The sequence below is a fragment of the Toxotes jaculatrix genome, chromosome 16, assembly GCF_017976425.1.
Source record: "Toxotes jaculatrix isolate fToxJac2 chromosome 16, fToxJac2.pri, whole genome shotgun sequence".
Taxonomy (NCBI): Eukaryota; Metazoa; Chordata; class Actinopteri; family Toxotidae; genus Toxotes; species Toxotes jaculatrix.
In genome coordinates, this window is record NC_054409.1 from 17,601,576 (window position 1) to 17,745,754 (window position 144,179).

General features: G+C 39.0%; 1 protein-coding gene across 1 annotated transcript; it reads right to left on the reverse strand.

Annotated features, from left to right (window-relative positions):
- Positions 1-234: 234 nt before the first annotated feature.
- Positions 235-73,980, reverse strand: brinp1 (bone morphogenetic protein/retinoic acid inducible neural-specific 1). The gene is made up of 7 exons (XM_041059150.1): positions 73,763-73,980; positions 50,460-50,650; positions 41,889-42,058; positions 27,567-27,672; positions 12,066-12,302; positions 8,218-8,440; positions 235-1,375 (listed from the first exon to the last, which is right to left on the reverse strand). Exons 1-7 carry the CDS (start codon positions 73,978-73,980, stop codon positions 235-237), a joined length of 2,286 nt encoding a protein of 761 aa, XP_040915084.1.
- Positions 73,981-144,179: the final 70,199 nt, after the last annotated feature.

A 144,179-nucleotide genomic window follows, 5' to 3' on the forward strand; every position in this document is an offset into this window, starting at 1 on the left:
ATATGATACAGTCCTTATAGTGGTTCCATTAATCTTCTTTATCTGCCTGAAATGCTTTTCATCATTGCCTTTTTCCTTTTTCTCTTTAAGAATTAGGCTTACAAAGTTAATATTACATCAAAAGGCAGAAAAGGTCCAAAAATGAAAAAGAGAAAACAAAATTAAGATTAATATCCCCTTATAGTTCATTTGTTGGGTGTTTGTGTTTAGTTTGCTGTCTTTATGTTAACATGTTCAACAGAGTTTAGCAGTCAGGTGATCTGATTGTTTTAGTATCTCTGTGCTGTACATGTCCAAGGCATGATTTACTCGAATCATCTCGCTGTTGTTGAGCTTGAGCCTATGCTTTAGCATACAAGAGAAGAGGTCCAGCTGGGGTTTGCCAGGTGCAGATGGAGGGGCTAAGCGGTTAATCCGATCCCTAATGTCCAGTAGCAGGAGCATAACAGATGAGGATGAGTAGAACTGAGTTCCTTGTGTGTATGACTGGTTAACCTGCTGCACAGCACTTCGGAGCAGGTCGGCATTAAAGCGCAGACTGTAGCCGAACACTTGGATATCAGATATTTTTATGTAGATCTGGCGCTTGTTAGGGTCTGCAAGATCCACTGGGCCTTGTCCTGTGTCGTTGCGTAGGCCAGTTGGGATCTTAGCACGGCTACGCAGGTAGATGTGCACCGTCTCAAAGAAGGTCTTCCACCGGTTGCCTAGCAGGAGAGTCCAGTTGAAGCACTGGGAGTTCTGAAGTCGTACTTTTTCCCAGCGTGGGTAACCATGTTCACCAAAGGGCATGCTCCAGCCTTCTGAGTGACTTCCGCTGAATGGGTTGACGTAAACAAAGAACATGGGGTCAATACTGCTATTTCGCATCTGGCAGATCTTCATCGATAGACCGATTATCATATGGAGGTAGTCCATCCGGTTTTTGTTACTTTTGAGAGTCAGGGACATGCGCTTACGCCATCGAGGGTCAAAGAAGGTCTCTAGGCGGATCTCATTACTGATGAAAGTAGTGTGAATGTACAGTCGCGAATCCATTTTCTGTAACAGGTATTTGAGCTCGAGGTCCTGAAAGTCCAGATCAGTTTCAAAGCTGATGAACTGCTCACTACGCTCTGAGTCCACATTCTGGGGCTCACAGCGACCACGGTACAACTTGTAGCCCTTGTTGCAGGAGCCACATTGTGAGATGTTTGCCAGGCTGCACATGGCACAGCTATTGTTGCCACCTATGACACAAGGGATGGGTCGCTGGCACAGGGTGACACCTGTGTGGCACACACATGTCCTTTGGCTCTCCAGGAAGGTCCCCCAGAACCCATTCTCATTGCAGTAGAGGAAGGACTGAACCCTGTTGAGCCACTGCATCACAGACCTGGAAAGAGAGAAGAAAAAAAAAAGATAGGATTGGAGCATTAACAGTAGTCAGATGGTAAGTGCAACACCCAATTCTACAGTTTGGTCTTGAAGTTGAAATCACCATGTCAGCACTGTAAGTAGCCAATTTGCTTCAAATTGTGTACAGATTAATCTACTGCTGACAAATATTCCATAAAACACTGTGTTGATTTTGTGCAGTTATTTCCGGAAGACCTTTGTTTTTCATTCATCTCCGTCATAATATGACAGTCAACATGTGGAGACTTGAAACCTGCAGAGACAAGTTAATTATCACCATGCACCTAAAAGCTTTGGAAAAATTTTAAAAACATTTGACCTTTCCTTCTCGTATCCCTCTCCAAGGTGAAGTAGCATACAGTGGCTGACAAAAATAAAACCCACCGTGAAGTTAACCGGGGTGGGTTACTGTAATTTAACTATCTCAAGCAAGCTTCAAGTGTTGAAATGTTGAAATGGATGGACACAGATGGCTGGAAGTTATAAAAATAAACTAAAAATATGAAGTCAATGAAATGGCTTGTTGAATGGTGGAAGGAATGTATATATGTCAATATGGGGAATAGGATTTCCTCCCTTCAAGAGGGAGGAGTTGCATTATTTCCCTCAAGCGGCAGGCATTACTTGTTATTCATATCTTGTCTATTCATTTCCCCTAAGGCATCTTTTCTTGTCATCTTGACAGTACTGGAACTTCTCTTCTGACTATAGGAGGTTAATTCTGAATCCCGATTTCTCAGAGAAGAGGGCTAGTCAAGGTTAGCTTGACATGTTAATGAACTTAAGCATTAACTATGATGAATGACATTGCACTCTCAGCAGGCCAGTGAGCCCCCAGGCTATACCCAAAATGAGCCCAGAACAGATCACCTATAGAGGACAATGGAAGCACATTGCTTGATCCTGATAACTTTGGCTACATACTGAGGATGGGATGAAGTGAAGGTGTGCTGTAATTTCCATGATCCCATATTCTTACCCCTTTTCCCAAATATTCAGACTTTCAAGGCCCGAATTTTAGGAATCGGAAATACAAACTTGAAGCTTAGATAGTCAATAGCAATAATTACTTGTCCTTTATTCCTCAACACAAAACCCATTCATAAAACATAATGTCAACAAATTCAGCCGCCACCGAATGACTGGAATTCAATTCAGTGCAATCTGTAAATTGTTGTGCTGTTGATTTCAATCACTGCATGTGGTTATTTCAGTCTCATTTCAGACCAGCTATTCATTCATACTCCTCAAAAATCGATAATTCTGCTATTTCTGTATTTCTTTTTTTCATCCATAGTCCCCACATTTTCTTCTTCTTCCAGAGAAGAAAATAAAAAAAAAATGCCTGAAAGCCTCTGTCTGATTCCAGAAACGTAAGAGTTGGCAACTCTTAAATTTAAACCATTCTCAGACTTTGTCTTTGCCTTAAATTTTCCTGACATGCATTTTTCATGTTTTTTTTTTTTTTTTGTCCTCACTGCCATAGACCCATGTGATCTTTTCAACACTGCAAACCAGTTTATCATGTCACTCTCTGATTTCCCCATTTGTTTGTTCCGTTGCAGACTTGGTATATGCCTTGTGTGCAGCTGCTATTTCTTGAGCTTGTTTGCTTATGTGCACTAGTGTGCTGATATCTGCTTTTGGCTCTTCCTGAGAGATGAAATGTCTTAATCTCCCGGTGCAGGCGCTGTGTTTGTGATTTTATATCACTTTCCATTGCAGTGTTGTAGTTTGGCTCAGAGTGTCTTCAGAGGGATGGATGTATCATGTTATCTTTTTCCAGCCTGTGTTTGCTGTCCACTCCAGAATGAATAGAAAAGGAGTTACTAAGTAAAGATGTGCCAGTGTTCTGGGTTTACTGTATGCTGTGGTGAAACATTCGAATGGTAACACAACCAACAATATCTGTTGCCATCATTACTGTGATTATTATTATTTTTAGGGGGCACAGTGAACACACCACAGTGCTTTCTTCAACAGTTTTGTTCTGATTAGCCACAAAGCAGAGAAGGGCCAGAAGGGCCAGTGAACCGTCCTCCATGTCTGTCTAGATCTAAGCTCTAGCTACTCTTGCCATTACTTGCTTTGCTTACATTAGTTAGTTGACCTGCTTAAGCACAGCTAATTTAATATTCAGTGAGAGAGCAAACATGCATTTTATATAACTGGCAACAGGGAAACTTTCTGCCTCAAGGCTGCGCACTCTGTGTTTTTCCTTATAGGTGAGGTACACCTGCCTGTGATGGCAAAATACATGCATTTGATTTTTGATTCTTTTACATCTATCTATTAACACCCAAAAGAATCACAGACAGGCTGCCTCTACCCAGCGTATCTGTGCACGCATGTGTCTGTTTATGTCGAAGGAGCCTGATTGCAAGGCCCAGTCAGATCTGGAGCACCTGGGCCCAGTGCTCCCTAGGATACAAACGGCACAGCCTTCAGAATGATTCTCGCTTGGCCCTGCTTTATGTTTTGTTTGTCCTTTGGCTTGTTTCTACACCTTCCAAAACCTCTCACTACATTGCTCACACACATTCACATTTACACCACTGATGTTACTGACTCAAACACCTCATATTCCAAACAATTTAGTTTATTCATTTATGTTTTTAACAATAAATGATTTAATTTACTGGCATGTCCATGTTCGGGGGCTCATGGACCAGATTATTATAGTATGAGAACACGAACGGGTGAACTGTACATAAAATCTAAGTACCCAATCTAAGTAATTTATATTCAACTGTCAACCATTATGTTCTCATGTATATTTAGTTTGATGGTGTCCAAAAAATCTGTACATGGTGGGAGGTATATTTTATAAATCTAAGGAGAGTTTTCAGGAAAGTTTATGATTATCACGATGACACCAATCACTGCGATTACATGGCCTCAAAAATCACACCGTGAAAACTTGATACCAGTACATCCCTCCTACTGAGTAACAAATCTTTGAAGGAATTCAACCATGCGTTTTTTGTGTGTGTTTACTGAAAAGCTGTGAAGGTAAGTGGATTTTAATATAAGAGATCAAACTTGGATATTCATTTTCATTTCAGGATACTGTAGAATACACAACACTTTTCAAAGTTTTTTTTTTTGTTTTGCCACTGGAAATGGCAAACAAAAAACACTGATTTCACAGGTGCCTCAGATATAAAACTATTCTCATTATTTTTTACTGGCTATTCATTATTGCATTGGACACAAACCCAGTCATTATGATCCCTCCTTTGAATTTATTTGCAATAGCTGTTGAAATATCCAGCCTGAAATATTGAACTAAAATATATTCTGTCATATACTGTAACTGCCTCCCTCAATGAGCTATTTTAGTGCGCCATGCAGCTAGTTTTATTTTGTCTTATTTGTTTCCATCTAAAGTAATGTCTTGGCTTGGATTTGCCATAGGAAATTAAATGAGAACACACTGGAATGGACGGTGTTTGTTTTCATGAATTTGAGCCCACTCTGTGTTTGTAATAGGGCATCAAACGGCCCTGGTATTCAGATAACATGCATCATAGCTCCTTCCTATTTAGGAGCGAGGAAAAGAAAAAAAAAGGGAAAGTGAACATCAGAGCAGGAGAATAGAGTCTGTTGCTGGAAGAAAACAGAAAAAGAGAGACAAACAGATGGGGCACGAAAATTTAAAAAAGGGTATTAGAGAGAGATGGGTCAGAGATGATATAGTACAAGACTAAATACAAATGTTATATATATAAACAAAAAACTGTTAGAAAAAGTAAGATCTTTAATTGCAGACATAAGCAGTCAATATAAATTAGGGCAAAGCGATTCATCATATGGAGGGTACATTCATATTTGTAAATATGTTTGACTTTGAACATGAATAATTAAAGCCAATGCATAGCCTGGATGCAAATGATTTGGCTGGGAGTGATGCTACTTCATATCTGTCACTATTAATCATTTATGCCAAAGACAAACTGCTACGTTCATTCTACTTGAAGCAAGCTGCTATACTCATTACAGGAAATGCAATAGCAAATCCAATATAGTTCAACTATAAAGTTTCCACACAGTTATTGCAGTGAGCATTCACAACAGGACTTTACGGTGCTTGTAAAGAATGGATGCCTTGTGGTGAGGTAAACCTAGAAAAAATGATAAGGTGATGTACAGTTGTAATTATGGACAGCCAACAATGCACCTGGTGCCTGTCTTTCATTAGCTGATGTAAATATGTTTATTGACTGACCTTATTTAATATGCAGTGATGAGGGGGCTGCATGATTTAAAAGTCAACATCTTTTTGGGATAAGTTTGATAACTGGATAACACAAGTTTACATCATAATAACTGCACTCTACAAATAAGAAACTTCCCCTTGTTCCATCTTGCATCCATAATTTAATTAAACTAAAACATACCAGGGCTGGCAAAATATGGATGCCCTGTTGAGGCTGCATGTGAGAAGTAAAATGAAACTAAAGGGCACCTGCTCTATTGAGAATGCATTATCCCTGAATGTGTATTACAGTACCTCTTTTGGTACCTCTATTTTTAAATTAATTATGAATATTTTGCACATTTATTCACATTTACAACTATACCTGCACTAATAGTGTGTTCCTGATAGACATGGTTTATAAGTAGCTGATCACTCAAATGAAAAAAATCACACTTTACTTTTGGGTACAAGCTCACCTCAATGACTGAACTACGGTAGCTTTCTTAACTAGGTTGCCTAGGCAACAAGGCATAACCAAAAGCTTTTCTTTTCCTCTTTCTTCTAATTACCTTTCCAGCACATTTCAAAACACTGTGCTAGCCACCTGCAGCGCCATGGCACAGCTACAGCCCTCTCAGAAAGTACCAGCCTTTTTAGAAAGTACCAAATTGTAAAGTGTCTGCTCTGTGTGTTTCATATCAGTATTTGCAGTCCAACAACTGATAGCGCAGTTTTCTTATTGGTGTTAATAAATCTGCAGGATGATTTCATCTCCCATTAGGACGCCATCATCTCTCTTATGGTACCTAAAGACTATAATGTTAAGGTTAAAGCAAACAAGATAGCACAGACACTTAGGAGCCGTTGTGTTTCCCACTTGTTGATCTGACTCAGAGTTGTGTAATGTTAAAAGCTGTGGTATGTCCGTGAGGTAAGCTGTGATCCACATGACCACTGAGGCACATTTCCCCCAGGTGGAGGAGCCTGGGTGGCGTTAGAACCACTGGAGAAGTAAATGAACATGATTCTCACAGTGGCTCTCCAAGCGGGTGTATGAACAGAATAGCAGGTGGACGACAACGTCATCCTTCCCATTGTGGGCCTGATGTATGAACTAGAGGGGATCCAAATGGTCTCTCATAAGGGATCTGGCCTGCTGTCATTTAGAACCCTGGTGTGCCCATTCTTGGCCACTGGGGCCAGGCAAGATGTTTTCCACATCATCATCAGCACACTCTGCAGTCTCACTGACAGGTTGAAGATGTGCTGGAAGGCCTCCCTGAGGTGGTTGGCACACACCTTGAAAACGCTTGGGCTGATGCTTTATGGGCCTGATGCTTTGCTTCAATTCCCTCATCTATTGATCAGCTGTTATAGGCTGAAGAGGAGAGGAGAGGTAAGAGATAGAGGGGGGGTTCCTGAATCAGGGACAAGGGAAAAGGCAGGTAGACAGTAATGAAATGATAGGATAACTGACTGATGGATTGAACTGGGTAAATTTACAAATAAATAAAACACAACCTTCGAACATTTATTTAATTAGTTTTCATTACATATGAATGTAAGACATAATATGGGGTCAATGATACTTGGGATAGAATGAAAATGATATTCATACACATATGAAAACATATTAGTGTATATATAGCAGTAGGAAAATGTATTTATAACCCCTGTGTGAGCTATAGAGCACTTATACCCCACTCACACGTATGCAAAGCGTTCCCACATGCACACAGAGGTGATGAAAACAAATAAGTCCTCCATCTGATGCAAAGCTGTCTCACACAAGCAAGCAAATAAACATGCTGCTCTTATTTCCAGTGCCATCAGGCGCCCTTGATGTGTACTCCATGGAAGAGGAAGCGCATACTGAGGCTCTCTGATAACACTTCAGAACAAACCTTTGCCAGCCCTCACACACAAATGTGGGTGTGCTCCTTTTCTGTCAGTGACAGTTGACAACTGCTCATTTTCAGACCACTTAAATGAATATTTTATGGATTCTGATTCCATTTATATGGTGACATCCCCTACAGTTTTACGGGTGTTTCATGTGGCAGCTGAGACTTTGCATATTTTGCATAGTGTTTTCTGATATTTGCTAGAGTGGTTGGGGAAATTCCTGGTATTTCAGGCAGTGTTGACACCGTGGCACATCCGCAGCAAGGCTCTTAAGCTGCAACTGCAGTAGGTGGTGACAGATGTGTGCAATGACCTATCAAGAAAACTCCCACAGCTACATTTTCTTTTCAGACTGCAATGAGAAATACAAGAGTGAGCAAGAGTGCTCTGGGCATGTGCAAGCCTCAGCACTAAGTTGACTTGATGGACAGAAACAACAGAAGCATAAGTTGAAATATATAATGGATGACATCCTTACAGTGCATGCTTCAGGAAGCAACAATCAATATAAAACGCTTACATCACATCAGAGAAGAAATTTCCCTCAAAGATATCACTCCTCTGCTGGGATGCATTTTCACATATGCTTTTCCAGTACTTGAAAAAGCAAATATCCAAAAATATCAAGACCAAAAACAGCACCTCTGGTTTATATTGCTGCGGAAATCCACATCTGATTTCCATCGAGATGTGGAGGTCGTATTTCTACCCACCTCTCCCTAGGCATCTGGTGGTTTGGGTTGTGGTGACAACGGATGCTGAGGCCAAAGAGCTTGCGGGCGGTGCTCTGAATCTTGAGCCGCTGAATCTCCAGGGAGCTCTGGAGGAGCCTGTAGCGGGCTTGCAGGTCCCAGTCGCTGCCCCACAGGAGATGCACACTGCTGATGGGCAGGAAGTGAGTGGAGGGCAGCCTCTTCAGGAAGGACTTGAACTCATCTGGATAAGAGAGAGAAATGGAGTGAGAGAGCAGATTGCAAAACAGAGACACAAGGAGTGGGAAAAGAATGCGGTGCAGTGACAGAGAAAGTGAAAGATGAATACATGTGTGGAATTATTTTACTGGAATGGTTAGGAGGTGTTGAGTTAGGGAGAAGGGATGATCAAGTAGCTTTTTTTCCATTTGACAATATAATAAATTTGACTTCATATGAATATTTTTGTATTGTACTTCTCAGTCAATATAATCACAGTTAGGACTTAGCCTTAGAGGTAAGTTACACTGAAGTTTCCAGTCGAAGTCTAAAAGTAACATTGGATTTTGTTTAACTGAGAAATGGAAATATATTACATATATAATTTTTTTTTGTGTGATTTAAACAAACGAAGAATTGTATGTAGAATTACAAACAAACACCAGTGAGGGGCAGAGTGTTTGCAGGACTCATTGGTGACTGACAAAGTAAAACTTGGTAGTCTTATCTGGAAGGTTTGTGCACACAGAGGAGACATTATTATAAGAAAATGATTCAAAAGGAAGCTGCTTTCATGTGTGTTAATGTTCTCAGTCTATCCTGTGGATCACTGCACAAGGATCATTTTGAAGGGATTATATCCCTTTCAGTTTCAAAGCAACTAGAGAAGAAAAGTCTCTATTTCTATATTTTCCAGTGTTGCTATGGTCAGTGACCACCCAGATTTCTGACCCATCCTTGTCAAAGGTTGTTGTCATAACGTGTTGTTGAATGTCTCTGCTTTACTTTTTTAGGTTGCTGTTGTTGTGAGGATTTTTGAAGAGAAATGAGACCCTCAGTTCAGTAAATACCCTCTTAGTCTGTGCTCCCACACAGTTATTGAAGAGCAGCAAATTTGTTCTCAGCAGCAGTGATGATTGTCCTTTCGTTCCTCTCGCTGCCTCTGATAATTCTTGCTCGTCTCCTCCCCAGACAACCCGTGAGCCCAGCTCTCTGACCCTTGTTTTCAACACTAGCTCCAATTTTTTTTTTTTTAGCAACAATGGGCATGAAGATGTTACTAAAACTCCAATGGCACATACACAAGGACAAGAAATCTTTTATTTGGTGTGCTAATTAAATGAGTCATGGCTCAGAGTAGCTCGTTATTATTTCTGAGGATAAATTTAAGTACATCATTAGAAATAATAAGAGTAAACAAATCAATGCCTAAAATGTCTCTTTAGCAATGTCAGGGGTCAACTTTTGCCAGTTCGAAAGCAGTCACATAACCGTCTCTCCTCTGGGTCAAGATTTTGTCCGTATACTGTCATAATTTAGGTATTGCACAGATATACACTTAAAACTAAGGCACCTAATGTATAAAACCTCAGGGCTAAACATTATTTGTTATGGAGGAAAAGATAACACAAATATTCTTGGACAGAATGCAAAGCTTCTTCACACCCAGATCCCCACATTCAAGACATGCAGAGACCTGTACAGTATGCCAGTACCCTCCTACAGACCTCTCCAAGACAGTTTAACAGCATTAACCACAGAGCTGAGAGCTCTTTTTCAGCCGCAGCCGAGAAATGTCAGAATTTCCTCCACTCTCCTTCCAGGCATGTCAGAGCTCCCTTCCCCCTTTTTCTTCAAAGACGCCAGATTCCTTCTCCTCCCGTTTTGAACTTGCCATATTCCTCCACCCAGTTTTCAGAGATGTCAGGTACCGCCCTCGCTCTTTTCCTAGAGAAGCCGGGTGTCTACAGCACCCGATATTCAGAATTATCTGATTCCCTCACCAAAAAAGAAAAATCCATTATCAAGTCATTCCCCCATGCCAGGTCAATAGTTGCCAAGTCCTTTCACACAAGCATCAAAGCCATCAAGGATCCTTTCCCTGACATAGAGTCCACATGGTCTCCTTGAATGAACTCTTATCACAAGTCACCCAGCACGTCTTATCTAAAGATTACGGCTCTCACAATGCGACTCCACTTTACCCCTTGTGCCATTACATCTCAATTTGGTGGCTCTCAGACATATAATCACCAATGTTTTATCATATGTAATGTTTCCAGCTCTTATGGATACCCAGTTTATTTGAGATTTATGCTGTGATTGTACCAAAAAAAAAAAAAAAAAAAAAATTAAAAAAATGCATGCAACATCCACAGAATCAGAAAAAAAAAATTGTAACCAAAGAAACTAAACTAGCTAGTACTCTTGTAGTACCCTTGTAGTAACTAGTAGATCTTCCAAAGGATCATTTAATAGTAGTCAATAGAACATCCAGCCGACATTTTGTCATTTTCACTATAATGGAAAATCTTCCACATTATCTGTGATCTAAGATCACAGAGATGGTACTATCCACAGAGATGGTAATTGCACTCGTGATAAATCAAATCACCTCTTTTCCTTCCTTTTAAAAGGCAACCGGCTAGACCAAAAGTTTCTCCCAAGAGGAAGCGGGAGTCTTTGTAGGGGAGGTACTGTGCATAATTACCATGAGCAGAAGAAAAGTGTCTTGACAGGATGTATCTCATTTTACTTGGGTAACAGTGGTTACTTTCCCAATCAGAACTGGTGTCAGGTGATCTTTTCTTTCCCTGCATGAGGGGCTCATATTAATGATTTCTTTGCCAACATACCGTATGTTACTTCAGCATTATTGGCACTTTGACACACCCAAACGTGTAATTGTAATGCGTCAGTGGAATGAGGTCAGAAAAAGATGAGACTCCTGATAAAAAAATGTCACTGTGCAAACATGCATGACGCATGTGGCATAAACAAAAAAAGGCTGTTAATGTCACTTCCACACAGGCTCTCTTTTCTCAATGAGAAAATCATTGATTCCTTTATTTCTTCTTTTGGTGAGTGTGTAAATTTCATTTTGGTCTGTATGCCAGTTATGTATTAATCCTTTTTAGCCTCTTTAAGCGTGCTTCATTTTCAAGCACCTCTTCACATATATTCTGCACTCAGTGACCTCTATGACTCACACTTTCTTCTAAGGGACATAAATATATTTATTTGTTGCTGGCAGGTTTTATTGGGACTCTTATCACATCAATAATAGATAGAACATGGTGCCTTGCCATGTAACTGCTGGGCACAGTTGTGCTCTTTCCTTCTCTGTGTCCAATATTCTGGTTCTGTCTCTTGTGGTTTTAGCATTTGCTTTCAATGAAAGCGGAGACATTTGTATAGGAGAGAATATTACTTGCCATGATATTCAAGCATTTGACAAATTACAGTTACAGGTTATGCATATGAGTGTTTTGTGATCCACTTCTTCAACATAAAACACTCACCATGATGGTTATAGGAAATCAATGTTTACCATAAGTCCGAGACCAGATGTGAACCCCCTTGCCTTTAATTTTGGACTAACAAAGTTGCATGTCTGCACATCCATGCAACTTGACCTTCACACCTTGACTTTTTGCAGCACTGTGAAAGTTCCACACTACTAACTGCAGTGAACAGAGGAAAACTTTAGTTTCTATTAATTATATATGGCAGTGGCAGTGAGCAAGAAAGGTCTAAGCTGCCAAATTATGAAACATGTTTTTGGGAATCTTCAAACACAAAGGAAATTGGAAGACTACTACTTACATAACTGTCACAGTAAATAAAAATTGAAGGGACTTCCATCTTACCAGAGTTCTCAAAGTCTTTATAAGAGGCAGCCCATGACTCAGACATCCCCAGCAGGGTGTTCTCCATGATCTGGATGTCGGTGATGGGACAGTTGCATTGGGGATACTCCTCGGCGCACTGACAGATGCACTGGTTGTTACGGCACACGTACTCTCCCTCTCCATTGCACATAATGTAGCTCAGAGCTGACTGGACAAATTTCTCCTGCAGGTATTCTGGGAAAATGACCTGAAGACCTGAAACAGAGATAAATGGGAGGTTTTAATCAAGCATAATGCGTTTAAAAATTCTTTATAGAATATGATATTGAATATGATAAGAGGAACAATTGAAGAAAAAATGAATTCCAGTCCTTGTTCAATTGGCTTCGTGTTGGAAATCAATGGAGCAATTGGACACAAAAGAAATCAGAAATGTGTAGCCTTTGTGCTTTTTACACTATTTCATGAAAGCATACCAAACAATAAACTATTCTTTTTTTCCCTTATACAAAAGCTCAAAACAAGATCTGATAAAAAAAAAAAAAAACCTATCTAAAAATGTGCAGAATACCAAAAAGTACTGAGTGAGGTGAATCATCACATCATCATTTTTCCATAATTTTGCAGTTAAATGTACTGTATACGTGTGTGTATACAAATACACAAACGGTATCTGTTTACAGATATAATAAACAAAAACATTTTACCAGAATGGGAAAAGTGTCTGTGAAATGGCTGACTGCCCTTCCAAGATTGCTTTGAGTTATAAGCACTCATTTATTTTTATGAAAGATGTGCTTCAAAGCTTGGCCGTGTTCAACTTGAGCTGTCTGTTCTGCGGCGGGTCACTCATGATGCGACAACATATAATGGTGATTGATGCCTGCACTCCTGTGCTGTGTTGGTTTATTTAGCACAGAATTTGTTTCCCTTTTTGAGCACTGTCTTGCGTGCGTGCATGTGTTCTACTGTGTTACCTTTTGTTGTTGCTTGTGATTTGCATACTCAACTTTGCAGCATTCTGCTAATTATACACTAATGGCAATGGCTGGATTTGTAATCTAGAGGCCAATTTGGGACCGAAGCTGAAAGTACCTCTTCACTCTCACCACTGACAAGGCATTTATAATTTTTAGACTCCGTGCCAATCCATATCTCACCCTGGGGATCTCATAGAATTGAAGCTTGGAAAGCTAAGAGTAAAGGCTTTCTCTTCAGTCCAGGCCTGGGAAAATAAATCCCTAGCTCTACAAGCCACTGGATTGGAAAAGAACTAAATAGATTTTTTCCTTCTTGTATGAAACAGCATCTTGGCGAGGCAATATTTTCTTAATAGGTTTACCTGAGCACAAACAGTGCTTCAGCAGAAAATATGCAACCAGGAACCAGAACATAACATGTTCTTGAATGATGAATGATTGCATTATTTTTTCCACTCATGTATAATTCTCACCTAAAGGTGAAAACAGGATCCATTTATGCAAAGTCAACATAATGTTGTGAAATGAAAGGGAAAGTAAGTATATGATTTTGTATTGTACACATGAATCATTTTCGGGGTATTGTCATGGCGTCAAATGGTATCTCTTATTATGTGTGTGGCATTTAATGCTTACCCACAACATACGCTAATGTGTGTGGGTAATTTATAAGCAAATTAAGGTTTTAACACAGTGTTTGCCAAAATTTGGCTCTGCAGCCAAAAGAACAACTTCAACATCCATTGTCATAGCGACAGCCTTTGAATAAAAGTAAGACGTACTGTGTTTGGGTAATTAATCCATCAATATTGGGTAAGATTACATTATCAAGGCTAATAGTTAATTTATTGTTAAAAAAAAAATGTGACTTCAGTTCACATATGAGGCAGCCACAAAGGAAAACATTTTTTCAGCACAATAATACTTTCAACTGTGCGAATACTCCCCTGATCTTTCAACTAAACACCCTTTCCTGGTAATGTCTACCTCCATTTGAATATCAGTCAGTTCCTTTCTCCTCTACACCTCATCAGAACCACTGCCCATCAGTAATGAAGGGAACAGAAGGAGGGAGGGATGGAGGGAGTAAAGGGGATGGATGGATCGTGTCTGACCACAAAAGAGTTGGGTTGCACAGGGCTTTTTCTCCATCAGGCCTGTCTGCGGCCCCTGGATCCAATATTCATTTAGCTTGATGTATTCCTGGGCTTGAAACTTTAATGTGATTTGTGGGAGAATCCAGATGGCAAGTTCACGGATCAACGCTGCTCACTGACAGTGCTGGTGCCAGCGGCCGGGTGCACAATAACACCGAGTGCCTCAGCCCTCCCTCTTTCCCTCTCCTGTATAACCATACCTCATACCCCCAACCCTACCATCAACACACACACACACAGACACTCTTTTTTCATATCAGTGTGTTGGTGCTGGGAGCCTGCAGAAGGAACCATTCGGGATGCTGACATTCAGGTCAGTACTATCAGTCTTGTGATCTCTTGTTTCCACTCTTTTCTTCTCACAACATTTCTGTCCCTTCTCTTTCCATACCCCTCTCTCTCGCTACCTCTGCTCTCTGTACACATCTCGTCTGTCTTACTTCATTACACTCACTCCTACTCCCGCCACACTCGTGCGCATGCCCCTTGACTCGTACCCCATCATCCTTTGGCTCTCATTCACTCCATCAATCACTCTCCTCATTCCTGTTTCTTCACCTCTTCTGCTCTTCTCTACATTCTCCCACTGAGCACGTACTCAGCTACTGGAGATTTGATGTCTTGTCCACCCACTCCAGTGTAGAAATGATGTCATGCAATAAAAGTAAATCAATCAACATTTGTTAGTGCAGTGGGGAATGAGTAAGAGAATTGGAGCCCTCAGGCCAAAAATGAAATGAGAAACTAATCAGAGTAAAAACATTTATCTTTGTGACTTTCCCAGCTTTGCTGTGTACTGCTGTGCAGTAACACGTGAAAACACAGAGAATGATTGGCCTATAAAGCTACAGTTTATATGGCTCTGAGGCAGGTATTTGTTGAGGAAAACACTGGATATTGGGGGAGGGAGCCACACTTACCATCATTAAAGAGCTGCTGATGAAATGAAAGGTGCATATTGGAATTCCCGTGCAGCCATTTGATAACCTCCAACTTCATGCTCTGTCAGTGCACATAATTCCCTGCAACCCCTATGCCTGGCTTGCTCTAAATAAATAGCACCTCAAAATGGCAGTTAATCTCATTGCATACATCAGAGGCTGATATATTTTCTTCACGTACGTTGGAGGATATAGGCCCTCAAACATTCCATGAATGCTAAAAATGGAGACTCTGCAACTGTGACTTTGCCTTTTCATTATGTGTCTTTCCAGAGTGCTCTATTTTTACATGGTGATAGATGGGGAGTGTAGGCCGCAACTGAGGCTTGTAACTGCCTTGGCAAGCAGTTGCCTGCTTATTGCAATGCCACGCTCCACCTCATAAGTTACAGTTTCATTAAAGATTAATTGACCATTGTGTGGCCGCAATTTCGCAAAATAATCATTACTTAATCCACCGGTGCAATAAAGTGCATTACTTCAATGGGGGCATTAAATTACCATTGGAGTTTATCGTTGCAGCCATGATACAAAACCAAAGACCTCTGAACTGGAAGACTGCCTGTTTCTCCTCAGTCCAGGCCTGCCCAGTCTGCCCTGCTGATCCCTAGATACTTAATACAGCAGGAGCACATAGCTCTAAGATTTGCTGCGTTGGCCCATTTCACATGAGCACTCCTCTTCCACAACGATGAGGTAAAGGTGCAGCCAAAGTAGCTATTTATCCACTTTTCATTTCTTTGCATAAATCGCTTTAGGTCTCTGACAATGTACGTGTGTTGGGCCTGACAGAGAATAACATGTTCCACTGGAGCTATTCTCGGCTCTCAGAATATGTTAGCATTTTTTTAAGTTCTGAATGAGGTGTACTTAGCATTCAAATGGATAATGTGTTGCTGTGTCTGCGCTGAGTAGATTATTGTAGATTATCACTGAGTGTTCTAAGCACTCTAGAAGGCGGCAGCTTGTGTTGTCAAACAGGACTGTCGACTCAGAATTTTGTATTTCAATCTTATTTAAGCATTTGTGTGTGGGATAATTGTTTGGAACTATTTAATCAGTATTTACATCTCAAATATCCTTTCATTCCCTATGTGCAGCACAAAAAGGTGTTTTTTGTTTTTGTTGTTTTCTTTTTTTGTGGATTTTTACAGTACATGAATATTTAGGCTCGCATATATTTGAACCAGCAAAACAACAGGGAAATGGAAAATCCCATTTCTTAGAACATATTAACATACAAGTGCCTACATATGTATATGTGATACACCCCACTGTATCTGTTTGCAACAGAAAGACTTGCTGAACACAATGTGTTTCACACAATATCTCTATATAGTGCTAGCTTTGAAGAAACCCACTTATTCATATTGTTAACACAAAAAGCAGGCAAGTAAGCAGGTGCAGTAATCATGGTAAAAGCATAAATTACATATAAAAATGGTTTTGGCATTCAGGGCTTGCTGTTCCTGCCTGCTGAAAAAAGTGAATTGCTGAAATTGCATGTTGAAGCAATTGCTGGATTGAGGAGGGCGGGCAGTCTGGAGAGGCAGATGAGCTCTCCATGGTGATGAGTTATTGCCAGTTGTGCTGCACACTGGACACAGACGCACACTGGACACAGACGCACAAGTTGAGCTTGAGTTAAGCTAAGTTAGTGATCACTTCTCTTCTCTTTTCCCTGTGAGGAAGGGTGCAAGAGCCCAGTAGAAGAAATGCAGTTTTGAATTTTATTTTTGCAATGATGCCTTCAGTGTGTTGATCTGTGTAAGTTGAGTGTAGTCATTTTGATCTGAATTTGCAAAGTACTCTCAAACACAGTGGATATTAGCTGTGTCACAAAATATGGCTTCAGCATGTAATTAGAGATGTGGTTGCTGTTGGCTGCTCGTGCTCTTCAGTTGCACTGCTCAAGCTGTTCCGTCATGTGCTGCCATGTGTCCCTGCACAGCAGTAGCAGTAGGGCCTCGGCTGGTGAGATATTGTACTAGTGTTACACATTTGTGTGCACGCACGCACACAGAAACACCTACGCTCATGTACATGCACACATACACACCCTTTGCGGGCTCTTGCAGAAATCACGTTTTACAAGAACCCTGGAGAGGGGGAGGAGAGACGTATGACAAGCTCTGACATTTCCATTTCAGCTATAAAAGACACAACTGCCCTCAAAGTGTCAAGATGTGGTGTATACACGTCTCAGATCAAAAGCCCAGATTTATCATAAAAATTACATCAAACATCCATAAATACAGAAATAATGTTTATCTGTTTGTGTTGGAAAGCACATGTTTGCTTTACACTTTGTGTGCTGCACAAACTGTTGTGCAGCACCATAAAACTGAGAGCCACACGTGACACAAGCTAGACCTTGTTTCCTATTTAGATATTTAAATATGCAAACTTTTAAAAGGTAATGTTATTCAAATTGTCAAATATAAGACACTGTATATTTTCTTACTGCCACCATAAATATTTTTACCTGCCTCCCAAAATATAAATTCATTATAATGCATATGCATTGCGGGTTTTGAGTCTGTTGTAAATGATGTTTTTAGTAGTAAACAGATTACACATTTTTAATGTGTCTCATGGAACAGGAAAGTATTATTAGTTATTATGACTTTTTAATTATGATGTAACACACATCATAATACCCAAATGATGCATGCATGCTGACTTATTATAAATAATTTAAGCAATGTGTCACAGAAAGTCTTTGTAAAAACAGCTCATGTTACTGAGATTTCAATTCTGCAAAGGCCCTTCTAAACACAAAAGAAGAATAAAGTAAAGAAACCCCCAATCAATTGATGAAACAGAGTCTGTCAGACGGAGAAAAAAGACTGAGTGGAAAACCATGGCACTTGCAGAAATGGCAGCCTGCAGCTGGCAAGAGTGAGTGGGAGAAAGAGGAGATTTATGGTCATGCTGGCCCAAATGGAAACTCACTCTTGATTGACCACTTCCAATTGAAAGCTGACCTCCGGGTCAACATGGAAAGATTTCATCAGGTACCAGGGTTTCAGCATGTTGGGGAGAAGTGAAAAAATGTGTGCAGCCATCCATCTTGAAAATGATCCAGTGTTATCAGTTCCCTGAGCAAAAAGGACGCATGTTTTAAGAATTGGCCCCTGTCTGTGACAATCCATGGAGTGTAGCCCAAGTTACTCTATAAATATAGATCTTTCGGTTTTGTAGTGCATCCAAATTGTGTTTTTCGTGAGTGTGTACAGAGAAAGACGCAGAGCAAGAGAGAGATGGGTCAGAAAGCAAGATGAAAAAATCTCTCTGCTCATCCCATGTTTGCTGTCCATGTTTTGCGTCAAACGTTTTTCTTCCGTAAATGATTCTTTGGTAACCAAGGACACCATGTTTACTGAAATACTTCAGTCTTCAAATCAATTTTTCAACGAGTCTGTCATCAAAAACAGCTTAATTGATCTGTATGTTTGTTTGTCTTCCCCCATAATGTTTGCAGCTTTTTCACTTGAAAGGAGGGACAGGCATCGAGCGACAGAGCAATGAGTATCTAATTCATCACTCTCCGCACGACTCGCCTACAGGGCCAGTTTAATTTATTTTCACTTCACCACTTTGAAAACTGTTGGCTCAGGCTATTCTAACATATTCATAAATCTTCCAAGATAGGCTCATGGCTCTTCCAAGATAGGCTCTTGAGGAAACTGGAGAAAGAGAAAAGGGAGAAAGCATGTGGCGGGCACTGAAAGAAGCAAATTAGTTTGCTTTTGTTTTGGTGCTAATTTATGACAGCCATATTGGAGGTGATTGGGTCCTTGCAAGGTAATGGCTTGTGGAGGTTCCAGGGTCTTTCATCTTTCTTCGGCCCAGTTAGTATATGTAACCAATTTGCTATTTTCAATATACAAATTACGCAAATAATATTTCAATTTTCCAGATAATATAACAAACTGCTGGCTATTTAAAAGAATACTGCCAATGCAAATAAGGTAATCAATGATAAATACTAGGAGCTGGCAGGAAATCAGGATATGAAAAGAATGAAAATGAAAAATGAAACAACCACTCTCTACAACCTGAAACACACTGTATAACAAGAGTTTACGTTAACAATTTTATTACCACATGATGATTCCCGCTTTCATTTAATTCTCACCCCTCAATAGGCTATTTTTACTTCTAGGTCCCAGTGGAGGCACAAAGTGAGAATCCAGCCAAAAGCAATATCATCAGGTTTCTAAGCTTTAGGCTGCAGAGAGGACAAACAAATAAAGAACAAATTAATGTAGGAGAACAAACGTGTATTTAAATCCCAATTGCAGTAAAGCTAAATAGTGCGGATCTTTCATTCAGATTGAACTTGAGAGAATAAACAAACCAGAGTTGTTAAAAAATGTCCAATGAATCACAGGATCCATTAAAAATGTAAGAGTGGGTTCACATTTATGGCTTTTGCTACAGATGCAGAATTTGTCTTTGGTCCAGCTGATAATTTGAGACACAAAACAGGTCAATTACATCATGTTCAGAGTCATCAGTGTGTGCAAAGCTATACTGTAATTTATATTGGGTGACAGGTTTGGGATCAATGAGTTCCTCTTGCATGTCCGCAAATAGTCTACTAATGACACATACTGATGCCACCTTATGCTGCAGTTGGCTTCCAGTAAAGTGGTGCATATAGCATGCACTCAGATGCTAAACATGCCAATATGAAAAACACTGAAACCTCCACAGTCATATTAAGTTGAAGCAATGGAAAGTTTCATGTTTAATAGATCAAAGCTTTGCTAAGTCATCCATGAAATCTAATGTGAAAAAATCGTTCCAGTGCCATCTCTAATTCTGATGATTGTTGGGAGGGAAGGAAAAAAAAAGAGGGAGGAAGCACAAGGTGTTGGTTAATTTGCCAAACATTTTACAAAGCAAAACTGTGGGAGAGAAGAGGTCTGAGTTTGAGCTTTGATAGGTAGCTCCCTTGATGTCAGATTCCACTACAGCATTCTAATCTAAATCTAAGTGAAAGCAGAGGGAATATCCAGGGAGTGTCATATCCGCATTGTGTTATCTGTGGCTCACAGCCCCACCAGCTCACAAAAAGCAGACCACAGGGGTGAGAAGGAGGGGAGAAAAAAAAATCCCTTTTAAAAATTCTGTTATTTTAGAAAGACAGCCAAAAGTGTCTCCAGGAGAAATTTGACCACAACTAGATTCACTAGCTTGCTTATTTTCTTGCGTGCTAATTTCAACCAAAATACAGTCTCAGACCATTCTAAAACTAATCTCACCAAACCAAATCGCTCAAAAAGCAATAAAAATGTTTGGTTACAGGCTTGTAGTCAATTTTGTGTATATATTTTCCACCAAAGTTTTGCAGTTACATGTATGCCTCAAGGTAGATAAAGTGCTGAGGTTTGGAGTGAAAAAATAAAAGTGGGAAAGAAAAAGGCATGATTAAAAGTTTAATTAGAAGAATGAAATAGAGTGGGTTTTCTATTACTGCATCCTTATTGTAACTCACATGGTGCTGCATACTAATACGATCCCCTTATTTAATTCATAAGCAATTAAAATAGCTGGTCTAGATTAAGGTTTTTACAAGTTTATTCATTTCCCAAAGATGGAGGGGTGTAGTAACATTATACATAAAGGTTTTCTGTTCAATATTTAACAAGTGGTCAAAGCTAATTAGAAATTACATATTTCAGTTTATACTCTGGATATGGATCATTTTTGGGTACAAACTGAATGACGTGGTTTAGGGAGAAAATGCCAAGTAGTCATAGGAAAAGCACAAAAAGTATTTTGATTGATAGAAACCAGAGTTAAAAACAGAAAAGAACAAAGATAGCGGCAGACAATGGCAGAAAAAATCAAGAAAATAAGCAGAATAGTTAAAAGGGCTGAGTAAGGGATAGATAAAGCACCGAAGTGAAAAAGTTTCCAAAAGAACAATTACAGAAACACAAAAATTGAGACAGATATTTGTGGAAATCCTGACAAAAAAGTTGTTTACATGGTCATCTTGGCTCACCAGAAATGGCTCCATAGGGTGGGAGATCACACGCACACACACACACATTCTGACATACCATCTGGTTCACACAAATGGAAAAGGAAAAGTGCATAAAACTGTATATGATTCTGCAATTGCACCGTCTGAAAGTACAATTCAAATATTATTTGCAATCTTTTCATTCCCTGACTGGTGGTGATTTCGACAGCTTGTCGCAAAAATACTTTCCCACCCAATTTCAGTGCAGACAATGGTGGAAAATACATGTATACAGAGGAGGCTACATGGGACTGCCATAAAAACCTGAATAATGGAAGTGGAGTAAAGTTTTTTCGTGTATGTTATTTTCCAGTCAGATGACACTGTGAACTGCACTTGGTTATTCTCACTCATCAAGTGTTTGGTAGCCTATTGTGTTGCATCTCCAGTGGCTAATCTCTCTATTTTTTGTTAGCTACCAAATATTTTTGTTAAGATTAACTTTGCAAAGTGGCTAGAGGTCTCCTTCAGTTTAAGAGCACACTGAAAAAGCCTCAGGCTGAAAGCTAAAACCTTTTTGCTGCTCTATTTTCCTGTGCTGATAAATGAGAAAAATGAATTTTGAGACTTCAGACAAATTTTGTGAGCACAGACCTTCTTTTCTACATTATGACAAAAGTGGTTTGTTAAAACACACCAGAACAAAGGGGACAGAAATGTGCTTTTATATCTTAGATGCAATCTTGTTATTTCAAATTCCACGAATCAACATTTTTCCTTCTCAGAATCTAAACCACAAATCATCCCGGTGACATACTGTCACAGTCCTGTGAAAACCATGTATCTCCAAAATGTCAACTTTCCATGAGCTTACAAAACAGCCCTGTTTTCACACAATAAATCTGTCAACTATCACAGTGGGGTTTTAAGATGGTCGATTCAGCTGATTAAGGAGGAGAATTCACACAAATCATAAAGGCATCCTTAAGTTTATCTCCATCTATTCTTTAAAAATACCAGTGGAAGAGACACATGGCTTTCACAGGACGGTGAAGATATGTAGTGTGCAGCACAGGTGATTTAAATCAGTGAGCTCTCAGGGCAATCACAGTAAACATAGAAATAGAGTTCATAGAAAGGTCATTCACTCAAGGCAGGTCTCAAACTACCGTATGCAAACAAAAATAATAAAAACTGAGACTAAAAATTAAGAATTAGAAAGTAATTCTGTAAAAGAGTAGAAGTAAACAAATGAATGCATCTCCATCAAAATAGCATACATAAAGGCACATGAAAAATCCAGTCAGCAAATGTGTAGAAACAGTCTAAAAGGAATCTTTGAACTTTGTTAATGCATCCTTTAAACTACATGTGCTGCTGGGAAATATTTTTGTATTGATTTGATTACTTATAAGTTGGAAGACTAGAATCATTTCTTGGCTGTGAATAACCTATCCATGGACTCTGTTTCTACATTCAAGCTGATTGCCTCATTCATTTGAAACACCTGTCCTACATACCATAGGTCTCTCAGAGGATGTGTATATTATATATGTGTGTGTGTGTGTGTGTGTGTGTGTGTGTGCAGAAAGAAGAATGAAAAAATAAAATAACTGCATCAGAGTCAAAAGTGCACAGCTCTCCCCAACTTCTTGTTTTATCTCCCTCTGAGCTATTACCTCACAAGGATAGGTGTACATTTCCCTTCAGTTCTCTATTGATTCAATGCACCAAAATTCAATATAATGAGGTGGTTGAGCACTGTGGAGTCATGCCTCACAAGTTCAGTGTGTTTATTTTTTCATGCGAACCTCCTCCTTTGCACGAATAGTCATCCCTGCACATTTTGAAATAAATCATACCCATGTGGATAGAGCTAACAGACAGACATGACCACAGAGAAAAATCTGAAATAGCTTTGTAAAGACATGTCCAGGGTGTTTAATCTCTGTGCTGGAGCGTAGAAATAATTTTATTTTAGGCTTAACAAGATTTGCCTCTAAAAATACTGCATTCAGAAATTACTGTAAAAACTAAAATTCTGTTTCAACCAAAATGTTCCATGGTGTGCATATTTCACATATGGTAGCCCTGCCAGTTACCGTGATCTTCCGCACTAGCCACATGTAACTCCTCCCCACAGTTTAAATGCCAGAACCCTGCATTTTAGCTAATTGTCTGGTAAAAGGTCAATAGGCGTTTGAAAATGAGACACATGGTGGGTGTTCATTAGATGTGCTGAGAGCTCCTAGTGCTTATTAGAGCAGTCCTAGGTTCAGCCAGTGTCTTCTTTCTCAAGGGATAGTTTGTGAAGCCCATTTGTGGTGTGTCGTCAAAAAAGACAATACTGTCAAAGCTGTTTTTTTTTTTTTTTTGGGCACTGACTGTAAAGTCCAGTCAGGGGATACAGTAAATCTGTCTGGGAATGTAACTGTGCTTTGTGTGAATAAAAGGTCAAGCTGCTTTGGAAGCCACCATGTGGTTCAGAAGTTGTTCCAGATGGCTCAACCTTGTAGTCTTGTAGTTTATATGCAATTTTTGTGCACTTAGAAGAAGGAAAAACATTTAAACACACTCTGCTTTGATGGTGTTTTATGGCTTTCTTCTGTGGAGTGCATGCATTTGTCTAATATTAATAAATTGTCACTTTCATTTATCTAAATCCATTTCTATTCCAAATACTTCATCAGTTTAATTGGAGGCATAGCACAATAGAGGAAGCATTTGTAGCTTGGGAGCCTTTGGTTTCAGGAATTTAAATTGCAGTGTGCACTCTCGTGGTGTTTTTGCAGGATACCTATGACACACTTGGAATTAGTGTTGTTAGGAGCAGAGAGTCTCCCTCATCCATTGTGTTTCTGCTGCTTTCCCTTGACTTGTGTTTCTGGTTTGTCCCCTGTTTGTCCGTTCTGTTTGTGTGTGTGTGTGTGTCTTGGCCTGGGCGTGGTCGACCTAGTTTCTGCTTCCCACCAGAACCCCTGCTCACCTGTTGGTAATCCCCTCATCAACCACACCTGAAACCAGCAGCATACATACACACCAGTCCTCCTTTCTTTGTCAGATTGTCAGTTTACTCTTGCTGTAAAGTGTGGCTTACTAATATATGAGTTATTTCCTAGAGTTGTTTATTCTGCGCGTGTGCTCTTGTCGCTGTTGTGCCCCAGGTTCACCTGCACCTATTTCTTTGTCCTTTTGCAACATTCAGTGCCGTTCCCCTCCCTTAGTCTCCTGTGGACTCCAGCTCCACTGGCTCTCCAACACCCCCCCCTCACTCCACCATACCTGGACACATGCCTCTGCCTCTGTTTAAGCCAGACTCCAGTCTCGTCAAGCCTGCCCTGGTCCAACGTCAAGGACATTATTACCTTTTGCAGTAAACTGCATTTGACTTTCTAACCTGTTCTGCTTTTGGGTCCAAAACACTGCCAAAAACATAACAGGTGTGGGAACTGAAGAAACTATTATCATACATACATTATCATTGGGTTTGTTAGAGGTTGGTTGGAGGCTGGAATCAGTCATGACAAATCACTTCAGCTCTTCTCATCCCTTTAAAAGCTGTGTTCTCCCCATAATAAGGACCTGACAGTCTGGTTATGGAGCAACTTATCTATTTTCCACTTGCCTTACATGAAACAGCACACATGCTGGGGAATAAGGTGAAAAAAAATCTATTTGGCAACTTCACAAAATATTTCTTTGCTCAGTCATGTGCATCTTTACTATTTTAACACTGGTTTTTGCAGATTTATACAAGAGAAGTTAAATAAAATTAAAAAAAGGAAAACATCACCAAGGGGTACATATTCCTTTTATAAAATACAGTACACATGTTCTGAACATGCATACTCCAGTTAAAAAAAATTTTTAGAAATTAGCATGCTAATTAATATTTGAGAATACCTTAAATTTACACGGAAAGGAAAAAACACTGTATAGCTGAATGGGAAATGCACTGTGTAAAGCTCATGTGTGAGCGAGTTCCACAAATTACCTGCTTCCCTTGATGTAGAGTGCCGTCAACAACTATGAATGTGACTAAATATGGACTGACACTTAGTAAAACGGCAATGAGGAGGCATCAGTTTGGGGTATAGTCCCTACTGATGTCACTCTCTGTGACACTGAAATATTCAAACTCAATGTTTGCGACCACTACGCTTTTTATTGCTGCAACTCTCTTGTTGACTGCTTCAGATATGTAGTACACCTTACCCTCTAGTACTAACTGGCCCCTCAGTACATCCTTGTAACCACCCTAGATTTCATTAGCAATCACCTCATATGCCCTAGCAATCACAGAGAGTACCACAGAAATCACCTACCGACAACCTTATGATGCCCTATCAACCACAGTGAACAACAAACTATATGTCAGCACTTTAGCACCCACCTAGCAATGAGCCAACCAGTCATAGAAAAATAAGTTTCTTGTGTTCAAAAAAAAAAAGTTTCTTTTTTTTTCAAAAAATAATTTGTACAAATGTCCCACATACACCCTCAGTGTTTTATGACTGAACACCTTCAGCTGCGTGTCATTTCGAAATTTCAAATGTTGTTGAAGTAGTAGTAGTGGTAGCACTGATAAACATATCAAAGTAAAGACCATCTCTGTGTTTCTCTGTCATCTGCTTGTTTGTTGACAAAAGGAAAAAATGGCCTACGGACATAGACTCATGTATCTTAATGTAAGTGCATATTTTTCAAAATGAGAGAACCCAGATAAATTAAAGAATTAAAAAAAAAAAGCTGAAGTTGACTGAATTTCCTGGGAACAATGGAAAAAATCCAAAACATTAATCCTACCATCATGGGAGCCAATACAAACCAGAGGCTGTGACCCCAGTGAATGCAAAGTTTAACCCATGCCAATTTTTTATGCATTTGTGCAAAAACATATGTATTAACATTTCATAAATGCACATCGCTGGCTTGATCTGAGAGGAACATGGTTCACTAAGAGATAACAGAACTCTGATTGTTACACGTGCATTTATGTTCATGACGGAACGAAAACTGTCGTTTGAGTTAAATGATTGGATCTCATTATAAATTTATCTGAGCAGCACAGACCTTAAAAGCTCTCCATTGACTACATGACTCTTCATGTGCTGTGTGAAGTGCCATCACTTTGAAGAGCACTATGACTGTTGAAGAAGTTACACCATCAGCTGCCTTTCTAATTAAAGGCAGAAACGATAATTGCTCTTAAAAGAACACACTTTCAGGAGAACTCTCCACACCTCCCCTCGCCCTTCGCCCACACACAAAACACATAAACACACACACACACACACCCAAATATAATTTGGCCTATAATGCATAAGTCTAAGCCGGAAACCAATCAGAAAAGCTTTTCCATTCTTTTGGGGTTATTATCGAGCCAAAAGAAAGAATCTTTCCCGGGACTGTCATCTATCAATTGGGTGACAAAACAGTCTTCAAAGCACAAGGCTAATACATTTGGAGCATGACAATAAAGCTTTTCCCAAAACCTATAGAGTCCTTTGAGTAAGTGGCAGTGGAGGGCTTAAAAGTGTTTCTTTGACAAGCCACTTAGTTCTCTGATTTTAAAAGACGCGTAATGATCCCTTCACTGAGAAAAGGAAGGGGGGGTAGTAGAGACTGGACTCTACAGAATATGCTTCTGTGATTCTCAAACTGGTTTTAATAACCTGCGTAAACTCTAATAAATCAAAGAAGCAATCACTCTATTCAAACACTTGACCACAGTTACACAGTCTTTCATCATTCTTTTTTCCCCTGGGTGACTGTCACTGCAAGCAACTCCTTCTCTTAGGCTAATTATTACTTGTGTCAATGTTTAAGACAGAACTATTTTCGCTTAAAAGAACATAGCTACTTTTACCCATCAGTGGTTATTTGAATCCGCTGATGTATGATACATGAATGGAATGCTAGTACATTCATTTTGGAGGAAGCTAAAGAAGTGACTCATCTATGCACTGAATACATACTAGGAATAAATCAGACTCTAACATTGATAAAATAAAACAATACCGTTGAACTGTTTGTAATTCTCCTATTATACATTTTATGAAGAGAGCTAGTTTCTGCTTTCGCTTCTGAATAGTTTGCACAGTTCGTGCGACTGGTTTGAATTTAGGCATGTCTTTGATCAAAGCTTTAAGAGAGACTTAAGAACACCGTCACGTTAGAACATGAGCAGACATCTATAACCACAGAGAATCGCATCACAATCCCCAGAGGGGACTGGGAAGCAGATCCATCCCAGTCCCAGCCCCAATTAAAAAATGCATTGACATTCAATTTCTGAGAAGGCACAAACCGTTTCCCTAGCCCATCTATGAGCGTGTTCCTGTTTGGCTAAAGATCTCCTTTAATTTTAGAGGCCAAAATGGAGTTTGACCCTGCTGCCATGATATGTCGAACATCACGGGGCAGCATATGGAAAATATTGATAGGATGGGTATGTTTACCTTGCAGATGAAGCTTGCTCTCAGGGCTCTGCAGAAGGATTGAGCTAACTGAGTCCAGATTGTCATAGCTGCTGCATCCCAGTGGCCCTGTCCGTGTCTCTGTCACCTGCAAGAGAATTAGCACTCAAATGAAAGATACATCTGAGAGGCGAGCAAATGTCCTCATGACGTGTGTGTGTGTGTGTGTGCAAATGTCTGCATGGACATTATGTGCGTGTAGTCATGAACGCAGATGTACTTGTTTCAGTCTTATGAGTATGATCTGATGTAACCACCTCAGAGCACTTCACACAAGACAAGATGAAAAGTTAGGGATCACAAGACCAACCAGCCATTAACAAAGTCAGTTTATTACTGCTGTCACTGGCTAATGTAACAGTTATTAAGCAATTCTCTGATTTTGACTGACTTAGACTTTTACATGTGCTAACTGCATGAATTCACACTAGTATATTTAATACCCTGTGGCCCTCAGACATTCTGCAGTGACAGAATGTATCAAGACAGGTTCTAGTTTTTTATTTATTAATTTCCCCCCCCACCAGCCATGATGTGAGGACTAATTGATTCAATGCTCAAAAGAAGGTTTATTGCATTTTAAGCAACACCTTTACACAATACTTCTTTAAACTAGCATGAATTCTTTTTTTTCCTAGGGTCTCTTAAAAAAGGTTTTTTTGAAGGAAAAAACATTAATGGCCATTTTCCTTTAACCACGTCCTCGTTCCACTCCAAACAAAGGCGCTGAGACTATAGCAGAGGTTCCTGTTGCCCACCCCATACCACTGTCAAAAGAAATAATGACGCTATTCAGATGTGAAGAGGCTGCTTTAAAATATACAGCCTCCACAGTTGAGACCTTGAAGAGGTTGCACTTGAAAAGAAAAGGAGTAAAATCTCTCTCTTTTCTGTTGCTTTTGCTCATTAACTTCTTTCAGTTGTTTCTAATAGTACTTTTACTAGATCCCAAGAAGCCAAATGAGATGGTACTCAGCAAAGAACACTAAAGGAGAGAAAAGATGCATCTCATCAAAAACCTCAAGTGTTTTTTTTTTCCTTGGGGGTTTTTGTTGTTATATGAAAAAATAAATAAATAAAAATGCCTCTGCCCAGTAGCAGACTTATAATTTGAACACACCAGAAAATGACCTGGCAGATGAGTTCAGTCTGTATGAGCTACAGAATGTAACTACCACATCTCTGGTGCAGGAGTCTTGCCAGATTAAACCCTCCTAACTTATTAATATTTTTTGCCCACTTGGGGGCAGTACAAATAAGCTGTGAACACAACAATAACGTCTTTAGCTGGTATTGTGAATTTGTTCGCAAACATTTGCTTATTTGCATGTTAGCATTCATTTGGAGATGTGTTTCCAGCCACCTGGCGAATTTGAGCCTATGTACTGTTTTTGGTCTTCACTAATGCCTGAGCGAAATATTTGGCTCTTAAACTGCTAAATGCTCCATTATGCTCATCAGCACTTGCTAACTTTGTCCACCTGCTGGTTTTATCATGGCTTTTTCACCAAAAACGACAACTCGATGTGGCAGAAAACTACACTAAGAGTGGTGACAGTGAATCAAACGGTGTAGTTGCAGGCTAGAAAACTAAAACAATCAGCTCAAAGGCTGTAAATCTCTGTAGAGTTGAGGGGAATTGTAAAGGTAGGTGATAATGAATCAACTGTTAAAGGCACCCCTTTATATTCTCTTAAAACACAAACTTAACATAAACTAGCCACACGTACTTGAAATTAATTAAAAGTGCCAAGACTGAACTGAAGTCTTGAGGAAGGGCTTCACATCTGTGTTCACACTGAACTTGACAGAACATCACATTGATGGATAAACAAAAAATACCAATTTGTCTGTTAGATGTCCACCACCAATGGTCTTAGTAATTTGTGCTTTCTATACTTGTGTGTGTGTGTGCACACGTTTGTGTCTGTTATTGACAGTATGATACCATTTTTCCTGTCTTTAATGTTGATACTGCACCAGATGGTGGGCTGACAAGCAAGAAATTAGACAGATGTATATCTTACCCTTGGCATCAGGCTGTTGAGGGGGAAAAAAATGGAAAATAAGGGGAGGCAGAAAGGGACAGACTCTGTAGGAGAACTATACAATCTAAGCATTCAGTTAATTTGCTCCTGAATACATTTTCCAACAGTAATTTGTATCATACATGACACAAATAGTAACTGGCAAATTACAACTGTATTCTGACTATTTGTATACAGAAAGTTATTATTGCACTGGAATGGATGGATTCATGTGGATGTCTTAAAAACAAAAAAATGACTAGAAATAAATTTACTATGGTGTGATAGAGAAACATTCCCAGCTACAATAGAAGCTACGATATAAAACCTCTTGTACACAGGGAATGATCACACAATGTAAATGACACAGTACAGCACATTAAGGCTAGCAAGTTACTAATGGTTTGTGAAATTGCATTTTTAAACTGTTCTTTTTACATGGAACTGTTACTATATGAATAATAAAACTGAATTTGCCTTAACCTGGAATTGTTCATTTACAACTGTTTGACTGGTTTATACTGTTAAAATTGGTTACTAGCTATTAATCACATTAAAGTTTTCATCTACCTGTTCCTAAGCATGACCCCTCCTTTATTTCCATCCAGCCAAGCGATGGACTTTGAAATTCACTTCACGGCCTTGCATAAAGTGCATGTGCAGATTGATTACAGAGCTAGACTTGCCTATCACATTCTACCATCTTGATGGCTGCTGACAGTGCTCTTTTTCCCTCCCTTTTTGTTGTGCTTATCGCTGAATGAATTACTTCCTTCAAAAGGTTGTGTTGCATGATCCATGGTGACTGAGCAAAGTGAATTTTTGTCCTCTGTCACCTACGGACATCTTCCCAGGTGGCAAAGCAGGCAAATGCACGAGCTAGCTCAGGCATTTACATTAGTAGTTACACACACATTGCACACGCTCTAATGGAGGTGCATATACATGAGTGCAGCTTGCCACAGTCAGTTTACCATACAGTAATTTTTCTTCAAGAATTATTTTTCCAAATTGGGCGCTGACATACCCAGCTTTATGGATTAGAGAGTGACCCTTGTAATCTGAATGACCTTAGTAGAGCAGTATGCAGCACTTGTGTCTCTTTTCTTTCTCTCCAGCACACACCATAAGAGTGCTGTGCACCAGATTATGAAAATGGAGTATAACGTAATAAAAATACAAGGAGCAATCAAAGGACTGAAGTGGGCCGAAGGGGATTTAGAGGATTTGGATTATTAAGCAGAACACAACAGTGGAATCCCACTGGACCGAGACTGTATCACAGCCCACAGTCAGAAACCATGGTTCTGGAACATCCTCTCTAATTGTCATCTGTCATCAAGAAAATCATCTAACCAAGTAAATAAGAGATGATGCACATGAGATCCTAAGTTTCTTCTGTTTCTGTGTTTATATATATTTTTTTTTCTGTTCCAGCCAAACGTACATGAACTATTCCCAAAGCTCCATGTGTTGAAAAACCAAGTTTCTCCTGTCTGTGCAAACCTCTTTGTGTCAAAATGCAAAATCCATCCTGCTGACATACACACAACGCAGCTGCAGTACATCAGGTGTGTGTTTTTTTGAATTTTGAGCTTTTTGTTATATTTCAGTCTTATGCCATGTACTCATTATAAATATCCTAAAATAAGTATAGATTTTTTTTTTTTTTTGATTGGAAGCAGCCTTGTTGACCTGCTCTAATTAGGCAGCTGTAGCGAACAGCATAATCTATTTAACATATAATGTATTTATCTCATATCTTATGCCAGCACTGCCTATGTGTTTTTAGCATATTCATTTGTATGTCTGACTTCTCCAATGCACCCTTAATAAAGCACCAATTCAAAATCACATTAGGATCCTGGAACTTGACAATTTAGACTTAAACTTCTTAAACACAAAGAGAACATTCAGCAGTCAACATGAAGGGCAGAGGTTGGCTCATGATAGAGAAAATGCAAGCTGGTTTTAACTAAGCAATGCAACTATTCTCATAGAGGGTAATTGCAAAACAGACTTAAATTATCATGGAGCACTGTGAAATATCAGGGATAATTGTAGGCTTCTTAGAACTTCAATTGTCTGTAAATGTCATATGACTTCCTCGTGACTAATTAGAGCGATTCAGAATTAGTTCATTTTCATTCAAATAAAAGGTTGTTATCAATTTCTTCCTAATCATGTACAAATTAAGAAATCTTTCATCATTTACATGTTATAATTTTAGGAGAATGCCTGAGAGTTGTGCATGTGGCTTTATCTGTACTCCCATGTATTGATTTGAAAATACAGTAAACAGATTTCTTATATTTGCATTAAAGAACTTGGAATGTGTGAAAAACAAAATCCGCTCTCCATCTATATAAACTTAATTGCTATTAGCTGTACGCTAGTATTGCAGCCCTGTGAGAATGGAGATAGAGAAATCATATGCATTAGATATCACCCTTGGATGTGTTTCGACTGTTTCAGTTGTGCAATAAAACCACTTTTTACCAAGTTCATTAAAATTATCACAGCATATGGAGCTCTCATTATTTCTATAATTCCTGTAACTTGTCATGGGAGCAGTGTGTTCTCATTTCTGTTTTTCATACCATACTGAGAGGAGTATATTCTCAGAAACCTAACTTCACATTATACTGTGTCCCCAAGTTGTGTTTCAACTTGAAAGACTGAGGAGAATAAAAAGGTGGTTTGAAGCCTTGTGAGATAAGGAAAACAAGGGATGGAGGCAATAAGATTGGGTGAGTGGGACAGGGAAGAATACTGTAAGGTTGAACTGTCTTCATTACATATCGCCTCTGCTGAGCCTTCCTAATCTGCCCATCACCTGCCATTCTCTTAATGACTTGCTATTTCTGGCTATACAGAAATGGAGAGATGAAGTGCTCCTCTGTAATTCTCCAAGCCTGGTAGTGGAAGATCTCTGAGGACATTTTTTTTCTGCCTTGTTCATATCATATTACATATGGCTACAGTGTTACTGTAAGTCAAATTAGAGGGACAATGCAACCACATTTACGGAACACATGCAGTAGCACATTTTTCTTGTATATCTAACATTCCTTGTATGAATATTTAAATTAGCATACTTTGCAAAATGCTAAAATGTGTCAAGTGTAAAAGTCATTTTTAATGTAACGCTTCTGTTTTAAGTGATACTGAAAATGATCAACTTTGGGGCATTTCTAATTATAACCGTGGCACCCTCAAGTGCGCAACTCAAGCAACACTGCATATAAAATCTGTCATGCTTGCTTGTGGCCAATGCAAATTAGATGTACAAGGCTCCAAACTTGGCTACTGCAGATGACAAATATCTGGGTCATTTTGTATACATGTTTAATTTCTCTTACCTCACATGAGGCTTACACGACTGGACTGTGAAATGAGAAATAGGATAGTATGGCTGTGGCTGCCACACTCCTACCACCCACAGCACTGCAGCATCATCAGAAATATGCATATTGGATGCTAGTGTAAATCAGCCCAGAGTAACTGTACGGATAGGTGACCTTGTGAGGGATGCAGTAAGCACACTCCCCAGTAGGAATGCATTCTTGCACGCTTAATGCATGAATGACTATACAGTAGACACGCCACAGTCAGACGCTCAGCCACATGCACACTCATATACAGCCATGATAACATGCGAGCACGTATACACACAGTCAATTCCTAATCGTACTTCTTCCTGCATAAGCACACTTTTCCACAGGAAGACACTCACTCGTAAAATTGACATTTTCTTTCCATTAAAACACTCCATTGGGTATCTTATTTTCATTCCTAAATGACCCTCCCTCCCAACTGGAGTCCTAGCTTGCAGCAATCAGGTTCAGCCACAGAAGACAAACAACCACGTCATTTATTTCTATCAGCAAATATGATTCTGTTCACAAAGGGAAGAGAACTCTCTTTATACTGACTATATATTTTTTGATTTAGAACCCAAATGCCAAATAATATGTGGCGAAATACTATCATGTCCCCAATATTAAATGATTTTTCCTGCAAAAGAATTACTAAATGAAGATGGAGAGAAATATTATTGCTATCTGAGCTGTGCAACCCAGTTGTGTGTGGTAGTGGAGAAGTGTGAAGATGATAATAAATACAAATTTTGGCATAAGAATGGCTGAAATATGATCTATGAACCAGTGCGAATGGATAACACCTCTATACTGAATGGTTTCTGTGATATTTTTTCTGTTTAATAAAACAGATGCGATACATTCATGGAGATAAATGATGTAACCCTCCACCCCATACTGTATGGTCTCATTACATCGTAACCCCAGGCCAACTTGTTCTGTACTGTTGGTCTACTTTCTGAGTGTATACATGTGTGCTTGCATGCTGCTGTAGTCCTATGACAGAGTGTGTGTATGTGTGTCATCATGACAAAATGTGGCCTGTAATCTGTAGCAGGAACTGCCACAGAAGTGCTTTTGAGCACTTTGGCAGTGTTATCTTTGGACAAATATTTTAACCGCAATAGCATCACAACCATGAAAGATGCAGTCATGAAACTTGTACATATATGTGGTTGAGATCAAAATGAAGGCCAGATTCAAAGATGGGTTTGGTCCAACCTAAGAGTGCTAATGAGTACTCATGGGCTGAAACATCCATATGTTGACAGGGGTCGTGGATGGTGTGATCCCATCGCAAGATGTTCTCTAGTTGCTTTTGTTTTATCTTTTATTTTGTGGTCTTCATTACATCGCTGTGGTTTAGATGTATTTTTCAATGCACAAGCAGGAGGCAACAAAAAGCATTTGTTTTAGGTGATGTATTTCTGGATAGGTGGGTCTCAGGTAAATAACAAGGCTAAGGTTCTGCTGAGGGCGCCAGCAGCACAGTGGGGATATGTCTTGATTTTGATTAACGTTCACATGTAGCTAAGACCTCTTAAGTAGTGCAGAGGCTCAGGGAGACAGAAAGGGGTATCAAGGATGAAAGGTTTGATAAATTCAGCCTGCCACTATGCACATCATCTGTCAGTTCACACATTTACTGGCAAGCAACTGGATCTAGTCTGAACAGAAGAAACACACACACACAGAGACAGAAAACTAACGATGCCGTTCAAATCATAGCTCAAAATACTTTGGTCATTACTGATTTTAATTACCACTGAATTTTATTCAACAATAAAATCAGTACTCCTTGGGGACCAATTTTACATGAAACCTTAATAGCACTCTATAATGTGTTTTCAGTATTCCAACCATTGCTGTTTGCACAGCATGTGCAACCTGTAGGAGTCCAATAACAATCAAACAATTGTTTGTATTTCTCACTGATGAAAAGAAGACTGCGTTTATAATGAGAAAGCTTTGCAATAGCGCCTGCACAGATGCCTGATGTCAACAAAGACTGATTGTTCTATGTCCTGCTGGCTGCCCTGATGTTCACATACTGTTCTGCCGCCTCATTAGTAGTCTGATAATGACACAGTTAATCAAATAATGCTTTATATTTTCTTTTAAATCATGTAATGTTTCAAATGTAGAATATGTACAGTTGATTTTGATGGAAAATGGATTGTTTGGCAACAACAAACTATTACTAGACTTCACTTGTATTTATAAACTGGATTTCTATAACTACATGATTCAGTGGCCAGTGTAGTCAAAGGCACACTGCGTGGGTAAACAGCGTGTGGTGACAGATTTTTGGTTTCAGATTTGCCATGCTATTTGTGAGCTCAACACATCTTATATAAGCAACCAAGCAACCGATGTTAAATTTCTACAGAGGAAGGTAACAGTTTTGGACACAATTTTTGTTTTGGTCCTAGGATAACTGCTATCCATAGGAAACAGTTCTGTGATATCAGGCGAAGGGCCAAACAAAAGTTGGCGGCAAACCATTTTGATGAAGGGAGGGGGCATTCACCAGCTTGTCCCTGACATCTGCACAATATGCAGCCATCTCCAAATTACAGTCTCTTTTCTCTTCAAAATTCAGATTGGAGTTTTGTAAAACTACTTGTAAAACTGCTTTATTTGCTCATGGATACTCCCTGGGTAGCAAGGGTTTAATCAAAAAAGGTTTTCCTGCCGCATTTGTTTGCTTGATATCTAAGTCTCCTCTGTTTAATCTTGATGTAGACAATATAAGAAGAATCTTACATGGTACAAGAGACAGTAGGAAGCTATGAAAAGTCATTGGTTTGCAGGTATATTTCCTAATTAAATCTTTTTCTTTTTAATCTAATATGTTTTAGGTTTCTAAATAAATCAGTTTGGGTGGTTTCAGTATTATAATACTCGTTTGTGACCTGTCACTGAAAGAATAAATAATGTTGGATCAGTAATTGTAATTTGTCTACAGTTTGAAAGGTCTGACCTGCAATTCAAAGTTAAAATGAAGTTAATAATAACAGTAATTACAACATGACACAATCTCTAAAATCTGTAGCCTGATCCGTGGCACTGGCTGTTCATTATCATAGAGGAGAGCATAAATACATTCGATGCATTTAGAGTCAGGAGGAGAAAAAAATCCAAATATTTGGCAGCTTCATTGATTGCACCAGTGGGTTTGCATAAGGCCATCTGCATACATTTTTTAATTGCTAGAAATACTTAACAAAACAATATTCTTCTGAATAATTTGAATATATTTACAATGTCCATTCAAAGTATTTATGTGTGTGTTAACTCCATGTATGCAAAATGCTTTAAATAAAGTGGGTGAACGAGTAAAAACAATTTGACAGCTGGTGAATGAGCTAATCGTGAATAAATGAGTGAAACGCTGAATCCCTGAGACACAAAGTTACAATTGCCGCACAGAATATTTCAGTGAAACAAAGCGGATCAGACTTTCAACTTGCTTACTTGCAGACAGAAAATGTCTGAAACATTTCTGCCGTATTGACACGTTTTTCATCCTGATTGTAAGTTTGCACTCCAAAGCAGGTCTCACAGCCATACTGAATCAATATTGGAGGAGCAAAGCCCTTGTTCTCAGTGTTTATAGATCCACGCCTTCTGCTGGACTTTGCTTCCTCTGCACATTCTGATCACTGTCTGTCTGCTGGCGACGTGACTGGAGAACCGCAATTTATGGTGCGTCTATGTATAGTCAAGAAATATGATACCACAGTCCAGTCTTAGATGATTTTTTGTCATACAATATCTGGCAATCATGCACATTGTCAAAGAGTTTACGTAAAAGATATATATTAGTTCATAAGTTCATTTCAATGATATTTTGTCATTTAAATTCTCACCATTCTCTGATGGGGCTGTCTGACAACATAATGATTGGTATGTCAATTAAGCACCTTTTAATTTGAAGGATGTGAAAGTGCTACACAATAATGCATGAACATCTAACAGAACTAGCACCAGAGAAAGGTTTTGCAATGCCAATTCTAGTGTAGAATGCAGGAGTCAGTTAGTTTGCAGTAATTTGATTAAACACATTTATCTGGCAATATGCATCATGTAAGGAAAAAAAGACACTGGACAAAATTTCGACACTGGGCTCCTCTACAAGACAAGACCTTGAGGTTGCATACTAATTTCATCTTAAGGCGCTTGTCATTGATTTTGTTAATCAAATTACCACAGAGCAATTACACACAAACACACACACACACACACAACCTGGAGCTTTTAGGGCCCCTGGGGCAATGGATTGTTCTGCCCAGTTGGTAATTAAGCCTAAAACTGTGCATCATTACACACAGAAAACACAGTATGTCCCAAAACGTGACTTCAATGTGTCATGAAGCACCATAATTGGAATCAACACTTATACTGTACCAGCAAGATTGTGTGTTCTTAAGCTACCCAGTCCAAAGTACCTTACTGGTGCACTGTAACACACACACACACACACACAAAAAAAAACACTGTAAGTGTGCAGCCATTTGCACTGTACATTACTTACTTTATGCCCCATGTGTACACAGTCACATATTTGTTTCACTTGATAGATCAAACCTATTAAGCTTTTATTCTGTCCTGTGAGAAGAGCAAGACGCATCTATTGTGAGTTTCAAACAACTCACGGCTAAGTCTCAGAGGATGCAACATCTGATAAGTGAAAGACAAGCTATCTTGCATGCCTGCGCTCCCATTAGCTAACTCACTAACTCACTCAATCACCAATCTATTCGCAGCCCTTTTCCTAACTCAGACAAAGCCTCACCTCTTGACATATGCTACAGGTCCATCAGTCTTGATCAGCAGATATGCAGTTCACTCAGCTTTGCAGGAACTTTGTGCGCTTGTGTGTGTGTGTGTGAGAGAGAGAGAGAGCGCTGTATGGATACTCTCTCCTCTCAACACCTCCTGCCTTCCTTTCCTGAGAAACTGACTCAGCAGCCACTGTCAGGTCTGCTTAATTTTGTCATGGTTGACTTCCTGCTACCTGGAGTCTCATCTGCCAGAGCCCCTTAATCCACTTGTCACTCACAACAACAAAAAGCTAGGAAGGTGCTCTTTGAATGAAAACAGGGAGGTGGAGCATCGGTGGATGTACAGGAGAGTTGGATTGGATGTTTTTGTGCAGGTGCACAGGCGCAGGTGCATGGCAGCAGCTGTGGTAGTTTGCAGTTGCTGTATGGAAAATGTCAACACTCTTTCAGCTGATGACCAAGAAGATTGCCAATAAATCCATCAAAAGAAAGAAAATGCATCAACCCTCCATAGTTTGTATGATATATCACACAAACTACAAACTACAATCACAGTAACTTGTTTGCTGTACCATCAAATTTAGTCAAAATATTTATGTAATAGTTCTGTTCCTTAACACATTCTTCTTACAGTAATTAACAATGCATTTTTTATCAATGCACTTTTGGCAGACCCAATGGCAAGAAGGGCATTAGACTTGCAGTGGTTGCACCGCAGTAGCCTGGGATGAAGACATAAAGAAGATTGGCAGGAATGGGCAGTCCTGAGGATGTCTGGTGATGTAGAGAGCAGAGATAAATTTAAATGAGTTTTCATGGATCTCTGCAGTCTGTGTGTGTCCAGTATGCCTCCAGGATGCCTACACTCCTGCTGATCTGCACTGCAAAAACCAGCAGTATCGATAAAACACCTACAAAAACATAGAGAAAGCATTTTGGTGTGTGCAGTCTTCTGTGTAGTTGTTTAATAGTACAATGGATTAGAGTTCTTGATTTGAATATAGATAAATATAATATCTGTTGCATTCAGATGGCTATAGCAATTGTATCTAGTGAAAAATAAAACCCTTGAACAGGCAACATGTAGTTATGGATAAAGTATTCTGATATAACCTATTCATATTAATCTCAGATAAGACTTTTTGGCAATATTGCCATATTCACATTAAAAGGTTATTTTTGATGCTAATAGTGTACTGTTAAAAATCAGCATCTCATTGTGCACCATCTTGGTTATATGAACTTTCCAGCCCCCAGAGCAGCGGTGTCAAATTACATCAGACAAATTCAAATTTCTTCTAATACATTTTTTAAGAAAACTGGATATCGGATGATTAATTGTATCCCCTTACTGGTGTCCAAATCTCAGACGCACCCCGCAAAGTGTGGAGTTTATCTCATAAGACAGTGGTTCACATATTGTGGTCTAACCACAAGGGCTATCTCAAAATCTCTCCGGCTGAAGTTAGATTTGAGTATTAAACTTCAGATAGTCTTCGTTGATATTTACAAGTGGAGATGCGCTTTTGCGATGAATGAAAGTCTATATGATCATGAGACATTCCAATTTCTCTGTGGTGCAGCCTATTTTCACATCTGCAATCTGCTTTCTGCTAAGAATTGTGTGATTGCAGACCCATGGAAAACCCGAGAAGTCTAAATTATGATCACCAGGGCTTGAAATTAACACCCGCTAACTCACTCAGTGTTGGTAAAAATTTGACTGCGGCAGGTAACACAATTCTACCTGCAGCTTTGTTGGCTGAGGTTTTCAGACTCTGTCTCCATATAAATACAAAAGTTTGTTACAGAGGCTTCAGCTGTGTGCTATGATGTGTTTTCTCACACCTACTCTTTTTCAAACAGAACAAAATGTACAATGTAAATTTTCCGTACAACTGTCTTGCTGTCCAGTGTTTGTGAATGTATGATACAGTGAAAGTCCAAAAGTGTTTTCAGCCCTTTTGTCCACAGCACAATAGTAGTTTGCTTGTAGTGATGTGCACATCAACACACTGCAGTGCATCCAAATGTTAAAAAGAAGACAAAGGCATCATTCCTATTGTGTGTATGTTGTCTCTGTCACAAAGCAGCTGTCAATATATCATTTTGTGCCTCCGTTTTTTGAGATATATTTGCAAGTTTTACTTGTTATTGAAAAATATTTGGAGGGGGGTAATACTAGAAATAAACAGATGTATTTTACAGTCAGTAATCAAAGTTCAGTTGTTCAGGGTTATCCAGGTCCCTATAACTTTACTAGGAGCATAATAGAGGCAAACAGTCCCTGCAGCTGAACTGCAAACACGTTAATCACGTTGACGTCGTCACACAACAAAACATCCCAGAAGCAGTGCCGTACACTCAGGTTTACTCCAACAATTTTTTTAGTTGTGGTGCATGTATTGCCTTGCAAACTAGGTGCATACAAGCAAGGTCATAGCAGACAAAGGATGTTGTCCAGGGCCCCCAGGCCCAGCAGTATTATTTATTTGTTTTACAGGTATTCACATGGAATCATAATTCTTATCGCTGCCAAACTAGCACAGGACTGATTCATTATTAGACACTATGTGGAGCCTGAGTTGTTGTGGCCAAGCTTCAATTCCTCCGCCAAGGAGGTTATGTTTTCATTCGTGTCTGTTTGTTGGTTTGCTTGTTTGTTTGTCAGAAGGATTATGCAAAAAATACTGAACTGATTTGCACCACACTAGGTGGAGGGATGGGATATGGGCCAGGGAAGAACCCATTAAATTTTGGTGCAGATCCAGTTAAAGGGATCACTTTCCTTAACATTGTGAGATAGGGCATTTTTCAACATTTTCGTCAATTTCTCAAGAAATAATGTATCAGTCTTGATGTGAAAAAAATCTATCCTGTTGATCTATGAGTTTGTACAATTTGGTGCAGATCCTGATAATAATCTGGATCTGGTGGAAGAAAATGCTGCATCCGCATTACACACAGACTACCAGACTACTTCTTTTTTCCTTTTATCTTTCTATCATAAGAGCTAGACAGACGTGTAAGATCATTTGGCCTTGCAATAAAGCTGTCTTAAGTGCTTCATATGAGTAAGCATTTGATAGAATTTATGGCAGATATACTGGAAAAAAAACTGTGGAAAAACTAATTACATTTCTGACATCACATTCATGAGACTGGCTGTAATAATCAGCTGGGCGCAATACTGATCAGTGTCTTAACATGCCATTTGATAATGTGATAATAAGCATGATTTAGTAAATAGACAAAAAAAGGAAAAAAATAATTAAATGCCGGTGGAAACACAATAAAAGGAGTTTTGAAACAGAACCTAACCTTAATTCAAGCAGACAGACACTGCTTCCCTCCTCCTACGTGAAGCTAGAATGAATACTTGAGCTAATTACTGAAACACGGACGCAGGGGAGGGATTTTCCAAAAACTCTGGCCTATTTGGTTTTTCTTGATGTTATTTATACTCTACAATTGCTTTCCCTAGCCCTCTCTTTAGTGTCCCTGGGTAAAAGAGCATGTGAATGACCACAGTTGGCGCGCACTTGCAGGGAAAAGGCTCGCACTGGTCGCAAATCCCATTTTTATTTATTTATTTATTTATTTATTTATTTATTTATTCATTCATTTCAATCATCTGATGGCCCAAACAGAAAGAGGAGACTGTCTTAAGCAGAAAAAACAAGATAGGTCATTTGCTCAATCTGTGTGCCCTGTTCCACTTTCTTAATGTTCATGGTTAGCTTATTTTCAGTGCCTCCCAGAGGTGGGAGGCGCTGAAAGACCTACTGAGTGCGTTGAACTATGAGTACTTGGTGAATGCTAATGTAAATTTGCTGGAATACACTTTCTTTGTATTTCTGTTTTTCAGTTTCATTTATTTGTAGTATACACCATCTGTCAGTGGAGAAAGTGAAAGTAAGGTGTTTATCTAATTGTTAAAACACATTGTTTGTGTGGGTACACTATATTTATGTTTTCTTGACAGGAAACCTCTTTCTAATAACTGTTGTCTCATTAACAAAAGTAGGAGTAGCACAGTATATTGACAAACATTCTTAAGGTGGAAGGCTGGGTTGAGTGTTTGTATGAGCAAGATCAGTATGCACCAACCTTGATGGCATTGGTGGAAATCTGGATCTCATGCAGCTTCCTCATGGTGCCGTCTCGGTCAATGAAGTATGACGAGGCCAGCTGATGAAGGGCTTCCACATTCTGAGTAGCGTTGGCAAGCTTCCTGTCCAGCTTGTTTTTGGCCAAGTACATAGTCAGTGCCTCCTCTCCTACAGGTAGGAAATGGAAATATGATTAGGATTATACGCCACGTGGTTAGAGACTTGGAAGTTTTTGGGGGAGAAAAAAAAGTGTCACAGCAAAACAGTGAGTGAAGTATTTGAGGTTTAAACTGAAGAAATTATCTTTGGTTAAGGTGCACTGAATAAATAATGTGCATGTACTGTCAATGTCTTCATTTGTGAGGGTTGTCCAATTCAGGCTTATCTCAGCTGCCAATGGAGCTCTTAACACAAGAGATAAGTCAGAGGTCTGAAAATGAAGGCAAGCAGTTTTAGCTTGAGAAACCAGATGCCCCAGTTTTCCAGGAAGAGTCTCGATATTTGCTGCTTTATCCCCAGCTGGCACCATCCCCAGAAATGTCCCCGGATTTACCTCTATTGGGATGGCATTATTTCCATGAAAGGTCTAGTGATATAGAATTTTTTACCTCAGTACCACAGGAATTTTATCCTGTGGAGAAACAAATATATCATATCCGCTATCTTTTTTTCTCAGCTACCCCGTGCAAGGAAAAGACAAATAGAATATAAACACAGAAATAGAAAATAACATTACAGATTGCAGAAATTTAATTAGTGCCAAGAAAATTAGAAAATAGGACTGAATACAGGAGCGGCCGCAGCTGGTCTTATAACCACGTGGAGCCACTTGAGGAGGATTGTACCTTTTTATCTGTACTGTGGCATTGCTTTGCAAGTTTCTGGATTACCACAGTAAAAATACTTATGTGCAAAGCTAAATCAAATATAAAATTTCTGCCCCTGTGTGAAATTAGATCTTTCTTTTCTTTTTCATTTTTGTTACATACTTTATATCACAGAAAAATACCTTACTTGTCAAGTTGTTGTTTCATAAATCAACCAGTCTGCACACAGCAAGCTTTCAGCGATGAAAAGAACTGAGATGTTGACAGATTCTCATCTGATCTTAAGAATTCTTAACAATTTGGCTGGTATTTTACTGACACCAGCTATCAACAGAATTAAGCCAAACATTCCTGATGAGCCTTTGTTGTTGTTGTTGACGGTGGTCTCGTTCCTGAGATGTTTAAATGTAGACTTGGGTTGACCTAAAATCCTTACTCATTTGCTGAGGTAGAGATAAATTTCCCACCTCTAGCGTGATGTGAATTTAAAATCACTGCCACTGTAATAAGGTCACAACTACTGTGAATATAAAACTGATTATGCACACACACACACATATACACACACAAAATCAGCATGTCTCTAATCTCTCTCCATAAATAGAGTCCTATGCCCTGACTTAAAAGCTGAGACGTGAGAACTGAAAACCCCAAACATGACCCTCATTGTATGTGTATGTGCTGTATGTTCAGTTTGAATGTCCACAGGAAATAAAGGGAGGATCGTATTTATACTGAACCACTGACCTTTCAGTAAGTGTCTGTAAAGGGGAAGGATGGGAACGCTTAGACCTGCAATGGGACCAAATATTTACAGAGCACCAGACAATCACTCTGATTTGCATGTCATATGTTTGTTTGTTGACTCACTATAAAGGCTTGAGCTTGCTCACTCTCCACACATCATATTTCTCCATCTTTCAATCCTACAAGCAGAAACAGATGCATAAAAAGTAAACAGCAATTCACTCCCACCAGCTCATACAACCTTTCCTCCGAAGATTACTGTTCAAATGGCAAACCATATGCCTCTAACTCGTTCAAGAGCATGTCACATATGTTCAGGTTTCCAGTGCTGTGAATGGTTATGCGGCCCCGAGCGATGCATTGGAACTGGTCACTTAACTTGTGGTGACCGTGACTAGGGGTGGGTAGCAGTCAGGGCCAATGTCTCATGCCTGGTTAGAGTACAAGCACTGAGGGGACGAGGCCCCATTCTCTGACGCTGCCATGCTCCCTGTCCCTCGGGGGTTTGCAAAGTTACTTACACACACTTGACTTGTACTGCTACGCAAGAATAATGGTCTCACATTAAGCCCTTCATCTGCCCTTTTTTATCTCTATTGCAACTTAGTGTGGCACAAAGGAGGTCTTCTGAACATAAATATTTTGTGGTTATTGCCACTGGACAGGCAAAATCATTACCTCTGTGGCTTTAAAAAAATTCATTTGTGTGCACCTTTCTGTAAGTAATACATTGTGGTACATTATTACAAGGCACCTCACCGGCACTCTGCCAGAATTAATCAGCTCACGTGGTGCAAGAGTTTGTGTGCAAGGGCATCTACTATATAATATACTGTGTGTGTGTGTGTGTGTGTGTGTGTGTGTGTGTGTGTGTGTGTGTGTGTGTGTGTGTGTGTGTGTGTGTGTTTGGCCGGTCATCACTTTTTGACACACCTTCAAATGGATGTTTCAGGTTTAAGACCTGGCCCACAGAATACACAAACAGATAGAGTCAGGTTTATTAGAACCTATCCTGCTTCATCCTTTTATTCTTTAAAGCTGTTTCCTTTTGGGAAATTGAGGAAACAGACCCTGTAACAATAATAATAATAGCATGTTGTTTTTACAGTAAATGTATTTATACTGTAGATATGACAAATTAAAAGAAGATTTAGAAAGTGGCAAAACTCTTCTGGAAACTACAGACTATGCTACTTTATTTTAATCGTGAAAACGTGATAAACACCACAAATATATGGCCACTGGTTGCTGTAATAACTACTTCTTGAAAACCGGCGGACAGCCTTTCTAAAATAAAATGCATAATAAGTGCATACATATAATACATTCAAATAAGCAGAGGAATGAAATTTTGAGCCTGCTCATGGTTTATGCAAGAGATACCTCAATGCCAAATTATTCCCTGTACTTTTTATGTTGGCAGCAGAACACTACAAAAAAAAAAAAAAGTTTCAAGCATGATGTGGCAAAAGGTAGCAGTGTTGACAGCCTGTGGAGTCTTCCACTACAACCCAGGGCACAGCCACAGTTCTGCATATGAACTCTAGCCTCAGGCTTCAGCGACCACAAGTCATTTCAATAAACTACTTCTTCCTCTTCAGTGCTGAACGCATTAGACTGTTGCACTGAAAAGGTCTCTGATCCAGTCATAGGTTGTGTATTCGCTAGAGAGCAGGAGGGCAGATGAGTCTTCGGAGCTAAGATACAGTCCCTCCTACATGTGAAATCTTTAGCTCATTGATGTAAAAAGAAAAAAAAAGTTCATCAGCTAGAAAAATGTTTTTGTCTCTTTTTTTCAGTTCAACAGGTCAAACTCATCTTTAAGTTACACTATTTAACTTTTCAGAGAAAAAACAATGCTTTCTATTTCTTAAAAATGAGAAGAAGAAATGATTAGAAATAAAATGCAACCTTCCTCAATCGATAATGTATAGCATTCACCATTGTGCCCTCTTTAGCTCTGTATGTTGGAAGAAAAGCTTTACAAAGGTACCTTTTTTTTTTTTTTTTTAGTTTGATTGCAGGTTGGTGCTCCTGCTCTCCCATGAGTTTTTGCATTGCTTCAATCAACTTAAATGCGCTAGACCTTTCTGTACAAACACTAACAGAATTCACGGTGAAACAGCAGTGCTCTCACTCAAAGTGGAAAGCTGATTTCAAACATACAGTATGAGGGAGTGGAAATGACAGATGTGCTGAAATATGTCCCTCACAGCTTTAGCAAAATGCAAATCTGTCCTTCACACTTTTTTTTTTTCTCAAGAGCAATACATTCCTTTAGCATTTATATACAGCCTTGGCTGTGCAGCAACTCTACTGCCTAAAAGCCTTGAGCGTATAGAAATATCCTGATTTGTCAATAAACTTAAATCTACAGTATTGTTTTCAGTGGCTGCAGGCAAATCAGAGATGTTAAACATCTGTGTCAAACTGTTTTGATGTGTTTTTCACTTTCAGCTACAGAACTCAGTTAAATTCTGGAGCATCGACTCACACTGGTGGTGTCTTTTTGCTGGGAAATCTGAGACATGTTTGTTCTGTTAAAGCTTCAAGTCTCCCACGCGCAGCATGCACCCAGGCTGCAGTCGGGTCATATGTTGCACTTCAAAATACACATCCCTTGAAGCTTCCTTTAAAACATCCGCATATACCAGGAACTCAGCTTCAGGTGGTACGAGGTAGTTAAAATGTTCAGACTGGAGAAAAGCAGCGGGTATTTGTTAATTACCTTTCCAAAAGCCTTCAGCAGACGGTGTCACTCAGCAGTGCTAAGAGAAAACAACTGACAGTCTTCCTTTCTTAAATGCTTATTAGAATGGATCTTACCCTGACAATACTACAGTACCATATTTCTACACAGTTACTAATTCCAAAAACTAAAGTTTGGAACTAGCATGGTCCAATTTCCAAAGACAACTAAAGCTAAAACTGGTCATATTACTATTATTATTACTAATATTGTTATGTGACTTGTAAATACATCAGTTATGATCATGATCTGCTCCTTAAACACCCTTTGTTTAATCTCTTATATTGTAACAACCACAGCACAGTTAGTGCATCATTATCTAGTTGCACCCTTGGACAGGAAAAAGAAAATGAAATATATAAATCATAATATTCAGTGAAGACTGTCTCCATAAATCCAGACATAAACAAAGGGTATTGTCACAAACAGTTTTTGTTCGCTCAGCACTGTGTGTTGGCGCCCAGTGCTTCCAGACACCACAGGCGCCATTGTTTTTGCTATGAAAAGAAGCCAAAGGACATTAGGCTACAAACAAATAAATGAAATGAAAAAAAAAAAAATGTCACACTTTATTTGTAGCGTCCAAAAGTAATTCTGTACTAAACTTAGGGCTTTAGTTTTAACAATGGGATAAGGGACAGGGTTACACAATCAGTTGATATTGTTAAATGAGAGTTTCCTGAACAAAAAGAAAACAACACTGCTCAGTTGTTCAAGTGGTCTGTTAGTGTGAGGCAATGTTAAATTTCACTGTCCCACACAGTCTTAAAGAAGGGGTTCGTATACAGGGACTGCTGTATACTTGTCCCCTATCCCACCCCAACAGTAATATTTGTTAAAAAAATAATCCTTTATCATTTTTTCTTAAACATGACCTTGCCATGATAATAAAGGCATTTAACTATTACTACAAGATAAAAAGGAAAGGTGGCTTTCATTTTGATGAAAATGAGATGGAGACTCTATTTGTCAGTGCTTATCAGCTCATTCAGCAGTATTTCACTCAGTCAGGCAGTAACGTGACATGCGAAGTACTGGATCATAATACTGTACATCTGCGAGCCTTAGAACAGGAAAAAAAAGTACATTACGATGGTTATGCATTGTAACCATTTGTATTGCGCTCAGTGGAGGGAAACTCTAATGGGGCTCTTTACACTTGACCACTCAACTTTACGTTGCCTGGGAGAAGAAGAGTTCACTTCTTGCCTCTCAAGTGTATAATGACTCTTGAGACCACAAAGAGTAGGTGGCTAAAGAGAGAATTGGCCTCTTCTTCTTACTTTATCACTAGACTGGTGTGCACATTTATTGGTTCATATAACTGTGTTTAATGGGCAGTCAAGATTGAGATAAGAGTGTACTGATCCATAACTTGAAACAAAATGGCCTCAAGGTTAAATATAATATGGTTATAACTCAAAGTTAGAGAAGAAAAAACCAATGAAAGGAAAGAAATGCAAATAAAAAAACGGAAAAATAAAAGGCAATGGAATACAATGAGACAATGAAGGATGCTGTGGTTGAATATGATACTGTGATTATTTCTGTGACTCCTTTTTTTTTTTTCAGCCATTGTCCAATTTTAGCCACCTGGTGCATCTGTGGCAATGGCATTCCTCCTAGCTTAGACACACTTAATGACATTATACCTTCATATAATGTTTCAGCTGAATATTGTATTTCCAATTTCCAAAATGTCGCAGGATGAATCACCTTACAAAATGGTGTACATGTTATTGCAACTCTAACCCTTCACGCCTGATATTCCTCTGCACTGTTTAGGAAAATTATTATAGCCTAGTGTTATTATAGCCACGAAAATTATTACGTGGACTGCAAGATTTTAAAACAAAATAAGTCTCCCACCAGATTTCTTTGGTCTGGTAAAAGCTTAAGCATCAATGGTTCTAGTTTTATCAGTGCTGGTTATTAGAAAAAAAAGAACTGGACAATACAGACTGGCTCTGTTCCAGTTCTTTTCTAATTACAAAGAATCACCACAGAATTTATACGTTTTAAAGATGTTTGAAAAGCTCAAACAAATATGTCTCATTAAACCAGCTCAGCACGTGCTAAGATCCAAAACAGCGTTTTATTAAGGAGAGGTAAAACATGACACAAAAAGTATCATGAACATTTCTCAAAGGCATTTGATTGCGAGATTACAAGGCTACAAACATCATTTTGGAACAACTGCAGCGACCACTTGGCAATGTTTCATGCCTACAGTTATATAATGCAGGGTTTGAGGAAAAGAGTGGATTATCTTACTAATTATATCTTTAAAATGCAATTGGCAAAGTAATCACAGTTAGCTGCCTTCATGCATCCCTCAGAGCTTAAGATAAGATAAAAGATTCAAGGGAGAAGCCATTTATATTTAGACTTGGACAGCAGGGGTGCTTAACTTTTATTTTGGGAAGCACATCCAAAATACTGAAATCATCCATTAGATAAATTTATTCCTCTTTCCACAGTGAGTTTTTGTAACTGAAATTTAATGTGACTATGAAAATAAATTTGCTTACAATTGTGTGGTTTTGGGGGATGCTTGTTATCACTATGTTCTTATATTATTATAAATAGCAGCCTCGAGAAAAAGCTTCATAAAATATCAAAGTTTTCATCTATCCACATTTCTGTATGTGCTACAGTAGCTTTTGAAAGTGCTTGTTCTCTAATGCAGGCTATCTGAAAGGTGCTAAGTGTTTCTGTTATTGTTCTTTAATTAGACAGTGCTTGTAGATAAATCAGGGCAGTACGATAATCATCCTCCCCCATTTACCTGAAAGGTCCATAGGTACAAGTACTTATGAGGAAGATTAACTTCAGGTATAATTTGGCATGTACAGAAAAATGCAATTACCATATGTATGACTATAATGGTCTTGGAGTGATGCGAATGTAATTCGAGGTGTGTTGTAAGAATCTTATGCATTCATGGATCATGATTCAGAAGATGAATGAATGAATGAATGAAAATGAAGGTATGCTGTTATCACATTTGGTCTATCTATCCAAATGTGGGAAAACAGAAAGTGAACCTTCTTCTTCCTTTCATTTAACTTCACTTAACTGGAAGTTCTCTATATTTGGTGGACAGCTTCCAGCTGGCAGCTACAGCTTGCTTCCACAGTTGTGCGATGTCAGAATTCACATTATTTCTATGGTGTTACTTATCAAATGTTCCTGTACATATTCAGTGGGGATGAGGTGTGGGGACTATGGATATCTAGATAAACCTGTCATAGCTTTGATGCAAGTTTTGGATCAATGTGGTGCTGGAAAATCCACTTAAGCCAGATGAGATGGAATACCTTTGCAGAACAGAGTGGTACTTCTCTTCACTTAGTGTGGAGCTGATCCTGTGGAAGCCACCAACCACACACAGCTGACAAATCCATATACCTGAATGTGTCTAAACATAGGTCTTACATGCTCTTAAGTTGTCACACACTCTCAACTTTTGTTGTTTGACCGAATGCTAAATGTTTAGACTTGTCGTCAAAGTAATGGTTTGGAAACTGCTCAGCTTTTCTTTTTCCATTTGGCTTTGCTTTACGGATGCAGATGCTGCTCCATCTCTTACAAAATGGTTCAGTGAGTCTGTCTGTCTTTCACTGTGGCCACTTTCAGATCACCCAAATCTTGCTTTGGTAGAAAGTTGTTTGTTTGTGAGATTTTCTCCAGCCTGCTTTGTCCTGCCCTCTTGTGATGTAGTTGCAGTTTTGCTGAGTTTTTCAACACCCTGGAGAACAACTCAGCCCCAAACTGTTTCACTGAGCTGTTTTGACATTGTTGCAAACAGGCAGACGAATAATCCAGGACACCATGGTGTTGTCGTTTTACAGTCTAATCATATGGGGTCATTGAATTCATTTATACAAACGAACAGAAAAATATTTATTCATTAACTTGTTGAAAGGATCTGTCTTTATAGTCTGTTGCATGTATTATCTGGGATCAATAATTATCAATGAAAAACAAACCAGCTTTTAAATCATTTATATTAATTATCAGAATTAGCAGTCTAGTACCTTGTACAACTTTTAGATACAAGTCCTGTAGCCTAAGAAATTCATTTTCTGAAAGGAGCCTCCCAAACCCTGCCCATAAAGTAATTTCTTTGACATGAAGCATGTAAGTGAACCACAAACCATGTGTAAAAAGCCTTTAAGACAGTGTGTAAAAACCGTTAATCAAGCATGGGAGCGAGCAAGTGAAACCAGTGAACCTCTCTTACCTCCCAGGGTGGCTGAGATGAGAATATGGGTTCCATATTTCTTAATGATGGTGTCGATGAACTGCTGAGTGGTGGGTCTGCGGCCCAGTAAGCGTACGCTGCGCTGGAACTCAGGCATGAGTGGCACGGGGTTCCGGATCAGGTCCCTTCTCTCGATTGCTGTGTTCCTCACCTTCCAACGTGCAAATTCCCTGGTAATCAGGGGAAAAAAAAAAACAACTGCTCACACCAAAATTACTCAGTATATACCACCACACTATCAACAATGAGAGTAAAACAGTATTAATTACAGTGTGGTAGCACATTAATTAGCCAGACTCTATCTCACCAAATGCATTTGTGGGAAAACAATACACATCTGGTGGTGAACACTGTGACCTAATCTGTTAGTTGATTAAGATGATAAAAAAAAAATACTAGAGTAATTTAAAACTTAACAAAAAACATAACTGATTAAAGTTACTTTTATGACAGTGGAAATCAATAGCAAACATCTTTAATGAATTTGGAGATGAAGAAGCCTTATATTCTGTTATGTATGCTTATGCTGTGTTCACTCAAAACCACTGGTTTTTGCATTGTATTTTGACCAAGGAAGAAAATACAAAGACCAACAAAGAATCATATTAACAAATAATGCAACTTGATAAACTGCGCCTCATTTTAACCTTGCTGTTTTCAACTGCAGTTAAAGATATACTTTTCAGCCTGTTAAAAAGATCCGGCAAAATATTTGTGTGGATGCACATGATGTTTGCTTCTGTACCCACTGAGACACGCATCAAGAAATCATTTCCACAAACAGACATTACAGGCAGCTCTGTTACTCTGAGGGTTACAGAAAAACCAAATAACCCTGCCCTGCGGATAAAAAACACCAGGTTTTCTTGAGCTCTGTGAAATGCAAAAGAAGACACTGTTACTGACTCAGAAGCTAATGCCTAGCATATCCAGAAACTGAAAGTCAGTGATTAGGCATTCATGTAAGCAGGTTTCTCTGTGTGGTGAAACTGTCAGTACAAATTTAGATTTTTTGTTATTGTTATAAAACAAGCGCTTCATACATGTAATTCAATATGTTTGGTTTTTCTGGGAGTTGCAAAGCCAAAGAGAATTTCTGATGTACTGGTTCACTGGAGGAGGCAGCATTTTAATGCTAATTTAATCAGAAGCTGTGATTTTTGTCATCATCTGTTCTTTCTGACAAATGCAGACATGTCTCTGTTTCCATATGGGTTGTGCAGAACACCACTATTAAACATATATCTGTGTGCACGGATGTGTGATACATATGCTTGCACATTTTCACCTAAAAGGTGTGAGTATGAGTACATACAGATGCCCACATTCAGATGGCAAGAGTGAAGACTCTCCACACTACTGAAATGACAGCGGGACAGGAGAAAATGTAATTTCCTAATTACTGACTGATAGTTTTAAAAGCATTTCCTCAGAATTAGATTTACATTGAATTTATATATATTTAATGCAGACGGTATTTGAACGATGAGTCCCATTAGAGTAAGCGTGTGCCTTAAAGCGCAACAGACACTCCATCACATCAAGCACAAACAAAAGGTTTCATCGTCTCGATAATTTCACCCTAAAAGCCTGCTCTAATTGAAATCTGAGCTTTGTTCAACAAATGCATATGAATTCAACATAAAAATCAACCAAAGCAGACATGCGGATAAATATAAAATGCAAACACTCACACACACTCCACAATCCAAACCAACCATGTTTATTAGATATGAGCTGTTCTTGAGAGCTTTTTGGATATTGCATTTTAATCCTACTAAAACATGTATTTAAATCAATCTTGAGGAAATCAAATGGAGGTTTGCTGTCCACTTAACGTCACGAAAGAATGGAATGGAATGGAGCCATAACAATACAAGAAGGAGATTGAAAAGGCGATTTTTCTTGTTCTTTTTATCATAATAAAAATAGAAGCCAATGCCTTTTTCAGACAAACCTTCAAGGTTGCTTTGTCAACAAAAACATCCTGCAAACAAGTCGACGGTCCTGACAAAATTACCTGTCAAAAACAGATGATTCAGGGCAATAATTACAGAATTAATGGTAAGGCTTCAAGTTTAATGAGATCAACACCCTAAATCAGTTAGTGAAGTACTTCTGCTTTACAGTTTTGTTGTCACTCAGACTGTTGGTAGGTTTCTATGCTCACACTAAGCAGCTTTCAAAATGTGTAAAGACTCTCGCACATCGTCTTGATTACAATCAAAACACACGAGAGGCTGAAGTAAGAGAGGCATAGTTCGAGTTAGTTCAGGCACGTAACATGCACACATGGATTGTAAAGGTTTCTTTAAGACTGTATGACAGAGCCAACGGAACTATTATCACCCAAGAAAAATGACTCTTTTTATCTTAAAAACTAAGCATTGTGGGTAAAAGCCACAGCACAGCGCTTTATAACAGCTTCATCTAAAGCTTTCCTCTGAGTATTTTCCTTTTCAGCCCTTAAGGGCTCCTCATAATGATTTAGCCATGAATAGGTGGGTCCCCTCAAATTGATTAGTTACTTAGTTTGAATTCTCTGACATGCAGTCAGCGATGTGTCAGTCAGCCTGAGAACAGCTTGACGGCAGCACTTTTTAATGCTCTATTCAGCACTCTATATTAGCATTTAAAGTTTCGTTCCTTTCTGTCAGTGGACTATTACGTAATCACACTACTTTATAATATGGCCAGCATTTCAAAGGTAATATCTTCACTGCTCCCTAAAAGGAGAGGAAAGTTTACAGATTTAGAACTGCCACGGAGCAGCAAGGAAGTGGACATAAAGTATTGGAATGAGCGAATGAACGCTTGTAATTTGACAATTTAGATTTTCACAACTGGCAGGAGAACTGGAGAACGTCGGCACTGCTTTTTCCTTACGTTCTATAATCACACATATTACAGAGTAATGTTTTTTCCGTCAGATAATCAATAAACGCATTTGTGGCAGATTTGCAGACGTCTTCCTTTTGAGAACTTTGCAATTTCTCAGCATTGCAAAGACACAAGTTCTCATCTGGCGGGACATGGCTCACACACTAGTACATGCTGATTCAGCTTCCACTCCTGTTCCCTGGCTTAGCTTTGTAAGAAGTACACGTTGCTGTTATTCCCGAAACCTCAAGTAAAACATTCAAGCCAAGAGAACTGGGAGAAACTTTCAGATCCTTCTCTGCTACTATCTGCCTCTCTCAGATATCAATTCATTTTCATTCAATCCTCCTCATGGTTCCGTCACTGCCAATTATTATATAAAACTTTATGTGGCAGCCATATGTACTTGGACCCTTCTGGCCCAGATTAGGCATGCCAGCAGATGGAACCTGTGACATGATTCAGTGCTTTACTTCACAGCTCCAAGACCGGTTTAATGACCTATCAAAGGAAGTTAAGAGGAGATAAATGGCATTGCAGCTGCATAGAAGGAAAATGGGAACATAGGTGATTATTGCTTTATGGTGTTCAAGTAACTCATGTGGGAGGGTGGGTACATTGCATTTGCCGGTGTAGAAGTGTCCGTGACCTACAGAAAATACATGATGCTGGATTTGGATGTAAAGAGCAATAAATAAATACTCTGATTTATAAATTCTTACTGTAAATGGCACTGAAATATTTTGAAAGCAAAATATCTTTCCTGAAACATTTAACTGCTGTTTGTTGGGTCCTTGTACAAGGATAATGTGAACTCCTTGATCCCACACATTCATATACTCTAACAAACAACATTTTGGCATTTTGAACAAAGAGTTTGCTTGATGATAGAGGATTTTTTTTTCCTTTGAAGAATCAGCTAAAGTCGGTTAATCCCTCAGTGCCCTCATTGAGACCACCATTTTATCTGATTCCCTTCCACCGTTTGTCTCAGCACAGTTTAGTTGAGTAAACACGAACAGTGGTTGCTAGGAAATGCATTATTGTAATCATACAGCCAACTCCCTCATCACACTTAGATCAGAATGAGAATGTTTTTCACCAGAGATCATTTGCTCTAATGAATGTACTGGTGGCTCTATCATGTCTGCTGCTATTTCAGACCTTAATCAAGAAAAGGCCTGAAAAAAGTAATGTTTGGAGCATATTGATTGTAATGATTTTTTTTTTACCTTGAGCTTTCACTCTATACCTGACTCACTTATTACAGAGCAAATTAAAAATAAATATTAAACTCTGCAGAGAGAGAATACATCAAGGCAAGCAGAGGAAACTCAAGGCAAGTCTGTCAAAGTCAACACCTGAGGAATAAACCAGTAAAAGTAGCTTTAATTCGCTTTGGATATTTTGAATGAAATCCTGATATGTATAACTGTGCCCAGTGTCTTGTGTCTATGGTACTGTCTGTCCTTGTTAGATCCAAATTACACAGAACGATCATGAACATACTTGAAAGTCTTCTTTTGACGATCAACTGAATGCAAAATGCAACGTATAACTGGGATGGCAGAGTGAAAACAAATTAAAAATTTAACAGAATCTATTAACACATTTCTGCCAGTGTCCTCATTTTATTATTTTGGATTAATTGAGGCTTACAAGGGGTGTAACGATTCATTCACTGCATCAATGCATCAACTGTAAATTATGCCAACTCAACTGCATCAATCTGCTAAAAGAAATAAACAGAATGAATTACTTTGACTTCAGTAATGATCGACTTGAAATGCTTTGAACTAAACAATTTCCATTTTCAAACAGTTGATCATGCTCTCGACCAGGAGATTTTTTTCTGCTAAACATTAAAGTTGCAACATTTATAATAATAATTTGTAATAATTTTATGAAATCAAAGGTTTTTGATACAAAGGTTTTGATATTGTGTTGTGACATTTTTTCTGCTACAGACATTCAATGTTTATACATTCAGTAATTCTATTCAGCTACTATCATACATGAGTAGTTTGTTATTCCCACATTGGATTAAGATTGCCTACCAATGGACAAGGGATTCACTGGAAACACTGCGTGTATTTAATCAAATGTTACCGTTCCTAATTTTATCTCATTGGTATCAGCTTTATTGTTCACTCTCCTGACACTGTACCACAGCTGTATTATGTTACTGCTAATGCAGTAGCCTTCAACTGGGAAACACTTTTATTGTGAAACAATCTCAGAAAAATGCAACATATTTGTTATTGACTGCTATCGTTCATCAAAACTGTATCTACAGAAGCAAGAAAACTGTTTTCTGTATTCTATTTTGTCAGCAGATCAGTTTTAAATATTGCAGTGAGTAATGGAACAAGACGAAAGAGCCACGGTGAGCTGTTAGATGAAGAGATGCAGGTGGCACACTGCACAACTCCCAACTCCTCAGAAAGGTAACCAACTCCATTACTGTACCCTGCTGCTGCGTGGGAATCTACTCCTGCCACGCACAGCAGGAAAGACGTTTGCGGCTGGTTTGTGTGGCTGCACTGTAAACAAACACCAACTGTAGTGTCTTCTGTTGTATTTTTGACAAAGTATCTGCTAAAGGAGTTTTTGCTACCACCAGAATTAAATATTAAACCATACTTCTAACTTGTAACCATGGGTATCGCTAAATCAAACAGGACTGAAATCTTAAGAATCTTATAACTTTAAGCCCAAAATAAGGCTTAAAAAGAGGCCACGTGTACCAAATATTACTTGTTGGTATTTTTTCCCTAGACACAATCCACAACAGTATTACTGTATGTTTAAATCCTTAAGGAGTACATTTAAATCCTACATGACCTAGTCACTCAGTAAACAATCCACTCTCACACTCAAGCTCCCTGACAGTAATGAAATGTTGGATAACTCTCCACAAAGCTCAAATGTATAATACATAATGCTGTGTGTTTTCAAAGCGCACAAAGCATTGTAAGAATCACTACAAATCTTTACAATGGCAATGATGTCTTTTTATAGTTTCTAGGCATCATAAATTACTGTATAATTGCTTAGAGAGTATTTACTTTTTGTTTGAGTTATCAGGTTTTATGAATATCATACACTGTGTAACCCTAATGGATGGAAAGTGTGACTATGGCATGTCCTAACACCTTCCAGGCGGCATGCTGTCTGCTTCCATTAGAGTTGGGCTGTATTGACATCCAGTGAATATTCCCTAAAGCTCTGACAGGGGCAGGAAACGACCATCATACAGTATGTCACCACAGGCACTTTGTTGATCCTGACACTGGAGACCAGATTAAAAAACCTTGAGAGAGCATGACAGACATTCAAAGTGGAAGTGTGGCGGCACACAGCAAAGAGAGGCACAGTTTTGTTCAAAGAAAATCTCTAATTAATTGAGTGGGAAACTGCCTCGGCAGGATGCAGAGACAACATGTTCTTGGGCGCCTCATAAATGACAGAAAACAATAAAAGCAGGGGTGTCAGTGAATTTCAGGACTTGTCATACTTGGCTTCTTGTTTACCACTTGTCCTCCTCTCATACTGTATCAAAGTCTTTATAGTCAAATGCAATACATATTCAGAAGGATATGTTGTTCAGTTACAGATTGACCTATGACAGTCTGTGGTAAAAAATGATGAATATCTGACAAAAATAAAAAGTCTGTGCCATTTTCTCTTCAACTGAAGCAAACAACAACCGTTTATGATGAAACAAACCAAATAAAAATGTTACATCTAGCTATAAACATGTTAGTGTTATCAAAACACCCTGGCTTTATTTGAAGCAGACTAGATGCTATCATAAAGGGCAACAGTGTGACACTCAGCGTTTTACAAGGAAGATTTAAAGGATGCACCTGCTGTAGAAAAAATAATATAAGAACAAAAAAGCCCATAAATCTTACATTTTCTTACTTTTTTTTTGTTTGAGTTGAATTACTTTGTGCTCAGCTCCTTCAGTGACTGTAGATGCTTAGCACTGTAGAGTTTAATAATAAATCAAGATAGTGTTAATAAAGCAGTGTTTGGCGGATATTTACATCTGCCCTAAATATATACTTTAATTTGAACTTTTTCAAGTGCATAAGATGTTATTGTTAATTTCACAGTACTGTTAAAGCAAACTCTCGGTAGTCCTCTGATGTTTTGTGCTGTTGTATGACAGATTAATTAGTTTCTATCTCTTGCAAATCAATTTATAAAAGTAATGTGACTGAACTAAGCTTTTTGAGCATTTAAGGCTTTTTTTTTCTGAACTAAAAATTGTAAAAGAGAAAATAAACTTGCTCTTGAACAACCTCTCGTGTTCTGTACACCCTGTACACTTGTGAAGCTCATAATGATACTTTTAATACAGACTGATTAAGAGAGGCGATGTTTCAAGTATGCTGTAGCTAACTGAACAGTCTCATGTTTCATAATCAATTATAGATTGGTGTGATATGAAAACCACACCTTAAAGATTTAAAATGATAAAAGATCTCAAATCTGTGTATTTTTAGCCTCAACATTTTAATTTATAAGGATACACTATTCATCATGCTGAAAGTCTCACCATGCTCAAGGATACACTATCTTCCCTGAAGTGAAGTCACACTGAATGTTTAATTCAGAGTTACATGATTTGGTAAACCCTGTTGTTGCATTGCCTCTGCTATAGTGCTACTGAAAGCCTCTACATCCACAGGGGCTAACCATACTCAGGGGTTCAACTTCAGCTTCCCTCCCATTCACTCTGGAGTCAACCAGTTCTGCATGCCACCTTTTACACGGTACGTGTTTTATATTTGGTGAGTCAGTCATTCCCATGATACATATTATTATTGTATTATTCCCCTAATACATATTTTTAAGTACTAAATAAGGGAACAATCATGCTTACACACGTGACTGTTAACAGTCACCGTAGAGTATGAACATGGCTTTGCATGAATCTGAGACTTAATGCCGTAGGCTAAAAGAAGAGCCAGTGAAATCGCTGACAGGATGTTCTCATGACATGTTTTGTAAATGATACATAGAAAGAGTTTTCTTTTTTTTAAATGGACAGGTAGCAGATATTAAAGAAGGTTCTACTAAGCCGAATAAATGTCTTTTAAATTCAACTGAAGAAATTGTGCTTCTGCTTCAAGGGTCCCGGTGTTTTCATGGTGCCTGTGAAATGCAAAACTACACCGAATGAGCTGCGTGCGTTTGGTGCCACTGATGTGGTTTTCAAGAAGCGTCTGCTCCTCCTGATGTGAGACGTAACAGACAGCATGGGTTTTCATGCTTTGATGAGGGATGAACCTTTCATTTTTAGTCATTTGTTCCACTACTTATTTGTTAGGGATGACTTAAAGGGTCAATGTGTAAGAATTGGCCAACTGTCTAATTCATTCTCCATACTCAAACAAATAGGCAGCAGCATATTACCAGAAAGTTATTGTAAAAAAACAAGGAAATGCACTCTTTGTTTCCCTCTCTCCCCTCTCCTTCAGCTGTGCCATAGCCCGACTGGCCATTGAGCAAACTGGGACAAATCTTCTGTCTTCTAATCTATCAAAAAATTAATTACGATGTTGCCAGCTCTCTCTGTGTATCTGTCATTTGGAGTACACATGAGAGCATTCTGGGCCTGGGCTCACTGACTAATCACAATCAAGTTTCAACCCTCACTCTCAAGTGGAGCTAAAGTTCGCTTGAATAAATCTAACCTCAGCATCGGGCAGTTGTTGACATGATGCCAAACCTGCATGGACTGGGGAGTAATGTTTCTCGCAGAACCTTTCAATCTGATTATGTAAGTAGCAGGTTGTTTTCTCCAGTTATTGTTTGACTGATGACGACAGCTGCCACACTGGACGCAACAGTTAGTCACTATTACCTCTAGAGGAACAACGTGGTATTACAAGATGGGATGGGCCATGGCTAGCATGCTAACTTCAGGAGATATCTGTGTATACATGTCTTTAAACTAAAATTCTTACATATTGACCATTTAACTGATACTTCAGTCACTGGTTGGGTGGAATAGATCATTTCCAACAGCCAAAAAAAAAGAGTAGAGACAACAGCTGCTGTGTGTCTAATCCTTGCCCTAAATGTTAAAATAAGTTCAGACTGAGCTACAGATTGTGCACAGGGAAGTCAGTTTTGCATGTAAAAAAAAAGGGAGGGCTCTCTGTGAGAGAGGACTGCAACACACATGCTTCCTGTTCTGCAAGGTTGTTTACCAACTCCACAGTTTCTGTGTTTACACAACTATTTTAACATAACATGATGGCACAAAAGAAGTGCTTATGCTAATGGACTACTGTTCTGATTAGCACAGACATAATGATCCATCAAAACAAACAGTAAAAAAAAAAAAAAGAAAAGAACAACGGAAATAGCAGTGAGCTCTCTACCCACTCTCAGTGAAAGCGCACCGTGACATGGGAGGGTCGGTTATGATTTTTGATTTTTTTTTTTTTCAAAATTGAGACTGGATGCTTAATCACAGCCAGAGAGTGTTTTTTTTAGTGAAGCACACTGCACCTTATCAGCTTCAGTGTTGTATTCACTTGTACACTCTGCCCTTTCACATTTTTATCAACTTTTGTGAAGTGGAAGTGTGAAGGAGAGATGAGGATCTGGTTCCAGGAGAGGTGGAAATAATTCTTGTGTTGAGGACAGATTGAAAAAAAACCCACACAAGGCTAAACTCCTTACCGATGCAACTTTTTAGAAATGATAAGGGTTTGGTGGTACAGTATGAGCCAAATGACTGGGGGTAGAGAGGGATTATCTTCACCATGATGATTTAATTTGTCACTGGCCATAATACTATCTTATTAAAATTAATTAGAAAATGATCCTACACATGCGGATATTGCATTATAGCATCCTACATTACTTACAAAAGCCCATTAAACATTCCTGAGACATCATTTATTGAATCTTTGCCACACTGTTCTTTATAGAGCCATGCTCAGCTCACTGATGAGTGGTGCACCATGAGGGTCTCAACAGAAAACGCTGGCAAGCTGCTAGGACTGGGGGAGACTTTGATCCAATAATGGTAATTCCCCCATGAATGACTTTGTGAAGCTATTTTGTCTTCCCACACAGTATTGACTTATTCCCTTTCACTGCGTATATGGTGTTCCCACACAGAAACAGCACTGCATGATCTCATCTACTTGGATATGATATCTTTTCACGGATACAAGAAAAATGTTATTACATCTAGACCACCATGTGGCACAGCAGGGTTTATGGATGTCCACATGTGTTGCATTTCAGAGGCTCCCTCCTTAGAAGAACAACTTGTCAAGGCTACCAACAAGAGGCTTCTATGATTTACATCTTACGGCAGCTTTTTCATTTGTCCAGTTCATGTGATTTACCATTGACCGATGAGCACCAGAGGGCAAACACCTGGTAAATAAAACTTCATTCAGGCTGTCCTCGACTTTACGAGGACAGACTGCACCATTACCAAATGGCATCCTATTGATCCTGACATACTAAGGACTGCACAGGATATACTGCTTGTAAATCTGGGCAAAAAAGTGTCCTTTTTCAACTGAATTTTAGTGTCTGGAAAGGTTAATCTCTGCAAAAAAAGGAAAAAAAGTAGATTCAGGATGTAGCTCCTGAAGTGGGACAAAACCTCTGGCAGAGTTGCACATGATTGACTCAGTTTTTTTGTTGTTTTTCATACACACCTTGTTTTGTGCAGATTCAAAATATGTTAAATCAGGTAAATCTACATTATAAGTAGCACTTAGCAGCACTAGTTATATCTATAAGCAAATGGTTCTATAAGTTACCACAAGCTGTACCTCTGTGTCTATGTTCAGGCTTGTCACTATTTTTATCCATTTTGCTGTTACAATTTTTCATGGATTCATCAGGGAAGCTAGCTAGCTACGCAGGGCGACGATATTACCATTCTTAATCCCATCACCATTCTTAATTACAATGCCCTGATTGGTCAATTGTTTTTCCAGCCAGTGAAAATAGCTGTCAGTGGGCACAGCGCAGCAAACCTATATACATTGCCAGATAAATCAGATATGTAGGTGGTGATTCGGAGGTCTGGAACTAGGTTAGCATTTTCTACCACAGCATTTGTTTTTGGAAAGAGGGACCAGTACCATATCTGGACAGAAAATCATGGTTGAAAAGTTTGTCTTTCTGACAATCAAAGCTCACTAAAGGTTGCATCTCAGTGATCTGAACAAACAAGAGTAAACTTAGCTATGTCGGAGCAGCTGGGCAACTGGATTACTCTCATCCTTTATACTGCATTACTGCGTGTTCATGCTCCCTGGAGGGCAGTAATAACAGTGTTTCTTTGGGAAAGGCCCCCATAAGAACCTAAGAACCCTTGTTCCTGTGCTGCCACAGTATTATGCAGCAGCCTGACAGAATGAGAGAAAAAAAAATACAGGCCTTTCATGGTAATAAGGAGGCAAAGCACAGTAATAAATCAAACAGACAGAGATACAATTGAAATCCTGTAAGAATTTCAGCCACCGAGAACCATTCAAAATATTATAGAATGAATCTTAATCCTATGCTCCAGTGCACAGTGAAGGACTAGGCAGAAAGAGGTGGGATGTTATTTCGGCTGGCCCAAGCTGTTTGCTTGTGCTTGTTTTATTTATTTTCACTTCAATTCTGGCATGGGCCAGATTTCTAAACAAAGCAGTGTAAATAGTGCAGGAAATCAGAGGGGCTATTTTGAAATTCTGTTATAGTGCTGCTTAAAAAAAAGTAGATAACATCAGCACAGAGGCCATGTAAAAATATCCAAGTGACTGTTCCAAGCTAACGGGTTTTGTTAAAATTAGATGTGTTGTCAAAAGTAAATCGCATACGATTCACTCTTAATGCCCCCACATGTCTGTCAAGTTAATGATGGTACTGTACATACTGTACAGTACCATCACAGACAGCTGCATAGTTTTCATCAAGAATAGAAACATGCAGTGTCCTAATATGCACTCTGGAAGTTATAAGGGACTACAAGTAGAAGCTATTTGATGATCTGACTGCAGGCTATATCATTGTTATTCTTGCCAGAGTTATAGGTTCTTTTGACTGGCATATTACTGGTGACCAAACTGTCACTGTGCGTTGCAAAGATGCCCCCCCTTAACAATATCTTTCCAAGTTGTGACGTCATGCCTGATGCCTGCAGAGTCCATCTGTGTAAAATGGTGGCATTAGTCCGGTAATGACCATATTGTAGTCAGAGCAGAGGATGCGAAGGAGGGACAGGCTGGGAGACAGAAAGAATGACTGGGGCAGAAAGGATTATGTCAAAGTAACCGTAATGTGCAAGATCAACATGCAAGAAATAGAAATGCTGCCTTTAATCTTACAGTGCAACGGCTTAGTTTAGGTAGATTTTTGATTTCTTTTTCCAACTTTTGAATAAGCTGGCAAAACCCAATTTTACAGTTTTTCTTTTAAAAAGTTGTATTGTTTTATTCAGTAAAGCTAGATTTAAGCTATATGCAGAGGTAGAGAAGGGTAAAAAGAATGAAATGATTCTATGAATTAATTTTCTTTCTGTTAACTGCACTACTGTTAAGCTCTTCTGAAAGTCTTTCGGCTGGGTCATCATTTTATTTAATTTTGTGTGTGCAGAAAATGGACTGACCCCATAAGAAATCCTCAGTAGGCTCAAGTGGAGGCAAAGGAGAAATAAACAGCATAAATCTAATTTATTTACTACAATACTACCACAATGACACAGTTAATCCAATAAAGTTATCTCAGTGGTAACAAAACTTATAACGGTTATTCTTCAAATAGCTATGTGCTGGAAATTCATTTAAAAACTGTGAAACAACAATACTTCATCCTCAAATATTCAAGACCTTCATGTACCAGGATACCTAAAATGATTCTACTTACTTCATTTTCACATGTAAGCATCTTAGTTATTAACCATTAATTGAAGCATATCAGCAAATAGAACGTGATTGCCTAAATGGAATATGATTGCTGGCATAATAGCTTTGTTAGTGCACTCTGTAATTGTGATGAGGCAATGAAACGAAGATGGATCTAATCAAAAACAATCTCTTAATTTACTTTAATCTCAAGAATTCGATGGGACATGGTGCCGGAAGCAAATGCATGGGTGAGTGACACGAGCATGTGTTTGAATCTAATTAACTGTGTAATGTGAGAAGTTCTGCTGATGAACTAGTCTGACTGTGTGGGCAAGGATTGAATGGAAATTATTATGAGACCATCCAACAAATAATGGGATGAGAGACTCTGACTTGCATTCAAGTGAAACACAGAATTATATGAAATCTCAAAATATCTTGAAAGTCTTTTCTTACAAAGAGGAGAACATATGGATGAATAATCAGTTTGATTATATTGTTTACATTGCTTCCACAAAAGCCAGCACAGTCCAAAAGATAATTCCATCTATTCCCATATGCTTCTATTTCACATGTAAAGTCTTCCAGTATTCTGTGTATTGTTTACAGTTGATGAAACAATTCATCACCTTCTGTGTCCTGTAATGAAATCACAAACAATGCTCTCCCATTCTACATATAATGAAAAACTACCAAGGTCAAAGCATTCATGCAGTAAAAAGAAAGAACTGCTATTGTCAGTGCCGTAGAAGCAGCTTATTGTATATCATCCATTTGCTGCTGAACTCAATTTGCCCCATAATAACTGTCAGTCATACCCCAAATAAAACAGCATTATGTTGATCATTTCTGTGTACCGTATTTGCTGTGAGTATAATGACTAAAATAAAAACCAGCCCTTTCAATTTAAAAATCCCCTTTATCTTTTTTTTTTATCTAACCGGAAAGAAAGCTTCTTACAATCCACTTAACTGTCTTTAATTCAAGGATATCTAAATTACTTCCACGCTATCATGATAGTAATACTGTCGCCGCCTGCGAGATCAAATCAGAAAAACTAAATTTGTTCGGCAGTCACACAGATGAAAGAATTTATTTTTTCAACTTTCTGAGATTTACCATATAAACTGTGAAGAGTGCTGAGGCAAATAAGATGCTTGATTTCAGCACCTTGGATAGAGACAGTTTCTCGCAAAAAGAAACCTTTGAGAAAGTGTTTTTCATGGGGAACTTTCTTTACAAGCTGTATTGGAAAGAAAAAAAAAGGATTCTTTCCTGATTTGAAATTTGCTGTGTAGTTAAACTCACACATTCAATACAAAATAATTGGATGCATTTTTTTCAGGTGACATTGGTGCTTAACATTTACTCTTAAGGCACCATTAAATGTACACTCAATGGTAAAGAGGGCTTGACTAATTATTTGCCATGTTTTGTTTGTGTTTTTGTGATCACAACAATAATGATTCCATTTTAAGTGATAACAATGGTCAAAATCTCTAGATCAAGAGAGCTTGATCTAGAGAGCTGAGATTGACATAGTTTTCCATAGTCAAGCTCAATTTATAAGTCAGTTTTCTTTTGAAACAGTTATTCAAGAAAAAAACCTAAGATTTTATAAACTAGGGTGTGATATGGAATTAAGATAAATCATCTGTAGTCTCCTTCCATAGACATTTTTGGGCCTCAGTTGGTAAGAACATTTCCAGAATATCTTCTTGTGTTTTGAAATCAAACTTGAGCTGTTAGACATCAGTTTAGAAGCACTATAAAGAACACAAGCATGCACAAGTCAGTGGTAATCTATAATATCACTGCTGCTTCACTGCTTCAAGTCTGAAAATGAGAAACATGTCATTACTTGTTAAACCCACTTATCAGGCCTTTGCTGTGAGAGCCCCTAGAGATCAGAACAACCTTCCTGAGGATATCAGGCCGACTAACTCCGTGCCCTCTTTTTGAAACTCCCTTTATACATATTATGAACTTTTCACTAAAAGAAAAATGATGTAATAAATCTTTTTTTTTTCAACCTGAATTACCATGCTATTGGCTTATCATCTGTCAAGAAACCTCAAAACAATGTTTTTGTTTTCATCAAGCACTCATGATTCAACCTCTCTACAAATTTATGTCTTTAAACTTCCCACTGGCTCAGTTTGACCTGAAGATCCTTAAATGACAAACATCCAGCTGATGTAATTTTTTCCGACATTCTTATGCTCCATTATCCACAGCACAGAGAGCTGAAAAAGACAGGAAGAACTTGAAGGTGTCTTTAATATTCTGAGTCCGTCATGAATGTAAATGGGAGTGGACATTAGAACATTACAAATGCCTCTCAATGTAATGCACTGACTACAGCCTCAAAAATTACCATAGAGTTGAATCAACATTTGCTGGCACTCTGAACATAAGCTTCACAGAGATGGGATTTACTGAAGGGCTGTTGTATTGGTTCAAGTGTCCTCTATAAACCCATAACTCTGAACATGTTTGTTATTTTTGTGATTTTAATACTCAAAAATCCATATTTGCTTCATGTCTTTGTCAATTTGCTTCTTTTAGTCTGTGGTTAAGCTCCCAAAGTTTTACTTGTTGGTACCACTAAAAGTAGAAAAATCTAATTAACATTTTTAAAAGGTATATAATATATATTTAATAACCACTGCTGAGTTGAAGCTTTATTACTGCAATCAGCCCACGAAGTTAACCACCCATCACAATAAACTGGCCCTTTAAAGCTGGTGCCTAGTTGCGAGTCTGACAAAGACTTGCGCTCTTATCTTATGGCATCCTTTATAGTTTCACGAGAATGTTCACTGAAAGCAGTACAGATCAGTTGTCATGGAAGGTTTCACCAAACACCAACCATATGTGCTGATATGCTGTTGTCTGAGTATTAGATGAGGGAAAATGTCTGCAATACTTTAAAACCCCAGCTATAGATATACCTATCTATAAACTATTTTGAATCAATTTTACCTAATCAATATATTCATACATTTAAAGAACTGAATATTACATAAATGATAGCTGCAAACGCCAATGGGGAAATGCATTACTAAATTTCGCTTACAATAAATAACCAATTTTAGATATTTAAATAACTTTATACCTATATTAATAATATCTATATTATTCTAAAATTCACTGGATCACAACACAAATTGTTCAACTGCCAAAATATTGAGTTAGACAGCACCTAGAAGCCATACTGAAATTAATTTCGGACATGTAACCTTTCTGAATTCCCACGGCACAGGAAAACCTGTCATACACTACATTTCTAAAATGGCTGAGATAACATGTCCAACATTTTCAGTGTTTTGCTGGAGGTGAACTGACTCAGATGTTCTGCAGGAGGCCTGGAATAAACCTTTTTGTGTTTGTGTAGGTCACACAAAACACCAAAGCCCTGCGCTGACTGCAAGACAGAGGATTAGGAGGAACGACACCTCCGGTGAGGTGTTTAGAAGAGATGCCGTGCACTGACTCTGGGGCTGGAACATATTCCGAGCTTATGTATTTTTAGACCTTTAAAGATGATGTTGGAAGTTGTTTGTCTCTTGTTTGCTTATGAGTTATTCACTTGCAAAAACAAAAGTCTTCAAAATGACCAGCATATTATTAGCTGGATTGGATTTGTGTTGCATACTTATTATGGAATTTGAATACAGTTACAGTTTACTTATCTTTTTTTGTGTCTTAAAGCCTGAAGACCCACACATGTTTTTTCTAGACCTTTAAATGTAGCTTAGCTGACATAACCTTCCTATGTTGAGTGTGTTGTAGTTGTTGTGGCAAACACGACTACAAGCTTTGATTCTGTTGAATATATGGAGTTTTGGAGCTCTCAGGTCTCAGCTGCACCAAACCTTAACCTGAAACAAGGTCTAATCAGCTAATATGAAAAGACCTGTGTGGGCTCACTACATCTTTCAGACATAAAATATGAAGTAAAGAAGAAGAATTCGCTGAGAGCAGAGGGCGAGTCCTTGGGCTTTACTTTTGTGGATTAAAAGTCAACAGCGGTAAAGTGTAGTCATAATCAGTATTGGCCCCTTTCTGAGATTATTTCAGAAAGTGCAGGACTCGCTTTAGGGGAATATTTTTCAAATATTTAGAAATAGTAATACAAGACACGACTGTTCCAGCATCTTCTCTTCAGAGCTTGTTGCTCTTATGGTGACGTTCTATTGCCAGTCTCAAGGGAGAGAGGCACAGGCGTCCCACGCAGTGAATTAGTCAGTACTTAACCCTGACAGTTTCTTCTAGCCTCCTGTTTCTCCTCTAATTACCTTCCCTTCCTTGCCAGTAATTAAGTCATCCCACAGCGGGGGCTTTTTACCACTAGGATGAAGAAGGGAAGTGGCATGGAGTCCCTCCCCAGATCAGCCCCTTTTGATTCTCCCAAACTTATACAGCTGAGAAATGCAGATCAACACCCAGTATCAGCACTGCTCCAGTGATTGTAATTGCAGTGTAGCCCCAGGATAACATTGTGTTTACCACGTGTGTGTGTGTCTGTGCCTGTTTCCATATGTGTAAATGTAAAATATTACAGTAAATAGAAATTTAAGTAAAGTAAATTTTATTTCTATGTCATCCTGCAGTTAATATTAATAAAGTTTGATGAGCTTTATGTTTTTATGTCAACCAGTTATGTCCATGATATTTTCTGTGCCACACAGCAAACAATACTTTGCAATAAGAACTATAGAATAATTTTGTTTTCAGAAGAAAAATATATTCTTATTTGGTGCCCGACAGTGATGATGTCAACTCAAGAGATTTTCAGCTTGCCTGATTGGCTGAGGCAACTGCTTGAAATCCATGTGCTGGAAGTGGTTATTGCTTCAGTCAGCAAATGGGAATTCACGTCTGCTGCCAGACCGTGAGGTGACAGCCAAGATCCTGTTTTGGTGACAGCATGTTCATGAGCCGTCTGATTTTCTCAATCACAACCAGCAACACAGAAAACGTGCAAAATATATAGATTTTACAGCAAATGTCTCTGCCGCAATATTTTATTTTACTTATTTATTAACAACGAAGGTTGGCAGGTGAGCAAATACTTCTGTGACTGTGCTGCATTCGAGGGCTGGTGGGAAAACCTAACATCCTGAGCTCCAAGTCGGTCGACTGCCAAAAAGCATTGCGTCCCAGAGGAAGAAACTTTTTATAGTTAACTTATTTCTTTATCTACATTAATTGCACTATTACTATTACTCATTTATACTAGTATTTACACTATCACTGTGTCAGTTTTATTTATTTATTTTTTTAAAGTATATTTTTGGGGGGATTTTTGCCTTTATTTAGATAGCCAACAGCAGCTGACAACAAATGAGGGAAACCTGCAGCAAAGATCCCCCGGGTACATTTAAATTGGGGATGTTGCATCTTGAGACCCTCAGCCACCAGCATGCCCTTTTATTGAGTTCTTCTCAGTGACAATATAATAGAGCAGTTGCAATGAGGCACATTGAAGTTTAGCTTGCGTAAGATAATGTCAATGTCAAAAGTTACTGCAATAAGGTGAGTTTTTATCTTGACTTCACCACAATGTTCATCCTTAAGAGACTGTCTCTATCACCATGTCACTGCTGAAGAAGAAAAAAAAAAACTAATAAACAAAATGATGGTGAAGCATTGGTAGATAAGCACATGGAGGAATTTAAAAAAGTTAAATGGTATACAATTTTCTAGAGTACTTGTCTAAGTCCTGGGTGTAAGTGAAAAAAGATTATAAACGAGTGATTTTTTTTAAGCACAGCGCTGATAAGATGCGGAGAAGGCTTTAATAATAGATAGCTTTTGTTTTGTTTTTTTTTTGTTTGTGAGAGAGAGGTGAACTTGGGTATGTGGTATTTGTGACTCATCTGAGCCACTCCAATGCCTCAGTGAGGCGTCTCCTCCTCACCTTGACTGTGACCTCACTGCCAGCGTACCTGTCTGCTCTCCCATTCCTTGTTGTGATACTGAACTCACTGGACTCCCTTCTATGTCTCTGGCACTTGTATATGTTTTCTTTGTCGCACACTTTTAGCACCTTCCTGTCTCACTGCCTAATGGCATCTCAGACCCTTCGATGTCTCTGTCCTCTTTCCTCAGTCTGTTTCATCCCTCCTGACTTCCTGACTGCTGCTCACCCTCTCTTCCTTTGGCTACAGCCTGCTGAATTAAACATTGCTGCAGCCTCTCTCAGCAAATCTGCCGACTACATCAAATCCGCCTTCCCTCGCTCTATCCAATTACAGATGGCTCATCCAAACTAATTCAAGACCTGAGTCGGACAAATGTTACACCTTGTTACTGTTTAAAACAAATGGGGCCCAGATCAGCACTGACAGACACATCCACGTGGAGCACATGAGGAAATTCAGTGTATTTTTGCCATTGTTCACTGTTCGTTAAAGGATGTTAACATGCTGCATCAGTGCAACAGACGACATTGTGCTCATAACAAATTAAAAGACAAATAAGAATTAAAAAATAGAAATAAAAGGTGAATTGAGTCCCGAGATGCACGCCTATTTGTTTGATGAACAGTTTAATTTGGAGACTGAATAAAAGAAGTTGTTTGCACATGCAAATTAGAGCTGCATATTATTCATTCAAGATTTAATGCTGTTCAAATGGTTGTCTTTGGACTGACTGTAGTTAGGAATAATTAATATTACGAAGGAAATATTCAGTTGGAGAAACGCATAATGAGTGTTTGTATTAATTATAACCATGTCATGTCTGTCAAACATTACATCAAACAACGGTTTGATGTTGGACCGGAGTGAGGTGGAGGACAAAGGTCCATTTCGGATATCCATGTTATAAATAATATAATGATATAATCAAATTATGGCAGTGATAATAGATTCAATGGAAATACATGTTCTATGGTATTAACATTACTAGTTTTTGTGTAACATAAAGGAGGATCTGAGTCAGATGAGGAAAGGCAGGCAATTAATGAGATTTTTTTTTTTTCTGTGAGCAGATATGCAGCCATTTTGGTAACATATGTATGTGCAAGCAATCTCCAAAGGTTTTTTTTTAATGAGTCAGTAATTTACTATCGTGACAACAGATATTATATCATGGCTGTGCAATTATCTGAAACAGTGCAGTCAAACATATTATTGCTCAATTTCCCTTTTTAAATGAGTGTGTCTGTCACTTAGTTTATACATTATGTTATCATACTTACAGAGTATGCAACATATTTAAAATTTCTGATGATTGTCAAAGTATTCTGAAAGCATGTATTCAACCAAATCCAAAAATGAGTCTGCTTTTGTTGTTGCCATGAATAACATGTTGGTTTTAATTTAATTTACTGTTATTTTTCCACAGATCATTTGAGGACTTTGTTCAATTCCTTGGATAGATTTGGACGTTTTGATGAGCCCTGGTTCAATGACAAGGACAACTCCATCAAACCTCTCTATTCATTCACTTCAGCATGGCTTTTCAAAGCGCGATCACTCAGAGCTATGCATTTTCATAAATATTTTTATTCTAAATAACAACCTCCATCTCACTTCTTTGATTACAGTGCATTGCTGATTTGAGGCCTTTAAAATGCATTAATGGCTACCAGATTTGCATTTATATTGGATTTTCACTCAGGCTCACAAGAACCTGGCATAGAGCTCTGCGAACAAAGACCAAACAGAGAACACGCATCATCTGAAACACATTCAACCCCCATAATAGAGTACAAGCGACAGAACGAGAGATGCTAGTGTGACCAAAACAGGCCATCGAATTTCTCCATGAAGCGCACACTGATACACATTATTGAGCTGTAGCCCTGATACAAGAGCAGTAGGCAGGCAGCAGTGAAAGTGGCTTTCATGTGACTGATGAATACCATACAGGAAATGTACACTCATGCATACAATAACAGGAAAGAAAAAAGGGACTTTAGTTTGAAGATTGCAATCAACAGTGACACACTAGTTATGATTACTTACCCAAAACGCAATCCAATCATTTCTTTAAGAGACATAAGTCTAGAGGGAAAGGGTAATTGGTGTCTTGTGGTGTGTCTTTACCCTTCAAGCGACAGTGACCTTTTCAGAGCACTAGACAAGAGGCTGGCACCTCCTAAATCTGTGTTTATCCTTCAAATTAGGCACACTGCCCATGTTATTAAAGATGGCGCAGATTTGTTTGTTGCTGATCAGGTTGGCATTGTCCACGCAGCGTGCCTCCGGGGTAATCTCTCTTGATAAGAGAACCCGAATGGAATGGATGCTTTGTCTCTCCGCAAATCTGATTCAACCACTTTCCACCACTAAATCGTCGAGGCAGAGAAAGTCCCCGGGGAAATTTACAAAGCGATTCAGTCCTCATTGCTGGTTAGAGTAGAGCACAAGCTGGGCAATCATGTGCCGAGGAGGACTGAGGGTATGTATGATTTCATTCCAACCAAACACTACACCAGCTGATGTCACTTATTTCCTCACCCTCTCTGGTTGAAGATGTACTAATCGCTGAAATTAACTGGTGGTCCATGTTGGGATGAAAATCCTTGGAAAACACTTAGACCTTTGGGGGAAGGTTTCACACCCTTGACTCAAATATTGTATATGATTATCTATTAAACATGCATTCCATGCTCCAAGGCGTCTTTCATTCAGTCCACAAATACAGTCATACAGTATACAGCACTGTGTTTTGCAGTGTATTTTTTCCATGTATGCTGTATTATGTGTATCCATATGTGCTATCGTACAGGATACATGTTCAAAGACATATCCTAAGTAAAATCACTCAGATCATAAATACAAAAGTACAAGGAATCTATCAGACTTTACTTTGTCTGACAGTTCTGCAGATGTCTGACAGATGTGAATGTGGAGTGTTGATTGTTGTCATTTAACTTTTAATGAGAAATACATCAATTTTTTCACACTCCTAATGCCAGATTTAATTGTCTTGTCACGAGGAAAGGGATATCTAGCACTGATGGGTGAAATTGACACCACTAATGGTTTGTTAAGAGAGAGAAACAACAGGAGCCACCTGGGCCCAGTAATGCTCCCAGCAGCACCCAACATCCAAACACACACACTCTATTTTAATAAATCACTGCAGCATCACAGACAGCACTCGACGGCTGTACAGTGTCTGTGGAAAGCGGCTTCAGAAGTTTTGCCTCTGAGATTCATGCCTCTGTGCAACATCCCGCTCTGTCAAGTAACACGTTATGCAAATGCATTGTTTACTGTTCATGTGACAATATCAAGGCACGAAAGCCAGTGGGGACCGGGAGCTGTGGCAAGTTACCAAGAGAGACAGAGGAGAGGGAGAGAAGAAACTCGGTGAAAGAACTGCCAAAGGAATGTAGCAAATGACTCTCTTACTCCTTCTCAGTCTTTCTGTGACTGAGGGGATGCAAGGAAATCAAAGCACATCATTGTGAGAAAGAGGGTTTCTAGCCATCTAATTTCTGCATCTGTGCAAAATATAAGATGGAAAATATAAACCTGGTCACAAGCAGAGTTGAGTATTGATAACGATAGAAAAAGACAGAAGTATTTGTAATGCTCCTAACACAGTTTAGGGCTGCAGTTATTATGAAAAACTGAGACCTAATTGTATATGAAGTTGTCATTTTGTGATGTGTATGTAATTCATAAGCAGAGGGACAGACGAATCAGATTACTCCTTAAATATAATTTGTTCCTTGTAGCATAATATAAATTTTTACATTTTAGACTGTATTTGTACACTTTAACTGTATAACGTTAAGTTAAAAAATAACTCCAGTGATGTGATCAGGGTTATCTAATTTATAGCAGAATGTCTGTGTTTCAAACTGGAAGAGTGTATTGTAGTTTAAAGGACATGTACATTCCAGGCAGGGAGGATCTAATTATCATTATGGGAAGTACAGGACCCAGAATTTTTGGGCCTTGTCCCATACAAGGTGAGGGTATCTCAGTCTCTGCTGTACCAGTTTCCTCTTTTTAAATCTGCCCCTCTTAAGTCTCCCACCTTCTTGGAAGTACCAATTTATCTGTGCAAATTTGTACAAATATTAAAAGTAAGAAGTGAGGCGGCACTTCTCACTCGGGCACACTGCGCCTGCCAGTACTATCTTCCTATAACAGTACTAAATGCAAACAAAGTGCCTATTACTGACTAGCAGATTAATACAAGTGTGCACATTTGGTTGAGAAGATTCTAAAGTTATATTATGATTGTTTTTTTTAGAATGTCACTCAGTTTGGGGGAATCAAATTCCCAAAAAAGACTTGGAACTTGAGTAACAGCAATGGAGTGCAGAAGTCTTCACAGAATACTTCATTAATATAAGAAAAAGAAGTTCACAGTGCTGAGAGTGGCTGAAAGTATATATATAAAAAGTGCACACTTAATAGGTTAAAAATGTACACAGTGCAGCTTTTTGCAGCTAAAATCTCAGAATAGAAAAACCATTAAAACAGACAGCCTCTTAAAAAGCCTGTGTGGCATCAGTACACAGGTTGAAAGTGAACTCACCTATAAATTTTATATCTGGTCGTAAATCCTTGGCGGAATCTTTCCACAAAGGACAGATAACTCCGAGAGTGGTGGAAAGGTCCACGGTCAGAGATGAGCCAGTCATATTGCTTGGTGACATGTTGCTCAGTGGCCAATGGGTCCTGGCGGGAAGACTGAACTGTTATATGGTCCCATATAAACAGGAAGCAGATGACCTCAATAAACCTCCAGTTCATGCTTTTTTTTAAGCCGCTCTCTGTTCATTCTCGCTCCATTATGTGGAGACCTGATGGGAGAGAAAAGAAGAAGGAGGGGGGGAGGAGACACAGAAAAAGAGAGCTGTTACGTGACAAAGTCTATTTTAGCAGTACAAGAAAATGTCATAGAGTTAGGTTAATTGTGTTGTACTGAACAAATAAGATAGTGCCCTTGTCACTGTCACTTTACTGTGACATGATGTGTATTTATTTTCTCCTCTTTCTCAGATTGTTCACCCTTCATGCCTCCCTGGAGTTTTTCAGAAAGCCACACAGACTGTGCCTCTCCATACAAGACTGTTACCCTTTTGCAGATGAGCATGAAGTACATCCTGGGCTGTGTGGCTGTCTTTTTTTTTAATCTAATTGGTGTCATGATAAATTCTGACAAGGTTAGAAGGAGGCTTTATGATATGTTATGACATCCAGCCACTAATGTGGAAGAACACCATCTCCCTTTACCCAGTGGTGTCAATTACTGCTGGAGGAAACTTTCAACTATTGACTTGCGACTTCATGAATTGTTAAAAATAATGTGCTACAAAATGTTTCCTTTTTCATCAAATACAAAATAAGACCTCGCTTTGGTTCCACTAAAGCTTCTAGGGATGGTTAATATCACTCTTTGCATTACACAGTGGCACAATACTAAACATGACCCAGTGTAATATAAATATTTTAGAGATAACGCAGAGTGAGAATGAGAACGCTCCACTGCAAAAAATCTCTCTGATCTCTGGACACAGAGTTCAGCAAAGCAGCATAGTCTGTAGGAACACGTCATCTAAAAACAGATGCAAAGGCCAGATTTATGGTGTTTCTTTATTTAAAAACCATAGAGACAGCAGATAAGATGCACCTTACCCTGCCTGGACTGGGCAACTTAAGTCAGTAACTCAGGCTCAGAATAGAAAAGTATGACTAATACTCTGATATATTAAACAGCACTATATAATTTCCTCTGTATTTCCTGTTATAATAATGTTGCAGTGAAAACCAACTTTTCCATTACAGTAAAAGAAAAACAATATTTAACATCACATCTTGGTTAATGAAAAAAAAAACACATTTCAAACAGAACGTTAAAATGACTGTGAACATTTTTATCAACTTGGCAGTGAAATTATGTCTTTTAGTTACTGATAAGGAAACGATTTTCATCAGTAATTGCATTTAAGAACTTTGGCCTCTGGCCGTGGAGCACCCAACAGTGTGCTATCAAGTGCTAGTGTATGCAAAAATTCTTCCCCCTTTTTCATGGTTTATTAGACAATAACACATCATAAAAGAGCAGAGAAAATTTAATGAGCCTAATCTTTTCCTGTTAAATAGATGATGAACTACTTGATTGCAAAAGTTAAAGTAATCACAGTGGCATTCTTAAAGGGACTTTTTTAGTCACATTATGGTTAAAATTAGTATGTCAGTTTCCTATGACGCTTTAAATGAATTCCATATTTTATTATTTAAACACTGTTTCACCTACTTGCCAAAGGATGAGGAAAAATCTGGGATGATTTGACTGTATCTAGCTGTGTAGCTAATTATAATTATGCTGCCATATTTGAAGTATAATCAGTTCTTAAAACTGATTGTAATGGAATTTCTACTATCAACTGAGAATACTGCATTCCAGCTATAATTGCATATTTGACAGGCAGAAAACAAGTCTTCTTTTCCCCCCATCAACCAGATAGTCAGTGGCAATGACAAAAAATGACAGTGTACTTAACAGGCCTGTTTTAGGCTAATTACATCGGACTAATTTGAGTTTGGCTGTCAAAATAAAACAATACGTAGTCTGAGAGGGAGGGACGATGCTGAGCAGGGGGCTGATAATGATATGCCTTTGTGTAAAGACGGAGTGTGAGTATTTCTGAATATTCATATGCAAACAAAACATGTTATGAGCAAATATGTAAGTGAAAAAAAATGTAACAAAAAAATATAACCACCGGTTCATAATGGTTACTTTATTTGATGAATGCTTATATATCAGTCAATGTTGAATTAGGCAGGAACAAAATACATGTGGATTTAGTTTTTGGCACAGCCAGATGAATCTTATGTCAAAAGATTATTTTGTTTTGGTTGTCAGGTGTTTGAAAAGACAACAGTTACACACAATCATAAAATTATGTGCTGACAGACCACTACTAAACTTGTCCATTTGGTTGAAAGACTTTCACACAAAGCTGGGGCTGTGGTGTATGACAGGACAACACAGAAGCCAACATACTAGCCAAGTCACTACTTTACAAAGTACCAAAAACCCACAGCCACAATACACAATATAGTACCCCAACATACACACACAATTACATGCTAAATCTTAGCAAAAAGTTACTTAGCATTGCGTTCTTGAGAACTGCTCTACCATGAAAATCAGTTCTGCATTTGACCTAGTGGCTTAGTCATTTCCACCACCTAAGGCGTCATTGCTGTCTGAATCCCTGAAACCTCCTGCAGTGAGTACATTTACATTCATATGGCCCCATGATGAGAGTAAATCCTCAGCGCTTCTTTCTATAAGCCAAGTTTCTACTTGTATATTAAGATCTCAGTATTTTGTACTGCCATGAAAAAATATTCATCTCATGCCAGATTTTCTGCTTGTTTGCTTTGTGAGTTTTGCATCTGAACATTATCACACCTGAAACCAAAATGTACTGCGAGATAAAAGGGACTCTGACTGAACAAACAGCACCAAGTGATAAAGAGGAAAACTGGACAAACATGAGTCATTGTGGTCGCTTGGGTCCCACGATGACATGTATGTTGTCGTGTTTTTATTATGCTAAATATTTTCCCAGTGTTAAAAGATCCAATCTCTCTTGATAATGAGAAAAGTATTCATGATAAAGGAAATAAAATGTGAGCAAAAGATTTTGTGTAGTTAAAACATATTTTTACGAAAAGAAAGATTGATCAGAACAAACAATTTGAGGGCCCCTACTGAATCCACTGAATCCATGCACCTTGATGCAGCACCCTGTCCACATTGCGTGAGGTGAGGGACTTTTGGTATTTTGGGGGTTGGAGTCATGTGGTGCAGTGCACCAGCTGTACAGCTTCCCTTTAAAAGATGCAGACTCTACACCAGGCTGCTCTTTCAGTTTAAATATGGAAGATACAGAGAGCAGTGGGGAGTTTTTACAACAAAAAAAAAGTTTCTCTCAAGAATAAACTGATGTTCACGTGCTAGAAGAGCTGACTCACCAAAACCAAATATCAAATCCTGTAAATAAGCCACTGAGGGCAGATGATGTTAAATTAGCTTGGGAGAAGATAACACATTCAGTTAATAATTGTTGCCCAGGTCCTACGAGAACTGTTGTCCGATGCAGGAAACAGTTCAATGCCATCACAAGGAGAGCCAAATAATTTGGCGGAGAACCGCAGGGACAGTTTAACAACTGGATGGGGGCCATCCACTATAGCCAATCCCTCACTGGTACTGAGGATGTGGCTGCATCTGCAAACCAAGCTCAAAGTGGAAAAGGTTTAAGGGGCTGGAGGTTGGCATTTAAAGATACACTTATAGATCCCACACAAATCACTAAATGGTCTCATTGTTGATATTTTGGGAAGAAATCTGGGGTTTTAGGGGCACAATTCACAAAATCAGAACTAAAAGTTTCATACTGTCAAACATTATAAGGGTCAACTTATAATGACAAAACTTCCAGGTTTGGATGAGACTTTGTTAAATAACACTGAGGTTAGAATTATACATATGTATAACAGAATTATACATGTTTAATTCAAATAGTTTTAATTCACACACTGCTTACAAAGAGGAATGGCAATATTCTGCATGTAGTTTGGAGTCAAACTTCAAACAGAGCTACATCTGCTGCCTGTTTTGAGAACAATACACCCAATCCCTGTGTTATACATGAAGAGCTACAATAGTCAGTGTCACACATACATCAGGGTCAGAAAAGGTCGTAGACAGAAGAGCAGTGCAGCACTGAAGTGATGCTGGCACCTTGCTCCTCCCTGATCTCCACTGAAGTGGATTTGATATGTTCAAAAAGGAAATGGCTTCCTTGAGAGGGATGCTTAAGGCTGACCTCACTATGATGGAGAGAGTTATTCTCACAGGACCTGGTTGTCATAAGAGAAAATGTAAAATGGCTGAGGCTACAGAGCAAACACACTACATCTTCCAGGGGATCTATCCCACCATGTCCCACCATGGCAAATTCATTTTATATTATTCAATATCATAAAAATTGCACCATTCATCAAAAAACAAAAAAAACCCTTATGCACTACTTAGATGTATTGACAACTTCACCCTGATATAACAGGCCGAAATTTGCAGGGCTGGTTCAATCAATTCCTTTTAATGTTTTAGTGAGAACAAATGGCACATTTTCACATTTCAAGAGTGCTTGTTTGATTACTCAACAAAAATAATGCACCAAATATTGTGAACTCCACTCCAGTGTGCTCTATCAACCTCATGGTAACATATAATTTTTCAAACTCTCTCTCCATCCTGAAGCATTTGTGCCCTGTTGCTGCATTAGATCGTTATATACACCCATCCAAAATCTAACATGCATCACGCAAATTTGCCTGGTGGTATGACAAAAATACATTTTATTTTCTTTTATTTGCAGATTACTGTTATTTGCAGAGTGGATTGGTGAAACAGGGAGAGAAAGAGACAGAAAGTGGATCACGTTTACCCTTGAATAAGCAGGGTAAAAAGGGGAGGATGTCTGCTTCAGGAAATCACAAGACAGGACAAGGGAGGCTTGTTTTCTCCATCCTCTTTTTAAACAGCCTTATTCATGCCGCAACTCCTCCTCCATTCTGGTTCATTCAAGGGGATTCAATCTCCATTCTGGTCCCGTCACTAGCTTTGCCAATCAATTCCTCTCTCCCCTGTGTGGGGCCCTTAGTGTCCCTCTTTATTCTATAAAGTTCATAAGAATGGGGAGGCTTGTTCTCCTTATTTGTATTCTAAATCCCAGGAAGGCAAGAGATCAGGGAAGAATGAAGCCTTTTGCAAGGGGATAGGTAGACTCATAGGAATTAAAGCAGATACTGTATTTCTACACTATCCATCTATCCATTGCTTGTGATTGACACCTGGTCACCAACATGTAATATATTTTTTTTTTGCATTATTTGTCGATGGGACTGTACGGATATAAGCAGATGGAGTTCTCTCTGAACTGTTATCAGCATGACTGCCTCGGAGCCAATTCATTCCCAGTGATACAGGTATAATGCGAGTAGTGAAGCAAAACCTTTGACGTAAGGTTATGGATGGCTGGCAGCCTAAAAATGAATTTTATACTCCTCTGGGTTATTTTAACTTAGTTCATATTAATATGACCTCACTGGGACCAAAGGGTTATGTGAAACTGATGCAAGGGAATGACAGAATGGGGAGAGAGTGAGCAGAGTTGCATCTAAATATGCCAAACTGGTGTCATCTAAATTCTGAGAATTATTATTGCACAGCTCACAGCCATGTCTGAAAAGGCGTGGTAATGGTCTGCCACTTGCAATTGCTGGGAAGCACCAGAGGAATGGGAGGGCTGGCCGTGGCTAACTTCATTTGTACTGGATTCTTTTTTTTTCTCCCCAATCTCTCGCCTTGGTGCTGTTGTTTCTGTACTGCAGTGGCACCCTGACCTTCAGAAAACATGGCTGAGCAAGCAACACTCTTGTTTGATAATTAAATTCTCTGGTTGGTCAGCAACCAATCAGCTCAGCTCTGGGATCAATTGCTGATTTTAAAGAGCAAACTAATTCACTAATGGTTAGAGTTATTCCAATTTACCTGGCTGCTGAATTATTGTGTCCAAATCTATTCTGGGAGGAGAAGGATCAATGCAAGTCAGGGAGAGCAGCAACGGAGGGGAGTCGGTTGCATCGGTCATGTGAAGCGGTGCGAGGATTTGCTGTGAGGTTTATTTGATAGCTGCCCAGTTGAACAGCAAGAATGTGGGGGCGGTTTATGAGATGGTTCTAAACAAGCACAGTCTCTGTCATAAAGCAAACTAATTAATAAGGTTTCAGAGCATACACTGCGGATGGTAAAGGTAGAGGGTTTTTGGGCATGTGATTGAGATAAATGAAGCGCATTGGCTAACTGAAGAGCAATTAAATTTAGCATGAAATAAAAATGAAATTCATTTGCTTCATTAGGGATTCTGCAGCAAGGGAAATAAAAACACTGTGACACATTATTTATTTGTTTACGGGCAGATTTTTCACTTCAATCTGTTACTTTAATACACAGAGCTCACCTTTTCATTAATGTTGTGAATAGGAAAGCTGAACAGATTATCAGTAACATATGTCTCTTAAACACATTAAGTGAAAAAGAGCATGGCAGTGCTGATTTACACCTATGTTCATCTCATTCCAGGAGAAGGTGTTTTGAGCTGATAGTAAAAACAGAAGCACTCTTTAGCCAGAGTCTTTCACCAAAGAGAATGAGATGCTAGCTAGCACAGGCACGCCGTTTGTCACCACATCCACCACTGCTGCTTTATGCTTCTGTGGCGGCGTTACAGATGAAGATTGATCATTTGTCAACTCGCAAATTGGCTTTCAAGTGCTTTCTCTAATTACTCTGTGGTTTTATTGATGAGAAACCACTGACTGCTTTCCTTCGATTTACCTCACTGGGCACAGTCTTTGTTTTGAATGTGTCGTCCCTCACCTTTCTTTCCAAAGGCAACAGAGAGGGCAAATAAAATGGGGCAAAATGCTCCAACCTTAACAGTTTTTGCATGCTACCTCTTGTTCTAGTATTCCACTGAAACAATGTAAGATTAAAGGTAAAAATGGCATAGCGAATTCCATTCCCTTAGCTGGTCACACTCAAAATGCACCCAGAGGAGCCCCTGACATGAATCACAGGCTGAATAGGAGTTGCTGGGAGGATGTAAATGACACTGTTCGCACAGCAGTTCCTCCTTGCTCATGCATGTAAATGTCAAGAGAAGTTATCCACTGTATGGTTTCCACTGGCTAGACCAAAAAGGTCTAAACCAAAGGAAAGGATGAAAAGGGGAGAAAAGGAATGTCAGAGAGGGAGTCTAAATGCTTTTATCCCTTAGAGAGTGTTAAGATAATATAAATACACCCAAGATGCTGTCTTGCTTTTCTTTAAAATGTCTGCATGCATGCATACATTTGTTTTCCTTTGCTGCATTTTCAACTATGCAATCTGTGCATTTAGTATAAAATAAATAAAATAAAATAACAAGAGCACGCATTTAATGAACCTGCAGTGAAGCTCACATCAGGCCCCTTATTTATTTTATTTATTTATTTATTTTTTTTACTGTAATTACCAGAAGAATTAAACAGCAGATCCTCCTTCCTCTTTTCTCCCTTCTGTGACTGATCTGTCATAATTGCTTGCGTCTGTAACATTTTATTCAAATCTCACTATCAGTGCCATGGGCTGGGGTGTGATGAAGTGTTGTTGCGAGGCAACTGCGAGACTGCAATTGGATTGCAGAGCTGCATTTTATTTTAGAAAGACATATGTGAGGAAAGTATCACCCTATCAGGGTGAGGACTTGATTTGCTCATTCTATTTCATTATCTGAGGTACAGGACTCTGGTAGGGAAAAGAAATGTTGCTCCTTTTCCCATCCTGGATTTTATCAGCTTGTGCACAAGATGAAGTTTGAACAGAACAATGTGTTTCTCTCAAACCCATCCCTCCCCACTTGCACTCCTAACGACCGTCATACTTGAGCAATTCCAACTGCCAGATATTTATATATCACAGGAAAAAAAAGTCTGTAGAGAAAAAGGGAAAGATAAAGGAAAATGTTTTGCCAGCACATTTCTGAGTGTTAATGCTGCTTCACCTAACCTTTTCATGACAAGCTTACACTTTTACTCATTTTTAAGGGGGGGGGTGGTTCTCTGACAGAAATGCATAACAGCTGCTGCCCTCTCATGGGACCGGACCACTGGCATTATGTGGAGAGAGGTTCTGTCCAGCTGCAGTGGGTTATTTTTGTTTGCCTTTGCTACCCGTGTTCGCTCCCTGCACTCTGATGCAATGCCATTCCTGAATTTACTGACCTCATTTTCCTCCCGATTTGATGTTTACTTTCCTATTCACCCTTTGACGAATTCCTAATCACGAGACTTTGGCAAGAGTTCGCTATCTGACCAACCGCCTTGCTCTACAGCAACATAAGGAATGGGGTGTTAAGGCGATGGTCACTGCTCCTATTGTTCCTAATTCAAAGCCATAAATTTGTGAAATAGAAGGAAAGCAGAGGAGCAAGCACAGACTCAGTGGGCTCCATAAATCAGCAAAATCTGCAGAGACGCAGAGCAGATGGTGAAAATATGAAAAAAAAAGTGCTCCCATCTCAATTCCTTGCAGATTAAGCATTGCAAAGCTAAACTGCTCTGTATTACGTACGCTTCGTGTCAGTACTGTGCATGAATATCAATATTCTAAGGGAGTTTTGTTCCGTGCCAGGCTCAATCTCCCTCACAGTTAGAATGAACATACTCTGTGTTATCGATTAACCTACAGTTTGTAATTTGAAATTTTGCACAGCACATTCCAACTTTTATCCCACGATGACTCAGATATATGTTTGTCATATTGATACTCAAAATTTCACTATTCCTTAAATTAAAAAAAGAGCCTTTTAAGGCTGGGCTGTATATATTTGCTTGTAGTTGAATTGGATGCATCTGCCGTTCAGCCCCTGGGAGCATTTTTAGTGATTACCCTGCAGTGCCAAGGACAATGACAATTAAGTCCCAAAACGGATGGAAATAGTTCATTTGGACGTATTTAGAGAGTTTGTCACTGTCTAATTAAAGATGCAAACACAATTAGCCAATATATCCAAGAGATACATTTTTGTGTAATTATGGGAGGGGGGGTCATGGCTTTTTTCATTACAGTTTTTTTTAACAACTGTGGTGGTAAATGTGGTCGTGTCATGATTTTCATTGATTTCGATAGAGGGCTTCAAAGGATGGCATCCTTGTATCTTCAAGGAGAGACACGGTGACAAGGGTACAGCTTTGAGGAGATGCTCTGTCATATAGTGTACTGTATACACAAGCACACTCACACGCACGCGCTCAGTCATACAGTACATAGATCCACATGCGCAAAGGCATCCTGAGCAGACATTTTCAGGCCTGATATGACTAAAAGGATTGTGAATTTTTGCTGAGAAAAGCTCTTTCTTTTCTGCACCATATTTCGTCTCCTCTTCTTGGGAGGTTATCGTTTGCAAAAACGTGCCCTTGATATGGGTTATAGCAGGCAACTTTTACCCATTCCCCATGCTAAGATTGAAAATAGAGTGCTCTTGACCTCTTGCCTTTGAAATTCTTCCACTGTCGCTGTATTCCTCCTTTAAGCTGTCCTCTTTTTTTATACCGTAGCTCAGAGGTTTTTGCAACAAGGCTAGCATTTTCATGTCCCATGCTACAGAGTTTCTTTAGCCTCTTTCCTTACCAGGATGGAAGTAAACATAAGCCATGTAAAATGGATGTCCTTATACAGAGATTAAAGTCATCTGTGGGTATAAGCACCAAGTAAAACCTGAACACATAATAGCAATAACAAAATGCCTTTTTCTGTTTAATAATTTAGCAGCCAATTTTTCCAACATGCACTGTGAGCCACGGCAGACCAGGGGTGATTTTCTAACGTCTTCTTCACATTTTTATGTTCTAATAAAGACACCAAATGCCTCTTCACCATTTAAATTTTAATGATCTGATTTTTATAGGTAATCCTTCCTTCAGCGATCATTTACTTTACCTGTCCATACTACACAGTTCACTAAACTCTTTCTAAACATAACTATTTACTGAACAATATTTTTTTCAAAATATGAGAAAAATAGAGGTGAAAATTCTAGTGTGTAGGATTCAGAGGGATCTATTAGCAGAGTTGGAATATAGTATTCATAGTTGATTTTGTGTATAATCACCTGTAAGCGATTATTTTCATTAGCGAAGAATGAGCCCTTCATATGTACATGGAGAGCAGGTCCTCTTCCACAGAGCCCGCCATGTTGAACCACCATGCTTCTACAGTAGCCCAAATGGACAAACCAAACCTTGGCTCTAGAGAGGCACTTTTGTGTTTTTACGTTACCTCAAGGCCACCGTGGGTTCTCCTACACACTTAGAAAAGGATGGGTGAGGGGAGGGGGTATTTAGTTGCTTGCAATCGAAAGTGAAAACGAAAGAAAAAACATTGATGTGGCTGGACATGAGGGATGAGAGTAGGGTGGATCTGATGGAGGCCCCCCCCACACACACACACATAAAACAGGGTAGCCATTGGATTTGATTGTAAATACTCTGCATCCTTAATGAATGAAGCTGCTGTTTCAGAGTTATCTTTCAAGCCTACAGGGCGTGAGAGTTTGATGCTCAAACAGTACATTTTTAGTAGAGTAATCACAAAAGGTATTATAACCGACAAGCGTGTGGTCTCCAGGGTGTATATCTGGAGTGTTACCTAATTTTCTTTTAATATTAAAAATTATTTTGAATGGGCCTGCACTCTCCTTCCAGATGCAGGGGTGCCATTATAGATCAAAGACTAATTGAGAAGATGTGGAGAAAACTTGTATCCATTTAAAATACAATCATTCTGTTCAGAGAAATTATGCTAAAGTGATGGTCCCAGTAGGACAACCTTCTTTGTTTGGTCCTCTTGTATGACAGGGTTCTGGTTTGGTGGAATCATTGTTTCAGCTTGAGGTGTGTGTGTCTGTTACAACTTTCGATAGGGGTGGAAAGACTGTTTTTATTAATGTGGAAAAAAAAGCCATTGAGAAGCAGTGAGCCTCAGAAGCAGTTGAACAGGTTAATAAAGAGTGCACTGATTAGTGATTAGCTCCCATGTGAGCAACAGAGAAGGAGTGAATTTTTAGCTCACTTGATTGGATGATGAACTAAGAGGAGTTTGCCTCTTGAATTTTAAACTGATAGGATAATGGAGGGAGGTGGGAGTGGAAGAATGGCAAGCCAAGAGGCGTGGCTTAGAAGAAGTAATGAATGAAAGAGTAGCCTAGAGCTGAAAGAATTAAAATTTAACTAGTCGTCCTTATTAAACTTTTGCTAAGCTCAATTACCGTCTGATGAACCATTCGCACAAAAGAACATCGGAAAGGAGCATAAAACTACAAGCACATTTTGTGGGATCTCTCCTGGGCTCAATAATACATTGGCAGAATATAATCTAATGTCACTATCCATTTCTCTTTCAAATGTGATCTGTTTTAAGAACTACTGTTCCTTGAATGTAGCCAGACTGTTATCCCGCCAAAGGCTACTACCATAGCACTTTTTTTCTGCTCACCACTGTGACTTGAATATGCCGCGTTGCCTCTTCTCTGTCCTACATTGGTGTCATGTTGGTGTGCTGAGTGTGCAAAAACACTGAAGGGGATACTGCTCAGGCTAGCTTCACCTGGACTGGCCTTTCCATCATTAAAACTAACAACACCGGCTCCATCAGCAAGGCAGCGCAAAAGGTCTCTGGGGATAGCACACACGTGTTTGAGTATGTGTGCTTTGTGAATATGTGCGTGCATATGTAAATAGTCCTAGTCCCTGTCCCCTAAGATTCAATCAATGTTTTTCTATTTGCAAAACATGGCACTGTGTATGTGTATTTATGTGGTTGACTGAGCAGGGATACAGGATCAATGAACAGGATCAATGAAACACATATTGGTAATGTGTCATATTTTACAGAAGACTAAACATATAACCATGTGGGTCACCAATGGTGAGATTAAGTAACAGCATGAACATTTTGGACATTGTCTAGTGAATACACAATTTCTAACAGTTGCAACAGACACTGCATTAGACTCATAATCATTTTATCCCTTTAACTGAACCATCTATTTTCCAACACTCTTTCTGAGGCCAGTTTGTCAGTTAAGGAGACTGTCAAGAGCTTTCATAATACCTACTCAGAATCAGAGAAAACAAGAGCATGTGGACAAAAACCCATGCAAACAGAGAGAACACTGAAACAAAACACAAAGAGGACCAGGGCCAAGATTCGGAAACCTTCTTATTGTGATGCAACAGTCCTAACCACCAGGCAACCATGCCACAAAATGTGTTTTCACCACACGGCAAATGTCTAGCAAGCAATATATTACACAGTGATGTAACTTTAACGTCACAGCGGAATACCCACATCATTGTGGCATTACATCCATAATTAATTTGTTGGGAATTAAACATAGCAGAACACGTTCACAGTAAGTCACAGTATACAGTGGCCGATTAAATCATATATGAGATGCTTCTGTATTTACAGTGCAGACTGCGCATCCCTCTCCCAGTCAGCACACTGTCAGCAGTTTGATTCAAACACAAATCTGACTGAAACACAAATCATTTCCCTGTCTGGCTCAGGGGTGTTTGTCGGATTTTGTAGGGTTTTCGTGCTAAAACGGTATTTCAGCGTAACAAATAAGCCCACTGTGGGCTGATTTGTGATTCTTTATTCATAGTTCAAACACTTAGGATCTGTATGTGTCTGTCTTCTCTGTGTAAAGAACAACATGGAAATAATCTTGGCACTAGGTGATTTCACGTTACTGAAAAATTAGAAGAGGACTGTTGATGGAGCAAGATGCCAGGTTGGCACTGCGTGCGGTTCAGAAAACAAATTATTCATGTTAAGAGACTCAGTCTGTGTGTATTTCCAATTCCTCTGCTGTTCTGATAGAAGGCAACAAGTGTGTCACCAACTAAAGTGTTTCTGAATTAATCAAATTGGGAATATTTTGATGTATTATTTCTTGCATACGGATTGACTTAGTGAGGGTATCCAGTTACCCAATTAAAAACATAGAAAGAATGAACTGTATCTGTTTGGCTGCGCAGGTCTGTATGTTGCACATCTACAGAAAGACTGAGACTAAGACTTTTATTTAACACTTGTTTTCAGTATTTTTTTCTGTCAGATATAGACTTGAACTCAAATCAAAAGAGGCACTTATACACAACATTTGGCCTCGCTTGCATCTCCATCACCTGATTTATGTTATCTGATACACAATCATCCCAAAGCATAATATAATTACCCCCGACATTTTCTTGATTGTGTTTGACTCAGTGAAAACCAGGCCCACAGGGAGCAGCATAAAGACCTGTTCAGCTTTACAGCTGCATTTCACATCATTACACTTGTTTTAGTTCATCTAAAAAATCAAATTAGTTCACAAGTGTCCTCTGGCAAGTCTTTCTTTTTTTTTTTAATAGAAAAAAGACTTACTGAAGACTCCCTAGATGTTCCCTTTAACCCCACTTCTTCTTCAACCTTCATCTCTAGCTGACCCCCTTCCCCCCTCACTCATGTATCCCCATACTCACCATCTCTGCCACCCCAACTCCCTTAAAAGAGGATCAGCAGAGAGGCCCCCCTCCAATTTCTCTCCACCTCTAATAGGCACTTCCTTGTGTTACATGATCACCGGGTGTCAAGATTAAAGAATGGCTACTGCTTTCCAGGGCAGACATAGATGGGAGACAGAGAAAATAGCACTCCATAATTACTGATAAATCGAGCACACTGCCTCCTCTCCCTCCACTTCCTCCCTATCCACCTGGCCCTGATGTCAATGTGAGGGGCTGAGCAAGTTAAGCCAGGAAAAAAGTTGACCACGCCAGCCACTTTTTTGCACTGCTGATATTGCAGTTAAGTTCAGGCAATTCAGGGCCAATTGACTGACTTGGAGCTTTTATTCACCCTCCAATCGTCTCCTCTTTGAAGTGACTCACAGTACTAGACTCACACAAGGCAGCTGCAGCCAGTGCACAATGGCACAAGCTCGCACTGCAGCAAATCTATACCGTACTACACTTTCTACCTAACACAGGTAAAATGCCATTATAAACATACAGTGCAGCTCTTGCCTCCAGGCCCTGACAAGGTTATAACCTACAGAAGATGTCAGATGCACAGCAGAGCAAGCAATCCTCACTACTCAACACTACACATGTGCAGTGTAAGGGACAGTGGTTGGCACCAGTGCTAAAGAATGGCCAGCTGGCTGTGTCTCCTCCCTCCACCAGGCAATCGCAAAAGGTTGCCAGGTGGCAACCCACTGCCATTGTTTATTCCCAACAGCCTTGATGGAAACCAAAGTGAAGGTGAATGGAGTCCAATGGCGCATGAAGGCCTCTGTTGCAGTGAGACTGTTTTGGTCCATCCTGTCATGAAGGCGAATTTGATGGTTAGCCGAGTCGGCAAGGAACCAGGTGGTGATGAGCCTCTGGGCATTACCATCACTCACAGTCCACCTATGAAATTACAGGGTTAATACAGAATGCGGTACATGTGCCACAAAGTTTTTCTTGGATGGTGCAGATGAGCGAAACCAGGTCTAAAAATGGGCTATATGTATCTATTGTATTAGCCTGATAATCAAATTGCCAACTCATCTGAATTGTTCATGAGAGCCAATTTCCTGTTGGAGGGGGGATTATTTTGTTTTTAGTCCCAAACGATCAGTCGTGAGCAACCTACCCACTCCAGCGTTGTCATTTTCAATCACTACAGAAGCTGAACTTGTTCCTGGGCACATTTTAACTTACAGCAACCAGTAATATTATTATTTTAAATACCAACTATTAACTATTATTTTCCATAGTGAAGCTAGCTACCTAGCTATGTAAGAAGATGACTCCTCCATTTCTAATCCCACCAATGAAAGCTGTGATTGGTCGATTGTTTCTCCAGTTGAAAGAAACAGATGTCATTGAACACAACACCAGGCCTACACAAAGTTACGCTGTGTCTTTGAACTTGAAACCGCCATGGTTGACTAATCCTAAATTGTTTATCAGCATAAAACGTGCAAACTGATGCAATTTTTATTTCTTGAAATTAAAAACTAGCTCATGTAACTTATCTAAAAAGTACTTGCACTGGCAATTTAAATTCCCTCTTCATTGCTATTGATTTTATGCCATGTGAAAAGCTGCGTAGTGGATCTGGGGAATTTGTGACAATGAAAAGAGCAGCAGCTATCTTGAGCAGCAGCCATATTTCAGCTATAAACACTTTAACCTAACTGTTAAGGACTTTAATGGTCAGGAGAAATTATAAAATTTTGAACAAGGTGAAAACAATTAAGAAATCACTTGAAACACCTGCAAAAGTTTGGAATTTGCCATTAAATTCCCAGTCTGTCTCATAAATTTGTCCCACTATGTTTTGTTTTGTTTTTCTTGTTTTTTTTTAATTCAGCATTTAGTCTCTTTATACTAGTTCTCTGGCCACAGCTCCCTCTCTACTTTTAAATATACAATGTGTGATCCTCTTTCTCAGAAACCATGACCTAACCCTCTTTCCTGCAAACAACTATGAGCATTTTTGTAGACTGACCCTTTTGATCCAGGATTTTTTTTGTTTTAAATTAATAACACAGATGGTATTTTTTTATGAGTGAAAATAATATCTTGGTATTAAGTGCCCTATAATGACAATCAGATCGAGTAGTGAACTTCTTTTACTGGGGAATCATCAGTGTAATAGACTGTAGCTTTTCAGTAGATTTCTTCATTCGAGTTTAAGGTTTAAGGTACAAAGTTCCATCTGCTTCAGAATCTTTCAGTCAACACTGGCCTTCTTGCTTCATTTTCAGTGGACATACTTATGGGATTTGGCAGGGTTCAGGTTCAGTTCGTGCTTTTTTGAGATCTTTAATCCCAGTTCAGTCTCTGTCAACTGAAAAATACTAAAAAAAGGAGGAGGAAAAAAACCTGTTCTTAATCTTACGTGATCTGGAAACACAACAGCAGAAATTATAGGCCATACCCATCTATGCATTTGATACGTGTTAGTTAGTAATCCTATAACTGTACTGACTTCCTTAAAAGTCCATACAGCTTTAATATCTTCAAGGCACAAATAAGCTGTATCACAGGCAGAGGCCCCCAAGCTAGTCCCCTTTTTCCACATTACCAGTGTACTTTAAAAACTACAGATTTTGGTTGTCGCTATCAAACTTATGCACGTTAATGCCATGTTTACATTCTACACATGCACAGTTCAAATATAATCATAAACAGAATTTAAAACATTAAATAAAAACTATTTAGAAACCAGGCAATAACAGAAACAATGGACGCCTGGAAGCAATTTCATATTTTATTCATTACGTTTTAATCATATTCTCCATCCTGAGGCAAATCTAGTTTATATTCAATAATGTCCAGAACAATATTACAGCCTTTAGGTGTAAATTTGTAGTTGTGAGAATCCAGCTACAGCAGTGAATCTCCATCAGTTGAAAGTCATTATAAAACTCAGTTAATGTTTTTTTTTTGTTCATTCACTGAATCAATTAAAAAATAGTAATAACAACTGCCTGAATGATAAGTACAGTAACACTGGCTGAAGATGTGATGCAATGTTGTATGAGTTACCATAGCAGCAGCCCTGAAGGCAATGTTAAATGATCACAGATATGCATGGATCTCTAGTCAGTCAATGTTCCTTGGGTTATATGTGACAGGATGCAGTGCTTAGGCACTAAAGCTAACGTACTAGGAATGCTAATGTACTAATGGTTCACCCATTGGGACATGTAGGATTGACATTACTGAACATGAAGAAGCTATGTTTAGAATTCTAATTAATATACATGTCTGCTGTCGTGGCAGATTTTTAGCCTCAGCCACTCAGAATATGCTCAGAGTGCTAGAGACACACACATGTATACTGGCACAGGCAAGGTCAGGTACATAAAAAAAATCTATAGGTTTGTACTTCTGTGAAAGTGCTGTGTCAGGCCATTCCATGTGCTACTTCTGGAGTCAGAAGCACAGTACCTTTTACAGCAGTAAAGTTGTTGAGGAAGAGAACGCTGCACTAATCAACTGTATCTCCTCCACATTATGTTTGTTTCGCATGAGCCATTACATCTTAGGAGAAGCACATTTCTGCCTTGATCATGTTTTCCTTCCACTGCTTATTACTTCACTGTACTGCAAATATTCACAAAACATTCACTGCCAGTGATTTTAACACATGGTCATGCAGTGCAATAGCCAATCATACAACTAAAGCATGGCTAACATCAACCCACATGGTTAACATTAGTAAAAGACAATGATCATGTTTCAACTTGGAGTTGTTTTCTGTTTTCTCACACGCTGCATCTCTGATGGAGTTTTAAAACGGTTTTGCCGTTAAAGCCTTGATTAATTACCAGGGTGAGCATGAGGGTCACTTGCCAGTAAAATTACCATCACATTTACGTAAAGAGGTGCATGTTTGAAAGGGGATTTACAATCACAGTCGTATGATTTTTGTTGTTTTATTGATATGATCATAGTATTATGACAAAACAGTTGTAGTAAGTAAATTTACATAATATGTGGCTGCAGCTTGCAATCAGAGTGTCAGGGTACATACTCATTTCACAATTAGATACCACGGTTGGGTAACAAAGGTGAGGTAACAAATTGGTACTAATAGACCAAACTAAATCAGTACACGTGGTGATCCAATAGCATTTTTTTTTGCAATAAGATTAGATCAGATTAAGATGAGATTAGATTAAAGCTGTGGAGTTAATGTATGTATCCCCAGCAGATTAGCCAGATAAGAAAGCTTTGACTACACTCAACATTTTTCCTCTCGAATTTGAATTTTCAAATCTAATCAGTCATTCAGTGCTTCTGCCTTGAGCTGTAATATAGGTCACTGATGCTGAGAGCCACTGGTATGAGCCAACAGTGCATTGACTCACCGACATCACATCGGTCACGGGTCAGTCTATGAATCTCCTTGCTCTCCCAAATGACTGCCCCACTGTTTAATTTTTCAAAATTGGGACATACTGTAGGTACTGAAAATAGCAGCCTCTCATCTCCTCCTGGATTCATATGATAACTCCCAGACCATTTGAAATGTTTTAGCAAATGTTTCTCTGTTCTTAAAGAATAATTGGGGGTACCTAAAATATTCCAGTAGGGAGTGCTTCTCGCTTGCTAGTCAGCACCAGGAAGATTGGAAAAGATTAAAACCTTCTCTGTGAGAGGCCTAATTAAAATTTTTCAGAAAGATTATCTTCCCATGATTGTTCATATCTTAAAATGTGGCTTTTTACTCTGGCAGACACTTAGCTGACTCACAGAAATGAGTAATATTTTAGGTTCATTTATAAGCTGTAACAGTAAGTGTTCAGTAGTGTTGTAACAATTAAAAATTAATAATAATTTATTTGAATCAATTCCAAAGATAGTTTCTCCCTTTGTGGTTATTTTTTAATATCTTTGCAAGAAAAAAATGACTATATAAAGAGGTCAAATGCAGCACTGTGCCATTGGTATCTGACATATTGAACAATATGTTAAGAATCCATCACTAAATTCACGACAAACCGTTTTTTTTGTCATCGTGCAATAACACTAAGACTGCACTGTAGTTGCATTGAACTGAGTCTTTTTGATAAACTGCACTTAGAATTTAGTGAGAAACATGGGCTTGTGCTTCAATGAGGATCTTTGTTATTGGCAGGGAGGTAACTGCAGTGATCAAACTCTTTTCCAGGCACAGTCTGTTTCTTTGCTTTCTTTTGATCAGAGTCATTGCAGAAAAGGAGGCCTCACACAAATATGTCGATCCAAAGGGTAATAGCTGCTCCAAAGCTTTCGTTCCCAGCTCAGTGTGCTCCTTCTTCACACACGCCCAAAGCTGTGTGAGAGTGGATGTGTCAAACTTCATCTGTAGGCCACAGTTAGGTAACACATCCAATGACTGACAAGAAGCTTTCTTCTGTTTCTATGGTTTCTAACCCAATCCAGCTGTGCAGATTTCTCCTCTGTGTCAGGGAAGTAAGAATTAAACCCACCAATCAAGTTCACCAAATGTTCCTCTAGCATTGACTTCACTGGGGCTATCTTCACATCCTCACTGGATAGGAAAGCATTCACCTGAGGAAAGCAGCTGAAATCCCCCTCTGCACATGCCCCTTTCCCCAGCTTTGATGTCTTCAGGGAACCACCCACCTTGCCATTCACGTTCAGAATGCTGGTGTCCTTGCTCTGCAGAAACACATTCAGTTTTCTGAATATATCTGCCAGATAGAGTAGCTATGTAAGCAAGTCTGCGTCCTCAAACTAGGAGGCAAGGGGAGATCTGCGCTTTGTGCACACACCTCTGTGTGTAATACTAGTTGTGTGAACAACTTCATCAACAATGTCTGTTTCCATCATATCTATTTTAAGTCAAACAGAGTCTTTTGACAAAGGCACAGTTTCAAATGTATCTGCTGCGTTTTTGTCCAGTAAATATTGAATATAAAATGCGGTTATCAAACTTATATTTAATTTTTTTATTGGATTTATTGTAGTATAATTATTTTAGGAATAATGCATGACTGGTATTGGTATTTATAATTGGTATTGTTTAAATTAATATATTTTTTTAAATCTCACATACCCCTTGCAGTATTCCAAAGTACCCCTAGGGGTATTCATACCAGCATTTGATGACACTGCTCTATTGCACTTGAACAGATCATCAAATTGTTGGTAATTTTATTGTGAATCAAATTTGATCCTCTCAATCCCTTTAAAAGCTTAGAAGTGTGTTCCCTGCTACAGCACACTGACAGAGAACTTCAAACCAATGGCTTTTCAAGATGGCCTCATTTTCTGAAGATGGTGAAATCCCCATCACAGTCTTATCTGTTCATAGTGGCCCAAACCAATTATGAAAGACAAAGACCCACACAATAACAACAACTTTTCCAGCACAGTTAACCCATTCACAATATTTTCTATTTGACTGTAGTTTCTTTTCCACATTATGCTCCAAAGCCTGCACTCAGTTGGCGAACGGCTATATTTACATGCATGTAATAAGGTATTCATTGCTCACAGCTAGAAGTAAGGTAGATATCTAACAAAACTGACAATTTTTATATATTCTTCTTCTAATAACTTCAGTGCTTTGCTTCACTTTTCAGCTGTTTGTTTGTTTGGACTAAATTGACTATATTCAGTGTGAAGCCTGATGAAACCTTTGGCACAGTGGCAACTGCCCAGTAGACCATAAAAAACCCTAAGCTATAACCAACCAGCTGGATGTGTGCCACAGAAGTGTAAAGAAGTTTGTACACCAGCATGAGGCGAGAAGCAAATCTTTCACACAAGCTGCCTAAAGTATTATTGTGTTGGATGAATGTGTTTTGGGTGTTGAGCGAATCCTGATCATAATGGCTAAAACTAGAAAATAACGTAAAAGTAACTGGACAAGAGTTTTCTTCTCTTTACAGAATGATGAGCTGGGCATGTGATGGATGTTTACGTGTAACTAATTTACACTGTTCACTGGCCCACGCAGGAAGCGGTGCCTCCATTAATACATTTTTTGGCCAAGCACAGCAAGCAAACAATGACTTATTCACACACTGTGCAAACACACAGCACACAGAGTTGTGTTTGTGTCCATTTGAAGAATGTACATTTAGTATTCACTCTTCTAGCTCTGTTTTGGTCACTACCAATGCCTGAAGGAAATATCTGGCTGTTTAGCTGGTGAATGCTCCACTGTGTAGCACCAGTTAATTGCCAAGTGTTATCCGTCTGCCATTAAGTGCTGGGCAGGTAGAATACAGTAGGTTTATCTTTTTTTTTCCTGAAAACAGCCTGCTGCATCTGTGATGATGTATTTGTGAGCAGAAAGAGTGAATGAGAGCATTAAAGTTGCACACCCTAAAAAAAACGAAAGAATGAGCTGGTGAGACCTGCAAAGATAAGTGGTACTTCTCTTTGAGTTCATTGCTACTAGTAATCACTTTCACTTAATATGACATAGAAATTCTATCTATTGTTAATACTGAAATACTGATTAAAGCAGCTTTAACAGTACTTGAATAAAGTTTTACTGCAACTGCCACAGTGAACATTGTAGAAAAAGACACCAAAAAACATTCACAGTGAGCAGTATTTATATCATGGCTACCCACAAAATTACCAAACAGATGCAGGTGGGAAAGAAAATTTCCACAATAAAATTGCTGATTGCCAAAGCGTGGTCACAACTGCATTTCATCTCCATACAAATTGGGGCCCTATGATATTTTACGGCAGAGAGTACTGTATTTTGTTTAAAATACCTTAGACACAACTTCTAGACTGGAGCGGATCAAATTATACTGCTGGAGGGAACATGGGAGGCAACGGTGAAGCAAATTAAGTTAAAGGTTCTCACTGGCCAGTGCAGACCTCTATTGTTCGGTGTGATGTGAAAGACCACAGCAAATCAAAACATCTCTCTCCCTTTCCTTCTCACAGTAACAAGGGGAAAATTTTCAAATAGATGCATAACCAGTACTATCACCAAGCCAGCAAAGACCAAGGCAGTGTCAAGAAAGATGAATTACTTTAGTTATTACTGTGTTGTCAGAGTTATATTTTTAAGGAGTAATAAGTGAGCTCCTGGCAGTGCTTAATGACACAGGGGTTAGGTTTGTAGATGCTCAATTTAGCATCACTTTTCTATCCAGTGTCTCCTCCCTGGCAACCACTAAGTGTAAGGTCAGAGTGCAGACTTTGCAGAGGAGTGTGAGTGTGTTAACCAAATATACAAGATCTGCTTTTGCACAGTTGAAAGCAAAAGTCTTCAGAACAAATACTTAGTTTCAGCCACAAAAACCTTCAGCGCTGCTCATACATCATAGTCAACGTATACAAGTCATGCCGATATCATTTAGGTGATCAGATGATTGTTTTTTTGTTTTTTGTTTTTTAATTAATATATTTATTTTTGTTACCAATACTAAATTGAAAACACACAAAAAACATTGCCAATTAAAACTCAAGACAAAACTCCACAACTGCAGCTCCTGCAAATAAACTTAATATTTAATGATTTTTACATAACAACACATCCAGTTTCATCAGCACTCAGAAAGCAAGCCACAATACACTATGCTTTCAGGAACTGAAGGTGCATATATATTTGTCTAATAAATAATAGATTTCTGTTTTGCTTGCTAACTTTTGATGTGTAATGTATTTCTTGATTGTATCATAAAAAGGTGCCTATGTTCACTCACAAACATTCAGAGTCTGGTCCCCTGCTGTGAGTGAAGAAAGACAGGGATACAGAGAGACAGGAGAGAGGCCACTGCATTCAGATGAAGAACTGTGTGTATTGAATGCCTAAATAGTTTATAACAATAAAACTGTCCCTGGTGAGATGATTTTCTGAGCCCACTTTCAGCTCCTCCGAAGCTTCACGCTGTGCCCAAATTTTTTGGCTCCAGTAGCCGACAAAAATGGCGAAGATCAGATGATCCAGCTATGAATTTCAAAACATTCCCTCACAAAACGGCGGTTGCCATCTCAGACAATAAGTCAGTGCTTTCCTACAGTTGAATGTATGTACTGTATATGGAGGCTGTTTAGATAAAGGTTTGCTTTAAAGGCCATTGTGAAGAACTAAAACAAAATTTCCTTCTGGAATTGGTAATCAAGGCTTAACATGGTTTAAATTTTATGGTGTGCAAGAAGGCAATTAACCACCCGTGATCAGCTACCAGCCCTTTAATTATGAGCCTCGGGCTGAGAATTCTTTTTGAACATTATACTGTAAGAACATGGCTGGACCCGTGTGGCCTTACGGGACTGATAGCAGCAGCACGTAGGTCAGACAGCCCCTAGTGGAGGTCAAATGATTCAGCTGCTTTTCCAAAATACTGTAAGCTTGCCAGCATTTCTGTGAGATTTTGTCACATGTCATTATGTGACCCTGTTGTTTGTTTCTGATAAAAACAGATTTTTTTTCAAACCTCTTGGGAGGCAGCCTTCTGGCCACTACAGCTGCAGCCAGCACCCACATAAAAACAATGCTGTGCCAGTACAAAAATACAAAGAGAGGAAGAGAGGAAGAGAGAGACAGTGGGTTCAGCCAATACAAGACTAGTACTGTTCTCTATCCAAGGACTGTTTGTAAATAATATCCATATCTGTACAGAAGGGAGATAAAGCGGCCCTGTGTGCATAGGGCGAATGCATGAATTCTATCATCCATTCCATCCAGTTATGGTGATGAATGTTTATTTCCTTACATTTTATGAATCACAACCACATGCTTTGCAGAAAATTCATCAGTGAGTTGCAGTGCCAAGCTCTGTAAAAGGCCCTCTGCTTCTGAAAGTTCTCTCTTCAATCCCTGAAAGAATCATCAACATTGGGTCATCTAAAGCCATGACACATATCTGGTTTTAAGCTACTGCTGGCATTTTCATTTTAGCAATGTCATGTGGAACGCTTCCCCTCAGAAAATGATTACATGTTGCCAGCGTTTTGCCATTGAAAAGGCCACCAGACTGAATGAGGCATACTGAATAAGGCAGCTTTTCTTCTGCAATTTCCGCTGCCAGTGCAATTTTCTACACTGCACGTGCGGAGAAGAAGGCAGAATCATATCACGGGATGGATTGATTTGCTGTCAATATGATGTTAATTTCAAACAGTAAAGCTTAACTTCAGATTCAGTATGGAGGATTATTCACAGTTGGGTGCCACACAGACAGCTTCTTGACTTGCTCTTTAAAGGCGATGCTGAACAGTGTTTCAGTTAGATTCAAATCTTGCATTGTTCATTGTGGCCTTTTCAGATTTTTTGAAATGAGGCAAATGTCTTGTGATCTAAGCCTGGCAATCTTGAATGCATAAACTGCATTTTTTTCTGGATATACTTTTTAATTCTACAGAATGTAGCTAATTAGGCTCCCCCCTCCCAAAAAAAGAAGAAGAAATAATGACAAATAAAAGAAAAATTGCAGTGGCAGTCATGGAAGTGCAGATAAATGCTTCCGGACCAATTTCAAACTGAAGCCGCTTCTCTAATTTCATAGAGTTGGTATCAGTATCATACACAGTTATCTTGCCTTTAGCCACATAATGACACCTATAGTGTAAAAGAGCATGAGCTCCCCTCGCAGTTAGTCAGTGGAACAGCAATCAAAGCAACTTGAGGGAACACGGAACGGCAACTTTGCCTCAATGGTGACACACGCGCACGCCTGCGCGCACATACAACAAAACAAGCATGTACTTGGTTGCTGTCGTGCACGCGCACTCTCATGCGCTCAGAGCCACGTACAAGGCAGACCAGCACGTACACATAAACACAGATCCAGCTGACTATCTGCTTTCACAGAATTCATTACAGGAAATTCATCCATAACATAGATTCTAGAAATAATAATAATAAAAACAGGGACAACTCATTCCATAACCAATATCCAAGCTGGGACGACACTTACTTTTAGTTAGCCTAATGGATCATGCAGTTTCCGGGACGAATTGATCAACATGGATGTAAAAAGCCACGACTGGACTGCAAACGGAATTAGCTTGAATACAAATATTGATGCCGACTGCACAGTGCTCTGCAGGCCTGCTAATACACCTTCACTCTGAATGTTGCCTCCGTAATGACACTCACTGAAGCCGCGGCAGGTCTGCGTAATGTGCGAACCCGAAATTCTGATCATTGTTGCTCCCAGTGTTTAATGCTCTTTTATATCCGCACTTCTGCAGCATCACCTCGGGAAGATGCTGTCTCACATCGTGCAGGGAGAATTATGTGCAGTCGAGCGCTCATAATCGGGAGAATAACTCGTTTGCATAATGTTTGGAGATGATGTGGTTATAAGGCAATAAGTCTCATGATATAATTTTTAATAGCCTCAGAACGCTCCGTCGACGTTCAGTCCGGGCGGAGCGTGAAAAGACTTGCAGACTGATTATTTATTATAAAAGGTAGCTTCACAGTGAGAAAAAAAAAAATTGCCTACATCCTGCAAAGGACACCACCGGCCACCTCAGTAACATGCTGACCACGCAACATCGCCATAATTGTGCCACAATGTAGCCCTGCCTACCCAACCACTACCTCGTGGTCAGTGATAGACAGAAAAATATATATATATAAAATTATATATATATATATATATAAATGATACCTTCAAATTATGTTAGAGGTCCAAGCTGCACTTACCTAAAACTGACTCTCCCCTCTTAGCTGTATTTGTGGTCCAAGATTTGTTAGTTCTCTAGCCAACAACTTCTGCTGGAGCATATGTATCCAGTGCTCATGCTGGTGGCTCAGTCGGTGATGTTGGATTGCGGATGATTTGGCAATCCTTTTCATGCTCAAGAGAAAAAAATCCTTCGTTTCGGCGTGGTCTCGGGCATTGGCGCGCAGAGGAATAAAGTAATGAAGTCCGTCAGGAGGGAAAGGAGAAAATGGAGCTCTGGATGTGAGATTTATGCCGACGTGTTTGAAACTGTTCTGCTCTCTTTTTTTTTTTTTCTCACCGTAGGAGCCGTTTGCGGGTGGAGAGGTGTGGGATGGATATCTAGGAAGGGAGGCTGGGATGCACAGACTGAGGGCGAGAAAGGGGAGGTACAAAGAATACAGTCTCGTATTGTAGAGGACGGTCATGGCAGACAGTAAGGGGTGGGTCTGGACTGTATGAGGCGGAAGGCGAGGCAACTGAGGGTGGGTGAGAATAAGAAGCCGTGTCGTGACTTTTCTTTGCTGATAGGTAAATATTTACACCCAAAATATGGGTTGACCAGCATGGAGAGGTTGGCCTTTACAAATAGAGGGAGCAAAATTGGGGGTGATTTCATAGCTTAGGAGCAGATAGACTACATCTTTTAACATGTATGAGCGATTTTGAGAAAACTGAAACCAGAACAAAGTGAGAAGGCGTTGAGTTGCTCAGAAGGTGCTACACTATGCCATGTGTAGGCTGTGTACTTTGCATAAAATCCAACGTGACTGTATGACTGTGTTAATGTAAACTTGGAATGACTCGCTGCAAAACTCTGGCTTATAAAAATTCCCCCACAGCCGCAGCTCTGTGGAGTGTTTTGCTCTACCTGAGAGTGAAGCACTGGAGCTTGCTGTCCGTGGTGCTGAAACTCAATGTAACAGTGAAAAGCTGCTGTTTGCTGTCCGTGGTGCTGAAAGTCAAAAGGCCCGCTATACTGAAGTACACGTTATGTGTCAGGTGTACTGTCTGCTGCTGAATTTACTATATGACACATACATGCAGAACACAAATTTGCTTTTTGAAAGAATGACAGGGGCCCTAAGTCAAAAAATAAAAGGTTCCTGTGTTGTTTCTCTGAATTTAGGGGTTTTCACAAAATGATTAGGATATTTCACATGGTGAGTTCTTAAGACTCATTTGAATATCTTTAGTGTCGCTATTATAAAATTTGAGTGTTTTTAACCTAAAGGCATAATAAGAATAAAAGAGTTTTATATTTCTTAACCACAGTTAAATTTTTGACATTGAAAGGAATCCTTTGAAAAAGAATTTCAGACAACAATGAAGGGAGATAAAAATTAACATAAAATGTATTTTAACAGCTGAATTATTTCAGAAAATGTTGAAAAACAAATAGTAAAAATTTGTTATGGGGTGGAATTGCACTGGGGGACTCTGGACCCCTGACATCAGTATTTCTAAAACACTGGCTACAGCCCTGATGACCGGGGCATCTTCACAGCAAAACTGGCCTGACAGTACTTGAGATCTGGAAAGTTATTTAGCCTTGGTATCAGCATAATTTTGTGGAAATATTACCATAGGCCGAAAGCTCTGCCTGCTGTGTTGTATTCTGTGTCTACTGTGTTAGACATGAATTCCCAGTGATACCAACCTGCACTTTCCTTGATCACTTGATAGTTATAATAGCACATGGTTGCACATGCAAATTATATGAATACCTGGCATAATTTAAGCAGCTCATGAATCATACATTAATAATCTAATTATAGCTTAATAATATGTTAATATGTATGCTACTAGCTTGTTAGTATATTAGTCATTACAAACCACTTGGTTTCCTTTGGATGTCAAGTGAATTAGACACTTTTCCAGAATCCCCAGTGTGTGCTGTGTGTGTATTAGAGGTGACTATATGGCCGGGGAAAAAAAACTTGTTATGGATCTTAGTATGTAAAAATAATGAATAATATTTACTTCAGTGTGAACATAACAAAAATGATATGCCGCGTGACAAAACCTCCTCGGGTAATTATGTTTCCCTCTAAGTTAGCATTTATACTTGGTCTTAATCCTAGATACTGAAGAAATTCTATTCCACAGTCTTTATAGCTGAACTTCAATAAAATGTATAGATGAATGCTAAACTTAATATCAAACTGGTAGCACAGCAGCTGAAACTTAGCCTCAAACCATTTTTGACCAGGTTAATTAAGATTGGTTAAAATTTAAGATTCCTCCTGGGGCAGTTTTTCTCCTGTGAAGTTTAAAGGCTGTGCTAGTTTGGAGGCATGATGTGACTGAGTGATACAACACAGTATACCCTGATGAACAATGGGTGAGTTTATGTCACTTTAAATTTAGTTGAACCCACCAATGTCTTTGTCACATTCACATGTATCCCTTTTCCCCAACTTATTATTTAATACCTCTATTAAAATTATCAAAGGAGAATAGATAATTTCCCATCTAATGATCCAACAATTGAGGAGTATATTTGGCAGCACCTGAAAATCTTTATTGTAGATCAAAGTCCAGGCATGTAGAAAAGGTAACTTTTGAATTGATTTTGACACCACTATATCCACTGTAGTCACAGACAGCTTTGCAACTCACTAGCTCTCCAATGGTCCACTTGCAGTCAAGTGCTTGAAGCATCCACCAACGGGCAAAGAACCTGGCGGGCCCAGCACTGCGTAGAACTCAATGAGGCTAAATGGATAAATGGTGCCATTATACAGTCATTAGCCTAGAAGTGGTGGTGACACGTGACAAGTTGCCTTTGCAATAGTGGGCATATTATTCTCCGGGGATCATTGAAGTCGTTACGTTTCATAATTCTAGTGGTCGTAGAATTTAATTTGAAACTTTCCTTCTAACTTTGTTCATCAGGATATTCTGAGATTTACTGTCATTGGGGGGAAATGAGTCTTCAAAAACATTTGAGGACTCAACATATGTTGTAAGTAAAACCAAAGTGACAAAAAAAAAAAGAAAGTAGATGCACCCTAGAAGAAACTTAATTTCAGCAGGTCTTTGCCACTATATAAGACTGAACAGACTGGACTTTTAATGACACTCTCCGAAAGTGAGCATGTATATACTGTATGCCAGTAAAGCCTTCATCAAACACAGCAAAGAAAGCAAAGTATATCATGTGGATTTTTTTGTTATAATATGTCCTATGTGTTACTGCTGCGGGTGCAGAAGTACTGGGGATAAGAGCTACGTATATACTGGTCATGAGAGCCGCAGTGAGCCATCAATACCACTGCACTGGGTACACCTGTCTGATGAAATGCGCTCTGCTCTATGTGTGTGGTTGGATGATGACAAGCACAGTGCTGGAAGGATGCATATTTTAAATTTCCCCATCTCTAGAGGGGAAGTGCTGGTGAGGAACTGTTGGCAAACTAAAAAGAAAGAGGGGGATTAAAAGAAGAGGCAAATAGACTGAGAAGACAGGAAAAACTGGCACGGAAGAAAGGTCTCTATATGTATTCTAAATGTTTCTGAATGTTAACCGGAGTCCACTGCATACATTCTGTATAGGTAACTACAGATTAAGAGCTCAAGATCTTCCATTTTGGAAGTTCTGATCCTACACTTTAAAGACAGGTTCATTCAGGGACTGTGCGCCCCAGTCAGAGCCCACAGAACGGCTGTTTCACAGATGCATAAAGGTCTTATTAGGAATTTGGATTCAAATCAAACTTTTGAAGTCTAACTGTAATTAGACTGCAAGTTTCTGTGAGTGTGTGTTTTGTTTTTTTTCTGCTATAGCATACACATTTGACTCTAAAAAAAGTGGGTTGTAACCATTTTGGAATAATGTGTGAACGCTTCTGAGACAGACTAGCAAGTGTTTTTCCCCTTTGTCCCACTTTGCCGACATTCTGCCAAAGCTACTCAATAGCCATCAGCGAATCAGCAGCAGTCAGTAGCATACTGAGCAGTTTCAAAATGTACCTGCAAATGTCAACACTGGTCTGTTTAGATGCTAAATAGTTTGCTACTTACTCCTCAGTAACCACAGCCAACAAACACTGTTTGTCCTGTAGGGGGTAACCTAAAGTTACATCATAGGTTTGTTTACATTGTGTGTCAGTTCCACTGTTTTGTCAAATGCTTGGAGGATGAAGGAGTTTTTTTTTCTTCCTTTCAGTAACAAAATGCTTAACAATAAAAAAAAAAAAAAGATTAACAATGATTTTTGACAGTAAAAATTAATATTGTTTCATGATATTACTTTTAACAACCAGAATTGTTGACTCTATTACAGAAGCACCTACACAGAACTTTATGATATGTGCAATCAAGTGTTTGGCTTAGAAGAAAAAAAACAAAAAAAAAAAAAACAAATGCATGTCAAAGGACTAACTTCAACTTAGAATAGGAAACAAACTGCACTTAACTAGTGGATATTCCAGCATTAATAGCACATCGATATATACTTGCAGCCTGAAGAATTAAAGCATTTAAAACAAGTTTTACCGAGGTAGTCCGTAATAAGAGTCTGTCTTGATAGTAACACCTTATTAGTCCTATAGCTGAGTGTGCAAAGCGTACAAAGACCGAATTTATGGGCATCAACTTCCTTAATGACTACTTGTAAGGAGAATAAAGGAGCAATATGCTAACATTCATGCCATTCAGCATTTAATTAGCATGTGTTCCTTAATGCCAAATAATTCTAAAGTTTGTAACTCACAGCCTTCTGGGCTTACACCACTGTCAAGTATAAATATACTTTCATACTGTGCAGATTTGACTCCATTATCCACATAACTACAATAATTGTGCCATATTCTACACTAGCCCAGACATAATACTCTTACAGGAGCTAAATTTATCTGGACTATAATGATCTCAAATCTACCTCCTTGTTGGCAGACATAGGCTGAATCTTCCTCCTAGCTGCCCAGAAGACTGTTAGCGCTTGCTAGATTGACAACCTACTAATGGCTGATCTCTAAGGCTTAAGCCACAGAGATGTTTCTGCCCGTTGTTAGTACATGCAGAAGCTTGTCACACTGTACCCAGACCTCTCCCTGCCAGGGCTATGAAGGAGAAGACAGATGTCCAAATAGCCAGCAGGTCCATCAGTCATGAGGGTTTTTTCTCTCGCAGGGCGAGGGAGGGAGGGTCAAGTGGGAGAAACACAGATGAATGAAGATGACACCATTCCAGCCTCTCTGCTACTCTAATGAAAAACAAACTCATTTTCAGGAAGTTTTCTGGGCAATAAGACAGTCAGGCAGCCAGATCCGAACACAGAGACAACAACTTTCAAAATTTTCAATTTCAAGCCAAAGGACAACTCTTGAGTACTGAGAAGAAAAAACACTTTTAAGTATGAAGTATGAAAACATTTCAGCATGAAGGGATGGTATACTGCAGTGTAGATTCATGCAATTAAAAGAAAGACAAGGACAAGATTTAAAAAAAAGATATAAATCTTAAAGATATTAAAAGATATGAAAAGGAGAAGGGGAGAGGAAACACGTTTAAAGGCAAAGCCTATGTACAGTTCATGCTAAATACACTGATATAGTGTTAATTCAGCAGAGACACATAGAAGGTTGTACCCCTATGTACTATCATAGCATGGCTGAGCTATACGTACATAGCTATTTATAGCTATAGCATGGTGTTGATTTAAACTTGAACTGGCTCTTGTGCTCGTCACAGATGAAATGCATTTCTTTTGTTATAGTCAAGCTATATTTTCATTGAGTAACCTGTGTTGATAATTGATTCATCAGCTGAAGAAAGCCCCACAGTGCATTAAGTTCTTCATGAAGGTGAATGCTTAAACAATGTCAAACTACTGATTTTAGACACGTGCAACTTTTATAGCAGAGAGATGGAGAAACGGTCCACTCAAATCAGAGCTAATGTTATAAGATATTTGTAAATTGGTTTTCCTGCACAATATACTTAGTTTCAACCTCTGTATAAAATACAAATATGGCTTTAGCTTAAGAACAATCACTCAGTGGTATAACTGGATCAATAGCTTTTGCCGAAGCTTTCTAAGGACATAATGATATAGTGTCTGAACTGTTTAAAACCTGCTGTGACAAGATCACCGATGTCAAATTTTGTGTAGAATACACAAAAAGTTTTAAGCTCAGTGACAAGGACCTTGAATGAGGTATATATTATGAGTCGTGTAACAGGTAATCTCACCACATGTGGCAATGTTGCAGTCAGTGTGTGGGAGGCCGCTCAGCATGCAGTTACTATATTTCTAATGGCCCATCTGGCAAAAAAGCAAAGGCCTGAGCACAATGAGGTTGCATATCACAAAGTTGAGGAGTGCATTTAAAAAAAAAAGTTAAAGGGCTTCTTTGAAAAAATCCTTAAGTAGTAGGTGAGATTTAATAATGTGCTGGTGTTTTTGAACGACTTTGCTGAAGTCTTAACAGAGGAGAGTGCTTGTCTGCTGGAGTGTTACCTCTTAGGCTTCAACTTCACTTCACCATGCATTATTTATCTGTATTATCACATTCCCTTTTCTTTGGTAAACTCTGCTCAGAAGTTCATTTGTGAGGCAACTCCCATGAAATATAAAGGATAAATTATTACTATGGGTTGTATGTATGTGATGCAATTGACAAACAGGTGGAGTTTTAGCAACTGCATGTATGTGGAAGCTTCTGTATCTTCTCTTAATACTGTTGTAGATTTCATTTCACAGGATGAATTGTAATAACTATAATTTTACTTTTCATTTAGCTCCATCATAAGGTCAAAATTTCAATTTGTTCCTTCATTCATCCACTGACTCATATAAAAAGAAGGGTTATTTCATCTATATTTGCAAACCTATTTGAAACTCAATAAATAATGTATGTAGTGCACAGTATTGAAGTTAATATATGTATATATATTTATTTAATTTCTTTAAGAATGCAGTTCTATCCTGTGTCTATAATAACAGAACCACCCCTATAAAGGATAAATAAATAGTGTATAGATTTGAGTAACAGACAAACAGACAGTTTGGACGTCACAAATGCATCATTATCAAAACCCTAGTGCTGAGTGTTCAAGGAAAATTCAACTATGACTCACAGAGGACAGAAAACTGCTGCTGCTGCACAGCTCTCTGTAGGCTGACACTTCCAAGCATGTAAGACCTCTGGCCCTAATCAGTGAAGTCACAGCAGGTATTTTGCTATCAACCAATAATTATGTATTACAGAAAAGGCATTACAATTGTTAACCACACATTCCACTAAAAAGGTGCAGAATGTAGTGTGTACTATTTAGTGTTTAGTTTTAAATGTCAGCAAATTATTATAGCATACTTAAATGCAGAGAAGACTGGTTTACAAAGGTTTTGTATATTTAAAAAGCACAGAAATTATTACTGAAAATATTTATTTCAATTTTCAGCAATTTTCATTAGACAATATACATTTGGGCTTCTAAACATGTATTATATAATGAAAGACACTAGCTGTTGGCATGTGAAATCTTCAATGGAAATGTGGACCAAATTAAGGAAGAATCGAACTTTTGTGCCGACTATGGGGAGCTCTCTCTTCTTTTATTGTTCATGGTAAACCATGTCATTTCAACAAAAAAAGTAGGCCTTGTTTGTTTCTCGCTCCAGACAGAAGAAGAGAACAAACATATGCAATAGGATTACAATGGAAAAGAAAACAAAGCAGCCTTGAGAGCAGTTGTTCAGTCTAAATAATTAAGCAGTGATTAGGATGTGGCCAAAGGCTGTCTGATGGGCTCAGTGGCATGCTGTGGACTGGGCTGAAGCTCTCCATTCACAAAATATGCATTATTGTAGCCAGCAGTGAAGAAATCTCATGCCCTCCACTTTTCCATTTTCCACTTGACAGAAACTCTTACTGTCCTTAGCATTCTCTTTCTCCCTCTAACTCTGCGTCTACACGTCTTTCTTCATTCCTTTTCAGATTATATTTTGCTCCTCTGTCTTCTTCATGTGTGTACCCACTCATCATTTATGTATTCCACATAGCAAAGTGAAGACTTGATTTCCCCAGCTCTGGGCACTTCTTGAAGCATATTAGACTTATGATACTTATGATACTGTTTTCACATTCATTTAATCATTTTGAAATTTCATTTCATGCCCTGCTCTTTTCTTTGTTAAAACTATGTATATTTTTTGTTTGCAGAGAGTCCTGGCTGCTCCACTGTACAATGGCATGGATTTGCTAATGAAGTACTAATTTAAGCTGTGATGATATTTTAATCACCACATACAAGAGAGGAACTTGTAGGTGCCTGAGCCTGGCAGGAGTTTAGTACATTATTGAGGCCCCAGACATATAATAGTTTTTTGCAAGTAAAAGAAAAATAAACAATTCCTTGTCTCTAAGTACCTGTGTATATTACAAAACACCACACATACCCGTGTCTCATTATGAATCGCAGCATGAAGGCAATCAGTAGAACTGTACATTTGAGAAGAAAATTTGAAAGCAATAAGAATGTGTGGACAGTAAAGAACTGCAAAATTACTGAATGTGAGGCTGAAACCTCAGTCATCGAAACTGAAAGAAGAAAAACAATATTGTTTGGGGGATGGAGTTCTGGGATCTCATATAAAATACACTGCAGAGTCACAGGTCAGTCAGACGGTGCATTTTGCAAGTTCAAAGTTGTGTACTTTTAACACCGTAAAGACAGCCCTGTCTGATTACAAGAGCCAGTCGTAAAGTGAGTGGGGAAGGCGAGGGAACTCTTACCAATTGACCAAAGCATTGTCAGTGGCATCATGCCTGAAACAAGGGTAACAAAAAGGCCCAACTGCACGTGGAGTTGGCCAAGTGATTCCACGCCAAATTGATTACAGCACAAATCAGATAAATGGCAAAACAATATTCCCTGGCACTGCTTTGCAATGCAAAATATATTTAGCCGTCTGGCAATTTTTTTAATTTTTGACTTATTTATGGCTTACTGGTGGTGAAGGTGACACCAGTCTCATTGAGGGAGATGCAGTAAAGGGCTGTCTGTGTGTGCAGCAGTACAGGAAACCTGCCTCACACACTGCCAGTAAATGTCCTGGTCCACAAGGCAGATTCTAACAGGTGCAGTGTTGAAAACACAGGGGGGAAACAAAACAAGCTCTAGTGAGGCATCAAGGCAAAGCCATCTCCCTTATGGTCTGTTCAACTACAAAACAAGCCATATGCTTTGCATTGTAGTGTGCTTAGTGCACGGACTAAGGGTCTGTCACTTGAGTGCATTGTATTTGAATGGAGCTGGAAGATGGAACTCACCCCAGATATTAATAAACTTGTAGTAAACCAGCAGTAAATTTTTATAGTTGCAGCAAGTCATCATACACGACACCACCTTTAAGTCTCTTGCTCATGCTATTAAAACAAAAAAAAAAGAATCAATCCATAATGTTTTGACATCTGGCTTATACCAAGAGGGGCTTGTAACTAGAAGGTCACTCATTTGATGCCCAGACTGGCAGGAAAAATGTGAGTGGAGAAAATGAAAGAGCATCACTTGCCCCCCCCCCACTCCTCCCTCATTACCCTGAGCAAGGCCCTTAATCCCCAACTGCTCCAGTGGCAAAACAGATCAGACTGTGGTTGTACTGGGCAGCTTCAAGGTGAGAATGTGTGTGAAGTAACAGTGCATATGAACAGGCTCTTCCTGAACATGCTGAAAGGAAAATAAAATAATTATCTACAGTTAATTTGATTTTTCTAGTGTCTATTCGTAATGCTCGATAATACTGTGTGACTGTGCACATATCTAAAGCAGATGTCTGAAGGAGAAAGAGTTCACACGTACCAGATAGCAAACAACGTGTCATAAATATTGACATCTCATTGTGACAGCAGCAAACTCCTAAGTTCCTGCCTGTACCCCCTCAGCAAACAGACAAACACACAGACACAGACAAACACACACACACACACACACCCCGGCACACACAAACACCCTTTTGTGTCAACAGAAGATTCTGAGTTGTGTTGAAAGCTTGTACAGTAGTAAGAGCGACACTCTGTCTTCTAGGGAAAATACTGACTGCCACAAAGAGATGCTGGATTTGCTTTGTGGGACCTGATTGAGCCGCCTGGTACTCCTGGAGCTCACTGTGCCATGCGTCTAGAGCAAAATACAGTGCAGAACATAAACAGATGGTATTTGCATGATGATGAGAATGTTGCAAAGATGTTTAAAAAGCATTGGAGAAAAGTGAAATTTGCAGCGTATAGTGACAAAAACTAGTTTCCTACACTGTGTGTTTCCCGTGCGAAAATGCGCAAAGACAGTACATTTATATTCTGTTCACAGACACGTATGGACAAAATGATGTTCTTGTTACTTGACAATTTTTCACATTCTTGTCTAATTTGATTAACTCGCTCAGTCGCGTCCTGCTCATCTCCTGCTCCTCCATTGCACCACCTGGGTTGGTAAGGGAGACTAAGGCAACATCTTAAAGGTGAGTGATGTCCAGATGACAGCTCAATCTCATAAACGACTGGGATGGGCTTGAAGTTATTCAGCACGGTCAGGAGGGCCGTGAGTGGCCGAATCGCTTCATCACATGTGCCAATCTTCCTCTAGCTCTAATGTAATTAGTGTGGATCTCCTCTGCCTCCTCTGGCCTTTTGTTGTTTGATAAATGTAATTAGATAAAGTGAGCATCAGTAAGCTAAAGCCTCACTAGTCTGAGAAATGTGAGAAAGTCATTGCTGCTTTTTTAATTGTCATTAACAAAGCGGCTAAAAGTGCACTCAGCGAGTGAGGTTAAAACTCTATGCATGCACACACTCACACACACACACAGTCATTTGAATGTCTCCATATGGGTGCCAGAAAATCTGAGTGTATCATAATATGTGCAACATAATTTTTGAGCACAAATTCTCAGAGTGTTGGTGTAATATTTCCTGGCTCCAAACTCATATTTGGTCTGCACTTCGTCAACTACATTTTTAACCCTTTGTGAGATAAGAAACACATAGCAGCTGTTCAGTTTTCCATTTCATTCGTTCAATCTTTATCTGAAATTGAAACAAAAATGATTTAATGCTTCACCTGGTTCCTCAGCACAAACACAGCCTACTTTCTTCTTTATATCTTTGGTATGTCGAGCCATCTAAAATTCTTCAGGCCATTCCATGTAGGTTTTACATTTTTCCTCTTAATTCTGTGTTCTGTTTTTTTTTGCATGTACTTCCGCTTAGTGCTCTTGCTTTGTTATCTAACTTCACGTTTTATTGTTTTCTAAGGGTGTGCTTTTAAGAAGAATTAAATGTGTATTAGACTTCCCTAATGACATCCAAGGTTTAACATTTGGATCAGATAGGCGAGGTCAAATAAAAGACTTGCATGAAACACTGCAAGGCCTGTTGAACACTTGGGCATCTACTTTTATAGGAATAAATGCTGCAATCAGCTAATGGTCAGTTTAACACACTAGGGGGCCCCTGGGCTTAAATCAGGCATGGAACAGTTCACAAGATGGAATCGGTTTCAAAGTGTCAGCTGGTGCCCATTCAAACCAAGCCTAAAAAAATATAGTTTGTAAGTGTACTGTATAGCAGAGGTAAAGGAGGATTAGGAAGGCATTGTGATTGCAAAACACACACAGGTGGGTGGGAGTTTGGATAATTCAACTCATTATAGAATACACAATGAGCCCGTAGGTGGCAGTACACTCAAGAACAATCGATAAAACATACAAATGCTGTGGAAGATGATCATTTGATGAGAATGGCTGCATGTGGTGAGGAAAAGTACAACGGAAAAGTGCTCCATTTAACCATTTTAGTGCACCAGATGTTGTTGCCACGACAGCAGGTTGCCTGACTATAATGGTGGAGATTGACATGGAGCCATTTGAGGCTGTGTCAAGCTGTAAAGAAGCATTTACCTCAATAAGTAAAATGAGTGAAAAGGTCGATAATGAAGGTAATGATTACCTAACGGATTAATTCAATTTTGAAATTTATCACCGCTTACATAAAGATGCAGAATTGACTCCAAGAGGAAGTCAAGTGGTATTAGGGTTATTGATGTATGTGGTACGATTAGTTAGTAAAATATGAATCTGGCTGCATAAGCTGCTTTGCAACTATGGGAACTTAATGAGCCTGAACCCGAAGGAATGAATGAACCTGAACATTTTCAGAACTTTCCACTGTATTTTACAAACTGAAAGAGTGACAGCGTGACAGATGTTGCCATTTTTAAGTGTGTCCAAAATCCGCTCTCCATTGTTCTTCATTGTAAAATATTTAAAAAGTTGTTGTCACAGCTGTCAGGTTTTCAAAAAAATCAAGTCTGAACAAAATTCAAAGGCACCTAATTCATTTAAACTAACTGGAACACGATCCCTTTACTCTACTCTATCAACGGAAAACCATATGGGTAGCTGGTGTGTCTTTTGTCTGTAAATGACTGCCAACAGGGGTCTGCTATTTCCCCCTGAATGACATTTTTCTTATGTGCATGTGCCAAATCCAGTAGTGATACGGTACATTCAAAGCTGTTCCTGAGGATTAATTTGACTGGGTGGATAAACCTGACTGTGCAGTTGCATAGATAGCCAGCAGTGATGTTGGAGGGTAAACACTGTGTGAGGGATGAACTCAAAATGATCCCCAAGTAAGATAGTACAATTATATCCCATCAGAAATAGTGCTATGTGGGATTAAGCTGGTAAAAAGGTTTGTCTTTCAGTCTAACGCAAGCACTGATACATGATTAGCATTTATGTGATCTCTGTATTCATACAATTTATTTATTTATTTATTTTTAATTTTCTATATTATTTACTTCTCTGGATTCATGCATGGATTGGGACAGTAGAAGAAAACATTAACACACTGGAAAGGCTAATGAACAGTATGATCCATGCAATTTAAGCAAAGCTGTTAAGAAAAAATATCTTAAACTTTTTCAAACTCAACTCCCAGTCTAGTTTTAAAGAGACTAACACACCAACTGTAGTTGTGTTTGACTGACTGGAATCAAAGATCTGTGTACAATGCTTTGTCTCAACACCAACGGAGCCAGCTTGTCTGGTAAAAACACTGGAGCTTGCATTAAATTATACTGCAATGAAATCGAAGTGTGAGTCCATCTCTTAGCTTGAAGTTCTTTAGTCTGTACATTTTTTTCATCAAAGCCAATTTGGATCCTTACTTGAAGTAAACACCTTTTTTTCTGTCACGTTCCTCGGGGCACTGCACAATTTATACCACTAACAAGCATAAATTACACCGGGGACTAGAAACCATTTGGCTCTCCATGAATTCCAGCTTTTGCAGTATTGAAAAGAGAGAATTACAGAAGCATTTCCTTAGCCATTTTGCATTTTGAAAGGTAACACTCAAGGATGCCAACACCGTCTGCATCAAAAGACTGAGACTGGGAATGCTGAATAGTCTTATATGAGACACATCATTTCTATTTTCCACAAATAATGTGCATAACAAGAGTGATGGATAATTCTCCATCTTTTGGAAGTCTTTCATGAAAAGACGCTTAGTCAGACCTAGCATTTAACCAATCCAGAGGCAAGAAGATGAAGAAGGATGAGGCAGCACAACAAAACTAATAATAATAAAGTTGAAAAGCTGTAGTTTCACACGACACGGAAAGTCTGGGATTTACCCAAAAAGAATTTCACGATTTTCCTTACAGACAGAAAAAGAGACTTAATAAAAGCTTCGATTTCAACCACATAGTACAATGCCAATTATCAGTTTTTTCATTAAAAAATATACTATATGATTTTATCAGTGATTATGACTCAACATGTTTGGCAAACATCTGATCCAAGCTGTTATTCCCATTTGTCCTCAGTAAGTCTGCACAGTGGATGCTTTGATTTTCTGTGTGATGCTCCTTTCAATACCCTTTCGACTTTCTATCATTAAGTATGTATTATCTGATCAATCGCAGGTTAAACTGGTAAAATAATTCTATACATGAGGCAATATTCAAAGTCTGTACAGTACACATTCACAGTTTATTCAGGGTGTACTGGCATAATATTAAGCAATATAAAACCCTGACAACATGCACCACTGAGCTAAAAAATGGATTGTAATATCAACTGAATCTTATCAGTTAACTGTGCAAGCTGTATGGCATGAAAGCAGAGCACCGTGTGGTGTTTTGCTGAGCAATGGTTGTCTCTTTCAGTTCAAAATAATGAACAAGTTGTAGATAGTTGTAGAAGAGAATTTTCTTCTTGCTTTGATTTGAGTGGCTCTGAGTATTTTTTGGGCCACGAGCAGTCAATGGAGTTTCTCTGACATTTGCTACAACAACAACAAGCTATGAACTTCTACTTGATTTTGGTGGGGGGGCTTGATTTGCTGTGAAAGTTGATATTAGGAGACACTGCAATCAGAAATTTCATGTTCCTTTACATAAGATAATTAAGTGGTTCTTTACCAGCCAGTGCAGCATGGCTGGTGTTGTTTTCACCTTGTGAGTCTGTGTGTGTCATCATAGCAAATGTGGTCCTGGAGACACCTACTATTGTGGGAACAACAACAGAGGCGGTTTTGAGTGATTTGGCATACGTTTAAATGTCCATCTGTCTGTCTGGACATATTTGGTCACCATAATCGCATCAGAACTGTGCAAGATGCAGCCACGAAACTTTACAGGTGTGTAGGTCCAATCAGGATAAAGTCTGAGTTCAAAGATGGGTGGGGTTCGGGCAAGGGTGCCAGACATACTGGGGTTGGAGGTAGAGAATGGGCCATTGGTCCCGTTAGGCCCCTGGCCTCTAAGACATTAGTTAAAACTACAGACCCTCTTGCAATGGGATCACACAGTTAGGTTAGCATATTAAATAAGTCTTGCCAAACTCACTTCTCTCATGTTGTGTGTTCCATTGCATCACACACACACTGATCTGGCGCCACGGCTGGTGTGATCCCATTGCAAGATGGTCTCTAGTTTTATAAAACTATCAGTGGTGAAACTTTTTGCACATTTTATGCAATAAGGAGCAATAAAGAATTTTTCATCTGTGACTTTATTTTCAGTCAGACTTTAGTTAAAGTATCATGGGTGCATCAAACATTGAAATACACTGAAATTCAATACTTTGAACTCGTTTTTCATCATCTCATTCATTAAACTCTCTGCCAATATTTCCTCCTGGTTGACTCTGCAGGTTTTCTACCCACTTGCATCTCAGGTTATATGTCGTTATCGTTTTTCCAGCCCTCTGTCATAAATCATAAGACAATTTTGTTGCTGTTACTTAATGGACACATTTTTCAAATTATGATAAGATGTATAAAGGCTGGGCTCACATGTCTTACCAGTCAAAAATTGATGCTGCCCAAAAACAAATTAGGTTAATTTCCTAGAACTCTGTCATCACCATCACCCTCCCACACAGCGTGATGTCTGGCCAGGTGGCAGAATCATTCTCCAGCGACAGCTTTGAAATAATTTTGGATCTAGTCCTCATTTTCTGCATTAACAAGAAACGTCAGAGCAGCAGCATTATGCTATGGTACACACATCATTTACAGTGACAGTATTGCCTTTATACATTTCATGCCTCTCTGTCACATATATCAGCAATTACATGATATTCACTAACCTACAAGTTTGTACTAATGTTTCACAATAGACTTGAAGAGTCTAATGCCAACCCTTTCGACACTGAACATGGTACCCCTCAAATCATCTGCAGCTGTCTACAGGTACACAGTGTACCAATTGCACCCCCCCCCCCCCCCCGACTTTAGTAGCAGTAACAATCGATTTCTATGATCCATGCTGCTCATATGCCTCGCTGCAGAACCAGTCTTCATCATCCAAAGGCGCATGTTCTGGGTTTGTGCGTGACAGATGAAACCCGGGGACCTCCGCAGAAATTGCTGCAGCATTGCACCATAACCACCACCTCTATCTGAAATTAGAAAATTAAAGAGGTGATTTATGAGAAAGCACAATTGTTGTTGCATTACTTAAATTACATGTTGCATCACTGAGAAGCATCCTCATTTGAATCTCCATGTTGGGGCATATATGCGCCCATTACCCGCTTTTCAGTGGCCATCAGCCCTGTCATTTGTCAACTGTCCACTTCAAGGAGATTTTTAGATGTTTATACAACATCTCTGACACTGTGCTGTGTACCACCACACATGGTGTGTAACATATGGTGCAACTTACACCACTCTAACAAGCTATTCATAATGCAAAACTACATACATTATACAAAATATCCTCATTGTTAATGCAGAGTGAATTTTGGTAGAAATATCTTGTGAGCTCTTGCAAGGGCCCTCCCCCCTTGTGATTTCTCTATCTATCCCTAGTGATAAGTGCCACTGAGTGTTTGAAGGTAATAATAATTATGTTTACCTGCTGGAGCTGCTCAACTAGAGCATCCACCAACTGCTCCAAATGCAGAACAGGAGCTGCACTGTTGCATCTGGCATGAAAACAGTGGACCATGTGCTCCACACTCGCGCCATCTCCACAGCAGAGGACAGGCTGCCGAACATTATGGACGACCAGCATGAATCCCTGGCATCCAGCTATGATTTCCAGAACTCCAGTCGTGGTACTCGGGTTTGACAAGACCACACTAAGACTGTCCTGTTTAGGGAGGAGAGGCCTGTGTGATTCAGATTTCTTAAGGGAGAAAAAGAATGTTTTCAGTGTTGACAACTTCCCCAAAAAACCCATCTACTATAGCTTGGCCATCATTTCCTTATTAAAAGTTGCATTACAGCAAAGATGGAGCTAGATTATAAGTAAATTAGGTAAATTCACTGGTGAAGAACATTAATTCTAACAGTTTACTGACAGCTTTTGTCTCTCTTCTATAAACTGGATGAAAGCAATACACCTGTCTAAGCCGGAGCAGTAGATTTATTGATATCTACCAAATTATTTAGATATCTCATGGTCTAAGAAAAAATGAAACTGAAAATATGATAAAATAGAATTAAATAAAACTTACCTTTTGAATGTTGAGATGATAAACTCAAAAAAATTGAATAAATGAGGCCAGTGGTGTCCTCTTGATACATATTATCTGCCTTCACTCACCGATCAGACATGCATCAGCACATATTTTTGGTAGTGGTTTGATCAGTGTATTACCCACCACGTGATCACTGCATCAAAAGATAAATTGATTACCGCCGGGGTAAGTTTTCAGACCAGTATAATCCTCCTCATAATAGTTGTTCCTCATAATATTATAAATGGCTGTGAAGTGTTTTGGTGTCTGATAAGCCCTCAGTTTATTTCTCAAACTGGGACTCAGCTGGGACTCCTCAGAGATTTTTTTGACTTAATGTATCCGTCTCTAAAAAGTGCACATGTGCATTTTTTTTTTTTTTTTTTTTTTACTGAACAGTCACATTAAACTTAGAGCCACTGACTGCAACTGTTTGGCTGAACTAGTTTTAAAATCACAGCTAAGCTAACCTTAACCACTCTTTAATTACAGCCTCTGATTAATTCTTATACTCACATACCGATTAATTTGCGAGGGCGAATGAAGGATAGACTGCCTGTTGTGTTAAAAGACAATCAAGCCTTTCACCTCAGCATAATAGAATATTTGAAACACTTACTGACACAGTATTACCCTGATATTGAGACTATTTTCAATGTGTTGCATAAGCCCATTAGGTAACAAAATGATGTTTGTTTGCATTTGCTTTTTTTTTCTAAAAACCCAATAACAAAGGCATATAACTAAGCAGCAGTATCTGAATTTCACTGCCCACAATAGATCGAGCGCTGCAGTATTAATTTATTTAACTGCTCAATTAAAATGCATGTTCTGTTTTTGTTGTTGTGTTTGGAACCTACACAAACATATACCAGTGTCTGGGAAAAAAACTGAATAAATAAAAGGGGAGAGAAAATGCAAATAGTCTGGGTGTTAGACGGTACAGAGAAAATCCGTCCTGCAGACTCTGCTTCAGGCGGGCTTCGCAACAGTGGAAAAGACATATTTGTGACTACAACTGTGGAGGTTTTAAGGGAATGTGAATGCTTAGGGGAATAAAAAGTCTGCTTCTTGTTTTCATTGCATGTGTGGATGTGTTTGGGAGGATGCATGACAGTGTAGATATGTGTGCGCATGTCTGTCTCAGAATATGACAGTGAGTGAGTAAGTGTAAACATCTGGGTGCAGGCAACAGGAAAGAATGTGAGTTGACAATTGTGAAAGCTCTGACTCTTCTGGTTTGGTATTCCCTTCAACACACAGGAGAACTTGGATGGTTTCAAGCCCAGTGCAGTAATTCATTTTCAAGAGAAGCATCTGTCATAAGCTTTATATCTCTCTGCGACTGCGGCCCATTGAGCACCACCTCTGCACAACAGCTTGATCCATGGCCGTTCCTCCCCTCTTTGTGCTGCCCGTCTACCCCACCCTCTTTCTCTCTACACCTGCCCCTCCAATCATGGACGATCTTGGTTGATGGTGACTTTACCAAGGCCAGTATCGAATGCATTACTCTTAGGGTCAGAGCCTTTTGGCTGGTCAGATATCGGTCTCAAGTAATATAGTGCCTTTAACAGCACCACAGCTTCTTGAAAATAAGTAGACCTCGCAGCTGTTCGTGGAGGACAGCAGATTTTTAAAAACTGAAAGGTAATATAAGTCATGGATCCACTGTGACATTTCATTATCCCTGTGAGAAATATCACAGTAATGAAAACACTTTGTCTTTATAAAATAACATGGCTGGTGTATTTTTATATTTCACATTTTAAATACATACACCTCATGCTCAGATTTAAGACCACACTCCTATTCTGCATAATTGTCAGGCATACCCTTTAGATAATACTGAATGACCTTTAGCATACTGACAAGCTGTACTCTCTGGGTAATCTAACCCATCAACATTAAAATCATTTACCAGGTGGGGGGCTGATAAAGCTTACCTAGCTTTGATGATACCACAAGGGCAGCGGCAATTTGTAGATACAAATCAGAAAATGATTTTGCATTAGCAATCATCCCTGGGTATTTGCAAAAGCCTAGTGTGATGCAGAGGAAAAATATGATTGTATGCCATTTTCTGCACTTCAGTCAGTTTTTAATTGAGGGAAAACTGGCATTTAATTAACAATTGACCAAAAGGAAATGAGTTTTATTGATTTGTTTGCTAAGGAACAACATTCATCTATGCATGTGCAGCTCACTAGTTCACTCCTTAGAGGGAACAGATAGAGACTGAGTTGTTTATCAGCAAATATTGTACCACTTTGAATTCTATGGTGAGCCTTCAATATGCAGACACGTGCCTTCAGGGAAGGGAATGAGTGGCGTGAATAATGGGTGAAATTACGACAAATTTATATACTTAATATCTTGACATCTACTAGGACAACCTCATCTAGCAAATTCAAGTCCTGCTCTTATTGAAAATGGATATGAATTTAATATTGAAATTCAGATATGATGATCTGAATAACATAACTGATGATATCAGTTGTGTTATTAAGTGTTACATGTCCTCCGATGACTGTGAAATTTCAAACAATCTAACTAGATGAAAAAATTACTTTTACATTTACTTTCCATTTTATGATTATAATCTGAAAGAGAAGCGTGGACATGACCCACATGCTCATAATTTTAAACAACATTCAGTGTTTTGTTGCTCTTGCTTTTCATCTGTAGTGTCAGATACAGAAACCACATTGTCAGCAACAGCTCTGAGGACCCAAGGTCATGCAGGTCCCGGTAAGCTTGCTCTATTTTGACAATGTTTTTAGAACCAGTTCCAGCAGTCACAGCTATGATATTTTAATGCATCATGATGGGATTTTTTTTCCCTGGAAACTAAATGTATGCATTTTAGGTAGGACCGAGAGGCAACCTAGCAACTAAAGGAAAGAAAAACATCAATTGTTTGAATTGTTTGTTTGAGAACAACACAATCTGTCTCCTCCATCAAGAACATGTAGTTACACTTTTTTTGGTACAACAAACAAAGCGGTGCTAGGAATGGACATAGTCACCAGGAATGAAAAATTAAAATTAAACTGCATTTGGAATGACAGTGGTCACAGATAAATCATGTCCTGTATACTTCTTGATTATTAAATGAAATAAATGTATTGTTAAAAGGTGAGCACAAAATAGTGAACCCGTAAGCAGCTGCAACAGTGCGAACACAGAGGGCAAAGCCGAGAAACTGAAACACTGAGTAAACAGCTGCAACTCCAACTGTGCTTTAAGGATAAACGATTAGGTTTTTGATTGCTGTATTTCAGCAAACACGCACACACACGCTTCACAACTACTTGTTAGAAGGCTGCTGGGTGGGTGGTAGGGATGGTTCATTCCAGATCTCCTCACTAGCAGAACTGCGTGGGTGGAGGAGCATGTCTGGAGTATGAAAACAGTGCCAAGGTTGAAGCTCATAACACTGAGCAAACACATGGCAGAGACACGCAAGTGCTCATGCACCTACACACACTCATGTGTACACAAACTGCCCCTCAACATATGAACACACATACACAAATTACTGCAGCTCGCGCACACACCTTGCCTTGTTCCTGTTTGCGGGCTGGCAGGATGCCTGCCTTGAACAAGTGGACAAGAGCATTTTCACCATCACCATCCAGTCCCAGGTCTGATCATTACAGTCAAAATGAACTTACCATCCCGTGGCCCCAAACCTCCTGTTTATCCTCCCTTTAATTTCCTTTACCCCCCTCGCTATCGCTGCTCTGTCTAAAGTGCTTTGGGCTACACTGAAGTAAAGGGGTCATGGACTAGAATAGAGTTGAAGTGATAATAAACCTCTTAGTGCTTTCTCTCGTTTTATTACTTTGGCCGCATTTCATGACATTAATATGTTGTCTGTTGCACAGGATTAAGAAAAAGCACCCAAAGGAGAGAGAGAGTAAATACAGCACATTAAAAGTAAGTGAAAATGACTGATCTCTCTTTCCTGATGAGTCTTGAGCTTGTGTTGACTGCTGATTAGACTGACAGAGAAGTTCTGACTTGGTTTCAAAGCAGCCTGTGTGTGCAGGGTGTTTGTGTGCATGTGTGTGTGCGCACGGTGCTTGTCTTTTATGTATGAGTGTGTGTGTTTGCATAAATGAGCAGTCCAGTCATTCATCATGGTTTCATTTCTCAGCTTCATGAATAATGTCAGGGTGTATGCATCTTTTTGATGTCTCCCAGTATAGGACTGCAGTGTAGCTACAGAGATCTCTATTCATTGTAAATCAAAATTAATCAATTAAACTGAAATGATTCACTGCACCAAATGCCATGTATATTTTGTTAAAAATGCACATCCCACTTATATGGAAATTATCAAGCATGTGTTATAACACTTATTAATAAAGCAGGATGACAGTTGCCAAAAATTTGAATCTTCTTTACTCATGTAAGGGTAATGGGGCGATGAAACTGTTAAAAATGTGCATTTCAATTGAATTTTAAGCAAAGAATCTGAATAATTTTCACAGCAATGGAATAACAGTTGGGTGTTAACAGTAAGTAAACAATAAAACTGGCAATAGGTGCAGACAACACAAATCACAGGCACATATAACATGCGGTGTAATAGAAATATCCTGGAGATCCAGCCCCAATATGGAGCAAGCAATAAATATGACTTCCTGAATAAATAAAGCTAAAGTATCATCACTCATCGTGGATGGCAAGAGCAATATATAGCCAAAAAGTCTCAATGGTGTAAATATTTAAAAACATCTAAACATGGAAGCAATATGGCCACTTTATTTCACCAACCCTAGATAGCTCTGCACTCATTCCAGTCACGGCTAGTCAAATGTCAGCAGTACTGGAAAGAGAACTCCTATTTCTCCCTCAAACACAGGTTTCTGTCACCACTGAGACTGGATAAAGATTGAAAGCATTTGAAAGAGGCAGTTTCTGTATGTCCTTAGTGAAGAACAATACCACAACTTTAAAAACATTTCTGGCTCAATGGGAACATCATTCACAAAAAAAAAAAGAAAAACTGAAAAACAACACAACCAGTGTCGCTGTAATATCAGGATAAAGAAACGTCAAACGGATGACAGCCCTCAGCTGTCTTCAATCCCCAGCTTTCCAACATCCTTGGGTTTGAAACCAAACAAAAAAGACAAAAAGATGGATGGAGTTCAAGGATGTCTGACAGATGGACAGTGGAGACGCAGGGCAAGCCCTTAGCAGTCGTAATTAAGTTGCGTAATTGCACAGATAATGACTCAGTCTGCCTTCAAGTCAAAACACTCCATGACACGCAGCAGAGAAGACTTTGTCATATGCCTGCCTTATGCAAATGTCACTCTGCAAGAAATGTTTTAGTGGTGTTTGAATCAAGCCTTTACTGAAGTGGGGGCAAGCTTCATTGTTAGGCTGGTGGATGATACAGAACCCACGGTTACCACTGCAGCTTTTCACCAGAGAAATCTATCCACAATGCTCTGAACATTTACACTTCTGTTTGTAACTCAGGCATGGTATTAGAGACCACAGACCACTGTAAAAAAAAAACAAAAAAAAAACTTATGGAGAGCAGTCAAGGAGCGTAAAGACTGTTTTATACAGTAGACGACAAAACAAGCAAAACCTTTAAGGCTAGCCACTAAAATGCCAACACCATAAAAACACATAGAAATAACAGGTTACCATTTGTGGAGCTGTAGAACAGAGATCCAGAAGCAAAAAATATGGATTTGTCAGCAGTGTATAACACACTGCAAGACACTGTGTGCAGTGACTTTGGTTCTCTTCTATTTCATGCCAGGACAGGTGCAAGCTGTCAAAGCAAGAGATGTGGTAACTCTTTGTTTGGATCTGTAGTTTATTAAACATACAGAGTGCCAGAGAAGAAAAATCTGAACTTATGAGACTATTATCAGTAGTGTCCAAGTAGAGGTGTGTGCGATGGAGAATAGTGTGGTGAGGTCATTAGCACACCGGCTGCATCAAACCCAGAGGCTGCAGAATAACTGTAAACCCATCAAAGTCAGTCCCTCTATCACAATAACCTGGCAATGAACTTTTCAGATCTGCATATGATGTTGTTTTTACAGCAATTATTCTAGAGAGAAATTATGATGGAGAGGGTTACTTTCCCTAAAGATGGAAAACTGACAGTAGCCGACTTTCACACTGTATTCTACTGTGCACCCCAGGCCATAACAACTGCACTCACTGTTCTCGCCCTCATCTTTGAGTTGGAGCTATCCACTGAAACATGCAAGAACTCATTCTCGGCTCTTAAAAGCATTTGGCTGTGAGCACTGCATCACATGTGGCCTAAAACAAAGGGCCAATCTCACTCAGCTCGCCTTCAAATAGACACTCAACACAAGTTAAAAGATGAATGGACATTTTGATGAAGATACAATGCCCAGCAAAACAGCCTTAAGCTTCGCTGATGCACAGAGCAGAAACAAGTCTGTGTATGTATGCCCTGTGTGTGTGTATGTTGTGTTCTCTGGTGATTTTTTTTTGTTGTTGTTGTATAGGATGTTAGGATAGGATGTCATCAATGGCATTAGGCTATGTCTCATTTGCAAGCGCACCTGTTGCGGTGCCAAACTCGTCACTGTAGCAGTAAAATCGTTTTATTTTGTAAATCCCACATCGCTCAAAGTGAAAATCACTGCCGTACAATTTCTTCACTCATCAACCCAGGCTCTGTTGCCATGTCTACGAGATGTTTACCAGCCACGACAGCGTGGCTGGTTTTGTTTTCACCTTGTGAGTCTGTGTGGGTGCGCGTGTCATCATGGTAAAATGTGGCTGTGGAGGTACCTACTGTAGCAGGAACTGCCACAGAGGTGGTACTTTGGCAGGTGTTTACACGTCTGCCTTCCTGGCTACTCATAGGTCAGAACGTCAACATGATGCATCACAAGATGGCCTCTAGTTTCTGTTGTGAGTCATGTCACATTTTCATTTCTTCATGACCTAAACCTAAATTTAAGTTTGTCAGTCTTATTATCATCACATCACTGTACCTTTAAGCTGACCAATTTATGTGATGAATAAGCGTAATACAATGTCACATGGCTATTAAGTCAGTACTGAGGGGAGACACTCTCCAGTCTATAATTTATTTCTGGTATGCAGTGAACTGTTGGTATTCTTTTATAAATGTGTTCTACCAAGCACTGAATCTGACATCAGTGGCAATGGTCATACATCCTCTGTCTGACTAAAGACACAGAAAGAAGTCAGAGACTCCCAGAGGATGCATTTGGAGCCTAGGCTTCAGATTGAGCATGTATCAGGATAAAAAAAGACTGAAATTCCTCAGACTCTCATCTTGACACTCATCCAATACATTCTGCATGTGTTTGCCATGTACTGTAGGTAGACAGACACCATAAAGCATAAGCTTTTAGTAGGTCTGTAACTTTCTAAATGCTTGTCTCTTGTCTTAGACAGCTGCCTGTATTTATCCACTTTAAGATTAAGATTTTTAAGAGCCTCATCCCTGTCAACAACATTAATACAGCTACCAAAAAAATAATAAAAATAAAACTGTCTAATCAGTGTCCTTATCATTAAAACCGATGCACCCCTGAAGGATTTCACTGGATGTGTTCCAGATGAGTAATTAAGTGCAACTACGAATGACGTATGAATGTGGGAAGAGAGATTAGTCTACAAAGCAAAAATAAAAATAAGGCATCACTGGCATACTGTTCAAGTACAGTCTGCATGTTTTCAATTTTTGCAGCTATTCAACCTTTGGTTTTTGTACATTTCATACACTGGAAAACTCATCTATTCATTTTACAGCTTTTACACAGTGTTAAACATAAATATTGCTGTTTTTTTATGTACCCAAAAGAGGCTGTGGGATAATTTAGTTGTATGAAGAATACAAAATTGTTAACCTGTTTTCATAGATACACAGTTACATGCATGTACCAGTACATGTACTACAATATGTATATTGTTTACTGTTTATTGGTATTTAGATTTCCCATGCTTATATGCTTAAAAACAATATTATTCTTTTCTTTTCTTCAACAAGACATTTTTGTTGGATTGTATGTAGTTATAAGTTATAAGTAGTAATTCAGGGAAATATACAGTTTTTGGAAGACCATGCAAGTCTCGATTTCATCAGTTTACCTCCTGAAGCCATGGGATAGGATGGTAAAGTTCAATATGCCAACCTCTTTTGCATATTACACAATATGAGACAACTTTCAATTGCAATCTTTCGCTTGCATTTGAATATGAAGATCGAGTTTGTCCACAGACTTCATTTAGCACTCTTTGTGAATACAAACAGTGGGCAATGGGCTGCAACATGACTCAGTGCTGACATGGGGTTATACTAATGATGCAATGCCTGAGGCATACTGACAGGTCTGCTGTAGGGGGCCAGGCTGAACTCCAGGCTGAACTCCAGGCTGCTGATGCTTACTGCTGACAGATATTGACTTCTGAGGCAAGGCCTTGTGTGGCTGTATTGGTGATTACCATGTACTGCTTGTTGACATGTGGAGAGTGTCAGGCATATTCAGAGGTTTGATGCCCCACACCATGACACTCTGAAGAGATCTTACAGGGTAAATATGTCTTGGTAAGAAATCGGTTTTATTTTTCCCCCCATCTATGTGCTATATCTGAATTATACATTCTCATTTCTCCGTTACCCATTGCTCTCACCCACCCATTTCGTCTCAAATCTCTTTTATGTTAAATGTCACCCCTACTGTAGCTCCTGTTTGCTCGTGCTTTCCTTGATTATCCAATTAGTCAACTACCTCTTGGTTTGAATTACTCAATCTGTAAGCCTAGCCTTTCACTCTCTTTTTATCCCATGTATGATGAATCAAATCTTACAGTAATTGCATAATTGCGGTCCAATACTGTAACCGCGTTCTCCTCCATTATTAACCATTATACTGAATTGAAGCAACACTGTCACCTAAAATTATTTTCATAAACAACTAACTAACACTTTGCTGTGGCTTGTACATTTTTGTAAATGGACTGCATTTAAATGAAGCTTTTATTCGGCGCACTTCACAATTTGCCTCTCATTCACCCATTCACACACACACACACACACACACACACACACACACACACACACACACACACACACACACACATGGCAGCAAGCTACCATACAAGGTGATGGCCTAACAATTTGGTTCGGTGCCTTAGACTGTCAAAGACACTCTAACATATGGACAGGAAGAGGAGGCCTCCAAGCTTAGCTTCTGGACCCTCTCAACCTGCTGAGCCGCAGCCACCCCAAATTTCTGGGGGCTCCAGATAACTTACTCTAAAACATACACAGAACAGAACATATCTCTATTTTAAAAACATTAATAAGACAGCATTTGCGCTGGCCAAGACAAACAAACAACTGGGTCACAAAATAAGCCCAAGCCTGGGTCAGACAGCCATTCAGGCCAAGCTGCATAAGTTGTTATTTTAACAGTCTGACAAACTAGAGCCAGAGTGCCAGTCAGAGACACATCTGACAGATAAGTGAAGTTAACAGCAGTCAATTCCCCACAAGGGATTCCTGAACTTGGGCCATGAATTTCATGAACCCAGCATTTCATCCAACCAACAGAAATATTTGCAAATATTCAATATGTATCCCTGCAATGCTCATAATATGCAAACAAGATTCCAAATATTTCAAGCAGCTGTTTCCACAAAGAAATTCAGTGTGTTCACTTCATCCACTCAAGACTTTTATGCTCAACCACTCACAATTGCTCCACATGACAATTTCCCTAAAATGGCACCACACGCCATGAAATGGGGGGGTGGGGGCGGGGGGTGTACTTTCTAAAGTTTTTCAGTTGTATTTTCTGAAAAATTGCTTTCTGAAAAATACCTAAAACAACAAAAATGTTTCTGGTTATTATTTACTTGATTTTAGAAGTCACTCTTGGTGGCTAGAACTGTTCATAAACTATATTATCTTGTGTCTTGTAGACCTTTGATAAAAGTTCTCAGATTCCCTAAATTGTGCGAGGACACTCAGGTTTAATACTTCATGACTGCTGTGACATGCAATAAATGTATTTTGAAACAGTCACCTTGTGTTGCTGTTACTTAGTTTTTAGTTTTTTAGAGTCTGTTGCTTAAATCAATGACTTTCATTACATCTACCATGAGACCAATTTTAGGCAGTGACCTGGAAATCTGGCCCAAATACTCCTATCTCATTTTATGGCCATGGCACACAAACACATGGAAAATAAAAGGTAGGAAATTGTTTGCATCTAGCCAAAACACCACTATATTACCCCCTGCAGAATGACAAAAAACATGCAGAAATAGGCATAGCAGGATGATAACCTACTGTTTTACTATATAAAAAGATTTTTAACTGTCCACTCAGTCACTTAATCCTGCATAAAACTAAAATAATCAAAGAATCTGTTTCTTTTTAATTAACCTCAGTGCTCCAAGTAATGAAGATAAATTATCTCTCCGAACAAAACGTCTTTGAAACTCATTTTATCTTACCTGTACAATCAGGTGTGCTAAATAATCCAGGAAATGCCGGACGTTTGTAGGCGCAGAGGTAACAGGATGGACAGAGCACCGCCCACAGCACCACACGGTCTGAAACACACCTGTTAGCAAAGTAGCGAGAATTAATGGGCTAAATGGGGCGTCTGTTTGAATGAGTGAGTGAATGTGAAATGGCCATGTAGCCGAAAACATGAATGACCTTATAAAGTGGTAGTTCGTTCTACGTTACCAAGACAACGTGTTACAGACTTTTTTTGTTTGTTTGTTTGTTTTTATATTGACTAAATTCTCAGAAAAAGGCAGCTAGCTACGTGCTGTTCTGTTAGCTGTAAGCCATTTTGTATTTAGACAAAATTCTCACCTTTTTCGCGTCACAACGGGGTTAAACCACTCGGTTCCGGAGAGAAGAAACATCCAAAAATCCACTTCAAAGTCATAAAAAAAAAGAAAGAAAAATAGTTCCGTATATCTTCATATCTTGCCCCAGGACCATCATTTCAGACGTTTCCTTTGGTGTAAAAGTAAACGGTGACACGCGGTCAGGTGTAACCACCGCCCCCGTCAAGCTTCCCGTTTGCGTTCCCCCAAGCATGAAGGGAAATGTAGGCTACAACAAATACGCAAATCTTGCCAATTGGAATAAAAAATAAATATATAAATAATTACAGTAATAATAAATTGCTTTTCCCTTTCTTTGTTCTTTCTTTACCACATCAGTATGTTTCTTAAATCCCTAGACAACTGACATTTGCCTTTCCATTCCTTTTTAGATACAGTCAATGCTGCATTCACATCTCCTGTGTCTTGAAAATCTTTGACAGTGGATCAGTAAGTAAAGGAAGTGAAGTGAAAGCAAATCATCTGTTGTTGGTGTTGACTCAGGACTAACAAGTGATCAAGTAAGAAACTATTTTATTCCACAAATAATGTAGCTACAACATAAAAGCTGGATTTAAGGGAAACAAGCACCTCCTGCTGCGGGACTGTTCTGTATTTAATTCCAAAGGTGAAGTGGGAACTTGTAATAATGACTTCTTCCCCATATAGAATAGCCTTGGGGCCTCTTAACATTGATGTTTCCTTGACACTGACACCTTGGGAAAATAAATGGCTTCCCGTACTTCCAGAGTGACTGCTTTAATGGCAGCAATAATGTCTCATAGTCAAGAGGAGTTGTCATAACAAAGGCAATGGAGCTGAAACCATAAGAATTATTTTCATCATCAATTAATGTATTGTTATATACTTATCTTTTGAAGATACTAAACAAATATCAAAGCCCCAAAAATCATCATAATCATCATAATCATAATCATCTTAATGTTTAAAAAAACCTTGAAAGAAGCATAGCTCATGTATGTTAATAGCAGATTCAGCTACATGTATCTAGCAAAAGGCCAATTCAATGTAGTAAGCTGAAAGCAAACTAGTATTATTCAAATATACTGTCATGTTTGTATATAGACAAAAATGTTGTCTATTCTGTAAATGTAATTTTACCTGTCAGATTTTGCACTTGCTTTCCTTTTCACTTTGGCATCTACAACAATAGACAAATGCATGATATAAATATGCTTATTACAGGATGAACCTGCCTGGGATCACATGCCTCCAAAATTTACTGAGTGATAAGAGGCTAGAGAAATTAATGGGATTTTTATGCAAAGGAGGGATGAAAGATATCTTTTCAGAGACATACACAAAGGGTATTAAATGATAAAGGGTCAGATACTGAAGCCAAATATCACATTCAGCAAAGCTCTCTAAGGAATCAGTCTGTGATCTGAGCTCCACTCCCAGTTGAAGCTAAATGACACTCGAGGACCAATACAGGCGCAGTGAACCAGAGACAGAGGGTTTGTGAGTAATCAACAAAATCATCCGTAGGAATTATTTGCATTAACTTTGCATAACTCCATTCCTGGAGGAAAGTAGTAAATCAATTCCTGAAAAATACCTATTTTTTTGTTAAATTTACATGATTTTTCACTGTTTGTTTGTTTGTTTTTACCTTAGACAATTTACTGCTTACCTTTGTACCATTCAGGTCATTCATTGGCCTTGAACTGCTTAAATTTCAATGTAAACAGAAAAATTGGGTTGCTCTAAAACGTTTGACCCTTAGAGCATATTTAGCCATCATAATGACAATGACAACATAATTGCAAGGATGTAATTTGAAGTTCTGTTACAAACATATCAAAACAACAGTGAAAGGCGCAGTTCAGGATTAAGAAAAAAACATATATAGTCAGGAGTGATGGTAAAGGTCAGCTGTGGCAGAGATTCAATTACTCTGCAGGAAAACCTATAAAGTGGAACCAATGCACAGTACAGTATGTGACTGCACTGCTCACTATAGAGCAGCATGATCTGACTTGAGTGGAGCAAGAGCTCCAAATTTAGGCATGAGGAAAAAAAACACAGAGTTTTTCTTTTCAGTTCCCACTTCAGAGAGAATTCTGTGTCTAGCATCTCAGCTCACCTCAGGGATTACAGTAATGTGCAGTCAAAGTAAACAAGTGCACTGTATCATCTTAGATCCCAGACAGACAGACAGACACACACACACTGTGGACAGGAAGGAAGGAATGAAGGTAGACAGACAGACACACACTGTGGACAGGAAGGAAGGAGTGAAGGATAGATAGATAGATAGATAGATAGATAGATAGATAGATAGATAGATAGATAGATAGATAGATAGACTGACAAACGCACAAACAGACAGATATATAGATAGTACATGGTAGAACCTAGTACGAATTCATGCAGCCTTTGTGCTGCCATAACACTGATTAATGCGGCGTTTGTGTGTGTGACAAACTGAGCACCTAAAACATTTGATAAAAATCCTATATAAATCTGTGTGAAAAAGGCTGTCTGAGACTGTCATCCTCACAATTTCATATCTGAAACTCAGCACAAAATAAAGAAATTTTGAAGGGTAAATACAGAACTGTATGTGGGACACGGGCGGCAGATAGGAAGAAATGACAGATAATCGCATCGCAAAAGAGACTGAGTTGACACATTTATCTTGAGTTCATAAATAAATAAACGCAGTGGCTGAAATGAAACAGGCAGCAAGGGTCTAGACCTTTGTGCACAGCAGAAAAATAAATTTTCACTTCTCTGATTTCAGTTCTCTGTTGTGACAAGTAAAGGTAGCACGAAAACCTCATCAGTGAGTAGCCTGAGAAACATATGCAAGGCCACTGTCATCACATCATTTCTTTGTATGGAAGTCCTGATCTGGAGCATTGTCACGCCTCACCAGTATGCCCTGATGCTATCACTTACCACTGCTTGAGGACAATACACAACTGTGCAGATTAGCAGAGTCTGAAAAAAATTCCAATTAATCAGGAATTTAGTGCGAAAGAGTTTCAATTTAATCTCCCAAAGGAGGAGGCTTCATGTACCTCAATGAAGCATGTCAGAGTTCAGGGGTTTAAAGGATTGTGGCACAGGCTTACTGCGTCTGGACAGGGACAGTTATTGAGTGCACTCGTCCTTGGGGTCGGACAAGGGCTTACGTGCTAGTGATGAGAGTGACAATGGCAGTTGTCCCTGATTGTGTCCCATAGTGTTTGGTTTTGCAAAGGAAATGAAAGGAAACAAAGTAAAGGAAGGAAGAGTATGGAAGACACACTCAGCTAACGCTGAAACGATTAGCAGTCGCTGGATTCAGTTAGCCTATTAATCAGATAATCAGTAGACAGAAAATGAATGGACAGAAATTTTGATGAGTTAATTAGTCGTATATCTCATTTGTTCAAGCAAAAATGCTAAACAGGTCTTCAGGTTTCAGTTGTCCTCAGGAGTGAGAATTTGCTGCTTTTCTGCTTCTCTCTCTTTTTGGCAGGACAAGTAAGAAATTGTGATGTGGATTTTTTTTATTAAGCTCACTAACCACATTGTTTTTATTATTCTATCCTTGTTGATGGTCATGTCCACATTCTTAGAACCAGTCATTTCCTTCTTAGTGCAGTTTCAACTCAGTGGTGTCAAGTCTGAGGCCAGAGTCTGAGGCCAGAAAAAAGATGGCATGCCCCCAACTCACTGCCCTGGGAATGAGTTGTTGCCCCACATGAGGCATTTAAGTATCTCAAGGTCTTGCTCACCAGTAGGACTGATCGATATTGGACCTTATTTTTGACTTGCAGTCAGCAAACAACTGCTTGGCTGCACTCCCAGTTGTGTTGATTAAGATAGCACATTTATGCATATTTTTGTAATTATATGCTTGATGCTTATATTATATGCTATATGCTTATATTATCCAGTATTGCTCTGTGGCTGTGAAGGACACAGCTCTGAATATTTGTTACTCGTGTTATCAAAATTCTGCTCGTGTCAGTCCATCAGGTTAATTAATTCAGGGGTGATGAAAGGGCTCTCTCCATATGTTCACTTGTACAAGCAAATGTAACCAAATCTGGTTCAGATTGCACTCCACAGATTCACTCCCACTGTTGGATGTATCAAATTCAAATGTGACATTAGGTACACAGCCAGTTATAACTGCCCCTTGCACTTTTACTTTTGTTTATACTGGTGATATAACTTTGTTTAACATTTATGTTCATCGGGTTCCATTGAATGTCTAAGCTGTTGGCAATATGTCTAAAATATATTTGAAACCCTGTGCATGATGAGGAAATTCACTATCATGCTATTTTATCAGTCATAGATAAAACTGTTCATTATCGTGCTGGGTTGGACAAATGACATACTTGCCTTTTCTTGTTGATATCACCCATCAACCTAAACAGGTCAGGCCCTCTCTCCTCTACCTTGCTTCTCATCTTATACACTCCATTAGCTGGTACTCTGTGCAGACTTTCAGGTTCAGCTGCTGAACCTCTAATGTCCAAGCTCTTCCGACCACATGAACTTGGAGTTGATTATTCACATTTTGCAGATTCACGGTCAGAATTGCTCTTTGTACTTTTGTGTTTCACTTCATTGCCTGTCTCCTCTTACCACTGTCTTTTTGCTTTAATATTTTTCATTTACTACAGAACAGAAGAGACCGAGAACTATGACTCAGACATTTTTAATTTGGTTGCACACACGCAATTACTCATCAGTAAGCATAAATGAAGTAGATTTCCCCTTATGTGATTGCAACTCTGGCTAAAAGCCTTAAATAATGTCTTTTTGCTTTTTCCTTTGCACCATCATTGTATCGCTGGTTCACATTGTTACTTAACAGTACAGTGAACGAAAAAATATTCATTACCGATACCTGTTCAGGATTGAGAGGGTCTGAGCTTATCCCAGTGTGTACTGAACAGGCCGGGACAAGTAACCAGTTTAAAACAGGCCTAACATGTAGACTGACAGAAGCATTCACGTTCACCTCCAGTATGTCTTTGTTGCTCGCACAGGTACATTTCATATGAACATTACTGTGCTGGAGGCTTGAAGGGAGGTTTAGGTGTAGAAACTTGATCTTGAACACACATACCTCCACACATTTTTATGAGTAATTTCCGTCTTTGTTTGTGTTCGAAAACCTGAGGGAGGCTGCTCCTTAGGTCTCTGTATTTGCAGGTAAGGGATTTTTGCTGGCTCTGCAGAAGGCGCACAGTCATGATTGAGTGGTTTTCCTTGGATCAATAATCCCAGACTATGCAGTATCAAGGAAAACAACAGATTCCTAGATCCATGCAATCCTTCTCCAACACCTGCATCAAGCCTTTCATTGTGAAGACAGGGTCCCGTGGTTAAACGACAGACACGATGCACGGTCACGACAAAGCACTACACCCGGAGAGTCGAGGCAACAGTGGTAAAACAAGTCCTCATTAGTCACCCATTCCCTATTCCGCTATCTTGCCTGGAGCTACTCTCACTGCACATGCTTCGAATAAATTCACACCTCACACACATATATGCAGATGTTCAAACAGGTTCAAATTCTAACTCAGAAATATATTTTAATTTTATTTGATTTGGTTTTAATGGCATGTTTTATGAGACTACTGGACATCTCCTGAATAATTTCACAGAACCGTTTCATATTAATACTTATTTGTAATCTACTTTGGTGTAGCTGATCTTCCTGACTAGCAAACTGGCTGGGTTGGGATGGATTTTATGCAAGCAACGTGGGAGGTTTACATATTATCAAACTGCCTTTGTGGCCTGCAGTTCATCTGCTTGCTTGTTTATCTGTTTATCCCTTGCCATTACTGTAATTAGGTCTTTGTACTGGAAGTCACAGCAGTCGTAACAAGAGCTCAGAACAGCATGTGAAGACAGAATGATGGTAAATAGGACAAAAGCAAAAAGGACTATGTGTACAGCGCACTCTCTGAAGAGAAATAAGTCAGGGCCCTGGCAGCAGTGAATGCTGTAATTGCTCCCTTCAAAGAGCCCCCGCCTTGCCACGACACAATGGAATGACCTTTTTGTGATTGCAAACCTCTATTAGTGGTGAACCACGGTGGTCAAAGCCATGGCCTTCTCCTTTATACTGTCCCGTGCTGTTGTCATTCTAATTATATAATTCAAGTGTTTTTACAGCATCACCATTTTCTCATTTATTTTAAGGGGCAGCAATCTGTGTTATTTCAATTGAAACAAGATTCAGTTTTGTTTTGTTTCTTGCTTTTCTTGCTGTGTCCTTGTTTTTGCTATATAAGAATACATTCCCCGGCCCTCAGCTCGGATATTCACCATCTGGCTTTTCTTTGAAAGAGTGACAGCTTTCGACATGGTTGTTTGAATTACTAATTTGCTGTGGAAGTCCTTCTGTGACGTTTGGGTCCACAGGAAATGCAATTTTAATGCATAACTGTAGCACTCGCTGCCTGAATGTTTGCCACTATGTGTTCGGAGGCAATACACATGAGTGATTGTCTGAGCTCTAATTTTGACTCCCTAACTAATGAACCATTACACAAATTTACTTTACTAGCAGATAATGAGGTTTAAAATAAACTTTCACTGTAATATTTTTCATCTGTAAAAGATACAGAACCTAAGCAACACCCAGGTCAAGAAGGACATGCTAACAACATGTCTTGCTCAGTAATAAGGACCATTTACAGTAAGTAATTATACTGTGAAATATTATGAAAACTTATACTAACTTGTTTTTGATAAAGGGTAGAACATGTAACAGGCAGTGTTTCGGCAAGGCTGATACAGTGTTACTCATTCGCTCTCACCATCCATTTCCCCAGACAGTGAAAGCATTCAAGAGCCAATATGCTAAGAATGTTGAGCTATTAAGTTTGTCAACATGCTTTGGACCACACTGAGCACCAGATGTCACCTACAGAAACTGCTAAATCAATAACGTGCTGCAGTGAACTGAGGTGGAGGTGGAGAGAAAAGTATTGTTTGCTCAAATCTATAACTAACTTAATAAGACCAAGACCAAGAAGACCTTATGTCTCAATTCAGGTGTTACCTCACTCAAAGTCCATTTTTCAGGACTGAAAATGTCTTAACAAGTCAACACGTCTGTTCCAAAAGTGCCTAGTTACGCAGCTGAGAAATGCAGCCCTCTGTTGCCAAAAGCTGAAGGACACAAGCGTTTTGTTCACAGGCCTCCGTGTTCCAAAATCCATTCCTCACTGGTCAGTTTGATGCTTTTCTACACACCAGGCTGATAAGCCAGTCTAAATGCAGATGGATGTACGGATAGCAGCTTATACTGGTACAAAGCCTTTCTTATGAGTTTGTGAGATTTCATTTGCGTTGCTGATAATTACATTTCATAAAAATTTAAATGTCCGACAGTAATAATGATATGGTTGTCCTCTAAAACTACATCTGAAATACATTTTTGTGAACTTTGGCAAGGTAAAGTGGCACATCTGTACTTTTACTTGTGTTCAGTAAGTCACTGGCTACAAATATATATCTGCAGTAGTGTCACCATTACAAATACTGTGTTCAGAACTGAATAAACTGACAACCCCAAACAATAATCCATTTACATGACTTAAGTGCTTATTTTGGTTATGCAGAGTGGATTTTGTAGTCAACTGGTTGCAGACTGATGCCAAGCAACAAGCTATAAACAGAGCTGCACTGATCCTGTGAAGAGGCTTCACTCAAAAGTGATAAGTCTAATTATAAATGTGTGTAAGCTCTTTGCTCTATAGGACTCTATAGGATTTAAATAGCTCCACAACCTTTTTGCCCACAGAATGTGATCTGTTTCACATGATTAGAATCAAAACATCTGATGTTTTGTATAAATGTAAAAATATTGATGCACCATGCATCTGATCAGAAGACTTACGGTATGAAGCATTCTGTACCTGCCTGCTAATAACACAGCCCATCAAACTGTCAGTCAGTCAGCCCCCTCCCGGCTGGTGCTTCACTTTGAGCCAGGAAAAAAATCTACTGTCCATATTCAACACAGAAACATTTCAAAAATCACATGCTGCCTAGATTTCAAGGTCAAATGTGTCATGAAAGGTAATCAGAGTCATCCCATTCCAACAGCTCCTCCTAATTCATCTGAGAATTAGGAGGTGATGGTGGATCATTCAGGGCATCAGAATTTCAGTGTGTCCTTGCTATTCACAAACTGTAATGCACACAGTCATTGTGCATTGATAGACAGATGAACTGATTCAGACTGGTGGGTTGTTGACATCTGTGGACATCTTCTGCTTTGAGTAACAGCAGATGTATGGAGAAAAAAATAAAAAAACTTTTTTTGACATTAATTTTTATAGGACACTCATTCTTGCCTTTCTTCTCTCTGTGGCATGCGACTTGTAGTTTGAAAACTGACAATATGAGCGAACACGACAGATGGAGTGATGTAGTAGTGATAATGCCAACCCGAATTACGCCAATAAGTTCTTCCATGCGGTGAAAAATTATTAAATCATCCCTGACCACACTGAGGCAAGCTGGGACGGAAGCCCCCTTTCCCTCTGCAGGGGTTCTAAATATGAAATTACTGCCCTTTGTCAGCAACATGCACAAGACATAAGCCAGATCTAGTGCAAAAACTTGCCACGTTAGATGCCTGCATTGGCAGTTTCACCCATGTCAACCCAGGATGTAATGCTGTATGTAAATGTACATACGTATTATGTGTTGTGTGATTTTGGTCTTGAATTACAAGCTGTCACCAAGTCACACACAAACACTCTAACTCTAAAACATCCTGACACACACTGGTCAGCAAACGCTGCTCTTAGTGCCCACAAAATGTATTGGTCTCTTAGCCAAAACATCACAACAATAATAAAATTTGAGACATCTAGCAAATGCCCCAGAACGACAAACAACCCACATGGTTGTTTTGGATGGAGGGCTTGTTGTAAAATCATTCATCTGTTTTATCTGACAAAGGATGAGGAGCTGAAACACTTCTTTGTCATCTTGATTTTCAGCTCAGATCAGATCAGCCCAGGTCAATTTCCATGATTTGAATGGTTTCCGGGCAGAATGCATGTTACATACACTCTCTTTTGTGCCAGAAAGGTTGTTCTTGGGGTCTTCAACATTTCCCTGTTCTGTCCACCATTACTGTGGATTGTATAGTTTGCAAAACGTCATCAACTCCTCTTTATCTCCTCTCACTGATACTGTAAACTGTGTGTCTGTGGATACAATAGGAGACCCACCTGTATGTATCAACAAATCCAGGAAGTTTAATGTTTCAGAGTGAGTGAGGAAGATAAATCTGAAGAAAATGCTGAATATTACAATTAATGATCCACATCAAAATCAATCATGAACTACTTACAAAAACAAGAGATGAAGGTCTTGCATTGGCCCTCACAGTCCCCAGACTTTAATATTACTGAATATCTCTGGTTATGTTTCAAACGTGCAGTGCATAAAAAAGGCATCAATATTTCTGAACTAAGACTTTCTGCAGGGAAAGGTAGGGAAAACCTGAAGCAACAATGGATAGCTGGCAACAACAAGGCTGTGGTTTCTGACATAGCGAGTGTTTCAAAGTATGCTGTGTTCAATTATTGTTCACTGCAGAGGCTGAATTAACTTCTTTTCACGCAGAAAATCTACAGAATCAACAAATCATACCATTAGTCCATGGAGGCCAAACCTTTGTATAGATATTTTATTTCCTGAGCTCCTGTGTACCTGCATTTGTATTGTGCCTGCATTCTTTGTATGCCTTCCTTTTTGCCGCCGCTGCTTATGTGTACTCAGTGCATTGTACATCAGTGGATTTACTCCAAATAGCACGGCTCCCCCCTGCTGCCAGTCACCCCCTCTATTTTCTGCATATTACGTGAGTAGCATTGATGTAACATCCCCAGACACTACCCAGGGTTTTTTTTATTCAGGAGGTATAGGTCCTCTAAGTAGCCATCTATCAGAAAATCAGTGCCCCAAAACCAGTTCTAATTGTGCTCAGACTCTCTGGTGGCCACTGCCAATGCTGGATCAGATTAAGTGTGTATGACCAACCCATTAAACTCCAATCCATTGTTTTGTGAGTGCTGTAGCCCCAGTGAACGTGACTGTTGCTTGTTTTCAACCCTTCACCCCTACTTTGTGTCCTTCTCTCCTTTGCTTATTCACTAACTTTGTTAGTCTCCCCACTCTAACTTTTTCTCTATCCCCTTTTTGCCTCAGCTTTGAGCTTGGACACATGAAAGCAGGGCAGCTAGCCAGTCCCAGCCACGCTGTAGGACATGCTTGTTTGTCATGGATGCCTCTCAATGGGCAAAGAAAAGACAGCAGACAGTGTTGCTCTGGGCAACGCAGCCCGCCTTGGGTATGGTGACTTGAGTCACTGGGTACATCTGTCTTTATGTCTGTCATAAGTGCTTTCAAGTGCCATTAGAGATGCCCATGGCTACGCTGACAGATTAATCAGGTTTACCTCTTAAACTGCATTAAACTCATTATTACACAGGCCTGCTGAGTGGCCAACCAGTGTGCAGACCAATAGAACTTGACTGTGATTTCCAATCAGGTTTATGAAATTAAAATAATAATAATAATAATGATGATGGGTTAGACAAAATTAAAGGGGAAGTGTGTGTGAAATTATGTTTTCCATTTTAGATTTTAGTATGACAGTCATTTTTGACTCTTACTTTTTCTTCTTCTTTTTTTTAAATATATATATCTTTTTGTTTTTCATGTTTTAATGTTTGACCTTTAGAGGAAGAAAAAGACTTCAAAATTGTCATGGCAACTTAGCCCTGGTATAGATAAGACTTTTCAAGGTCATACAGCTCACAATACTGTAACAAACACATTACATATTCAACAACATCTCTTTGTTGTCTTTATTTATTTATTTTTGGCCAGTATTTCCTCAACTTTAAGGTCTGGTTTGGTCCATCAACTCACGAGGAAAATCTCTGGGTATTTCTTTCAGCTTTCTTTGTCTACCATTTTGTGCTGGGCAGGTAGCGTACACTCAGCATGTCTGAGCTTGTTTGCTGGAAATGGGTGCCTGTATAGAGGATCAATAAGAGCCGACAGGGAACAGCCATACAGTCTGAATATGGATGGGAAAACCCAAACAATCAGCTACAAGCCGCAGTGGGTTGATTCTCTGTAGGTTTTGAAGTCACCTACAAGCAACCTTTCCGCATTACACAGACACTTTAATTACACAGACATTTATTAATGTTAATATTGCTTAATGGGACTTTAATTACACCTCTCCTCCACTACTCATTCTTAATGTGTATGAGGTTGTAGCTACCTTTCTCACATTCTGTTCCTATACCTTAATGCCTTTTCCCCCTCAGTCACTCTGACCTGCTTCCCTTTACTTATTTGCAGCCCACCTTTCTCTTTCTAAATCCCTCATCCTTCCAAATGGTCCAAGATCTTCCACTGGCGTTCAGCTGGGTTAAGATCTGATGACCGTGAAGATTATAGAACATAAGCCTTCAGTCGCCCTTTGTGCCCTGTATATTAGCATCTGCATTAATTTTGTTTCTCCACTCATTTTCTCAGGTTTTTCCTTTGTCAGAAGAAAGTTAAACATGAATGAAAACATAATAGTGATCCCTGTCTGGCTGTTTGACACCGATCTGTTTCTCAACATGTTATGCATCACCAGCACATTTTACTTCAGCTTTAGTCTTGCTGATTCTTTAAAATGTAAATCAAAGTCTTTATTTGGGAAGGTAAGGAAATGAATGAACAAACAGACAAAACAGATGTACAGGATGAACTGTGTTCTGCTAAAGTTTTGTAAATCTCTGGGTAATAAGATTTCCCCTGGGAAGATGCCCATGATAACCGTGATGCATCTAGCCATACATTTTTAAACTCAGCATCCAATTACGCATTACTTTGTCATGGAGAAACCACATGAACCCAGACATCTTTTTTTTCCCTGTAGCTCCTTTTTCTAACTTGTGGGGTCTCTAAGCGGTCATAAGCAGTCTTTCCAGCAGGTGTTCTGCCTGCACTGGCATGGCCTCTCACTCAATGTTTCCTGGAAATCTTGCAAGAAAAATGAATACAAATCAGGTGCCCAAATAAACCTCCTCTAGCCTTTCTCATAGTAGAGCAACAGTGACTTGACTCCAAGGTCCCCCCAAATCACTACTGTTCTAACCCTATGCTGCAGAGTGTCTTTGGCTGTTGCAACATGGGTAATTACATTTTTGCTCTAATAAATAATGTACAATTACATTAAAATACTAGTATAATTAGAAAAGTATAATTTTCTTCGCCTAATCATCTAATACAGAGAAAATGAAGAATTACTCGATTATTTATCAGTATTCAATTGTGAAAAATATGTAAATTCACTCAGTGTGCGTGTGTTAATCATTTGTATGCAATGTGGTCTCTTTGCCACTTGTAGTTGGGTGCGTGTGTAGGACATGCAAAAATAAAGTGACAGAAAACAGCAGCTTCAGTAAGGTTTCATTTCGAGTACATATGTAGGATACTGTGTAAGGCATCTGTCTGTACAAGTACACAAACATTGTTGCTTGTAAGTGGCTTGATGCGGCGGTGAGTAAACACAAACTATACCAATTTGTTTGCTCAGCTATATTCAGTGAATATATTACACAAAGATGAGAATGCAAATCTGGAGTCAATGCAAAAACCATTCGTGCCGACCTATCACACTTGAGAATGCAAACAGACAAAACATTTTCTGAAGTGCTGCGCAGTCAACATCACAAGAAGAGATGTCAGGAATAAAGCAGAGGGTACTGTGATTCTTGATTAACCTGTCGTAAAATACATAAGCATGCAGGTCCAGGTTGTGTTGTAAACAGAACAAACCTCTTACCCAAGGTGGGCACTCAGTCCTTTCGAAAGCCATTTCTCAGCATTATCGATTCATTCCCTGCTTGGTGAACTGAATTACATTCGATCCAATTTGGTTTCCCACCTTTTCTCCTCTGCAGGACAGCAGACTTATTTGCATGAAGTTACAATTGAAGTATAGTAGGGAAAGATAGGAGAACAGGGGGAGAAGAGGTTAGACAGGGCTGCAGAGCCAAACACGGAATCATGGATACATTGCTGCCAATTTGTACTTTTACATAACCTTGTCAAATAGAATAGAAAAAAATCATTTGTGTTTCAGATTTGCATGATTTTGCTGAGGTACAAACCGTGACCACATAATAAACTACGGCATAACAGGAGTTAGTGTTTTAGCCATTGCTGCTGTATGCCACACTATTAGCACTGCAACAGACCCTGGTTTCAAACATTAATGGTTGTCCTTGGTAGTCATCTACTGTATGACAGAGGGTTGTCTTGGTAACCTTTAAATTAGAGACATTCCTGGGTGGAAGAGAAGCTCAGTGGCATCCAGTTTCTCAGTAAAACAGGTCACACATGTAACTAAATCCTAAATCCTAAATCACACTTCAGCATTGCTGCTAGGACAGCCCAGCTGTATTATAATGATGTGTGGACACTCCTGCCACATTTCCCTCTTTTCAGAAGAACACATCTGGTAAAGCCAGGGGCTGCTGACAGGACAGCAGGCTTATTAATGATTACCTTCAGCAGGTGTCCCATCGTACTGTATCCTCTGACCTTTCCCTCTGAAGAAAACAGTCGATGGACTGCAACAGCGCCCAGTCAGATGCCCTTCCTCCTCCTCCTAATGCCCCGTCAACCATGTTAGAAAGCCAAACAGGCTCAAGCAAGGGAGGAAGGAAATAAGTGTCACTTTTGAAACCTTCCTCATTTAACTATGTATGTACTATATGTTCAAGTGCATTGTTACTTTCTGGAAAAAGCAGGTTGTTGAGGAGAAAGCGTGTATTTCTCTCCAAATCTTTTTCCGCCCTCCTTGTTTTTTCTTATCCTTCCCTGCAGAGGTGCTTTTTTTCAAAATGTTGCATTCTGTGCTTTATGTCATACAATTATGCACAAATATGGGTCAACATATCCCTGGGATGGAAACTCATAATTGATTACATATCTTGACAAGCACTCCAGCTATGCCATTATCAAATATTGCCTAGAATCCCTAAGCAGTGCTTAAGGGAGACTGAATAAATTCACCTTTCATTTTTTAAGACAGTCAAATGGGTTAGCTATCCCCACATCACCTTTATTTTATGCTGACAAAAACAAATTAGTGACAGGTCTTAACGATGCCTCATCTGTTTTGTACCTGTATGAAAAGTGAGGTGTTATCTAACGCCCCAGGTCCCCACTGAAAAGCTTCGCATTACCCCAAGAGTATCTTTTTTTCATTTCTTGTGCTGTGTGTTCAGAAGAGATATCATGGGGTGCCACTAACCCTATACCGCTTCTGTCTTTGCTCCTGTTTGAAGCTCCTGACAGGCTATATAGCCTGAATCTTCTTTCTGGGAAACCAGCAGGACATTCCTCAGTAGAGACTCTTTAAAGGGTTCCAGTGGTTAAAGCTCAGAATGAGAGCAGAAGCTCTGGTTAGTGTTTCCATTTCATACAGAGTCCATCTGAGCTGAGGGTAATTAAGAGGCTTTCATGTTTGACTGTAAAAAGGATGATTCTTGTCTTGCTAATTTGGCTAACATCTTTATTTGCTTTGGTTTATGCATTGTCTTCTCATTCTTCTTATGTTAATATGCCCATTTTATCCAAAATACATTGTGCAAAACAAAGCTATGTAATGTTTTGTAGTTCAACTCATGTCCTGACATATGCCATTACAGAATAGGCTCTCTTTTTCCAAGGTAGGCATTTTAGCATGACATAACAGGAAAAGGACTGGTGTAATTATAAACCTTAAATGTAGATTGGAGGCAGTGTTAATATTATTTGCCAAACCGGTGTTTTTCTTGCCATCAGAGTCAAAATGGCTGCTTTGTGAAAAGCGCTTTGTGTTTTGGAAGTCACTCAGCTCCAATGAATTTGTGCATTTTAATGAAACTAATTTAAAAGCACGCTGGTACAGGTACATCTACACATACATATAAAATTATATATATATTTATATTTATGCATATATATGAGGTGTAACTGATTTACGTAGATTATAGAATTCAGTTACACCTCAGTTTTTTTGTAGGTGTTAATTAAATCTACATAATTCAATGTCTGTGTTTCTGAAATTGAAGAATAAAACAAAATTTGAGATTTTTAAAACAAGAAAACATGGAATCTTATTGTTGAACTTTCGACTCATTCAGCAGCTGAACCCACTTGTGGAGTTCTTTCTACAGAGGAAATGACACATTATTTAGGAAGTTGGTCCCAGCACTGTTGCAAAAGTTCCCACAAATGTGTTGCACTTGTAGTTTGCTTTGCTTTCATCTTCTGTCAAGTTCATCCCAAAGCTCAATGTGGTTTATAAGTCTGGAGACTGTGCTGGTCTTCCATCATTTGATGCACCAGTTGTTTTCTTTTAATGTTTTGGGTCATTATCTTGCTGTAGGATGGACCCCTGACCAACCAGTCTGTCTTTCTCTGTTACTTGCCTTTTTCTCACTATTCTGATAGCAATGGACAGTACCACTTTCTGCAGTACAGTACAGTATTGTCCTAATAATTTCATCAGAGGATGTAGTAACACAGTTTGTTCCAACACTGCATTTGTAGACAGAGTTTGTGAATGATCAACAGAAGTTGGGGCACCTTCAGGAATTGTCTGCAATAACTTTCAAAGTTTCATTTACTTTCATTGATGTAGAAAAGCTGTAAGTTAACCTATTTTTAATCCCTTTAAAAAAATCTGTTTTCTATTAAATTTATATGATAAGCTTCATACCAGCTTGTATTTGTTGTTGTTATGCTGCATGGCATTACAACATACTGTAATTTCATGCACCCCATGTATGTGCATCACTGTCCTGAGGGAGTCCACACTCAGCCTGTCATCCAATTAGGACTAAATCTGATTTCACTAAAAGGCGCCATCATTTAGAAGGTCTTTTAGGGAGCAGGCACTGAGATGCATTACAACCAGGGGATTGTTTGCATTCATTTTCACAGCAGTTAGCACACTCTGCTTCAGCTCTTAAGCAAATCCCATACTGCCTCATGTTTACTAGAGACAACTGGCAGATACTGACAGATAGGTCGGAAGTCAGACCATCATATGTTTAATACAATGTACAAGTGGGTGGACAAAATCATAGGTGCAACTCACAATGCTAAACAATAGCCCTAAAATAGATTTAGACCTTATATTGTGAGAGCTGTTAACCTAATAAAAAATGCCTGAGTGTTACAGCGTTGAATTGGGAGTCCCAACAGCATTAGGTACTGGATTCCTGTGTAATTATTCCACAGTGTTAGTTAAGTCGGAATGTTTGATGCTGATGCAGGACGCAGAGTGTGGTTTATACACTGCAAGGAAAAGAAATGAAAGGAAAAGGGAAAGAAAAGAGGTGGCGGATGGGTGTTTGATTGTCTTCTAGACTGGCAACAAAGGTTTGTTTCCCATCTCATGCCAATAGTTGGCATTGGCATTTTTATTATTTAACCATGACCCCGATCTTTCCCTAAACTTATCCAAGTTGTTTAAATAGCATAACCTTAGCCATATCTTAACTCTCTATGCTGCAGGTATGGTTTCAGAGGCAACAGTGTGGTCCAATGTAATTCTGCTGCCTCAGAAAATACTCTAAATATTGAAAAGCTATGATAATCTTTCTTATTAATGTAACAGTTTCAAAATGAATGACCAACCACTTTTAAAGCTGAAAAGAATGCATTATAATTTAAATAAAAAGTAGAAAAAGCCATTTTTGGTGAAAGAAAAGGAAAAGCTTGCTTTAGCTCAAAGGCAGTGCTTTAACACACATCACAGTGCTTATAAAAGCTTATTCAGCTAGTTCCAATGCTATGGCCAGTGTTGTGGTAAAGGGTAGTGGTAGCAGTAGCTTTAGCAACCAGCATAAATGTTGGTCAGAGATTGGTTTGAGGCCAGGATCTGTTACTGGGGGGATCTCACAATTGAGCTATCTGTCAGGAAAGCACAAGCTTAATGTTTTCTGAGGATAGTCTTCTCAGAGCTAAGCTGCATCAAGTAAACCAGCGTTATTAGTGCTTTAGCGAGGAGTGATTCAAAAAGTATCCTTGAGAATTTGTCCATAGAAAGAACCACATATAGTTTTGAAGTGAGGCAACAGCCTTAACCACTGACCTGACATGCCTCCCAGGCAAAGTGACCTGTACAAGCACACACTTTCCTG

Excerpts from the sequence above, each read along its gene's own strand:
- brinp1 (XM_041059150.1), bottom strand. The coding sequence starts at position 73,980 with ATGAACTGGAGGTTTATTGAGGTCATCTGCTTCCTGTTTATATGGGAC. Across the intron at positions 50,651-73,762 it reads ACCAGATATAAAATTTATAG|GGAATTTGCACGTTGGAAGG; the intron begins GTGAGTTCACTT and ends CCTGATTACCAG. Across the intron at positions 8,441-12,065 it reads TAAAGACTTTGAGAACTCTG|ATGAGTTCAAGTCCTTCCTG; the intron begins GTAAGATGGAAG and ends TCTCTTATCCAG.